Genomic DNA, 121,896 nt, shown 5'->3' on the forward strand with positions numbered 1-121,896 from the left:
CCCCTCCTCCCTCCCTCTCCCTCTCTCTCTCCCTCCCTCCCTCTCCCTCCCCCTCCTCCCTCCCTCTCCCTCTCTCTCTCCCTCCCTCCCTCTCCCTCCCCCTCCCTCCCCCTCCTCCCTCCCCCTCCCTCCCCCTCCTCCCTCCCTCTCCCTCTCCCTCCCCCTCCTCCCTCCCTCTCCCTCTCTCTCTCCCTCCCTCCCTCTCCCTCCCCCTCCCTCCCCCTCCTCCCTCCCCCTCCCTCCCCCTCCTCCCTCCCTCTCCCTCTCTCTCTCCCTCCCTCCCTCTCCCTCCCTCTCCCTCCCCCTCCTCCCTTCCTCTCCCTCTCTCTCTCCCTCCCTCCCTCTCCCTCCCTCTCCCTCCCCCTCCTCCCTCCCCCTCCCTCTCCCTCCCCTCCTCCCTCCTCTTCCTCCTATTCCCTCCTTCCCTCCCTCCTTCCCTCCCTCCCTCAGCATCTTGCTCCAAATCTCCTTTTTGTTTCCTGTAGTCAGCATTTCCAGGCTTTTTTCTCTGAAGTGCCCTCCACCCTGGCTCAGGCCCAGAGCCCAGTAGGAGCTTTGGGAAGGCTGAAGTTCAGTCTCCAATGTGAATTTCTTCCTCTTCATTCCTCCTGTGATGAGCAGCTCCTAGGGGCTTGCTAGCTCTTGTCTGCATCTTGTTCTTCTGTGTCAGGGTATATCTCTGCTTGAAGGATAACTGGGGGGACGGGGACGGATCAGAGCTGGCGAGAGTAGCCTATCTTCACATCCATGCCCCTTGGCCAGCTGTCTCCCTTCTTTAGCTGTCAAAGTCACTCTTGGTTTAGAGTCTTAGAAACCTTGATTATGGGAGTTTTTGAGTTTTAAAAAGCGCTGTTGCATTTTTATTTGTCTATTTATTGTATGTGTGTGCCACAGTGTATGTGTGGAGGTCAGAAGACAACTTATGAGAATTGATTGGTTCTCCCTTCTGCCATACGGAGGCCTGGGGATCGAACTCAGGTTGTCAGGGTTGGCAGCAAGTGCCTTCACCTGCTGGGACATCTTGCTGCTTTTGATTTTAAATTCAGAATTCTAGTTAAGAACACAGATGCTCCAAATTTGAGTCCCAAACTTGACCTCAAACAAGACACCCCACCTCTCTGTGCCAACTGACCCTGCCCTGTAAAACAAAAGCACGTGTTTTATAAGACTTCAACAAGGCTTAAAAGTGTGAGTCCTTGCCAGGGGTTCCATCAGAGCCAGACACAGATAGATTAAATGGTCTGTGAGTACCTGAGAGACAAATCAGCATGATAGTGAGAAGACTGAAATATGTATCTCCATGTCCTTATGATCTTTAAGTCCAGAAAGATCCTTAATATTAGAGTCTAGGGTCAGAATTCTGCCCTAGCTTCTTCCAGCCACAGCTATAGATGGCCTTGCCTCTCTGGTTACTACAATTGTGAGAAACAGGGACACACACACACACACACACACACGTCCAGAGCATGTGCTTTGTCCAGTGGCACTGAGAAAGCCGGGCTTTGTCCCTGGAAGCCAGCTTGTGCAGAAGCAATGAGGAGCCTGCTGGCTGTCAGGTGGGTATGTTGGGGACTCTGGGTCTCCATCTACGTCACCCATCTCCTGGCAGGACTTGGCAGGCTCAGTTCCCAGGGCATGGTGGGGCCTAATGAGTGTGTGCGGCTAATGCAGCCTTCTGCAAATACCAGGCACAATATAAATAGCAGTAATGAATAAATGAAGCTCCCGCCCGCTCGCAGCCAGCAAGGCCTCTGAGAGGGACCGCCCCAGCCTTGCCTCTTGTAGACACAGGAGTAGACACCCAACCTGCAGTAGTTGATGGTTCCTCTCACTCCCCCTCCCTTCCTGGCCTTTATTGGAATACTCCATTACTCTCTGGCTCACTCACTGTCCTGGGGGGTGGGGTAAGATGGGCTGGGTGGATTGAAGATCAAAAATGCCCAGGGAAATGAAGGAGTTGCCTGGAAGGAGGTGAGGTGTCACCTTGGGGGATGCATTCTAGAGCTGGGTATCCAGCCCTTCAAGGGACTGTGCTGAGGGCCTCGATCTTTGAGCTCACCACCTGGTAGGTTCTCAAAGTCCTGGAGAGCCTCGGGAATAGCCAGCGTGGTGAAGTGAGAGTGGCTGGGATGATCTTCCCATCCTGAAGTCTGTCATTCTCCGTGCCCTGGTCTTTTTAGCTGTGCATCCCACTGGCCAGAGTTGGGCATGCTTGCCCTCACCACCTACTCCTGCTTTGGTGTCTGCCCTTTTCCCTGCCCCACCCATCTCAGACTGCATAGCTTCTGTGGCCCAGTTCATGTGTTTCACCTCTGACGAGACATCCTTGGAATCCATTGTGATCTGAAGCCCTCCTGTCCAACTTGGGGCCTCTGACTGGCTGGTTCAATTCACACTACAGGAGACCTCCTAGCTTTGTGTACACTTTCCAGACATTCCCTGGGAGTCTTTTTTATAAAAAAGTAGTCTCACCTCCACAGTCTGGCCCCTCTGCCAGAGCAACCTGGGGAAGTCGCTGTAATTTTTCCTGGAGCCCCAGCCTCATGACAAGACTCTGACATACACTCTCCATGGAAGTTGGAAGGGCTGGGCAGGGCGGCCCATCTTGCAAGGGATGATGATGGTGGTGGGCTGGTTAGTTTTTGTCAACTTTTCTTTAAAAAAAGATTTATTATTTATTTTATGTATATGAGCACACTGTCACTCTCTTCAGACACACCAGAAGAGGGCACCGGATCCCATTACAGATGGTTGTGAGCCACCATGTGGTTGCTGGGAATTGAACTCTGAACCTTCTTGAAGAGCAGTCAGTGCTCTTAACTGCTGAGCCATCTCTCCAGCCCAGTTTCTGTCAACTTGGCACAAACTAGAAAGAGGGAAGCTCAATTGAGGAACGGCTTCCTTAGATTGGCCTGTGGACACAGCTGTGGGTTATTTTCTTGATTAATGATAACCTACTGTGGTACCAGCCCTGGATAGGTGGCCCTGGGTTGTATAAGAAAGCAAGCTAAGCAAGCCACCAGAAACAAGCCAGTAAGAAGCACTCCTCCAGTGGCCTCTGCTTCAGTTCCTGCCTCCCAGTTCCTGCATTCCCTCCATGATGGATGTTTAGAGCCGAATAAACCCTTTCCTCCCCGGGTTGCTGTTGTTCAGTGCTGCATCCCATCATCCCAGCAGCAGAAAGTTAAGGCAAACAGACAGTGGGTATGCATTGGGGAGCACCCACTTCATACACGGGATGGCTGCTTTGACCTCTGGCTTACGGCTCATCTCTGGCCTCAGTTTTGTTGACAGCAAAATGAGGTGCCCTGTCACAGGGTCACAGGGAAAACAAGCATCTGATTGGCATTTGGCAGGATCTTGATTCCTTTAATCTGTCCATGTACACAGGAGCCAATGGGGGAAAAAAAACAACAACCCATAATCCTGCACTCTCCTTCCTGGAGTCCAGAACTCATGAGGCGGAGTTACCTGGTAAAAGGCTTAGGATTGGCAAGTTGGTGCTGTAGAAACCAGGGGAGATGGGTGCCCATTTCATGGTCTCTTGAGCTGCCTAGGGGTGAAGCTGAAGTCTGACCTTGCAGCTGGGTGAAGATGGGCATCTGCCCACCTCGAGGGCGGGAGGGGGCGTGTAAGTCACTCAGAAGCCTTTTTAAAGGAGGTAGGATTTTCTTTTCTTTCTTTCTTTCTTTCTTTCTTTCTTTCTTTCTTTCTTTCTTTTTTCTTTTTCCTCTCTCTCTCTCTCTCTCTCTCTCTCTCTCTCTCTCTCTCTCTCTCTCTCTCTCTCTCTCTCTCTCTCTCTCTCTTTTTGAGATTGGGTTCTCATTATGGAGGCCTGTAACTGGCTTTATGGACTAAGGATGATCTCGGATTTAGAGATCCGCCTGCCTCTTCTGGGATTACAGGCATGCAACACCATTGCTGGTGGTCTTGGAGTCAATCTTGAAGGGCAGGAAGAAGTGGGACCAGAATGGGAAGCTTGGTGGGAACTTGGGTTTCTGAACGACCTTTGGATTCCACTATAATGTTGGTGACCACCTCACTGGGCAGTAGAGCAGGCACCCCAACAGGAAGCCCAGTGAGAATCCGAAGGGTAACAAAATCAACACCTGGGCTGCTCATTCAAAGGGTCTCCCGTTTTTACGCACGACGACAGACGAAGCTCAGTTTCAAAAAGGTCAGGACCCTCCCCAGTGGTGCGACCCTAAATTGTCAGGAGGTGGCTGCACTCCCGCGGGCTCCCGCCCCTCCGGAGGGGACTCAGTCGCGCCACCGTCACTCAGTCTGTCGCCCGTACGCCTCCCCCTCCAGCGCCCCGAGCCTGCAGCTTTCCCCGAAGACATTTGGTGTCAGTATAAGGACGGCTTTTCCTCGCACGCGGCACGGCTCGGTCTCGCCGCCGCCGCCGCACGTCCCCGCACCGCCTGGCGCTCCGGCTCCTCCGCAGCCCCCGTCGCGCGCAGCCCCTTTGCGCCTCGAGTCCGGGCCGGGGGCGCCAGTGGCGCCGAAGCCGGGGACCCGGGCGGCCCGACCCCGCGCCCCGCCGCTCCTGCCGCCCCGCACCTGCCCCGCCGCGGCCCCGCGCCCCCGCCCCCGGCCCGGAGCGCCGCGCGCCCGCCGCCCGCCGCGCGCTCCAACTCCGCGCGGTCCGCCGCTCGTCCGCGCCACCCGCCCCGAGCCGCGGCGACCCGCCCGCCATGGCCCGCGCCCCCGGGCCCGCCGCCCTGCGTGCGCCGCCCCCCTCGCCCCGGGGGCGCAGCTGATCCCGGAATCCGAGGCGTGGGGCCGGCGGGGCGCGGGGTCCCTCTCCACGCCGGCTTCGGGGACAAGCGTCACCCCCGCATCTCTGCCCGGGACGACCCCGCTGCCCGGCCACGTCCATGCCAAGGTAGGCGAGGCAGAGGCGGTGGAGGGGGAAGGAGAGGCTCGGCCCCCCGCTCGGCTTCTTGGCGCGTCGGGCTTTTTCTTTATAGAGGCATTTTGTTTGTTTATTTATTTATTTATTATTTCTGGGGACTGATCCCCCCTCACCCGCCCGCGCGTGCCCATCAGGTGGGCGCCACATCTCTTGCTTGGGGGTGGGGTGGGGGCCCTGCGTTGGGAGGAAGGACAGGGAACTTTGACCGGGGACCCTCTCCAAGGCCACGAAAGTTCTCTTGGTGCCAATACTGAAGCCCAAAGCCGGCTCAACCAGCGCTGCAGAAATTTATTCAACAAGTCAGGCTGCTGGCGGGGGCCCGAGCGGTCTGTCTGTCCGTCCTGCTGTCCCTCTGCTGCGGCTCTGCGACCAGCTGGATCAGAGCTGGTGCCAGTGTCCGGCAGGGCTGAGCTGGGAGCGTTAGCTAGAGAGGGAGAACCGCGGCGGGATCGAGTGCGAGAACCCCAGGCAGGGTTTAACTTTCCTCCAGGCCGGTGGTGGAGGGCCCTTCCTTGGCCAGTAACCCTATGCGCCCACCCAGGTCGCGCTGCATGAAGCCAGGTCGGGTTGGAGCGGGCAGTCCAAGGGGCCAAGAGGAGTCTTCAGCTGCCAGGGAGATGGTTATATAATGAATGTTTGTGGTGATTGGGATTTAATTGTTTGTTAGATGGTATGTGTGGAGTGAAGGGGCAAGAGGGCTTGGCAGGGGGTGGGTAGGTATCTTTACCAGAAGGTAATAATGCCTGGGGGAGGGGGCTCAGAATAGGCCCAGCAGAGACAACCACCAGTCCTTGTTCTGTGTGTCCTTTCTCAGCTGGATCTTAGGCTTCCGATGAGACTGGGGTCCAAGGAGAGACCCTTGAATGTACTCTGGCCTGTGGAGTCTGGGTTTTGAGCTGTATGCATGTGTGTAGGTGTGAGTGTGTGCGTGTGTATGTGTGTGTGTTACAGAAAAAGGGAGAGAGGGAGAGAGAGAGAGAGAGAGAGAGAGAGAGAGAGAGAGAGAGAGAGAGAGAGAGCTCAAGCCTCTCTGTGTCTACGTAGTGTGACAGGGTCCGTGCTTCGCATGTGACTGGTGTCCTAGACTGGAGGGCTCAGGCTGGCCTGAGCCATTTATTAGTCTTTTCCTCATTGTGTGGGAGATTTGTCCCTGCAGATTCTATCACTGCCTGGAGACTTAACGCCATACACAAGGCTGTGGGTCCCGGGGGGGGGGAGGGGGGGGAAGGGAAGGTTTGTTGAGGGGGTTCAGGCCTGTCTTCTGGTCCTCACTCACAAAGCTGGGACCACTTTGTGAATCAACATCTTGACTTGGCTTCAAGAACTCATTCAAAACTCTTGTCCACCCCTCAGGACAAACTTTCTGTTGGGGTTCCAAGTCCTGGGGCTGGGCCATGGTGGTTCCCTGGCAAGGGGCATCAGTGTGTGAGATTTCAGGATGGGATAGGGAGAGATGAGCTAGAACCAAGCTTGGGGCAGCAGTTTAGGGGCTGATGAAGAGACAAGAAGAGAATATCCTGGAGACACTGCACTGGCTTGGCACCGAACTAGAGAACCTTTCATACCCTCGAAGGCCTGAGTGAATCACTATGGCTGTTCAGAGCAGTGCCTGTGAGCAAGAAGCTCCTCAGGCAGCTAGAACCGCTTGGGGGAGGGGCTGAAAGCCTGTCTGGAGGCCCCTCTTTTTCTCGACTGAAGTTCTCCACCCTTCTTACCTGCGTTCCTGTCTAACCTCCTTGCCTGGCTCCTCCACTTCGCTCTTGAATCTGTAGCTTCTTCAAGACTGGAAGACTGCCGGAGAGGGTATCTTCTAAGCCCGCCAGAGGGCGCCGGGAAGTCTTCATCCCCGCAGGTTGACTCCCCTTGACCTTGGGCAAGTGGGTGGGGTTTTGCTGTTGGAACCTCCCGCTCACTCCTCCACCCTAGTTGGCTCTCCACCATAGAGGACTTGCCTGTTATTCACCCATCCTGGGGAGCAGCTACTGCAAGCGGCACCCTGAAGCTTCTAAGCGCCTCTGAACTCAAGAGACCTGCCCAGAACACACAGTCTGGCCACATTTCCCTCTCTGTCCCCACTGTTCATCCCATCCCCCAAGTGCAGCTCCCAGGACAGACTTCTGCCCTTCCCCCACAGAGGAGGGCTCCCACCCCCAGCAGATCACAGCTCTCTGAGGTGATGATACAGGCTGGTGTGGGGTTTCCTGGTCCCCGCTATCTCTCATCCTTGTCTTGTTCTCCGACTCCCCGCGCTGCATTTAGGATGCTTCAAAACGGCCTGTAAAGAGTGAATACTGGGTTGGGGGTGGAGGTCCTGAGAAGGGGAGATCAGGGCCCATTCCCACCCTTAGTTTTGGCTCCTCCATCCCTTCTCCCCCCCCACCCCCTCTCACTTCATCTCTTCCTTCCCTCTCTCCTTTCTGGAGAATATTTTCCACCCACATGTCTCAGAGTGTGCCTTGCGGGTAGTGCCCTCTGTTCACCCTGGTGTCCTCTGGAATGTTAGGCCTGGGCTGTGACTACACAGATGTGTGGGTGCATGCCCCTGTGTGAACATCTGGGAATCCCTGGTCTGCAGGCCTCTGGGTCCTGAAATTTCAGAGATGTCAGGCAAGACTTCCTCATTCTAAGCTGCTGGCTGGAGAAGAGAAGAAAATAAACCTAGATTTCTGATTTAGTAAAGCACCTACTGAGTGCCAGGCCTCATTCTGGTCGCTAGAATCCAGAGGTGAGAGAAGGGAACAGGCTAAATGGGTCTTCTAGTGGCTTGCATTCCTCGAGGGAGGGTCTGGTTTCCTTGCTGAGGTCATTGTAGAGGCATTAGCTGCTATTCTCCATATACTCCTGTGCTCTGGGAGTGAGAATCGGGCTCCGGATGACTCATGGGGGTGCTGGACAAGCGGTCATTGGACACCCCTAAGCATGTGCTGGCAACCTGGGGTTCTTGAACAGAAGAGAGGGAGGAGAAGTGTGTACTTGAGAGTAGAGGGGCCTTGGAGCCAGTGTCTCTTCAAGGTTGGGATCAGAAGAGACCTTTATGTCCAGGGTCCTCCCTGGGCCAGCTGTCCCCTTCTTCTGGCCTTGGCTACTGATGCATCCTGAGATGGACATTGGGCTCTTGTCCCACCTCCCTGCTGTGCACCCTGACCTACTGAGCAGCAAGGGCTGGGTTAAGGCCGTAGTCTCTCCCCCTCCAGGCTTTTATCCCAGCTGGGAAAGGAATAAGCAGGTCCTTGATTGGGGGCTGGGAGGGGCAGGCCACTCAGCATGCAGAGCTCAGCTTGTTGTAATTGGGATAATGCTTCCACCTTAAAGGATTCTTTTGCGAGACTTAGAAGTATCTCTGCAGTACCTAGCATGGGGCCTTGGAGGGGGAAGCTGTTTTCCTTTCATTAAAGTACTTTCCAGATCTTTCTCCATTTGTTATCTGCTTTGAGAGGGAGAGAGGCAGCATCCTCCGAGGCTTTTCACAGGTGGAAATAAAAAGGACTGTGGGGTAGGTTGCCGGGCTCGGCCTGGGCTCTAGGATTCCTGGTCCAGTGTTCTTTTCCGTGTGACCCACCTCACTCCCATCAGTCACCACCTGCACCTGAGTTGTTCAAGTGAGACTCTAAGCCCTAATTACTGCAAAGTGAGTGAAACTACCAGCAAAGGCACCCGCTGGGAGATGTTCAAATGCTGGGAGATCCAGGCATAACCTCACTTGCTCACACTCAGCACAGGGCCAAGGGCCACTACAAACAAACATGATGATGTCTTGGGTCAGGTACAGGGACAAGGGGGACCTGACCAACATGCTAACTCATAACTCACAGTTGGGCCTCCCAGATTGTCCACTAAGTGGTTTCTAACCTTGAGAGAAACCCTTTCTCTTTCCATGCCTCAGTTTCCTCCCTGTGGGAGAGAACAAATATGCTTGCTTCTCTGGATTGTGATCGGGTGCTTGGCATGCCTTAAGTGCCTACAAACGATGTGGGCTGTGACACTTGTTAGATGCCCCAGGAGGGGTGGCAGAGGCAATTCTCTGAGTGTGCTGCAAAGCTGGGAAGGTTAGCTGTTGAGTCTAGTGATGGAGGAGTTTAGGATGTGAGCAGGCTCAGCTAGCCAGGCCAGGGCAACTTTGATGCGAGTTCATGCAATTGGAGGCCAAAGGTAAGCCTTATCCATTTTAGCAACTGCACAGCAACTCAGAAGACCTGAGGGGGTCAGCGACCACATGAAGCGTAGGTGCTGAGGTCTGGGTTGTGTTTGGGCTCTAGAGCTCCAGTCTGCATTAGAGAGGCCTCACCTGCAGCACCGGGCAGGTGACTCTGCTACCCCAGTGTGAATCTAGCCCTGTCCCTGCAGAGGATGTTAGGTAGGCTCAAGGAAGACCAACAGGGGGTTCTGGGAGGCAGGCAATTTGGAAATTGTCATTTGTGGAATGGTTGAGGGAGCTGGTGATGAGAGGCCTGGGGCAGATGAGGCCCGGGGGTGGGCGGGCTGTCATCATGTGTCAGCAGGGCTGTCATGCAGAAGAGAGAGCAGACAGGATTCTAGGGGCTCCGAGATGATGCCTGCAAGATTCTGGGAGGCAGTTTTCCTAAAGCCTCAGTAGATTTCTCAGTGGCCCCCAAATCAAGCTTTGCCCTGGTTTGTATGCAGAGGGCTGTGTAGGTGTGTGAAGTACTAACCACGTGTCTGTGATTTCTTTCTTTTGTTTCCTCATCCCCTTTTTAAAGGGTTTCTCTGTATAGCCCTGGCTATTCTAGGACTTTCTCTGTAGCCCAGCCTGGCCTCGAACTAAGAGCTCTGCCTGTTTCTGCGTCCAAGTGCTGGGATTAAAGACATGTGCCACCACACCTAGGGTACCTGTGATGTCTGTGTGTATGTATGTGATGATGTATCTGTGAGCATGTGGTTTATCGGTCTGCGTGATTGTGTGTTCTGTATATCTATGATTCTATGTATATGTTGTGTGTGTCTGTGGAATACATAATGAATGTATTTGTATCTTCTGTACATGTGTGACTGTGTACACATGCATTTTATAGGATGTTTGTATGTATCTCTGTGTTACATATTATCTGCGTCTGTAGTTGTATATGAAGATATGTTTGTATGTTGTATATTTACTATTGGGTATTTGTATATTGTATAGTTGTTGTGTGTGTGACTATGCTATACGTGTGAGTGGGTATTGTGTGTCCACATGAGAGTGTGTCTTGAGTGTAACAATGAGCATATGTGCCTGTGCTATTTGTGTGTGTGTGTAGTGGGTTGGGCCATTTTAAGTTTTGTTGGTTTCCAGAGTGCCCCTCTGTGAAGCTCTGGAGACCATGAGAACCTATGAGATCATGGACTGTTTCCAGGACTCCAGCCTCCCAGAACTGTAGGGATCTGACTGATGCTGCTATGGGCTACGGGGTCAGAACTGCCTGGGGTCTTACTGTGTGTGAGCCCTGTGCCTGGTGGGGTGAACCCCAGCTCACCTCAGTAGCAGCTATACCTCAGAACAATCTTCTCATTTTGTAGGCAGGTAGTAAGCACCACCAGGCTGTCATGTGCTAAGGTGGTCTGGGGTCAGAGCTGGCGCTGAAACACAGGTTATAATTCTGAGCTCCATGCCCCAAAACACCACACTAAAGGTTCTCATTCCATTACAGTATGTATGTGGGCCTCTCTGGTTCTAATGAGAGCAGCCTCCATGATTTTGAGATTCCTGAATTCTCATGATACTCTCTGAGTGTTTTTTATTGCTTGTTTGAGCAGTGACACTGTCTACTTTGTGGTTGTTGACTGAAGAACAAGTAGATTACTTGATCCTATAAAAATGTACCCTGTTCCCAATCTGGCTGGCCAGGCCAGGCCTCAGGTATCTACTAGGGCTGGGGAACTCTTAGTGCTAGCAGAAATATTCCTAAAGGTAGGCTTCCTGCTGCTTTGGGAGACTGAGGGTCTTGTCTGGACCAGCAGTTCTGTCTCCACTGTCTCTTGAGTCCTGAAACCTGTTGTCAGGGCACCCCCTAAGTTGTTGCTGGACTTGGGCAGACTTGAACTGGGACTCATTTCTTCCACCGCTGCCCTGTGCCAGCTGGGTGACATTGGGCACTGCCCAACTCCTTTGGGTTCTAATCTCTTCCTCCAAGAAGAAAAATATTCATGAATTGTGGGATTGGCACAGGGCCTTTGATCATTGCCTGATGGTGATGATGGTGATAGTGGTGATAATGGTGCTGATGTTGATGGTGCTGCTGCTGATGTGGTAATGATGATGATGGTGGTGATGGTGATGGTGATGGTGATGATGATGGTGATAAAGGTGGTGAAGTCATTGTTGGTGATAGTGGAGGTGGTGATGATGGTGGTGTTGGTGGTGATTTTGATGACAAGGTAGATGGTAGTGGTAATAGCAATGACAGAGGGAAGGCTGGGGTAGCAGCTCCTACACATGGTACACATGGTCACAGGCATGTTCAGACATTTTTCCTCCATAAGTTCCACCTTGCCTTCCATCCACAGCGCATTGCTTCTTCACAGGGGCTTGTTGTAGGAAGCAGGAGGATGGCTGTGCTTTGTAGAGAGAAGCTGAGGCTCCAAGAGACCAGTGGGACCAAGAATGGGAATGGGGTTCCAGACACCGTGGGCCTCTGTTACTTCTCTCCTCCTGGCTTAGCACACCACCACCTGGAAGGACAGTGGGGGAAAGCGGCTCAGCATCAGACCCATAGAGGGGGGTGCTCTGTAGGGGTAGAGGAACTCTGACTCTGAATCCACTGTTCTCTTTGGTGGAGTGTGTTTCTGTCGTGGTGAGGCTTGACCTGCAGAGAGGCCAGAGTTCAAGAGCTCAGCTGTCAGTTCCTTGAGGGGGGGAGGGCTTCTAGAAAGAAGAAAGGAATCAGGGCACAGGCAGGAAGGGGGGATTTTTGAGTCAGACACCAGATACGGGAGCTTTAGGAATGGAGGGTGGACCGGAGAGTGGAGGCTAGGCAGATACTGGGGGACAAGTTAGAGAGGGAGGATGTGTGGGTGCCACTGAGGACCAAATAAAGGAAACAGAGGCTGGATGAACCCTGGAGATCAAGTCAAAAGGTGGAGGTTGATGTTGAATGAACCCTGGAGATCAAGTCAAAAGGTGGAGGCAGGTCAGAGGCTGGAGGATGGGTGGGTACTGGGGATCAAATTGAGAATGTAGGCTGGGTGAATGTGGGGAGCAGGCCAGAAGTTGGCTGGACTGTCCCAGAAGTGGTGGCCTTAGTGGTAGAGATGTCTAGCAGGGGGGGGGGTGAGGATGGAGGATTGTTTAGCATGGCCAAACAGGGGCCAGAGGACCAAACAGTGGATGGAGACCATCTGGAGTCAAGAAGACGTAGCTGGTGTAACTAGTGTGTACCGCCTCTGAGCCCAGCAGCTTGCCCCTCTGTGTGGCTGCAGGGAGGGGTTTCCATGATGGGGGAGAGGCTGCCATGGGTATGACAGACCCAGAGCCTTCCCTTGTGTCCATTTTTCCAGCCCTCCTTGCTCTCTCTGCTCCCCAGCTCACCATCCTGAATAACGTTTCCCAGAAGAGGGTGTACCATGCTCAGGTCCCAGCCTAAACCCTCCAGGAAGTTCTGTTGTACTTCGAGCCTTCCTTCAGGGGCTCTCCAGTTTCACCCCCTTCTCTGCCTCATTGAGGCCACACTGGCCTCATTCCTTTTCTCTGTTCCTTAGACGCACCCAGCCTCTTCCAGTCTCCTAGCCTTTGCACTTGCTGTTTCTCTTGCCTGGAGTGTCTTTTCTTTGAACATTGCTGGTGGTGCCTTTTGAGTCTTACTGTTTTGCTCTTAAATGGCCCTTCCTTTAGAGAAGAAGTGATTTATTACGACTCACACATTATCCCCCTTGTTTATTTACTTTTCAATACTTTTAATTTATGTAGCCAACAAATATTTATTGAGCATCTAGTATGTTCCCGGCACTCACTGTTCCAGGGGTTGGGGTTATAGCAGTAAATGTTAACAGGCCAGTCTGTGCTGTTAGTTACAGTCTTGTTGCAGGCTGGGAAGACAAATCACAGAGATATAAGAAACAAAAATTGTACACTACATTTGGAGGGTGACTGGGGTAGTGGAAAGCCAGAGACGGAACTGAATTGAGTGTGTATCCTTTTCTTATGCTGGTCTGAATTAGGATTCATAGAAATTTACCAGCATAGCGGTGGAGCCTGCACACAGTAGGTGCTCAGGACAATCAGGACAAACAGGGATATGGAGGCCAAGGAAGTATGCTCCCTCCAGTAAGAGGGCATAGTGTAAGCTGAGGCCTGAAAGGGGCAGTGCTGCCCCCAGGGACCCAGGAGGTCCTGTTTTGATTGGAGGGATTGCAGGTTTGATTGGAGGGATTGCAGGTAGAGGGAGTGGTGGGCTCTAGAGCTGGCTCAGAGACCTAGAGCCACCCCAGGGAGGGTGCTGTTCTACCTGGGTGGTTGATGCGTGGCCAGCCAAGGTGCTTATGTAAGACTTGTGCTGTTTTTTCTGGAATTGGGAGCAAAACTTGGAGCTCAGGAGAAAACACTGCGGCCCTGACCAGCGGGGCGAAGCGGCAGGAAGTATCAGCTCCTGTCCATTGCCTGTGGGAGCAGAGAAGTGTCTGGATCCGTCAGCTCAGGGTGGTTCAGTCAATAGCTCTGCAGCCACCAGCAGCAGCCAGGAATGCAGGCTTTCCTACCCCCTCTCACTGCCTGCCTCCTTTAGAGATGTGCAGCCAGCCCCAAGGGTGAGGTTGTAGGGGGCTGGGCTCTAGGATTGCCTTCTCTTCCTAGCCTGCCAGGAGGTTGGTCAGGCCAGTTGCCACTTGTCCTAAGTGGGTGTGGAAGTTCTGACTTTTCATCTTCCTCTGGTTCTACACAAGGCACTCTTTTTCCTGGGCCTCAGTTTCCCTGTAATAGCCCCTGTGAGGTGGCAGAGTGCATTTCAATAAGACTAGCCTGTAGCACTGTCCCTGAGCGGAGTCAGGGCCAGTGTGTGATTGACAGGCCAAGGATACTGCCGAGCAAGATCCTTGGTAAACCACCGTGGATTTCAGAGACGCAAGACAGATTTGGAAGCCACGTGGCCTGTGTATCTCTCTCTTGGGCCTCAGTTTCTTTACCTGCAAAGCAAAGAGATTAGTCTTGTAGATCTCTGGATTCTCTCATGTGTGTACATATGTACATGCATGTGTGCACGCATGATGTTCCTGGCCCAAGAGCTCACTGGAGGTCTCAAATGTCAATTCCTCAGGGAAACCTTTCCTATTCCCTCCTTGTTCCTCAGTGCCTGATTCCACAGTACTCAACTTCTTTGTGACACATTGCCCTGGGCCCTGAGCCTGTTCACAGTAACATCCACTCACTTCCCTAAAATATTCACACTTGATGATTCGATTGATAGCTCCAGTCTTTTATATAATAAGATTTGTTCAATTATTTTAAAATCATGTGTGTGTGTGTTTGTGTATGTGCATGTGAGTGCAGTTACCGAAGGGGTCCAGAAGGGGGCATCAGATCCCCTGAAGTCAAAGTTCCAGACAGTTGTGAACTGCCTGATGTGGGTATTGGGAACTTAACTAGGGTCCTTTCATGAGCAACATGCATTCTTTTTGTTTGTTTGTTTGTTTGTTTGTTTGAAACAGGGTTTCTCTGTGTAGTCCTGGCTGTCCTGGAACTCATTCTGTAGACCAGGCTGGCCTCGAACTCAGAAATTCGCCTGCCTCTGCCTCCCAAGTGCTGGGATTAAAGGCGTGCGCCACCACTGCCTGGCACAACATGCATTCCTAACTGGTTAGCTATCCCTTTAAAATTTGTTTTTATTTTTATTTTGCTTATTTTATTTTGTTTTAGAGACAGGTTCTCTAGTCTGGGTTGACTTCAAACAACCTATTGAGGATGCCCTTAGGCCTCGGTCCCTTCCACCTCTGTGTCTGTATGCATGTAGGTGCGCCACTGTGCCTGTTTTATGTGGTAATAGAGATCAAACCTAGAACCTCGTGCATGCTAGGCAAGCATTCTATTGGCTGAGCTACATTCAGCCTAGACTTTCACTTTAATTATTATTATTATTTTTGGTAGTACTGGGAATAGCTCCCAGACCTATGCACATATTAAGCATATTCTCCACCACTGAGTCACAGTCCCAACAAGAACTCTAGCTCAGCACTGTGAAAAGAAAGACATCATTTACATTCTAAGATTCTATTTAATTTTTTAAAAAAATAGTTGTCATTTGCCAAAGCCTACAGTGACCCGGCTTGCCCAATTGAGTGATACTGACTTAGGTGTTATCTCTCTCCACTAACTCACATGACCACAGTGAGGGTGAGGGGTGTCTTTTAGGACCTGGAGCTAGGTGTCACCCACCATGGGGGAGGTAGGCTGGGGAGTGGGTGCTAAGCCAACCCCCACTATGTGTCCTTCTCTGTTCCCTAGGGCTCCCTGCTCCACGCTGACATGGCTGACAGCAACTTACCACCCTCATCTGCAGCAGGCCCGGACCCTGAACCGGGAATCACTGAGCAGCCGGGGCCCCGGAGTCCTCCTCCATCCCCTCCAGGCCTGGAGGAGCCATTGGATGGAACCAACCCTGAGGTCCCGCATCCAGACCTGGCACCTGTTGCCTTCTTCTGCCTGCGCCAGACCACAAGCCCACGGAACTGGTGCATCAAGATGGTATGTAACCCATATCCTTTGAAGGCTGGTGTGTCTGTGCCCAGTCCAGGGGCCAACAGGGGAAGGCAGGATGGGTTGCTTTCCGGCCTCTAACCTGCCAACATGGTCCTCTGGCCAGCAGAATTGAGGTCTGTAGTGAGCTTCTTGGGCCTTTGTGAGTGGGCACAGATGGCCATCTGGGGAAGTGTCGAGGATGGAGGGTGGACCTGGGGTCTTGCTGCTGGAAGCTGCTGATGGCTGTGCATTCTGATTTCCTGTTAAGAACCAGGTCCCTCAGTAATAATCTGCAGAGGGCTCTGAATCCCTGAGCCCTGCTTGCGTCTGAAAAGTCCCACCTCTTCACTGTCCCACTGGGGATAACGTTTCCAGTTCATCAACTTTGGGACATACATTCAAGATCCTTCACAGATTCCTGTTACCCCAGGTTTCAGAAAGATGTCCTAACCTAGCCCTCCAGGCCCTTGGAGCCCTGACCAGCCCCTTTCTCCACACTCTGCATGCCCTGGGTTTGTTCATGCTTCTGGCTTCCGATATACCATTTTCTCTATCCAAAATACTTTTTCCTTCCTTCCTTCTCCTGGCCAAATCCATTGCCATATCCTTCAAATGACAACATCAGTGTCATCTCCTCAGGCAGCCCCCATGTGGCCTCACATCAGGCTGGGGATTTTTTATTTTTGATGCAAGAGCTTGTATAGCTAAAATTAGCTGTGTAGCTGAACCTCTGATCCTTCTGCCTCCACTTCCCAGTACTGGCAGGACTACAGTAGTAGATTTGCTGAGTATGGATGAATAGTATTCTTCGGGGCCTCAAGAAAGAATGAGGTGTCAGAAGAAGGGTTCCAGATGGACTCAGCAGGAGCTGGGGCCCAGGAAGGGAGAAGCTAGGGGTGTGGCTGGAGTAGGGGGCAGAGTGAGCCTGACGAAACCCTGAAGAGCCATCTTGTGTTCTAGGAGCTACATCCTCAAGCACAAGCTCCAGGGCTGAGCTGTGGTGTGGGACTGGGTATCAGGGATGCTAGTGGCTGTGGACCAGTGGAAAGGGATCCCAGTTGTGGCTCTGTGGTCTGTGACAAAGACCACCCAGGTCAAAGGGGCTGGATCTCAATGCCACCCAGGGCAGGCAGGAGCTGGTGCATCAGGTAGCAGGGCTGAGATCACACTGAGTATTAGGGATGTCTAGGAAGTTGACAAGAGCTGAAGGCCTAGGTGATGACTGTCCTGTATCCTCTGAGGCTTAGAAATCAGAGGGGGTTTGCTAGAGGGAGGGGACCCAGAGGATGCCCTTGGCTATGAGGACATGAGTCTCCTCTCATGAGAGATAGCTCAAGGGATATTATTGGGTATGGCATACTCTGAAATTCCTTCCTTTTCTTTTTCTCTGTCTTTGTCTCTGACCACACTCACCCCTTTGGGATTTTTGAGATAGGGTCTCTCTACATAGATAGCCCTGACTTTTCTGGAATTTATTATGTAGACCAGGCTAGCCTCAAATTCACAGAGATCTACTTGCCTCTGCCTCCCGAGGGCTGGGATTAAAGTTGTGTGCTACCATGCCCAACTCTGCTCTGTAATTTCATTCACTGACACTTTGATGTTTTCTCTGGGCACCCAGAGGGAGACGAGCATGTCCTGAGGAGCCCCAAGGACTGGGGAATAGACACCATTTACATGAACAATTTTAACAAAGTGTTGAAGGAAACTTAAGGGTGTGCATGTGAGCAGATGGGGTCCAGGCCAATGAAGAGGTGATGATGGCAGGAGGTTTGATGGCTCTTCCCTTCCTCCCTTCCTCCCTTCCTCCCTTCCTCCCTTCCTCCCTTCCTCCCTTCCTCCCTCCCTCCCTCCCTCCCTCCCTCCTTCTCTCTCTTCTTCCCTTACTAAAAAAGAATTTATTTATTTATTTTATGTATGTGAGTACACTGTAGCTGTCTTCAGACACACCAGAAGAGGGCACCAGATCCCATTACAGATGGTTGTGAGCTACCATGTGGTTGCTGGGAATTGAACTCAGGACCTCTGGAAGAGCAGTCAGTGCCCCTAACCGCTGAGCCATCCCTCTAGCCTCTCCTTTCTTTCTTTTTAAGACAAGGTTCCTATGTAGCCCTGGCTGTCCTTGATCTCATTATGTAGATCAGGCTGGCCCTGAGTACTGGGATCAAAGGTATACACTATCATGCCTGTCTGATATTTGAGTTGTCCAGGAAGAGAAGGCTAGAGGACCAGGGAGACAGTGGGACAAGGTCAGAGGGCTATCTTGGCAGGTGACAGGAAGCTGTATAACATTGAGTAAGTCACTGGGCCTGTCTGGGCTTCTGTTGGCAGGCTGGTCATCATGGCTCTGGCCTGTGGAACATCTCGGCTTGGAGTCTGACTCTGATAGGCTCCGGTAGGGCTGACTAGGCTGACATGGCAATGCTGTCCCAAGTGCCACTTAGGAGGTGGCCAGTGAGTGTCCTGTGTGCTGAGAATGTGTGACTTTATGTCAGCCCTTTTCTCTGACCTCCATAGCCTCCATCTGGAGAGGAGGGGCTGGTGAGAAGTTTCCTCCCGGCCTTGGGAGCCAGGCCAACAATGTTCACCCAGTGGGACAGTGCCTAACGGGACTCAGGTTGTCACCTAACTCGACCAGGCAGCTACATTGCTGACCTGTTGGGTAAATAGGCCCTCCAGCCACTGTGTCCACTGACTTCACCCCACCTGTCTCCTCCACTCAGCGAGTCCAGTTTGAGTAGGACATAATGGGGCTGGCTCAGGAGGAGGGAAGGGGCCTGTGGTGGGGCTGAGTGGAGGTGGCCGGAGAGATGGCTCAGCAGTTAACAGTATGTTCTCTCTTCAGAAGACCCATGACAGCTCACCACCACTTCCGGCTCTTCCTGGCGAGATTTTTGTCAACAAGCTAGCGTTTGGGAAGGAGGGACTTAACTGAGAAAATACCTTCATTCAGATTGCCTGTACACAAGCCTGTGGGGACCTTTTCCTTTCTTCTTCCTCTTCTTTCCTTCCTTCCTTTTCTTCTTTTGCTTTGAGACAGGGTTTCTCTTGTAGCCCTGGCTGTCCTGAAACTCACTCTGTAGAGCAGGCTGGCCTTGAACTCACAGATCCACCTGCTTCTACTAACTGAGTGCTGGGATTAAAGGTGTGAGTTACTACACCTGGCTGGCATTTTCCTGATTAATGGTTGGTGTGAGTGAGCCAAGCCCATGGGGGGGGGTGATGTCATCCTTGGCAGGTGGTCCTGGGTTCTATAAGAAAGCAGGCTGAACGAGCCATGGGGAGCAAGCCAGTAAGCAGCTCCCCTCCATGGTCTCTGCTTCAGTTCCTGTCTCCTGGTCCTTTTTGACCTCCTATCTTTACATCCCTCAGCGATGCAGTGTGGCCTAAGAGTCAGATCAACCCTTTCTTCCCCAAGTTGCTTGTGGTCATGGTGTTTAATCATAGTGTTTGAAACCCTGTCTAAGACAAGCCCCAAGGGATCTGACTCCTCCTTTAGGCCTCTGCAGGCTTCTGAACGTGTGTGATACACACACACCCAAATAATAAAAATTAAGTTAAAAAAGAGAGATTGGAGCTAAAGGGTAGGACACAGTTCAGCTGCACTTCTGTTCCTCCCTCTGCTGTCTTCATTGGTCTTCCCTCCTCCCACCTGCATCCCACTCCTCCCTCCATCCTCCTCACCCTCATCCCTCCTGTCCTTTCTTTGTCTTTCCTCCACCTTCCATCTTTCTCCTCCCGATTCTCCTTTTCTATATTCCTTCCTCCATCCCAGGCTCCATCCCTCTGCTTCTCACCCTCTAGCCTCTGTTTTTTCTCCCTGTTCCTCCCCCTTTCTCTGCCCTCCGTCCTTCACCTTAACCGTTCTCCACCCTTTCTCCATCCTCCTCATTCCCTCCACTTTGCTCCCTCTTCAATTCCCTTCCCTTTCCTCACCTCCACCCTTCTTCCACCTTCTGTTTCCCTCTTTCCTTCTTCCTCCTCTGTCTTCCGTCCTTCCATCTTCTATCTTCTGCCTTCTCTGGCCTCCACTTCCTCCATCTTCCCTCCACCTCCTCCACCTTCCTTCCTCTTCTCCATTCTTTTTCCTCACAATCCATCCTCCCCTTTCTCCCTCCTCAACCCTGATCATCTGCTGCTGTCAGTTATAGCAGCTGTAGTTCCTGTGCAGGGGTGGGGACTCAGATCACAGCTGGGGTCACAGCTGGATGTTGCCAAAGCAGAGTGAGGTCAGGGATCCCATGCACAGAGACGATTAGTCTAGAAGCTTCTGCAACTGGGTCTAAGAGTTTATAGGTAGGATTTAAGGCTAGGTGACAGGAGAGCTGGACACTTCAATAATCCACATTTTGAAGAATTCATGTTCTAGATGTGTGAACTTGGCAGCTGGGATGTTGCCTGTCTGGGGACCAGGGACCTGGGACTTTGGGCTGTGATCACAGAGCTGAGGATGAAGTTTCCTAGTAGACAGGGTGGGTGGGGGCCAGGATGCTGTCGTTATCAACAGCAGACTTTGCCATGGGGACTTGGGGGTCCTCAGAGAGTGGGTGTCAAGTGCTCAGAGACAGCCTGTCTTGGAGAGTTGGCTTCTATTGGGTGTTGAGGACCTGACATGCTTTCCTCATCGGAAATGTCTCCCTCCCACAGTCAGTGGGAACAGTGTCAGGCAGAGTCTAACCTAGTCCTCCCTAGTGGGAGGAAGTTCGGGTAGTGTTTAAAGTGGTGCTCCTTACTGAGTGTGTAGTACTGAACTTAGTTCTCCTTGGTGGGAAGGCACTGGCAGGGTGATGTTTAACCTAGCCCCTCATCGGTGCTAACTTAACACTCCTCCTTAACAGAGCCCTGCTTGGATTTCAGGCTGTTGGTATTTGAGAGTCTGGACTGTGTTGCGTATTATAGGATGTTGGTTATTCCTGACCTTGGACATGGAATGCTGGACAGTCCCTTGGTTACCGTGACTACCAAATACAACCCTTCGCATGTGTAATCTTTGCAGATGGTGGCTCACCTCCCCACTAAAAATTGAACCTGTCAAGCCAGGCAAGTAGGAGCTGCTCCCTCATTACCAGTCCCAGGCAGGGCAGGGCAATGGGGGTCAGCCCCTGACAGTTCATCCTGAGCTCACAGCCCAGGTTCCTGGAGCCCTGGCCCAGGGTTCTCTGGAACTTGGTGCTCTTGACTCAGCTTTTTGCGCAGCTTAGAGCAAGCAAGGCCTGAGTCACTGCCTGACTCACAGTGAGCCACCAGGTGGAGGGGACCCTCGTAGGCGGGGATTCCGCTCACCCAAGCGTCAGCCCACTCCCTGCCTGGCCTGGGCCTGGACCACTCGCTAGCAACTGTGAGGCCTCTGGGTTTGTGATTCCAGGAGAAAGATTGGACCATTTGACTCATGAGGAGAGAAGAGTGGCTTGTGGAAGTCGCTGGCTACCTGAGTCACACAGCCTGGGACTGATTCTCTGGCTCATTACTGGGCAACCATGGCCAGTGTCATAACCCCTTCGATTCCCCTGTGGGTAGTGTCCCCTTCACTACTGAAGACTAGAGTCATATGTGAGGGAGATGTAGCAGTGGAGTGTCACAAAGGGGTAGGGCTGATGTTGAGAGTCTCGGGATGAACGGGCTCTCATGCATGCATGCACGGCTCTGTAAACACTTAGCCCGCAGGAGATTCAATAAGATGCCAGGTGACAGGTCCTTTAGATGGAACATCACACCTCCAGAAGACATTGTTCCCAGGGAAAATCTGATTCAGTCTCTGTTATTAACACGAATCAGCGTGAGTCTGGCTGCTCATGGTCAAGCCAATGTCAGGGCGGACATTAATTGACTATGGCAACTGCCACCTGCCCCCTCCCCCAAACCATGACTAATATGGGTATCACCTTTCTACCCTCATTGGGCTTTCGAGGCCCCTCTTAGGGATAAGTGGTTGTAGAACGGCAGGACAGGCAGTAGTCAGTCTGGAAAGGGGCCAGGCCTCGATTCCTCTGCTGCCATCTTTGTGGGGCTTCAGCCAGCTGCCTCCTGGGGCTGATGAAGTGGCCAGTGGCTGGTTCTAGTTTTTGCCCTGGGTGGGCTGGCCCATCTCTGGGTAGGAATGGGACAGGTTTTGCTGTGGTCACAGCACAGCCCTGGAGGCTTATGCTGGTCATGACAGTCTCAGAGTATCTATCCATGGAGTGTGGGAATGACGGGCCAAAGTCAGCCACTGAGTGCCAGGTGTCTCAGGTCACAGTGCTGGTCATGTGGCTCTAGGAGTGATGACCACGAGACCTACCAGAAGAAGGTGCTTGGGGACCTTAGTGATAAGTGACAGATCCTAGCATGTGTTCCGGGGTCTAGATGGTGGGGGACAGTGGGGATGCTGCAGCCTTTGGTGCGGGTGTTGAGTGCAGGTGACTCAGAGGTGATGCCATGGTGTCTGCATCTTGGTGTCTGAGTGAATGAAGACCTGAGCTTGGCTCAGTGCCCGAGTGGCCTTGAGTGAGATCCTTCCCTTGCCGAGCCTCTGCTTGTGTGCCTGTGTAATGGGGCCATGGTGGAACCTGGTGGGGAACATTGGGATGGAATGAGAGTTCCAGGGCCATCACTGGGCAAGCTGCTGAGTGCTGAGTATTGCTGTACACATCCTGAAGGGGTCGGGAGAGCTAGCAGGGCCTGCGGCACCTGGCTAGTGGTACTGGTCTATGGAGATGGGCTCAGGAGCCCAGAGAATGTGAGTGGGAACTGTGCTGCTCCAGGGTAAGAGAGAGCATAGTGTGTGTGTGCATGTTCATGAATGCTTGTGTGTGTGCATGTTCATGAATGCCTGTGTGTGTGTGTGTGTGTGCATGTTCATGAATGCCTGTGTGTGTGTGTGCATGTTCATGAATGCTTGTGTGTGTGAGTGTGCGTGTGTCTGTGTAGGGGGTGTGCTAACTCTATGTCCATTAGCTGAGGGGAAGGGTGGAAATGAGACCTAGGAGGGAGTGTGATTCACTCAAGGCTACCTGTTGAATGTGAAGAGGTGGAACCTCTGATATATTATTATTATATACTATATATTAAAATATATTATACAGTACAAGCAGGGTTCTTAGTTAGAGCCCAGCACTGTGGACCCTCTGTTCAGGCTTCCTGGCTCATCTCCTTCTGAGTAGGAGAGGCTCCCTAAAGGGAGCTGTCCCCTCCTCCTCCAGTCCTGGCCTAATGGGACAGTCCAGACGGTGGCGGGTACTGCGGGGAGAAGCAACACATGCCCGGGAAATTGTCCGTTTCCTCCATCTGGTGTGGAGAAAGTTGTTTTTCTCTGAGATAAAAGTCAGAGTCAAGTACCATCCCCCAAGATGCAACCGGAGGCGGGGGCAGAGGCTGCACTCTAACTGGTCATCAGGGTCCCAACAGCCAGTTGGAGGAGCCTGGCCAGGCTAGGGAGATCCTAGCCCCACTGGGCAGCCTCAGGGTCTGTGTTGGAGAGCTCTGTGTATTTGAGAACTGTGGGGGAGGGATCGAGACTGCCTGTGATAGAATCCTGGGGTACTGGTGAAACTTAACTGCAGGAAGGGGTTTTTCCAACTGGGTCTTGCTACATGAGTAGGAGTTTCCAGAACAGTTGAAGGAGTATGTTCCCAATAGAGGAAGTGGGGATTTGTGGGGCTGGGATAGGCAGGGGCTGGAGAGCAAGGTCTGACGTACCAGGGCAGGGCCTGTGCTTATCACACTGGAAGGTGGGGTGGGGGTATGACAGGTGACCAGCAGGGACAGACCATGGGCACACCCACTTTTCCTCATCTTTCTTTTAACTATTAATTAGTGTGTTTTATATGTGTGTGCACATGCACGTGCTTCAGCTCTTCTACTGATCTGATGGTTCATAGCTGATGGATGCTGATTGGTCACACCTGTCCCCATTTTTAATGTCTCCAGTCGCCTGCTCAGTGCTAAGGACAAGCCTGTGTTGGGACACTGTTATTCTCCCCACAAACCCTCTTTGGGGTCTTCAGTATGCAATGTATTATTCCCCTTCTGCTAGTTAGGGAACTTGTTGTGTTCAAGCTCCATATTCTGTTGATGCGTGCTGCTTTTCCAGGCCTGGACCCACATCGCTGCACAGAGCAGAGGTGTGGGGAGGCTTTTGACGGAGTGCCTCTTGACAGGCAGGGTGAGGTGGTAGAGGTTGTTGCCTGGACATTGGTGAAGACAAATGGGCCTAAATAACCAGCTGAGTGTTGACGGCTGAGAAGCAGAGGCTGAAGGTGGTATGGTGTAGGGCATCCAAGATTGTGGTTTTGGAAGAGCTGCTGGGCCACATGTGGATCTTAGAAGGCCAGGCTGAAGGAGGGGGCTGCCCAGAGACTCCTAAGTGGGCTGTGAGGAGTGGGAGTGGGAGGGGAGGATGGTTCTGGTGGTGAAATGGACACATCTCCAGGGTCATTAACCCTGTAGTGGAAGGAGGCTCCAGAGACTCTAAGGCTGGTGGAAAGATGGAAACACACAGGAATTGTGTTGTGGACAGAGGAGAGAGTATGACATGTCCTCCTTCATGTGTGAAGAACTTGGGGTTGACAGAGATCTTTGGTACAGAATTGGGGTTCTTGCTTGGCTGAGAATGAGTACAGTCTTGGGATAACCTTGGACTCTATCCCACGGAAGGCTGTCAGCACTGGGGTCAGGGAGAGGAGGCACATGGCTCAGAGCTGGCACCTGAGACCCAGTATTGGAAGATTAGAGTCCAGGAAGTGGGAGGATCAGACTGGGGACTTGGGGTGACTCCTCTGTCCTGGGGGTTCCTAGAACAGAGGGCTCATGAGTTCTTTTGGGGACAAATTGAGTTTCATGGACCCATGGCTCAAATTTAGCATTTCTTTTTATAAACAGTAAAGATTAAATAAAACAAACACTGGAAACTCCTCTACTCCACCCCCTCACCCTGCACAGCAATGGTTCATGTCACACCAGGGACACTGCAGGGCTCTTGGGTTAGCAGGCACATCCTTCATGATGACAGACCTATCACTGGCCCTTGTTACTTATTGTATTGATAACAAAATGTGTATTTAATCAATAAACATCTTTTTCTTGGGGTGGAGGTTAATACCTGCAAGCTCAGTCCTTGGGAGGCTGAGGCAGGAGGATTTCAAGCTTGAGGCCAGGAGCTAGGCACCTTTAATCCCAGCACTCAGGAGGCAGAGGCAGAGAGGCAGAGAGGCAGAGAGGCAGAGAGGCAGAGAGGCAGAGAGGCAGAGAGGCAGAGAGGCAGAGAGGCAGAGAGGCAGAGAGGCAGAGAGGCAGAGAGGCAGAGAGGCAGAGAGGCAGAGAGGCAGAGAGAGAGGCAGAGAGAGAGGCAGAGAGAGAGGCAGAGAGAGAGAGAGGCAGAGAGAGAGGCAGAGAGAGAGGCAGAGAGAGAGGCAGAGAGAGAGGCAGAGAGAGAGAGGCAGAGAGAGAGGCAGAGAGAGAGGCAGAGAGAGAGAGGCAGAGAGAGAGAGGCAGAGAGAGAGAGGCAGAGAGAGAGGCAGAGAGAGAGGCAGAGAGGCAGAGAGAGAGGCAGAGAGGCAGGCAGAGAGAGAGGCAGAGAGAGAGAGGCAGAGAGAGAGAGAGGCAGAGAGAGAGGCAGAGAGAGAGGCAGAGAGAGAGGCAGAGAGAGAGGCAGAGAGAGAGGCAGAGAGGCAGAGAGGCAGAGAGGCAGAGAGGCAGAGAGGCAGAGAGGCAGAGAGGCAGAGAGGCAGAGAGGCAGAGAGGCAGAGAGGCAGAGAGGCAGAGAGGCAGAGAGGCAGAGAGGCAGAGGCAGATGGATCTCTGAGTTCAAGGCTGGCCTGGTCTACAAAGAGAGTTCTAGGCTAGCCAGGGCTATTACACAGAGAAACACTGTTTTGAAAAACCAAAAGCCAACCAACCAACCAACCAACCAAACAAACAAAAAAACGAACCAAAAGAACCACTGTCACCACCACAGTAACAACAAAAACAAACTGTTCTGGGCTGGTGAGATGGTTTGATCTGAAAGGTACTTGCTGCCAAGCTTGGGAACCTGAGTTCAATCCTTAGGGCCCACATTAGTGGAAGGGGAAAATGGATTCCTATAGGTTGTTCTCTGACCCCCGCCCCTCACAGGCCATGCCACACATACATGAATAAATAAATAAAAGAAAAACTCCATTATTTCTGTGTTTAAGACAGAAAAGAGAGAACTTGTGTTGGTCAGGGCCAGTGCTACTGGCTGGGAGCAAGGGAGAGGTGGTTGTAAGAACACTGTGTGTGTGTGTGTGTGTGTGTGTGTGTGTGTGTGTGTGTGTGTTGCTGTGGGAACACACAGGTGAAAATGAACAGGAACAGGAATGTGTTCTGGGGCAGACGTGGTAAAGGACAGGTCACCGGAGAAGGAGCAGCATTTTGCCCTCTGTCTCTACTGGGTCTCCGGCATCAGGGAACAAGTGTCCTTCATTCTGGTTTCTAAGCACCAGGCACAGAGAGAGGCCTCAGCAGAGGAGTGCTGCAAGAATGAGCTGTGGATGTTGAATAAGGAATAGTAGATGCGACAAAGAAGAGACAGCGGGCGGGCGGGCGTTCAGGATGGGAAGTTGAGCCGCAAACCCTTCCCCAGCCTCCATGGTGTCTCCTCAAAGCCACCAACATCCTGGGTGGGCTGTCCCAGGGAAGACTCCCAAACTTGCAGGATGGGATGGTCTTGTTCTGTTCTGTTCTGTCATGAGGAGCACAAGGTGGCTGGGGTGGGGCACCCAAGTCTGGTCAATAGAGTGGGTGATGTGTTCTTTCTCCACTGCTGAAGTCAAGGCGAAGTCTCCTGCAGTTTCTTTGAGATGGGCTCCAGAGGCCATGTTTGTCTCTGCACAGCTGTGGCCCTGCTGTTGGCCCCACCCTTTCTTCCCTAGTAGCCAAATGGTATGTCTGGCAGGTCTTCATGGTCAGAGCTTCTTTCCTGTGGGCCACTGTGTTCTCTTCCAGACTGGCATCTTTATCTGCTCACTGTTGCCTCTTCTCCCTTTCTGGGAAACTGTGCCAGGCATTATTGCTTGCTGGGCATATGGGAATCAGAGACTGGACAGATCCACTGAATTTTCATTGGTGGGGACTCTGAGAAGGGGTTGGGGACGGGAAGGGAGAGAGGCAAATAGGGACAGAAGAGGGTAGACTTGTCGTTATTTTAAGGGACTTCAGGTCTTGTATGCAGAGTCAACCAGGTATAACTGTCTGTCCTTCAGGACACTTCCTGTCACTGGGGACATGCAAGCTGAGTGGAACCAGTAGCCTGTATGTCAGTTGGCTTCCTGGAGCAGCTTTCTGCACCAGCTCAACTGCTGTGCTGTTTGTACTGCTGGGCCAATTGTACGGTCTCTAGATCTTCTTTTCTGTGGCTGGAAAGTGAGTACGCCCTTCTCCCTGGGGCACAGTGGGGGTGGTGAGGCGCAGTGATCTACAAACACATGCAGACGAGGAATGAGGGATTGCATGGGGCCAATCCTAGCTAGTACCTTCCTTGCTGGGACTGCCCATAAGTCACTGAGGAGAGCAGAGGTGCAAGAGCTGCTGGGAAAAAATCTCATTGGATGCCAGAACCAGTGAGTGCCCCAGCATAAAGCTTGTGTGTTTTATTCATTTATTTTTGAATCAGGGTTTTATATAGCCCTGTCTGGCCTCGAACTCACTATGTAGCCAATGATGAGCTTCTTTGTGGTCTTCCTCCTGTCGGGATTACGGCGATATATGTTGGGGATTGGCTTCAGGGCTTTGAGTGTGCTAAGCAATCACTCTGCCACCTGAACCCCAGCCCCTGTTTGTTTGTTTGAGATTTACTTATTTTTATTTTGTATATATGAGTGTTTGTCTGCATGTATGTCTATTACCACATTCATGCTTGATGTCTACACACTGGCCAGAAGAGGGCGTTGGGTCCCCTAGGACTGGAGTTACTTATGACTGTGAGCTTCCATGTGGGATCTGGGAACAAAACCCAGGTCCTCTGGAAGAGCAGCCATTGCTCTTAACCACTGAGCCTTCTCTCTAGCCTCAGTTGGTGGTGTATTTTTGGAGAAACTGTTTTTTTTCCTCCCTTTCTTCCTCTCCTTTCTTCCTTCCTTCTTTCTTTTACCTTTTTTTTTTTTTTTTTTTTTTTTTTTGAGATGGAGTCTCAAACTTGAGATCCTTCTGCCTCAGCTTCCTAAATGCTAGGATTGCAGGTGTGTGTGCCCCCACCCAGCTTCCGGTTTGCTTTTTGTTGGGTCTGGACAGTTTCTCACAACTTGTCTTCTGTGGCTACCACTCAGACTGGGACTGTCTCAGTCTTTGGAGGTGACCTAATCCTCTTCATCTGCAGGGATTTCTCCGCCTCACTGCTGTTCGGAGCCCTTTTGCCTCATTTTGAACTTTATAGACGGGGACTCACATGATCTCTGTGTGTTTGGCTTTTTCACCAACAGAGATTCCTCCATCCTATTGTGTATATTGGATGCTCATTCTTTTTCCTGATTGTGTAGTATGCCACTGCAGGAGTAGCCAAAGAAATTTCTCAGCATTGATGTTGTTGACAGTTGGGGGTGGCTGATTCTTTGTGACAGGGACTGTCCTGTACAATGTTGAGCAGTGTCCCTGGATGCCACTACTTGCCTCCCAAACCTGAGTCTGTGTTCAACTGCAGTAGACATTGTTAAACAACTCTTCGGAATGACTATTCCCCATAAAGATAAGTTGAGGAGATTAATGGATGAATGAATGAATGAATGAATGAATGAATAGCTTTTATTCTTAGAAATTCAAACATGGCAGCCACTGTCCTTGTGGCAAACACAATATGGCCACATGTCAGGAATGGTTTGGGTACAGGACTACACTCAGAGGGAATGAAGTGAACTTTCTTTACCTCAGCACATGGATACAGATGTGAGGTACACAGCAGGGGTTCCAGAGACACTTGGGGACCTGGCCTCAGGGAAACAGAACTGGCTCAAGATCCGAGGTGCCTGAGGACTGAGCTCTCCGCTGTTCTGGAGACAGACCGAGAGCTTGACAGGGAGTCTGTCTACTGGGCCTACTCCCCATCATGGAGGACTTGGTCCCAGCCGCCTTCTTCCACTTGACATATTTAGACAACTGAGTAGAACCCTGGGAAATGGATAGATTTCAGATTTGACAAAAATAAAAACAAACGTGGCCACCCCCGCCTAGCCCAGCCTCCCCTCCCTAGTTCCCCCCACCCCAAGTACAGAGAAGTCTCTCATCAGCAATGCAGGAAGGAGGGTGGTGGTCGCCATGGTAACCATGCAGGCCTCTGGCAGCTCTCTGAGAGGAGGCTGCCCTGCAGGGCTTGATTGGGAGAGTGGCACTGTCCCTCTACCCAGTCATTCTTCTGCCTGGTCCTGGCAGGTGTGTGTGTGTGTGTGTGTGTGTGTGTGTGTGTGTGTGTGTGTGTGTGTGCTCGTGCACGTGCGCCCCTTGTGTGGTGGTGGAGTCCCCAAGTCCACCTGCCCTGACCCACATTCTGGCCTCCTCAGGCCTCAGTGCCAAGCTGTGGAGTTCCATATTGATTCAGCTTGATCTTTTATGGCTCAGGTGGCAAACATAGCCCTGGCCTTTCCTCTTGAAGCTGCCAGTCAAGAAGGGCAAAGCAGGGTCCCTTAAACACTCAACATCAGGGAGCCCCAGGTCTGAGGTGCTGAGCCCAGTCTGGCCAAAGTGTGGTTGAGCATATAAGAAGTGGAATCAGCAAGAAGCAATACAGATTCTGCATGTTGCTTGCCACAATGCTGGCTGCCTCAGTTTCCTTCTCTGTCAAATGGCAGCAACAGTAGTCTCTGTCAGGCTCAGGGACTTTCCAGAGGCACTTTATTTCAAGCTTGGGCTTCTGTGGGCTGCCTGCTTCTTTTCCTGTCTTTGTTTCTGAGACAGGGTCTCTGTAGTTCAGGTGTCCTCTGACTAGTGATCCCCCTGCTGTAGTCTCCTTAGCTCTGAAGGGGCTGAAGTTCCACTACACCCAGCCAGGCTGAGCCTCTTTGAAAGACTGTAGGCTGGGAGGCCGCTGTCACTCAAAGGGCTTGTAAAGACACCTTGAGCCTCCACTGGAGGCCATAGTAAGCACTGAGAGAGATCACCTGTGTGTGAGAGTGCCCTGACTTTATTGTCAGGTTCCTCCTACTGAGCCTGCTGTGCTGGCTCTGCACGCTGGGACATGGCATTCCACTTTTGTTTAAGGTAGGATGTTTGAAGCCCAGGCTGGTCTCAAACTCACATTTTGCCTCTACCTCCTGAGAGCAGGATCACAGGCCTAGGCCTGCACTCTTGGCTGGATGTTTGGTTTAGAAAGCTCATTGGCAGATACTCTGTCGCCTGGGAAGTGTTTGTAATCGGCAGGTGTTCACAAGACACCTGGTATACAGCAGGCACTCCATATGTGCTCATTAATTCTATGTGGGGCCTTGAGGACTTTGGGAAGCAGCGGGAGAGGAGAAAGCTGGGAAGGGTCCAGGATTCTGGAGGATCCCCTCCCACCCCAGTCTGGCTGATGGTGGGGTTGAGGTGTTGGAATGTCCCTGCCACCCACAAGGGTGCTTAAGTGTCTTCTCTGGAACCTGCTGAAAAGCCAGCTTTGCTACTAAGGCAATTGCATTTGATCAGATGGACACCGATTTGCTCTGCAGGTTCCTCAGGGGTTCCTCCGGTGGTCACCATCTGGGGTTGTTCAGGATGACAGGTAGTTCCTGGAGAGGCAGGAAGCTCTTTTGACTCAGGGATCCCCAATGGTCAGGGTGCTATGCTATTGTTTCTCTTCCAGCCTCTCCCATTGCTTGGCCAAGTCTCTGTTCCCATTTCCCATCATGCAGTGGGGCTATGGATCCCGTGCTCTCAGGATTAAAGGGGGCTGCTCTGCTTTCACTCCTACAGGACTGAGAGTCTCCAGACAAGGAAGGCAGAGTGGTTGGGTCTCCATTGCACATCCTTAAACGCCAGTCCAGGGCTTCGTTTTTGACTGTGAGGGACAATGGGGATATATTGATCACTCTAATTTTCTTGTGGAAACAGCATTCAGACCCCATCTGTTTTATTACCAGACTTCCCCATCTACCTTCTTGGGGGTCTCCATCTTCCCTTTTATTTTCCCAGAACTCAGCTTGGCTTGCTTGAGCTCTAAGCATCTTGGTGCATATGAGGTGGGAAAGTGGGTATTGGACCAGGCCACCAAGCTGCCCCAAGGCTCTGACTGCTCTGACAGTTCCCTTACCCTCGCTGCATGCATGGCCTGGTTTATCTTCCAGGACGCCTGGGGCCTTTCATCCCTGAGCCAGCGGGAATGTGTCAGGAGCCATAGGCAGCAATGCCACGCTGGCCTGACTTCTGAGTCTTGGAGCTCTTGGATGGGACCCAGGTCTTGCCATCTGGGATTTCCCCTTGTGCCTGAGGCCAGCAGGAGCTGAGGGGCCCAGGGACTGGACCTGTTCTGCCTGCAGGGCCTCTGGGCCACGTTCAGGGTGGCTGAGCTACAAAGAAAGCAGTACTTTGACTTGCTCAGTCTGAGATGCAGTGTGACTTTGTAGAAGTCATGTTGGCTCTCCAGACCCACTTCCTTGTCTCTTCCTGATGGATGGTGGCGACAGTTAAGGTCATGTCCCTAGGGTGCCTGGCATGAAGCAGCCATGGTGACTGCCAGGTTCATCACTGTGGTATGTGCTAGACCGGGTGGGTGGAAGGCTGGGTACCAGCCCGAGAGGGGCGGGAGGTGGAAGCTTTTAGAATGGGTGGCACGGGAGTGAGGTTGTGAGGGGTGGGCGGGGTTTGCCTCAGAGGGAAGGTAAAGCCATGAAGGGGGTATGCTTGCACATAGCAAGAAGCTTAGTGCTTCATGTCGGCTGAAATGGCTTCAGACTCATCACGTAGTTGAGGATGACCTTCATATCTCTGTCTCTGTTTGTCTCATCTCTGTCTCTCTGTCTCTCTGTCTCTCTCTCTAGTTTTTTGATACAGGTTTCTTTGTGTACTCCTGGCTGCCCCCGTAGACCAGGCTGGCCTCCTGTAGACCAGGCCAGCCTTAAACTCAGGTCCTTCTGTCTCTGATGGAATTAAAGGGTTAAAGCCCCTGCCCTGGGACTTTCAACTCTTGATCCTCCTGCCTCTGCCTCCCCAGTGCTGGGATTACAGGTGTGTAGTGTTACACTTGGCTAAATCTGTTCCCTTTGTATCTCATTTAGTCTATCAAGGAGCCTGAGGATTCAGTGCCAGGCATTACACGGGCTCACCGGAGAGGCAGGAGCCAGAGCTGCAGCCCTAGGAGTCAGGGGCAGTATTGCAGACACAGGACCAAGGGCCCGTGTAGACAGATCCCAACCACATGATCCAAAGAGGGACCTTGACTTTTCCCACCTGTGAATGGGTCTGTCAGGTGCACTTGGGCCTGGGTCTCCAGGAAGGACAGAGGCAGCAGAAACTGGGCTATGAGAGGGAGGTAGGGAGTGGGGGGAGGGGATCAAGGGGAATGGAGATACTCGCTGGTAATTAGAACGTTTGAACTTCAAAAAAGTTAATTAATGACAAAGCTACTGCTGGAGCAAGGCTGGGACTCAAAGGGGGGTCTGACAGCAACTGAAATTAATTACAAGCTATGGCAGGAGAGTGGCAGCCAGGCCAGGGACAGGAAGGAGCAGGGCAGGGATGGAGGCCATGGAAGGCAGCTTTCAAGGTGAGTAGGGTCTGGGGAGCAGAGGGGGCTGTTGCCATGGAAACTAGGTCAGTTCTTTTAGCAGGCAGGAGGGGCCCAGTCCACTGTGGTTGACATCTGGCTGTGGTGGGCTGGTGTGGCTTCATGGAGCTAGGGTTGAGCTGGTGTGGCCAGGGCCTTGAGAGAAATTCATGTATTCACTCAGCAAATCTTGGTTGAGCATCTCCATGCTGTTCTGGTTAGAACTGAGAGTGTGGATCCCAGGGACCCAGACTCTGCTCAAAAGTGGGCAGAGACAATGAGCGTTAGCTGGTTTAGAAATGCTTGAGAGAGTCAAGCTGTTGGGGGAGGGGCTTCTGGGGCTGAAGAGGTGGGTGGAACTGCCTGAGACCAGACAGGAAAAGCAGGCTTCCACAGGCTGGAGGGAGGCAGTCACGGGAAGGAGAGGTGGTCTTGCTGGCCGGCTTTGGGGAGGGCTTCTGAACTTATGCCAGGAGAAGCTGGGAGCCATAGCAGGCCCTCTGCGAAGAGGGGAGAACGTCTCCCTGATGTTTTAAATGACTCAAATACTATAAGGAGTTGAGACAGCCTCCATGGATCTGTGAGGCGTCCCTTAGCTCCAGTGAGGAGCTGCTGTGAACTTGCTTGAGACCCCAGAGCCACTCATGACAGGGACTGGAGTTCACATGCAGGCCCTTGTCTCTGGCACTGCTGACTGCTCTGATAGCACACAGAAGCTCTGTGCCCAGATGCTAAATGCTGGAGTCAGGGACAGGAGCATGAGTACAGCTGGTGGCAGGGGCTGTCAGTCTCCTTCCTGGTAGATGAGAAACTACTAGAAGGGAATGAGTCATCAGACAGGCTCTTTGTTTGGCAGTTCACCCCTGAGTCTTACCTCTGTCATTTATGCTGTTGTGTGGTTTTGCTTTTTTTCACTGCGATGCACTTTTAGGGGCACAGATCGCCTTAGACCCCAAGGACTTGTGTAAGAGAGGAGAGGCCATTTTGGGGGATACGAACAGGCTTCAGCTTTCTTGGCTATATCATGACATCTGGGGCGGGGGGCTGTGAGTGACACAGCCCCAAGGTCCCTTTAAATTTTGAGCTCTCCCATTGGGTAGATTGAGATCCACAAGAGTGGATGGGGTCAGTCATGGCCTAAGAGGGGATGCTAGCAGGGAGGTGGGGACTTAGGAAGTTCTCCTCTGTCTGGGCTGTAGGATCCCTTTATCCTGCTGGTGGCCTGTGACTGATCAAAGAACTGATCTCTAGATGCTTTGGCTCCAGGAAGCGTGGAGCCTCTGCAGAGGGATGGGAGGGGGAGAAGAGAAGGCCAGCATCAGAGCTATTGAGGCTGGGGACCTTTCTGGGAGCCACTCCTTCCTGGGCAGGATGAGAAGCATCCTCCAGTGGTTTGGTTTGATTCCCTGCAGGGTGTGGCATTGGTCATACCTGTGTGACAGGACTGACCAGCTGCATAGTCGTTGAGGGGTCCACAGGGGTGGGGGGTGGGGCAGAAATGGACTATGTGTCTGTTCCTGGGGTGTCACATTCAGGGGTGTAGCTAACCCTAGGCCACACTGCCACCAGTTCGTCCTTGACTCCGCATACATGGTTCGAGTGTGTGAGCATGCTGGTCATCCTGCTGAACTGTGTGACCCTGGGCATGTACCAGCCATGTGACGACATGGAGTGCCTGTCAGACCGTTGCAAGATCCTGCAGGTGAGCCTCTCAGTTGTCCCCTTCCTCTCTCCCATCTGGTGTCCTCTTCCAAGCTCAGGACCCTACTGTGGTGCAGCTCCTCACCCTCCTGACTAATTGCCCCTCCAGCCATCTTTGCTTTCCCAGCCAAGGCTCCTCACCCCATCCCATTCACACGGCCGAGTGCAGTGGCTACACTTCTCTGCCATAGCCTACCTTGTCTCCCTAATCCTCTCTCCTCTATGGCCTCTTGCATCTCTCCCATTCCCCTAGGTGGGTTCTGACATGGCATCTGCGTGGTTTTGGGCATAGTTTGAAGGACCGTAGTGTAGGGTTCTGAGGATGCATCCATTTTACAGAAGTAGAATATTTGATGCCCATTCCTGGGAGCCAGACCCAAGTTTCATTTTAATCCTGGCATAGAGTTGCTGTGTGACCCAGGGCAAGTGGCTTGACTTCTCCAGTCTTGTTTCCTTAGTGGTAAAGTGGGCTATCCCATGTATACCATTGGGAGAGAGATCATGAAGGACCCTGGTGCTCAGTCCCAGGGTCCTTGTCATTGCCTGGGCTAAAGCTATGAGGAGAATGGGCTGTGTAGCCCTGGGTAACGTCATCCCTTCCCTGGGCCCCGGTCTCCTCGCTGTGAAGAGTCTGAGTGGACAAGGGCCTCTGAGGTTCTCTTCCTGTCCCACGTTTGACCTCACAGTGGCACTGACTTCCACTCTTGCCCCAGAGTTCACTCTACCCTGTCCTGTCTTCCTCCTGCTCTATAGGTCTTTGATGACTTCATCTTCATCTTCTTCGCCATGGAGATGGTGCTTAAGATGGTGGCCCTGGGCATTTTTGGCAAGAAGTGCTACCTCGGAGACACATGGAACCGCCTGGATTTCTTCATTGTCATGGCAGGGTAGGTACCGACCTGTTTTTGATGCATGTCGGCTTCCGTATAGCTAACTGAAGGGCTTCTGGGAGATGGTGATGATGCCGTGTGAGAATAGAGGGCCTCCTGCCAGGGGTAGGAGAGACAGTGCTCTTTGTAGATGAGCCTAGACAGACAGCTGTCCCTTCTGGTGGCTGTTGTAAGCATCTGTTGTGCGATGGGCAGCTTAGACTGAGTGTTTTATGCTGATTAATTGCACGCCTTTGAGAAAGTCAATTAACTTTGAGAAGTCTCCATTTCCCCATCTGTAAAAAAAGAAGTAAAGATATCAACCAGGTCAAAATGAGCATCAAGAAGTGTTGGCTGTCATCAGCATCATGATCAGCAGCTGCAGTACTGCCACCACCATTAACATCATTGTCACTGTCATCACCATAACCATTGTCACTGTCACAACCACCACCATAACCATTGTCACTGTCACAACCACCACCACCACCATAATCATTGTCACTGTCACAACCACCACCACCACCATAACCATTGTCACTGTCACCACCACCACCATAACCATTGTCACTGTCATTACCATCACCACCATAACCATTGTCACTGTCATCACCATCACCACTACCATAACCATTGTCACTATCATCATTGTCACCACCACCACCACCACCACCACAGCCATTGTCACTATCATCACCATCACCACCATAATCATTGTTACTGTCACCACCACCACCACCACAGCCATTGTCACTGTCACAACCACCACCATAACCATTGCCACTGTCACAGCCACCACCATAACCATTGTCACTGTCACCACCACCACCACCATAACCATTGTCACTGTCACTACCACCACCATAACCATTGTCACTGTCACCACCACCATAACCATTGTCACTATCATCACCATCACCACCATAATCATTGTCACTGTCACAACCACCACCATAGCCATTGTCACTGTCACAACCACCACTACCATAACCATTGTCACTATCATCACCATCACCACCATAACCATTGTCACTATCATCACCATCACCATCATAACCATTGTCACTGTCACCACCACCACCACTACCATAACCATTGTCACTGTCACCACCACCACCACCACCATAACCATTGTCACTGTCACCACCACCACCACCATAACCATTGTCACTGTCACTACCACCACCATAACCATTGTCACTGTCACCACCACCATAACTATTGTCACTATCATCACCATCACCACCATAACCATTGTCACTGTCACCACCACCACCACTACCATAACCATTGTCACTGTCACCACCACCACCACCACCATAACCATTGTCACTGTCACCACCACCACCATAATCATTGTCACTGTCACAACCACCACCATAGCCATTGTCACTGTCACAACCACCACCATAACCATTGCCACTGTCACCACCACCACCATAACTATTGTCACTGTCATTACCATTACCACCATAACCATTGTCACTGTCATCATCACCATCACCATAACTATTGTCACTGTCATCACCATCCCCATAACCATTGTGACTGTCATCCCCATAACTATTGTCACCATTATCACCATAACCATTGTCATTGTCATCACCATAATTGTCACTGTCATCACCATAACCATTGTCACTGTCACCACCATCACCATAACCATTGCCACTGTCATCATCACCATAACTATTGTCACTGTCATTATTACCATCACCATAACTATTGTCACTGTCATCACCATAACCATTGTCACTGTCATCACCATCACCACTACCATAACCATTGTCACTATCATCACTGTCACCACCACCACCACCACAGCCATTGTCACTATCATCAGCATCACCACCATAACCATTGTCACTGTCATCACCACCACCACTATCTTTACCATCATCATCACCACCATCATTACTGTCAGCTTTATTATCACCACCACCATCATCATCACCACCATTGTCACAGTCACCATCACTATCATCATTGAGGTTACTCAGCAGGTCAGAAATGGAGGGCAGACTTAAGCGTCATCCCTAAGGAAGCCTGGATGCTTTAGGTGGGAGGATCAGTTCACCCAGGAACTTAAGACTAGCCTGGGTCGTAAATGAGTCTTGACTTAAAAAAAGAACAAAGCCACACACCATAGTCTGAGAAGCCAGGAGAAACTTGGTTCCATTTTGCCCATTTGGAGCATCACTCCAGGCTTCCTGCCTGCTTTCCTGGAGTCTGTCCAGCAGCCAAGGATGCAGAGGGCTCTGTGGAGCATGGGTGCTGCCCTGGAGGCCAGGTGAGGAGAAGAGCCATATGCAGGTCAGTCCTCCAGACTCACCATCTAGGACAGTGTCCAGCAGCTCTGTTGGGTTGATGGGGGTCTGTCCACACTTGGACTAGGGCTCTGGTCAGCATGCTGTGTTTGCCTGAGAGCATTTAACCCAGGAGTCTGATGGAACCAGACTGGGGACATGGGACTTGACATGGGAGGTCACATGACACACAGGCACTAGCTATACCTAGTCGTGGCTCAGCAGGGCAGGAGTTAGGAGAGAAGAAGGCTGGTGGCTATGAATGGGTGTGTGCCTCTCGGTGTATGTGGGAGCATGTGTATGTGTTTGTACTTGAGTATTCTGCTGTCCATAAGAGGCAGCAAAGCCACCTGCAAATGGCTGAGAGGGAGCTAGAGACACTGAGGCCTGGAGGCTGCTGAGTTCTTGGGCTCTGTCCTGAAATGTGACGGTTTGTCCTGTTGCTCTCCTTCCTGGTGGTGGTGTTCAGGCTCCCAGCCACCTTGTCCCTAGGGATCTGGACCCTGCCTGGAGGCAGGAAGATTTCAGATGGTTTCTTGGGTCCCAGGTCGATGCCTTTGTCAGGTCTGTTCTCATTTCGGGCTGACTGGAGAATACTCTTAAGTAGAGTTTCAAAGAAAAGGTTTTGGAGAGTATCATTTTTTTAATCTTGGCTGTGCAAACTCGTCCCTTTGATCTTGGAATGGGAAGGACGGTGTGTGTCTGCTCTTCCATAGGACTGTGATTACTCTCTTAGAGCTGGTGACATTGTGCCATGTGAATTGATAACATGGGGCTGCAGGGGACCAGTACCACCCTGCTCCCTTTTCTTGGAAGCCGGACAGCTTTGTCAAGCCAAAAAGCTGGTTGTTTTCCTCCTTGTGTCCAGAATTCGGACTTTCTCTGGGTCATCTAGAGCTTGTAGCTCTAGTTTCAAGCTCTCTGTTGGCTCAGAGCGCTTGCCCAGCTTCTCTGGTTTTCCAGCTCATTCTTCTGCTCTGTCCTCAAATTCCTGTTAGCTGGATCCTCCCTCCTCTCTCTTGTCTCTGCATCTGTCCTGGGTTCACCTGAAATGGGAGGGAGCTTTGTGAGTCACCCCTGGGCTCTCAGCAGGGTCCTCTCTTCACTGTCTCTGCTAGAACAGTCCCCTTCTCTGTGGGTTTCATCCCCTGGACGTCTTCTTGCTCTTGTGTTTTTCTGGGTTTCAGGACAGTTTGTGCCAGTTTTGTTTTACAGATATGCTGTCTCCCTGGGAATACTAATGATGCCTCGCTAAAGTCCCTGATTCTGGAAGGAACCTCAGATCAGCGTGTCATTTTCAAGTTTAAAAAAAAAAAATCAAATGTGAAGAAAAGTAGTCCTTGTGTAAATCTTAGAGTACACTGCTGGTTATTATGCTAAATGAGGGATGGGTGAGATGGTTGTCTGGCCACAGCATCTAGGAGGTGTAGAAGAGGGCCTGGGGGACCACTAGAGCTGAGCGTCAGCCTGGTGATGGCCTCCCGTGAAGACACCACAGGTTGGTGGTGGGCAGAAGCCTTTCCTGTTGGGCAGAAATGGCATCCATCTCTGCCTGGTAAAAACCTACAAATTAGCTTGCAACTTGCCAGCATCTACACCTTTTAATTAACAGGAAAGAGTAAATCAAACAAAGGCATTGTCCCCTAGATACTGAAACACTATCAAGTAAGTCTGTTAGCTTGTGCTAACAAGGGCCTCACTGTGTAGCCTTAGCTGGCTTTGAATTCAGAGCTCACCTGCCTCCGACTTCCCAGGTGCATGACACACCAGGCATTTTTTTTTTTTTTTTAAAACTTGTCTCAGGGATGCCATTTCGTAGGTCCTACCTTCCCACCTCAAGGCTCTCCCGCTCCTGCCCGTTAGACCTCAAGCTCAGGTCTGTTTCTTGTTCTGCTCCTGTCTGCTGCCACACCAGGATCTCCAAGCTGGAGCAGGGGCAGACTGCCAGCCTCAGCATCCAATATTCTGTGACAGGCTTTTCTGACCACAGCCCTCAGTGTCAGGGAGGGCTGATATAGGGCTGGTATGGAAAGCATGTATTTAGAGTCTTATTGTACCACTTAGATAGGTCAGGGGGCAGGGGGGAGTGCGTACTGTCATTCTCATTGGGACCCCTGGTGTTGCATCAGATACCCGGGAGACTTTTTCCCAGAGTCATGAATACCTACAGATTTAGCCCTGTACCAGATGCAGAACCAAATCTACCCTTGTCTCCAGGGTCTTCACTATCCTGGGAATGGTGTGCTGGAGAAGACAGGGTGAGGGTTATAGCTGGTACTCCAGAGCTTACCCTTCCCACTCCCACCCAGTTCTTACCACCCCCAGAGCTGCCCACTCAGCCTCCAAGGTCTCATCAGTACTAGAAACATGGTTTCCAGAGTAACAGACCTGACATCCCAAGGATGTTTCCTCCCTTCCTGCCCCACCCCTTCCCCAAATTACTGGCTGCCTCTTCCAAGCCACAGAAGGAGACACAGAACCTCTGAGTTGCAAGGTTCCTTAGAGGTCACAGTGCTTTGTCTCCAACTCAGTGGTGCTGAATTAAGATCAGAGGCCCCATCCCTACGCTGCCCCTGCAGGGAGCTCACTATCATGCCAGGCAGCCAGTCTCGAATTAGAACAGAACAAAGTGCTAGAAAGTTCTTTCCCTGAGCTAAAGTTTGTCTTTCTGTGGCTCCCACCTGTTAGTACCGTTCATTCTTGGAGTCAGAATTTATTGAGGTGCTCGTATACACCAGGCTTTGACCCGGGAAGTGGGGATAGAAGATAATGGAGCCAAACACTCTTCTGATGTCATGGAGCTTAGAGAATAGAAAAAAACTAAAAGCAAAATAGACATCACAGACACAACCTAAGTGGTTCCACAGTACTTCCTAGAAGGACCAGGATACCACAAGAGCCAGTATCCATGAGGGGTTGGAGTTAAGTGGACCTCAAGACAAAGAGCTGGGGAGGGAGCTGTCCAGCAGAGGGGAGACAAGGAGTCTTAAGAGGAGGGCTCGGGCTGTGGGCCTTAGGCTGTGGAAGGAGAGTAAAGGCGTGTAGAATATGTGGGGGCTGAGAGATGAGGCTAGGAGACAGGTCTGTGGCTTCTTGAATGGGGAAAGGCCACAGGGAGGGGTTTATGTACAGACCTTCTACAGCCTTCCAGAAGCCTAGAGATGGCTTCATTTCCCCCTTCAGGGTGGAATGTCCCAGGGCCTCCTGCCACTTGTCCAGGGATAGTGTTTTCAGAGTAACTTGCTGGATTCCCAGCAAGCTGTCTATTTTTGTCTGGAGGACAGGATCCTAGCCTCCACCGACAATCCCTTTGAGGCAGATGGGAGAGTAGCATCCCAGTAAAGTGCAGGTTCTGGTAGTGTGTCTCCTGGTCATGTCTCTCTCACCTTGGGATAAATAGCAGGTGACTTTTAAACTCAAGCAGCTAACTTGGCCCTGTGGCTGGTGCTTTCATCACAGATGGGTCCCTGGAGGAGGGACCTCACTGTTTGTTCTCTGTGTCACTTACTGCGCATGCTCCCACCGTGTGACAGAGCAAAGACCTCTGCTCTTTAGGTGTGGCCGAGCCACCCTATGGCCTTTTCATGTGAGCAGCTGTCTCCTGCCTAGTCCATTAGGGTGTCATGAAATAGTCAATTATGGTCTTGAATACTCTTCTCCTGTATGCCTCCCTTGGTACGCCATGCTGAATTCCACTCCTGCCTCCATGCTCGAGCATGAAGTGACCAGTGCCAGCAACAAGCAGGGAATGAGACACCAAGGCTTGGTTGGTCCTTTGGGGTACAGGGGCCTATGTAGGGTTGTGGGCTCTTTGGTGGATGAGAGCAAGAAGCAGGTGTTAGCACTTTGGATATGAAGGTTCTCGAAACCTGAGGGCTGTGACATCCCAGGGAGGGTCTCTGTGTAGGAAAGAGCTGCTGCCCGAGGGACAAGGGCATGTGCTGCTGAAATTCCTTCCCAGAGAAGATGCAAGCACTACCTATTTTCCTAAGGCCACACCGATAAACTAAGGGTTATCCCAGCTTCCCTCAGGAAGGGGTGGGGAGGGTCAGGTCTTTGCCTTAAATATATGTGGTAGGCCAAGGGAGACCTGGGAGGGGGGTTCTAACTGCATGCTACAGAGAAGCCCACATGCCCGTTGGGTAAAGGTTCTCTGGGAAACTCCAGGCGTGACAGGTGGAAGGAGGGGGAATAGTCACACACAGCAGTGTGCAAGTTGGGATGGGCGATCTCCTCAACCTTCAAACATAACCTTCATCTTTCTCCATGCTTCAGAGAGCAGCAGTGTCATGGGGACAGCCTCTTGGGCCCCACTCCAGGGATGTGGGCCTATCAGGCATGGTAGGACCTAGGAATCTACATTCTCCCAGGGGTCCTGTTGTAGTAGGCTGATGCTCTCAGAGAGTCAGCTCCTGTGACCTCCATAGGAAGTTCTGAGAGATGGGAATCATGACTCTCCAGCTCTGGTTATTCGTGATAATTCGTGAAAGCCCTTCCATGCTGGAGCTGACATCCTTGTGATTTTCCTAGTCATTTCTTCCATGGTCATAAGGCAGTGGCTGGAGCTAGGATATCTGAATTGAAGGCCATATGGAAGGGCGGAGAGATGGCGATGCCAGCCCTGCCTGTCTACTTGGGTCAGAGACCAATGTTTTCTTTACCAATCCCTTCCTTTCCTAGCGTTCTTGGCAAGAGTCAAATCTCATGGCTACTTTTAGCTACAGGAAGGCAAAAGGAAGCAGAAAACACGGTTGACTTTGACTCACCTAACCGAGAGCAACTACTCCGTGGGGTCAAGTCAGATTGGAGAAGAGGATTCTTGGTGGGCAGTGTCCTTGTTGAAGCTGTGGTCCGTGGTCACCACTTCCATAGCTCTGTTCAGGCTGGCTGGGCAGGGTCTGTACTCTGCTGAGAAATCTAAAGTTGGCACTGATCATACAAGTGCCACAGAGGCCATTGCCTGCCAGTGAGCCCAGCTCTACTCCAATGGTCATTACTGGACTGTCCCCAGAAGCCTGTGGAGGAACCGTCTTCCCATGTGGCTGTGTTTGAAGCTCCAGAGTTGTCAAGAGGCCCAAGAGGCTCTGTAGGCTGTGTCACTGACCAATTCACTTTGGGGGTCTTCTCTCTGACAGCAGGTCCTGAGTCAAGGACAAGGAGAGGCTCCTGACATTGCTTTCCTGCCTGGTGGGTGAGGTACTGAAGAGTGAGGTCTATTATTGGGTGGGTGTGGACCCCAGAAGGTTCTAGTTAGAATCTGAGTGTAAGTGTAGAATCTGAATGTTGGTTTGCATGCACTGCTGGTTAGAACAGGTGATGGTCACTGTGTAGGCCCGTTTCCATAGAAACAAGATGGTAGCCACCGTGGAGGTTGGGTGAATTGCCAGAGATCCTCAGACCTGCCTATGAGTCACGCTGGTCAGGTGTGAGTCAGGAAGAAACCTCAGAGTCACACGGCGATGGGATTCTCTCAGCTCTTTTACAGACGCCTTCCATGATGGCTGGTGCCAGAATCCTCACAGACAGCCCTGTCTGTGCTGCTGTCTCTCAGCTCTGCTGTTCCTTCAGTGTTAACTTCCCTCACTGGAGTTTGCTGCTCTGCGCAGGATGGCATCGGCAGTTCCCCCCACTTACTCATCTGTCCTCTTCCACTCTGCCCATGAGGTCCAGAATGGAGCCTTCTCGGCTCCGATTGGCTGGACTGGGCTCTGTGTTCATTCCCAAGCCAGCCTTGGTGTGTGTCAGCTCCACCCATGCCTCATGGCTTGAGAACAAGGAGGGTATCCCAGGAGGATAAGAAGAGGAACCCCTGGCCCCTGGGTTTGTTGGAGCACAGCCAGAAGCTCGGGCAACCGGAGCTGGTTCACGTGTTGCTTGTTGATGTGTTGAGCTCCTTCACACCCACCATCTTGTCCTCAGCCCCGGGATCCCAGGCTGCTCTGCAGATGAGGGTGTGGATGCTCACAGAAGCTGGTAGCCTGCTCCAGGTCGCCACCCTATATAGAGGGGGTCTGGGGTTTCTCAGATATGGCTGAGCCCATGCTCACTCAATGTATGGGGAATGTTACCTTTTCAGAGGTCAAAGTAATCCATTAGCCTGTCCCAAGGTCTTAGGAAGTCTCACTGACCCTCAGGAAGCTATGAGGTGAATCCTCAGAGAAGAAATGTTTCCTCTTGCCCTTCTCCTACTTGCCTGTAGCATAGGCCCCCTTCCCCCCAATCAGGTGGTGCTGAGCCCAGCCTGAGCTCACTCAGGGAGGCAGACATTGTAAGTGGTGGCACACATATAAAAAAATCATGCACTGGGGATGGCTCAGTGCATAACATGCTTGCCTTAGAATTTGGAACTCAGGGATTTAGCTCAGTGGTAGAGCACTTGCCTAGCAAGGGCAAGGCCCTGGGTTTGGTCCTCAGCTGGGGGGTATGGGGGTGGCGGAAAGAATTTGGAATGCTAGTACTCTTTTAAAAAAAGTCACGTGGGCATAGCAGCTCATGTGTAATTCTGAAGATCTCAAGGCCAAGTCGGAATTCCTGGAGAAAGCTGGCTAGCTAGACTATTCCTCTTGGTGAGCTTTACGTTCAATTAGAGGATTTGCCTCAGTCAGTAAGAGTAGAGAGGTATCAAGAAAGACTCCCAACACCAGACTTGGGCTTTTACACACTCTCATGTGCTCCACACATGGGGACCGGGGACAGGAACACACACCACACAAAGACATGTGCAATACAAACCAATCAGGCCTCACTGACTGGGAGGCGGGGCTCAGCTCACCTATAAGCCTGACACCGGGGCTGAGTAGTCTGGGCCACAAAGGAAGACTCTGTTTACAAAACAAACATATGTATTTTTTCCTGAGCAAAGACGAGGCCTTGTGGCACAGCACTGAATGAAGACCGGCAGTGGGAGGGTCCGGGTCTCTGACCACCTTGGTTCCCATCCTCCTGGGACTATTGTAGTTGGAACACATCCTAAGACTTTGTAGCCGTCCTTCAGAGTGCAGGATACCCCACTGAACCATGAACGCAGGTTGACTCAGTTGTATTCCTTTTCCTCCTTAGTCAAGCAGGCTAACCAACCGCCAGCCTCCAGGATGGGGAGGCTTCCTGTGAGGAACTGTGGGTATCTCAGTACTGGCGTGCTGTAAGAAATGCCACAGGCCTGGAGCTACGGACCACAAACATGCATTCTTAATTCCAGAGGCTGGGAGTTTAGGGTCAAGCTTGCAGATGCTTTCCTTGGTACATCCTCACAGGATGAGGGGCAAACAGTTGTCTTTGGTTTAATCTGCAAGGGTACCAGTTTCATACGCCATGAACCCCGAGGACCCCACCTCCTCGTTCCAAGCGTTTGGGCATTAGAATTTTAACATATGGCTCCAGAAGGGAAACAAAAAAAAACCCAAACAACAACAACAAAAAAAAAAACCCCAACTACAGCCATGAGTAAAATTACCTCGATGGTTAAGGAACTGAGTCAAGAGCTGCACTGTTGTTCCCATGGCGACTCCATCCTTTACCCCTCCCCTCCCTGCTGGGGGTCAGGCTAGCGTCCCAGGCTGATGGTCTAGTTGTCCAGCTGCCTCCTGACAGATGAGCCACCATCCCCACCCAGCATTGTGCCTTCCTTGCTGAGAATCCCATGCTCTGCTGCAGTTTACGAAAAGGCCCCACAGGCCTCTCGCAGCAGTGGAGGAAGCAAGCACCGACACCCTGGATGGGTTGTTTCCCAGGAAGATGCACCCCAGGCACTTTGTGTTGCTTCTCAGGGGTGCCACGAGCTCTCTTATTCACTTTGTCCCTCAAGGTGTTTATTTGATAAGCTTTCACAAGGGAGCCTGTCTGGGCTCAGGGCTGAGGGTGGGTGGGGGGAGCTGGGTGGGACCCGGAGGCATCTCTGAGGATCTGGGACAGTGCAGAGTAAACATCAGGGGATGGAAAAGAGCAGAGCACCAAACAGGAGGACACCAAACAGGAGAGCTCAGCTCAGCATGGTGGTGGGCCTGGGAAAGCCAGGAAGTGCTCTTTAGACACAAGAACCAGCCTGAAAGGGGCCTGGAACACTGGGAGCTGGAGCTGTTGCCTAACACTGGAGTAGAACGGGTAGTGGCCAATGCTGGGGGTGAGGCCAGAGGGCTTCTAGAATTGTGGCCTGGCCTCTCTTGCTTCTTCCTGTCTGGGCATATGTGACTTTCTTCAGGGTACATAAGGGTAGGCTCAAGAAGTTTAGGGAAACTCATGACGGTTCATACTTTTACTGGCCTTTCCTCATGCCAGACCTCGTTTTAGGTCCCGAATATATGTTAGAATTCATTTCCATTGGCCGTCTCTCTCAAGGTAACTAGGTGGACTGGGAGTGAGCTGGGACTGGAACCCAGTAACATGTGATGACCATTGGACCACACTGCCGCCAGGGATGCTAGCTATCTCCCACCTGCTGTAGTGGGTTGTGGTCACTGAGCCAGTTGAGGGGAAGCTTGAGAGGTGTGATGAGATGGGGGTAGGGGTAGGTTCTTCCACACCTGGCTGTGCCCTCTGGGTGTTCTCTGAGCTTCAGTGTCATCTGCAGATGGCAGGTGTAGCAGTTCAACTGTGGGAGTTTACCAGGGTGTGTGTGTGTGTCTACTTGGTAGCTACTGAATGCTTAGGAGGCCCTTCCCACCCTGGCAGGATTGAGTGGCAGGTGGCAGAAACCCAAGGCCTCCAGGCTCCCTACTCCTCAAGCCTCAAGGAAAGAAACAAGTCGGAGTGGAAGGCAGGCCACTCCAGCCCAGGACCCTGCCCCTGCAACTCTTGTTCGGCCTTCCATGTTTGTGCAATCCTCAGGCCACGCTGAGGCGAAATGGCACTCAGCACCTTGGGGTTCCAAGCCACATATCCAGGGAGGGAGGCTCCTTTCAGCTGTTTCAGCTTAAGGACTGGATTACCCTCAGGGACAACCCGGAGCTGCATGTCCACTATGACCCTATGATAGTGACCAAGCCAGGGGGACATGTCTCCTTCTGAGCAGTCCTGGGCTTCTCCTCAGAGCCAGGACTTACAGGAAGAAGGCTCTTTAAGCAGGAACATTGGGAGGTGCCCTAAGGAGTCCTCCTCACGATCCTCCATGCTTTCTCCTGACCTGGCCCCCACCTCGGCCTAGCCACTCAGGGAACACGGCTGAAACCAAGCTCAGTGGTTCACTGAGTGCTTCTCTTGGGTGGATCGGGGTGGAAGTGCTTCTTTAAGGCAGAATTGCATTACCCAATTAGGTACTCGGGAGCTGGCAGGAGCTGGTGGGGGTTGTTGATTTTTTTTTTTAAAGACTTTTAGCACCAAAGCTGTGTGATAAAGTAACTGTGTAATTAGGAATTAATTTCTCACTCTTGAAACTGATGTCTTACTTGGGGCCTGAGGGAAGTCAGCTCCGTGGTTACTCACCCACTCAGTGGCTTCCTTTCTACCTCGTTAGGAGCTAGGACAGGGGCTCAGAGACCACTTTCAGGTTGACAGGAGGAAGGGATGGCTTTTGTCATTGCAGGAGGCCTTGGGTACAGAGTGGGTGGTATTATTCACATTTAGATGGGTTCTCCTGAGTGTCTCCAGGGTGTGGGCAGCAGGTGAAGCTGGGCATGAAGGTCAGAGGCAGGGAGACGGGCACGCCCAGGGCCACAGGGTATATGTGGGCACTGTTGCTATCCGCCTACCTCCCTGAACCCCATGCTCAAAATGGATCCCAGGATCTTGCAGGCTCGTGCTAGGCAAGCTCTCTGCCCTGTGCTGCAGCCTGGTATTGCTACTTCAGATCCCAGATATCCCTATGGTCTCTCGGGGCTCCTGGATGGGGTCATACCTGGACTAACCCTAACAGCCCATCCTTACTTTTTGCTTCTCCTCCCTTCCTATGCTCCCAGATCAGTTCTTGAGTATACGAGCACTCTGAGCCCCTGGCTCTGTGGGGGTGAACCCATCCCGCCAGGACATGTGGACTGTGAGCACAGTCAGAACAGGGGTGATGGTGAAATTCTGCTCTTGGTGAGGAGCAAGAGGAGCCTTCATGGAAGAGCAGGGGGTGGGGGAGGGCTCCGGTACTGCAGAGTGGGGTGAGCCTGGCTGAAGGGAGGAGCAGGGATGAGGGGCAAGGGCAGACTGGAGGGCCTTGAAGGCTGTGGTTGGTGGCTTGGGTCTTTTTCTGAGAACAGTGGGAGCCACAGAAAGTTTTAAGCAAGCACACCTTCCTCTGAGGTTCAGGTATGGTGATGTGATATGGATGGGCTGGGGGAGGGGAAAGAAGAAGACAGGAGAACAGAAGGGAGGCTGTCTCAGGCTGTCAGGAGGCAGGGATGATGAGATGCTGTCTCAGCAGGGACAGTGGAGATGTCAGCAGCTGTCCCAGGTTGGACTTGCTGGTGCAAGAGTCTCTGTCAGGACAGGTTCCTGGGGCGGAGACTTAAACACACAGTTCCTGCCTGCCAGTCAAATGTCCTCCCCTGACACTTCCATGGTTGTCCAGCATCCTTTCGACATCTTCCCCTCAGGGAAGAATGGGAGCCTCTGGGTTCTCCACTGTGCACCTAAAGTGTGCTTCTTATCCACCAAATGTATTTAGAATTTAGATCACTGTGCACCTAATGTATGTTTCTTATCCACCAAATGCATTTAGATCACTGTGCATCAGATGTGTGCTTCTTGTGCACCTAATATGTGCTTCCTGTGCACCTAATGTGTGCTTCTTGTGCACTTAATATGTGCTTTTTATGCACCAAATAAATTTAGACTGGCCTCCTCCTTGAGACTGGAAACAGGTGCAGCAGAATGTCTCAGTAGGGCCAGGGGACATAGAAGAAGGTCTAGGAGAAACCTACCCTGGAAAGCCCTACAATGTCCAGCTAGTTCATGTTTCTAAAGAACTTGGTAATATTATATATTTCTCCCTTTTCAATTGGATGCCAGGAAGCTTGGAATTCAGATTCTGATATTAAATTCTACAAGAAGTTCCATGTGTGTGTGTGTGTGGGGGGGGGTGTAGGGATTGTTTGTTTTTGTTTTTAAATTGGAGAGCCTGAGGGATGCACTGATGGGGTCTCAGAAAATTTTGCAGCTGGCTCTAGAGGGTGTACACCTGCCTGGAGACCTGGAGGGTGAGGTCCAGGGTGGAGGGAAGGGGCTGGATTAGTGAGCAGTGTCTCTGTAAGTCTGCTCCACCTCAGCTTTGAGGTCTTCGTGTACTGCTGGGCTCAGGCTGCTTTGGTTCCTCTAGGGAACCAGAGTATAGGGGTTGCTGAGTTTGAAGCCAAGCCTGTGAGTCCGATCAGCTTCCCACTGTGAGGATGCGTTTAGACACTGTTGTTCACTAACTGGGCAGTCATGGGCCTTGGTGATATCTGTCTACAACCCTCAGCCCATCCAGGATCCGGGGAGACTGTCTATTCTCCTTGGTTATAAAAGACAAGGTAAGAGAGCAGTTTCTCTCCAAGATGCTGAACTTCCCAGGTCAGCCTTTTCTCAGCCCTGTGCTTTGCTCAGTGCTGATAGGCTGTGGACCTGGGGGCTCTGGGAGGGAGACAGTGGTGTGGGTCACCGTGAGGGCCCTGGAGTCGGGGACTGAGGTGTCCTGAGGAACCCTTGCTGAGGCTGCTCTGGAGCAGGGCTCTCTCCAAGGTTAACGGACACAGGTTGAGAATAGTGGTTGCATTCAAATGTGGGGGCCTCAGACAAACAAACACAAAGAACTGGCAAGACAGAGCCCTCAAACAGCCCTACTTCTCAAGCCTGCTTTGTTTTGTTTTTGATATTTCACAGGGGTAAGAATGGCTCTATGGACCCTCTGTCCTGAGCCAGGCAGCTGTGCCACGTGGGTCTTTGTGGCACAGTCCACGGGAAGCCCCTGTTCTACACCTCAGCAGAATGTTCCCTGCACCTCCCATGACCACACCCAGAGGAATCTGGGTAGGCAGGAAGAGGGTCTACAGAGTGGGTGAGCGCTGTAGGGTGGCTCCCCACGCTCTGTGTGTGTGTGTATGTGAGTGTGTGAGTGTGCATGTGTGTGTGTGTGTGTGTGTTTGTGTGTGTGTGTGTGAGAGAGAGAGAGCATGTGCCGCCCCCACAGTGCCTCTGTCACAAGCATCCTCCAGCTGCTGGGGAGAGCTCTTCTTCACAATATGAAGATGACAGTTTGGCTCACCCACGCATGGAATCCTCACGCAGCCCACTCCCTACTGTCTGCTCAGCCCTCGTGTCCTCTCCCATACCCAGGCCTCAGTCACACCCTCTCTGCTGGCCACTGCCCTGCACCTTCCCCTCTTCCTCCTCCTCCACTCCATTCCTTAGATCACTGTCTCTGAGTCTAATCTCTGAAACATTTTTGAGGTCACTCCTATCTGAATTTAGGCTAAAGCAGGAGTGTGTGTGTGTGTGTGTGTGTGTGTGTGTATGAGTGAGCTCAGGTGTGCACATGTGGGGGTTGTGCACACAGAGAGGAGCCTGCCAAAGAGCGAGGTATGGACAAGAGTGGGGGGACAGGCCAGGGCATCTCAGGTGAGGCAGCTTTCTCTCAATTACTCCTCAGGCGACAGGAGGGGGCGGTGGCTCACAACAGTTGGACAGGTTTATTGGATGCGTAGGAAAGCCTTCATTTCCCGCCCACACTGGTGACAGGTGGAGCTGGCAGCCTTGCTGGAGCCAAGGTGGGATGGGGGGAGGGTCTACTGAGGGACACCTGAGGTTAGCTGTGGGGGAGTGGGCAGTGGTGTCTCAGCAAGTAGCATCTGACTGATGCATGGACCGTTGCGTGGATCATTACGATCTGCCCTATGGGAGATCTGGGAAGGCTCCCTGGAAGAGGTGATCACCAGCAAAGCACTGCAAATGGAATAGGGGGAAGGGTATGGGGGTGAGGCTGACAAGGGGACCAGGGCAGCCTCGAAGCTGTCTCTTTTGTTTGAGTCACCCTTGCCCACAAGTCCGCGGTCGAGACATTTTGAGTCCTCAGAACTGGCTGGCACTGGTCTGGTGCATTCTGGACTCAATGTGGAAAAACTTCTAGGTCTCCAGGGCTGTGTGTAGGACATGAGAATGATTCCATCACAGGAGTGGGACAGTTTCTCCAGGCAAAAGAGACCTGAGGAAAGGTCTCTGTCTGCAGAACGTCTGTGAGCCTGAGGTGGCAGTTGAACTATTCAGAGCTTCCAAAGAAAAGCACACCCGCCATGTTTTGGAGATGTGACACAGATGCCCAGGCTAGCTCAAGGTGGGATAGAGAGGAGGCTAGCCCCATAGGATGGTGGCTCTAGCCTTACCTAAGGTGGCCTAAGCCCTTAACATCATCTGCCGTATCTTGCTTTCTTACTGGGGCTTTGGCCCCTGCTGTAGTGAGCCCCTCCTAGGCCCTTATCTGAGATGGAGGCATTATAAAACCATTTTTTTGATGTTAGTGATACCCAGTTTCTATGTGGTACCGTCTGAGGTCCCTTACCCCTCTAGGTTTAATCTGATGGCCAAACATCCATATTGGAAGGGAAGTTTCAGAAGCGGGACTGACACAGGTCATGGTTTGGATGGCTAGGGTCTGGAAGGTGACAGCTACCTGGCATGGTGCTGGCTCTACAATAGGGACCCGTCTCTGTTCCTTCTACTCCTGCCCTGGACTATACCTGCTAAGTCACTGTGACACGTGGGGTCTTGCTTTTTCTAACCTTGCTTACAGAGGAGACTGAGCCCAGTGGAACATCACAGCTGGAATCTGGTCCTTTCCTTACTCCTCTAGGGACTGTGGGTGGCTGGGTGGCCCCAGCTTGAGACCTGGTACTGCATCTCTTCTATGCTGCCCCTCACTCTCTCCTTTCTCCGTAGGATGGTCGAGTACTCTCTGGACCTACAGAACATCAACCTGTCAGCCATCCGCACTGTGCGAGTCCTGAGGCCTCTCAAAGCCATCAACCGTGTTCCCAGTGAGTCCGTCCTCCCTGCCCACTCATTACCGCCCGCCCAGCTTGACCCATTTATTCACTCAGAGAAGACAGATCAGTCCCTTCCTTGGCCAGAACCACCCTCATGGTGCTGGGCAGATGTCACCTTGCTCCCACATGGGCTAGCATGTGGGACCCAGAGGTGCTGAGGGTGGGTGGGGAGGTAGGTCTTGATGCCTCGGATTTCAGCACTTGAGCAGTTCAACCGTTCTGGGGTAAAAGGTTACTTGGAGGTGATTGCCACAGGCTGTCAGAGGGGGCCTGTGTAAGAGAAGAATATGATCAGCCTAGCAAGAATGAGTTTAGTGCATCATTGGGAAGCCGATCCTGGCAGGCTTAGAATGTGAACCTGTCACCTACTCATGCGTAGGACTGTTTACACCGTTGTTACCTGCCTTCCCACACACCCACACACTTGTCTGTCCGTCCACCCATCCCCACACACCTATCTATTGCCAGACTTCTTGGACCTGTCAGCCAACGAATAATGACATAGAGTCTAACTAATTCTATTTTAGCTCAGGTGACCTCCTAGCTAGTTCATCTAACTTGATTAACCCTATTATTCTGGTCCATGTCCCACTATGTGGCTTGTTACCTCTCGCTCTTGCTTTCCCTCTCTCCCTCTCATTCTCTCTCTCTCTTCCCCCTCTCTCTTCCAGTACATCCAACCTCCTCTGTGTCCCTTGTCAAATCCTCCGTCCTAGAGTCTTCTCCCAGAGACCCTCTCCAGTCCCACCTTCCCTTTCCTGCCCGGATATTGGCTGCCAGCTCTTTGTTAAACTCACTCATCAGCATGTAAGGAAGGTACATGTTTACTGAGGCAGGTGACAAACCATAAGAATAACAATACCCAAATCTGGACAGTACTCAGCTCTCTGCTGGTACAGAATTAAACATTGAATAATACAAAGATGACCTTCACACAGTGCACCCCAACACCTACCCACTCACCTGTTCATGGGTCTATTACTCATTCACTCACCTGTCTATGCATGCGTCCATCCACCCAAGCATCTACCCACCTGTCCTTCCATCCGTCTGTCCATCCTCCCATTTATCCACTCATCTGTCTGTCTGTCCCATTTACCACCTAGCTATCAATCTACCTATTATCTATCTATCTGCTCATCTACTCATCTACCCCTTCACCCCACTTTCCCACCTGCCCACCTAGTTATCCATCCACCTATCCATCTCCCCACCTACCCATCTATATACCTGCCTCTCTACCCCACACCCACCTTATACTGAGAGTTGCCTTGAATCCACAAGCCCTGAGGTCTGCTCTGCATTTCCAAGTCTGTAGTCCCTTGATGTTTGAGCCTCGCATTTACCCAGGGAGGGATCTGGGCTATTCTTATTTGGGGGGGGATGAAGAAACAGCCTCAAAGACATGGTTCCCTCCTCAAGGATGCACTGCCAGAGAGTAGCACATATAGGATGCCTCCTCCACCACCCTATGTTAGGAGTGGGAAGAGGTTGGGACATAGGCTTGGGACTTTTAGGTCTAACTGGAAAGGCCAGGAGATGGTCTCTTCTCTTCTCTTCTCTTCTCTTCTCTTCTCTTCTCTTCTCTTCTCTTCTCTCTCTTTCTTCTTTCTCCTTCCTTCCTTCCTTCCTTCCTTCCTTCCTTCCTTCCTTCCTTTCTTCCACACGTGTGTGTGCTTAGTGTGCATGTGTGTACGTGCATTTGCAGGTATGTGTGTGTTTGCATGTTTTCCTGATTGCATAGAGGCCTGAGGTTGATGTCAGAAATCTTCCTTGATCACTGTCCACATTACTCTACATTACAGTTTCTTAACTGGACCCAGAGCTGTGGCTAGCCCGTTTGCTCTGCTTCTGTCTTCCAAGCATTTCAGCCATTCAGTGCCTAGAACTGTGGAAGGAGTGCCTCAACATGTGTGAGACCCACATGCTCAATGAACACATTGATCCATCCTCCCATGCAGGACCACAAAGATGCTAAGGCACAGAGAGTGGTGCCTTGGGTCCAGTAAAGCTCAGGATGCAGGGTTGGGGAGGGCATCTGAGCCGAGACCCTGGAAACCTGGGGATTAGCTGCAATGGGAAAGATGAGTGAGGCAAAGGGGAGTGGGGCATGGCTGGAGCAAAAGTCTAGAAGTCACCAGTCTCTGACTATTGGGGATCTCAGACACAGGCTCTTCAGGGGCCAGATGACAATCAGGGAGTGGGGTTGAGTCTGGAGTGACTGGAGAGGTCAACAGGAGAGTGTTTCAGACATGGCTGTGTCAGGAGTGTGGGGATGAGCTGGTCCCGGAAGCTGTTCTGGTGTCTGAGGGAAGCAATGGCTAAGATTGGGCAGGGCAGAGAGACGGAGGATGTACTCCTGAACCAGCCCAGGTCTGGGAGTCATTAGCATTAGCTCTGAGCCACTAAGAGAGTCTCAGCACTAACTGCATAGAGCAGGGCCCCATCTCTTATTGTCACGCCTGTAATGCTTCTATTTCTGTCCTGGGGATGGCAGGGGTGGCTGCCTTCATCTCCAGTCGTGTTCCTACAGGCCTGGCCACTTTAGAGGTGAGGGGCATGTGGCAAGACATTCTCCACAAGGGCATTTATACAGGATCTTACGTCATGGTCTCCATCAGGCCCAGGAGCTGACAAGTATGGCACAGCCACATGAAGGGATGTTAGTAAATGGGATAGACCTGAAGGGACTGGACAGACATGCAGGGTGTGGGTCTTTCTCCTGCTAGATGGTTTCTGAACAGGTGTGTGGATATGGAGAGCTACATGTATTCACAGGAGAACACATGTGCACACATGTGAATGTATGTATGTGTATGTAAATGCGTGTGTGTGTTTGTAAATGCATGTGTGCCATGTCACGGTGTCTGTCACTCATGAACAAATATATGAAACCTGGCCACTCTATCTCTCCACGTTTCCCAGATCCCTGGCTGGCTGTGTACAGAGCTTGTTAAGTGGCTTTGGGACTGAGGTGGTTTCTCTCTGACCCAAGCACCAGCTTGCCTGTTCTCAGAAGGGCAGGGGTCAGCCTTGAGCCTAGCATCCCTATGCTCCTGTAAGTCCCAATTATCAAAGCTCTGAGCACAGATAGTCAAGGGAGGCTCCAGGCCTTGCCTCAGGACCTTCAGCTAATGGCCCCCTGGGAATCCTCAGTTGCCCTATTAGCTGACAGTTACCTCTCTCTCAGAGCTCAGCATTGTGGAGATGCTGAGAACATGAACCCCCAGGATCCAAAATACCTTCAGATCAAGAAAGCAACTACATTCCACAGAAAAGACCTTAGGATAAAACAACTCTTTTTCTTCTTCCTCTTCTTCTCTTTCTCCTCTTCCTCTTCCCCTTCCTCTTCTTCCTCCTTTTCCTCTTCTTCCTCCCCCTTCTTTTTGAGACATGTCTCTACATAGGCCTGTCTGTCCTGGAACTCACTCTGGAGACCAGGCTGGTTTTGAACTCAGAGATCCACCTGCTTCTCCTTCCCAAAGGCATACCTCCATCAAAGGAACACCTCACCGCCTCTGTTTAAACTTACCTCCTTTAGTAACAAAACCCCAGGAGTACAGGGCAGTTAGAAAATGGAGAAACCTGAAGTCCAACAACTCAGCCCTTCATTCTGCAGGAGAGGCTCTTTTGTCCCTGGTTGTCCTGTCTTCCACTAGGAGTCACCAGGTAATGAGTGACCTGACAGGGGGCCCCGGGCTCTTTAGCTGTGTCTGCCTTGGGATGTGTTCAGCAGGAGCCTGCAGCTCTCCATTTCACCACTAGATGGCATGCTAGAGAGCCAGCACTGGACAGTCAGATTATCAGTGATTAATTGGGGAATCAAGGAGGCAGGGTTACCTGAACCCTAAAAAATGCAGTGTAGGATAGAGTCTTAACTTGATCATCCAGAAATATCCAACTAGGGATCAGAGAGTGCAAGACCTGTTCTCGACTTTGTTGCAACATGGGCCTCAGTTTCCCTACTGGCACAGAGTGGAAGAGAGGCTGAGTTAGCTATATGGTTCTCAGCTTTGTATATTATAGGAAGGGGCCCCAGAAGTCAGAGCTCTTGTTACAAAAATTTTCAAAGTATGTCAGTTCAGCCCACCCCTGCAGCTTCCTTCTTAGCTCTGGCCTTTGGCAGATAAGGGAAAGGAGACAGAGGAAGGGAGAAGGTTGAGGAGAGAGGCAAGGTCTGAGTTCTGGTTCTTTACTGTTCAATCTCTTATTAGCTGCTGCTCCTCTCTGGGCCTTGGCATGATGGGACTGGATTATCTGGGCCTGCCTCTGTCCATACCCCCATTCCCCAAGTGTTCCCCTGAGCCACATTGGTTGAGTCCTTTCAAAGTGAAAAGCTGCCTTCTCCTCCAGTTAGAAACTTGGGCAGTCACTGGGGAGCATGGAGCTGGCCATGCTGCATTTAGCGGTTGCTCTTCAAGCTAGGCTGTTGAGAGGGCGTCTGCTTCGAGACTCTGAGCAACCTCCAGGGACTGAGTTGTGCCTGGGCTTAGAGTCACCGGTTCTGTCACAGTCTACCTTCCCACAAGGAACCCTGGGTTGGTCTGAGTTGTCTATACAGAATGGAGAAGATACCCACAGATGGGGGGGGGGGGGATGCTACATTGCAGCAGGGAGCTCCGAGCTACAGGTCTCTCTACTGCACTGTCAGCCCAAGGTTCTAATTCAGCTCACCTGCTCTGGGATCCCAGCAAGCCCTCTGTCTTTGAATCCTCCAACTAGAAAGCAGAGTTAATATTACCAATCTCTGTCCCGTTGCGTGGCTGCAATAGTGGGGTGCGTGTGACGAACCTCCTGTAGAACGTCAGGTGTGAGCAGTAAAGGGCAGGTTCTGGGTTGAAGATGTGAGGATTTGGGGACATCTTTGTAGAGGCTGGTTTTAGAAGAGTCCATCAAGGACTCAGAGGGCTCAGGGTGTGGGCGGGTATTCCTGCAGACAGAGCATCCTACTGATACATTCTGGAGCTGGTGTGGCAGGGCAGGGAACTGCACGTTGGGAGAGTTGAGGACTCACCTCTCATCTCTTCCTGTACCTGACTGCTTGCGTTATTACCCATCATCCATCTCCATGGGCACCACATTATTTTGACCATGTGGCAGGATAGAGATTGCTCCAGTTAACTATGGTCCCCTGTTGGAGGATCTGAAGACAAAGAAACATGGTGGGAGCGAGTGGCTCACATCTGGGGTGTGGTGATAAATGGCAGGAGTTCATCAAGCACTTGGCCAACTGGATCACTGTCAGGCCAACTGTGTTGAGAAGGGACAGGAAGACCCAGGGGTCTTTCCTGGAAGGACCTAGGGAGTTTTATTTGGGACAGGTTCTGGGAGAAGGAGAAGTTGTGGGACAGAGCTGACATGGACATTTTGTCTTTTCTGGGAGTATGTGGTTCCTTGGGCTTGAGTCAGAAGGAATGCTTTGAGTGGACTGTTCCCTGGCACATCTGGAGTTCCAGGGATGCCTGTCTTTGGTCTCCACTGAGACTGTCTCCTCCTGGGGGTGAATTGGACCTTCAGCCTGCAGGAGGGAGGGAGAAAGGAGGAGAGGGAGAGAAAGAGGGAGAGATGAGGCAGTGGTCCTACTGCCAAGAACTTCTGTCTTCTCTGTAAAGCATGGTGGAGAACATCTGGCCAGATGTCTACTTGAAAACCCAAAGGGATTGTGGGACATGTTGGGGGGTGGGGCCAGGGCAGTCAGTTCAGGTCAAATGCTGAATCGTGTTCTAGGAATCTGGAGGACTGCTGGACAGGACACAGTGGGTAGCAGTAAGACTGTAAATTGGCCTCTTGATTGCTCTTCACCTGAAGTAGTATTGCCTGGGTCCTCTACACCAGAGCCATGTATGGTCAAAGCAAAGATTCATCCGAAGCCCCTCACCATCAGCTGACACCTGAACCCCAGGTGGTGTGGATCAGGGCTAAGGCACTGCAAATGCTTTGAGGAGACCTCACAGAGGAGGGTGACAGCACCTTAGGACAATGAGTGTTGCTTGGGACATTGTAGGTGAGAGCATCCCCAGGGTGTGGGCACACACTACTCTGGTGGAGGGACTCAAGGCCCGTGGGATGGAGACAGGGTGCTCTGGGACTCGGTGTCTGTCTTCAACCTCCAGGCCCCTTCCAGGCTGGGCTGGTGCCAGCAATTGTGACCCTGGCAGTCCGACCGTCTGCTGCCTGGCCAGGCCTCCCCAGCCCCTGTTGTGCCTCTGATTAGTTGGCTTGGCAACAACAGGGCAGCAGACGGCTTCTCCCTGTGCTCAGCACTTTCCTGTCCTGCCTGCTCTGTGCCCTCCACCAACCTGGCCGGATCAGAAAGCATGCAGCCTTGGGGGCCAGGCCACAGCCATGGCACATCTCTTTCTCTTCTGTCCCCCCCTGTCCCCGGCAAGTGGGTTGTGCCCTGGCTGAGGCTGGCACATGTCCCATGATTTCTGCTTGAGTTAGCCTGGCAGAGTGGCTGAGCTAATCTGGGTTGACAGCCCCTGTCTGCGGAGCACCTTGGGCCCGGGGAGGAAACTCCTACTAGGAAGTGAATGTCCCTCTCGCTGTCTCCTCCATGACCACCATGGGGCCTCTCAGGATCTCTTGCAGCAGAGGGTTTGCTCTGAGATCTCCATTTCTTAGGGTTGGGATGGAGCTGTTGTATTCACTTCCCTGTCTGGCATTTGCCACTACAGTACCAGTTTTGATGCCATCTAGACCATACCCCCTATCCCCGCCGCCACTTATGTCACACTCCTAGATAAGATCCTTCTCTCCTGAACCCCACACTCTTAGCCCCAGTGAAGCAACTCTATGATGGTCTATGATGGATGGTCAGGGACCCTAAACTCCGCATGTCTAGATGGATTCCTGTCCCCACTGATAGATGCTCTGTGACCCCAAACCTTCAAACTATCCCTGATGATGTCCTTCCTCCCGCATCCTATGCTGCATCTCTTGAGCCCACCTTCCCAGTATCGCCAGGATTCTCCTTGTTTCTCCACGTTATTCTGTGTCATCTGGACCTGGCACTCCTGTCCTTTAATGGCCAGTGTGGACAGGTAATACACACAGGGACAGATGGATCTGATGCCCAGCGGCGAACTACTGATGAGCCATGAAGCAGGCCTAAAGTGGCTGGGATAATCTCAACAGTGAGATTCAGGCTGGGGAGCCCATTCCTCCTGCCTCCCACCCCAGCCATTATATAGCTGCCACTGCCTCCCTGGTCACAGAGCCTATAAGCCTGTCCTCCATACGATATGGGCTCATGTGATGGCATTCACTGGGCATTTGCACAGGATCCCGGGAGCTGTTTCCCAGTGGCCTCTTCTGCCCTGCTCTGTCCTCTATGTCTGGCTGTGCCTGCTGCCTGAAGCTCATTAGTACGGACATGACTCCTTACCTCCTTTGCTCAGCATACTCTTGCTTTTCTGGTCCCCCAACCCCATCTGGCAGTACCCCCCTTCCTGGTTTGCCCATCTTCATAGTGACATACGGACAAATGGACAGATTTACAGACTCATCAGGCTTGTCTGTTCTCATGTGTTCTTCACGGGGCACAATTTTTTTTTCCAATTTCATTTTATTATTTTATTTTAATTAATTAGTTAATTGACTTTGAGACAGGGTTTTCCTCTGTAGCTCAGGCTGGTCTTTAATGTCAGGTAATCTTTCTCCCTCATTTACCCTAAGTGGAGGAATTACAAAGATTCTTCACCACATCTGGCCTTACCTGGTTTGATTTTTAAAGCTGACGAGTCCCTGGGGCCCAGAGCCCTGTATGGTGGTGACAGGCTTCCTGTTTAGTAGCGGTGGAAGGGAATATCTATTCTCCTGTCCATCTCTCTTTAAATCTTTATTTGTTCGTTTTGTTTCTATGGATGTTTTGCCTGCATATATGCCTGTGCTCTGTGTGTGTGCCAGAGGCCTATAAAGGCCAGAAGTGGGTATCAGATCCTACAGAACTGGAGTTACAGATGACTGCTAGGAATTGTGTGGATGCTAGGAATCAAGCCCCATCTTCTGGAAGATGTAGCCATGTTCCTAACTGGTGAGGCATCCCTCTAGGCATCCCACCCATCAGCCTTTTATTTTGTAATCTGTTGTGTCCTGAGGGGCTGTTGCTCTGGGCAGGCCTCCTGGCAGGACTGGGGAATATGGATCTTGCATGCAGACTTGAATTCAGAAGCTAGATTCAGGGTAGTGGAGCCCTGAACCTACAGGGGTCCTTCAGGGTCATAGGTACTGTGACTGAGGGAGAGAGGGCTCAAGGCACCTCAATGAGGCACCAGCCCATTCTCAGAGACAAGAAGAGGAGACCCCAAAACAGAAGAACTGAAGGTGTGAGTTCCCCTCTGAGTGTGTGCTGGCCCAGAGGGAAACTGGGTCTGCAGAGGATACAGCAGTACTGGCCAGGGCTGCTTCCGGGAGAGGACCCAGGGCTGTAAGGATGTTTCGAATGGACTATATAGGCTGAGTTGAAGAGGAAGAGGAGGAGGAGGAAGAGGAAGAGGAAGAAGAGGAAGAAGAAAAAGACAAAGAAGAGGAGTAGTGTATGTGTGGACACACATGCTCTTGAATCAAATACATAATGTGCAGTGGGAACTGCCTGCCTATTCCTGAGGCTACTGTGGTCCTGGGAGGGGTCTGTCTTGCTACCCAGCTGGGACTAAAATCTAGACCTCTTCATTTGTTCTGTGCTGGCTGCCACCAGGGGTGGGTCTAAGGCAGATATCCTGTCTCCTCTCCCTTCTTGGCTGGGGAACAGGCCCTTAGCTAGACTCTTGGGGCCACTGACATAATGGGTCACCCGGCTCCTGACCCAGGCTGAAGGTATCCAAAGTCAGCCCAGCCTCAGAGAGGGGGGCTGTGACGGGGGCAGCTGTGCTAGAGGACGGGCACTTTTGACCAGGTGTGGTGAGAACCCAGGAAGGCTGCTCGGAGGAGGAGGAGGAGGATGAAAAGGAAGAGGAGGAGGAAGAGCACGTAGAAAGAGAAGTCTGAAGGTGGCCCTTTCTCCCATGTGTGTATCCTTCCCTCTGTCCCTCTGTCCCATCTTCTTACCAAGTTCTGTCTCCATTTCTTTCTACTGCTCTGTCTATGCCTCTGCTTTTTGTGCTCTCCCACCTCCCCATCCTCATGTGCCTAGCGCCAGGATACTGGAGGAAGAGCGTCAGCATCCTACCTGCCTTGACTGCTTTACTTTACCAAGTATGTAAAAGAAGGCTTAGCTGGGCTCTTTGGGCCATGGCCTGACTCCTAATCCCGTGGTCCCAATTCCCTGGGCAACCATGGACGAATTCAATTTGTGCTAAATTCCTAGTTACCTAATTACACCTTGGCTCTGTGGCCCCAGGACTCCCCAAGCCCTAGAGAGGAACCCTGAGAGAGAAGCCGGGCCCCTGGGCGGGAAAGAAGCAGAGGGAGAGGGCTGCTGTTCAGGGAAAGTAGCTGGCAGCTCAGAATTTCAATATCCTGGAGAACAAGGGAAATGTAATTAATTGAGCAACAAAGGCTACCCTTGGGAGCATCCAGGAGCAGCCAGGCTGGCGTTGAGCTAGTTAGTGAGCCGTGCGCGCGGAGCGGAGCCTGCAGCCTCCTCAAGGTAGTCTGGTCCAGTGCCTGGTCTCCATCCAGTATGTAGACTCTAGGATGGCACTTTGCAGAGCCCAGAGCCACTCGACCACTGTGGCTGCTTTGAGATCTACTGGTGACAGTGACACAGGCCTTGGATTAGTCATCCATCCTCCCAGGCCTCCCCTACCTAACTCATTGGAATCCTGTACAGTGACCCCAGGCCTGGCAAGGCAGCTATGCATGCTTACAGGCTACACTTCCCCTCAGCCCCTCTGGCAGAGTCTTTATATCCTGTAGGGCGCAGCTCCACTTTACCCTCCCCACAAATATGTCTCTTTGCTCAGCACTGCTGTCTTTGGACCCCGATGCTGGGCTGTGAGCTCTGAGGGGAATTCTCAGCACAGTGCGGGCAACCTACCGCTCAATGAATGAATGCATGTGTGCAAACGTGAATGAATGATTGCAGCCCCGGGAAGGCTTGCAGTTGGTCCATTTGGGGGATCACGTGTCCTGTTTCTTTGCCTCCCTTAGTGAACTTCCCTCTTGTTCCCATGTTGGAGGGTAGATATAAAGCAACGAGGTGGTGAGCTCTGGCCCTGGTTATTCTCAGTTGGATGACGCAGCTTGCCAGGGAGCCCCATTGCTTTTCCTGAGAGGATGCTGACCTAGTTTTATGGGGAGGGAAGATGGGGGTGGACATTAATTATTGATTGGAAATCACTCCACACTGAGTTTGTGATGCAAATCCATGATAATTATCCTCATTAATAACCACCTCAGCATCATGCTGGGATCAATCAAAGTCCAACAGGACCGACTCACCTACCTGTCATCATCGCTCTGCCCCCCATCTTCCCCTCCTTCCCAGTCTTGTACATGAGCAACCAGTCATCCAGCAAACGTCGACGAAGCTTATCTTCTGGGTTAGGCCCCGCTGGCTTCTGGGACTATTGAGGTGACTCAGACACAGATTCCGTTCCAGTAGACAGGACAGGAAAGTATACAGAAGGGTGGGTATTTATTAGGATTAGAGGTCAATGCAAATGGGATGCAAATCTCTTAGGGCCGCACAACATACAAACTATACAAGGTAGCCTAGGCTAGGAGAGGCTGAGATTGCCTGGAGCGTAGGATTGAATGCTCTGGTGGGAGAAGGTTGGGAAGGCTTCACAGAGTGATATTTCGCCAGGCTAATGCAGGCGATAGGAGGTTGTTAGGTTGAGCAAGCCACAGAAGGAAAAGGATTGGCCATAGAAAGAAGAGTAGACTCAGTATCAGGCAACAGTTTAAATTCACATCCTTCTGCTACCTAGCCAGGGGATGCTGATCAAAGAGCTCCTGCTGGTCCTTTGGACCGCCTGTATAAAACAGAGATAATACTGCCAGCCTCAAGGGGTTACTATGGAGGCTGAAGGCGAGCCTATTTGTGCACATCCTCAGGAGAGCACTCAGCACCTAAAGGTGGGAGGCTCCCTAAGTGTATGCTCCTTCACCCATGATCTCATGGAGGTGCAGCAGGGCCCAGAGCCATTTTTCTGGCTTTGTGGGCATAGGGGCAGACATGGAGGAGAGAAGCTCCCAGAAGGCTTGCAGTAGGAGACTCCGTCTCTCCTCCAGCTAGCTACCCCTCAGCCTCTTGGCCTGTTCCTTTTGCTTCTCTGATGCCACTGATGCCACTTCCTCGGCCCTTCCTCTCCCAGGCATGCGGATCCTGGTGAACCTGCTGCTCGACACGCTGCCCATGCTGGGAAATGTGCTCCTGCTCTGTTTCTTCGTCTTCTTCATCTTCGGCATCATCGGTGTGCAGCTCTGGGCAGGCCTGCTGCGGAACCGCTGCTTCCTGGAGGAGAACTTCACCATGTGAGTCTCCCCACCCCATCTTAATTAGGCTTTTTATTGCTTTGATAAAACACAGGGACCAGAAGCACCTTGGGGAGGAAAGGGTTTATTTCATCTTACAGCTTGCAGTTCATCATCTAGGGAACTCAGGACTGGAACTCAAGCAGGGCAGGAACCTGGCGTCAGGAGGTGATGCAGAGGCCATGGAGGGGTGATGCTTTCTGGCTTGTTCCTCATGGCTTGCTTAGCTTGCTTTCTTATAGAACCCAGGACCACCACTCTACGGGTGGCACCACCCATAGTGAGCTGGGGTCTCCTACATCAGTCATGAATAATAGAAAATGCCCTGCAGATTTGCCTATAGGTCAACCCAAGGGAAGCATTTTCTCAATTAAGATTTCCTCATCTCAGAAGACCCTAGCTTCTGTCAACATAAAACCCTGGCCAGCACTCCCCACTCCTACCCTATCTCCAACCCACTCTGTTCCTGCTGACTCTGACCTGCCTCTTGCTAACTCATTTGCTAACTGAGAACTGGGCCAACAAAGTAGGAACAGCCAACTGGGGAAGGCTGGATATAAGGAGAGAGGGAGGTTTGGACATTGGAGGGAGAGAAAGTTCTAGAACCCAAGGAGGGATGTGTGGGAGTGCCATAATGGGATCAGCGCACATCCTGCTGTTGGGTCTAGAGTGGGAGCCAGGCGCCCCTCCAGGCAGAATGTCAAGAGCTGCTTAAAAGATGGGTTTGTTTCTCAAAATGATATCTTCAGAGTCCTTTCTTCCGAAGCAGTGACAGCAGCCTAGGGTGTATGCACACGCTATGTGTTTGGAGGTAAGGGTACTTGAGCTTCCGGTTTCCACAAGCCACTGGGCTGCTACTGTGTTCCAGGCCCCACAGAGGCTGAAAGAGAAGAGTGATCACGTCCATTTTAACCTGGCAGATGTATCCAGGGCCTGCCCTTCATTGAGCAAGGGCACCTACGGCTAGGGTTTGGTTGGTTGTCAAGGCTGAATCTCTTCTGAGTGCAGCGGTGTTGAGATACTGCACGAGCTGGGATGAGCCTCCCTTTTCAGGGTTTGGAACATTAGGGACAATGTGATATAACAGGAGGTGAAGGTTGGGTAGGGGCTGGTCTACCTACTCATCGATGTGCTGTGGGGAGCACTGGGTACCCGAGTAGGCCAGAGAAGGGCCACCTTGTTGGGTGAGGGCCCTGTGGACAGTGAGCCTGCTTTTACACTTGTTTGAGTACTCAGCAGAGTGCAGTCCTGGGTTGTCAGGGGCAGGAAGAGGGGAAATCCTTCAGAGAACAGCATGTGTGTGAGCTCTTGGCATTGGGGGGCTCACCATCCACCTGTGCCCCCTCTGTCCCATGTGGATCTGTGACTGGCCTTGTCTCACTATCTAGGCTCAGCCCTCATGTCATCTTCTGAGGGAGGATTGCTGCCTCTTCCCCAAGCAGCAGACACACTAGCTGCTAAGCTTCCTTGTTGGCCAATGTTTCCCTGCAGTGATCCCCTTTATCAGCTTGAGTATTTGGGGGTCACTGGAGAAATGACATACTTGGCCTTCAGGGACCCTAGGATGTGTGTTCTCCCCCTAGACTAGGACAGATTGGTCCTCACTCTTCTCTCAAGGCCTACAACAGTGCCTGTTTACTATGAATGGATGAATGAGGGGCAGATTAAAATGTGGATAATAGCACAAATGAATGAATGAATGAATGAATGAATGAGAGCATGAATGAGTGAGCAGTGATCCTGTACAGAGGCAGGTAGGGAGGAAGACTGGTTCTCCTTGGCTCTGCAGCAGGAGAATTTATGTGTTGTTTCCTGGTTGGCTGCTTCCTTGTCCTGTCTGGGCTCTGAGAGGTGGCTCCAGCCCTCCCTTGGCTGTGATAGGGAAGATGGGTGTGCAGTGTTGTGGACACGCCTGGGTCGCACGTTGGGCCAGTGTGTAGCTAGCCCACCTGGAAGAAGAGTTCCAAAAGTGAGAGGAGCTAGAGAGCTTTAGGGGCAAGATATAGCTGGCACAGCTGGGTGACTCTCCTGGGCTCCTAGTCTCATCAGGGCCAGAGACCTTGACTGGCAGGTCAAGGGGATCCACTTGGTCAGAGGATGACTGCACTTCAGGGAGAAAGAGGTTGGTAAATTCCAGGCTTGGGCAGAGAGCAAGGCCAAGGTTATCTGCAACCCCCATGGAGGGAGACAGGGTCAGACCTCAACTCAAAAGACCTAGCTCAGAGCAGGCCGCAGAGCAGCTGGTAAGGACAGCTAGCAAAGAAGTAGGTCTTTCCTGGGGCTCAGACAGATGGGCTCTGACCAGACCTCAGCTCAGGATCTGGTGAGCCAGGCCTAGCCCTTGACAGGAGCAACAGGCACTCAGTGGGGGAATTCCCCTTGTCCTCTTGACTTATTTTCTCCCTAACTTGTTGTTTGGAGACCTTAAATCACACCTCCAACCCCTAGCCAGCCATTCTATGAACAAACTCCCGAGCCATGCAGGCTGGGTAGAGCAAGATTGTTCCTAGATGGAACACAGGGGTGCGTGCTGCCCCCTCCCCTGCCCTGGGACCTCAGTCCAAGCTATTACTATACAGACAGGGAATAAGACCTAGAGAGGGATTACTCAGGGAAGCTTGCTGTCAAGGTTCCCTTCTGCCTGTCTCAGAGCATGGATATCATAACAAGCATTTGCCTGCCACTTCTAAGGGCAGGCTCTGCACTGTCTCTTGGTCTTGACCCTAGGAGGATAAGGGAGCGAAATGTTTATTTGGATTTAGGGTGCTGGGCTGAGAAGAAAGGGCTTCTGGGATGTTTACGGATGCAACTCTGACCTGAACCTGAAGGGTCAAGAATGATGTTTGGTGGATAATGGGTAGGGGCTGAGGTAGGAGGTAATTTATGACAGAGCCTTGCAATGCTGCTATGTAGGTGGGGGCTCGGGCAGTGGAGTCTGGACTTCAGGGTCAGATTCTGCTTCTGCCACTTGCTAGCCTCATGACTTTAGCAACTTTGTGCCTCAGTTTCCCTATTACAGAGGTGATTTGAGAATGACTCAAATTAGAACATGTAGAACCGTAGGCCGATGCCTGACCCTAGGAAGTGCTGAGCCATTGTGTGGTACCATGTGTGTTCCACCAGTCTGGGATCCTGCTGGTAGGAGGGAGTGCTCATTTATTGAGAAGGCACAGAAATGGTACGATCTGTAGGACCAATTCAGTTACCTTCCCAGTATCCCATGGGAGAAGCATATGGCTGCTTTGTATGAGTGTATATGTGTGCCAGTGGCTTCATGTGTGCATGTGGGTGGGGGCCAGAGGCCAACGTTTGGGTGGGGGGCTCTCTGCCTTGATTGATATTTATTTATTTATTTATCTATTTTTGAGATGGGGGCTGTCACTGAGATTGGAACTGCTCAATTTGGCTAGACTGGCTGGCCAGCAGGCTCTAGGAGCCCTCATGTCTTTGGCTTCTTAGTGCTGGAGTTACAGGCACATATTATCATGACCAGTTTTTATGTGGGTGCTGGGAATCTGAATGCAGGTCTTAATGCAAGGCAAGCACTTGACCAATTAAAGCTTGCACCAGCAGAGCCATGGGGAACCCCAGGAGAGGGTTCAGCCACACCCTACTACAGTAGAAGAAGGGTTGGGGGTACGCAAGTGTGGGAACTGGGCTGGACTGTCCATGTTATTGTCTGGTCATCTGAACTGATGTCTAGGTGAAGGCTGGCTGCTGGCACAGCCACCCCGGGGTTTCTGAGTTCATGGAGTGGGGCTGGCAGAAGAGTACTAGGACAAAGGCTGGCAGGAGGGTCTCTAGTAATGACCGGTGGTCATCCATCACCTCTCAGTGCTAGCTGCATTGATCCCTGAGTCCCAGGTCTCCTGAGTCTCTCCATCCTTCACTTGTGGAGCTGGGAGATCACCTCCCATTTGGGTTGATGTCCACAGTGAGCTTGAAACCTCCAAGTATTGCATGACTTTAGGATGTCTGTAGGTTTGCAGGAGTGATTAAGTCTGAAAAAGAACAGCCTGAAACAAAAACTTTGCAATGCCTGTATCCACCAGAGATCTCAAGTCCAGAACATATAAAGAAGGACTATACTGATAAGAAAGACACAGATGATCTAATTAAAAACTAGTCCAAAAGACCTTACCAGAGACCTCTCAAGGGGCTATGGAGTGGCAGGTGAGTATTTGAAAAGGCTCATCTTCTTTCAGGTCTTAAGGGAGTTGTAACAGAAATGGCACCAAGGCACCGTGGTGCCCCACCAGGATAGTTAAAATGAGAAGGGCCTGTAATTGCTGCAGACACAGAGCAGGCGGTGTTCTGCTGTGTTCCGGGAGGTCTCAGTGGATCTTCAGAGTGGTTTTAGGATCCATTGTAGGAGGCTAGATAAACCCCAATGCTAATAACACACCCAGCTTGTCAGGAATACCCTGGGGCTTTGCTCAGAAGAAGGGTTGACTGGATGGGGCTGAGGGTGTAGCTCAGCTGGCAGAGCGATATCTTGGAATGCACAAGGCCCCTGGATTTAGTCTTCAGCACAGCAACGAGAGAAAAAAAACACAACTCAGAGCCATTGAGTTTTAGCTGTGAGTGGTGGCTCACCTGCAATTCCTGTGTTCAGGGACAGACACAGGGAGATCATTAGAGGTCACCTTGGGTTGAACAAACAAATACCATCCCCCACACAGAAGAAAGAAGGGTGGTTTGTACCCGCTTAAGCACATAGGCAAGAATAATTCTGAGTCATAAGGACCCCATACCTAGAAATGACCCAAATTGACAGTTGGGTAAGTAATAGCAGTGTGCTTGCTCGTAGGTAGGAGTCCTAAGGAATGGCTGTTTAACTCTGCAGATGGAGTTTGGAGGTGGAAAAACTTGCCCCCCCCCCCATCCTGTTCAGCTTTACAATCTTTTTAGCATTGTTACTGAATAAATCTCAGAGCCTGAAGTCAGGAAAGCATTCTGTTTCTGGCTTCTTCTTTCTCTCTGGTCTGTTCCATCGCAAAGAATTTTGCGTGCGGTATGTGATGGACCAATTGACATCAAGTTTGATTTATTTAATGGGTATTCAGTCTTCCCACAACCATGTGTGGCACAGCCCAGCGTTTCTGCAGGGGATCAAAGTGATGTCTTTATTGGAGGCAGGCGGTCCTGAGCCTTTGCGTGGCTGGTTGTAACATTTCGACTGTTAAAGGATGTTGATGGATTGTCTTCCACAAGGGCGGTGCAGTTTACGCTCCCACTAAAGGTACGGATGTCTGTTTACACCCGTTCTTCCCACACTGAGTTCCAACACCTTGAGGTGACCATTCAGATGAGAGGAGGCGGTGTTGGTATTGCTTCTATTTGCTGGGCTTTTTGTTTTTGCTTTTTGTTTTATGAGACAGGGTCTTTCTGTGTCTGTGTATCCTTGGCTGTCCTAGAACTCTGTATGTAGACTAGCCTGGCCCTGAACTCAGAGATCTGCCTACCTCTGCCTCCTAAGCACTGAGATTAAAGGTGTGTGCATGCACCACCACTCCCCTAAATTTGTTTTCCTTTTTAAAAAAATTTAAGTGAGTTAAGTAACTTTTTTGACAAATCATTTCTAGACAGGTGTACTGGCATGCACCTATAATCCCAACACTCAGGAGCTAGAAGCCATAGGATCTGGAGTTTAAGGTCATTGTTAATATAGAAAGTTCAAGGATAGCATGGGCTACATGAGACCTGTCTCAAGCAACCAGCCAACCAAGCAAACAAATAAAAGAAGAGACAACATCTTGTTATTCAGTCCAGGCTGACCAGGAACTCAACGCTTAGCCTAGGCTAGCTCCAAACTCACAATCCTCCTGCCTCAGACTCTCGAGTGCTGACATCTGTGTTTGCCTTAAGACATGGGTCTGTCTATATATATTGTGGTCCCTAATAAGGGCCCCAGTCCTGTAAAACACCATACTAGGCTCATTACTACTGTCTCAGAGTCCTCTGTTGTAGGGTTAGTTTCTGCTCATCCTTTCAATTTTAAACCTGCCTGGATGATCCCTCTTTGATCCATCTAGCTGGGTTCCATAGATAAAATCACAACAGGGATTTCATTTGTGATTATGTGGTGGGCAAAGCAGAGCTTGTGAGCAAATGCCATAGATGAGGTAATCCATGTCCAGGAAGGGAAGAGATTTTGGCCCAGGGCCATACGCTCCCTCACCTGCTGGGCCAGCGAAATCCAGTGGCTACTAATTGAGCACTCAGTCTGTCCTGTCTAAACTGTGTGTGTCCTGGTCCAGCCAGGAAGCTGGATAGTGTCTGTCCCAGGCCACAGTGGAGCTCAGGGAGCCCTGACTTAGCTCTGTGGAAGGGAGGCTCCTCCGGGGAAGGTTCTTCAAAGGAGGGAGCCATGAAAAGGGATCACAATAGACCTGTCAGGACTTTTGTGATCATAACAGAAGTGGGAAATAGTGTCTCAGGAGGGGACTACACATTCCTGGGTCTGGAGATGGTGATGTGGCCTTGGGCTAACCCTATCACAGCATGGCCTCTCTTTATCTGGTATACCTGGCAATGACCCTCCCCTGTTGCTCTTTTTTTTTTTTTTCCCGTGTGGCAGACAAGGGGATGTGGCCCTGCCCCCTTATTACCAACCAGAAGAGGATGACGAGATGCCCTTTATCTGCTCCCTGTCGGGGGACAATGGCATCATGGGCTGCCACGAGATCCCCCCACTCAAGGAACAGGGTCGAGAATGCTGCCTGTCCAAAGATGATGTGTACGACTTTGGGGCGGGACGCCAAGACCTCAACGCCAGCGGCCTCTGCGTCAACTGGAACCGCTACTACAACGTCTGCCGCACGGGCAATGCCAACCCTCACAAAGGCGCCATCAACTTTGACAACATTGGCTATGCCTGGATTGTGATCTTCCAGGTGAGAACATTCAGGCCCAGGACTGGTCAGTTGGCAGCAGGTGGCATAGCTGGCAACCTCACTCAGCAGGTAAAGCCTTGAGCTGGACTTTGCCACCCACTTCCTGAGAAACACGCTGTTGGTACAGGCTTCATCCCCCTCCCTTTGCAGGCAGAAAGCCCAAGGTTCAAAGGAAGGAAACTCCTTGTGCCTCTTGTCCAAGGAGCAAGTGGTGGCTAAATAACAAACCAAGACTTCATTTCACTTGGACCCACCTCAAAGCCCGTGCTCCTTATAGACGCCCAGGTGGGCTGAGTCCTCACCCAGGGCTCCATTGTAAGGGCTGGCTGAGCCAAGGCAAGGGCCCACCATGGTAAGGAAGGCCATTCCTAGAGGAGCAACAACTGAGGCCAGGCCCAGGTGGAGTCTGATTGGAAGAACATAGAAAATGCTCTCATGTTTTGACCATTATACCACCTTGTGCAGACTCGGTACCTACTCCATCCCTGTACTCTGGAGGGGACTAGGCAGGGTTTGTTCAGGAAACTGGGTCTGTAGGACACTGGGGGTCTTTCTTGGCCCGTCTGCCTCAGTTTTCTCCTCTTCATTCTGGGTACACTCTTCATACTGGGTGTACTGTACTGCCAGACTCCTTCCCATGGGTGCCTGACAATAAGCCAGATGCTGTGAGCAGTGGAGCCAGCTCCTGTATAGGGAGGTTTTGCTATCCTCGGAAGGAAGACGGGAAGAGGAAGGGCAGAGAAAGGAAAGGGACTCCCACTCTGCCCTGGGAAGGGCTGTATCACAGATTCAGAGCTGAACCCATGGCCAACCATTTTGGGTCTCTTGGTTGGCTGGCCCAGAAGGTAGAGGCTGCCCAGAGGGTGGAGGCTGCCCAGTGCTTTGTTACAAGCAAAGGTAAGGCAGACCTGGGGAGGCCCCAGGAAAGTCTGTCTTTCTTCAGGTGGATTCTAGTCCCTGGATGGCATTGTGGGGGACAGGCAGGGAATGGCCAGCTAACCCACACCTCAGCTCCGCCAGGGTTTCTGTCATCAGTGTTAGTGAGCTGGGGCTCCATGCTCTCTGCTTCTTCAGCTTGTGTCCCCACCCCAGGGGTGGGCCTTTGAGCAAGAGAGGACAGGGGTGTCTGCTCCCCTCCTGCCTGGCAGTGTGATGCCAGTGGGCCAGTGGCATCAGTATCCTTGGTTTTCTTACCCGTGCTGCCCGCTACCCCAGCACCTGTTGGGGTTTGTCTTAAATCCTGGTGCACAGGAGGGCCACCGTCTTAGCTTCTGCCCCTGTCCTCATGCCTGCTGCAGGTGATCACTCTGGAAGGCTGGGTGGAGATCATGTACTATGTGATGGATGCACATTCGTTCTACAACTTTATCTACTTCATTCTGCTCATCATAGTAAGTATCAGGGCAAGTTCAGGACCATGGACCACAGTGCTAGGTAGGGATGAGGAGGGAGGGGAGGAGCGATGGGCGCTTCCCCAGGGAGCCCTCAGGGCTAGTGGAGCCTGGCAGGACAGAAGGAGGAAGAAGAGGAAGAGGAGGAAGGAGAAGGAGGAGGGGGAAGGGAAGAGGAGGAAAAGGAGGAGGATGTGACAATCCATCCCCAGGAAGGGATATTTTTAAATGTAGTCAACCAACCCAGCCATTGATTGAAGGGGCTTATCAGGGCTGTGGCTGGGAGCATCCATCACCATCACATCTCCTCTGCCTTCACTTCTCGTCTCTAGCCTTTAACATCTACCCTGCTGGTCCTGCTTGTCTCTCTCTGCCTGAATCCCTAGGAAGACATTCTTTCATGGCCTTAGCTGGGGGTATAGTTCCAGAATGGAGCTTCCCAGGGGTTCCATCTGGTCCCCATTTTTCCTGGGGTAGACAAGATGCTCTGACTGGCTGCCTGGGGCTTGTTCCTGGATATGACACAGGGTAAGAGGTTGGTCTTGGTAGTGTCCCGGTGGAGCTCTGGGCAAGCCTGGATTTTCTGCAGCCCTGTGAGTGACCAGGTGATGGAGGCAGGGGTCTATCTGCCTCTATAGGCCAGCACTTCCTGTCCTTGCTTTCCATTGTCCACCTTGTCTTGCATACTGGTGGCTTTCTGCCTTAGCACACTCCACAGAGCTCAGGCTTCTGGGAGAGCTGTGTTCAGTCCCCCAACATGAAGGCTGTGTTCTCTAGCTTCCTGGTAGAGGGCAAAGGCAAGCTTGCTTCCCATGAGCAATATCCTGACTGAGGAGTCAGGACAGACTGGCTGCTGACCTGCTCCACGCCTGCTGTGATACAGCTTCAGGGATTTCCTGGGGAGCTTAGGGCCTTGGACTCAGGAGAAACCAGATGAAAGAGAGAAGGACCCAGATTCCAGGCTTTTCACTAAGTTAATTTCAATAGAATATCCAGGAAAGATGGACTGAGTTTTTGTGGTAGAGCAGGGATCCAGTCTCTGGCAAAGAAGAGCTGAGAGGTCCCAGTGACATACAGAGCCTTAGGTATCATGATAGAAAGAAGCCGTAGGGGCTGGAGGGGCCCTTTGGAGGAGGACAGGTGTGTGGGTGACTTCCTGTAGGAAGATGGAAGGCTCGGTCTTTTTCCACAGGAAGTTATTTAGCAGGACTTGAGGCAGGCTCCTCAGATTCCATGAGATGGGTCAGTGGTAATGATTAGTTCCTAGGTGACGGAGGGCTGGCTGGGACACAGCTAGGAGCCTGCATACCCCTGCTCTCCTGTAAGTGCTCAGTAAATGTGCCCGATGTTGTTGGGGACACTTGGTTCCCAAGTGCCCCTGTCTCATGACAGAGGATGCCATCAGCGGTCTTGTCGGTGTCTTTAGTCTTCACACACAGCTTCCAGTCTCTGGTTAGAAAAGTCCCGGGTCCACTTTGCTCCAGCCTCCCATTTTGCAGATAGGAAACAGAGTTCCAGGGAGACTGAGGGCTGCCTGGGTCACCCAGGGCAACCACTGTTGAACGAAGGCTAGGTAGGAGCCCCTGTGAGCTTACAGAGGGCAGGGTCTCTCTGGTTTCTGTGTCTCTCACCAGCCCAGGGGAGAGCAGCTTTCTGGGAAATGCTATGGACGAGAGGGTCATCTTTTGGTCTAAGAACCAGGGGAGGTATAGTTAGATGGAATAGTTAGATGGGATACAGAGGGGGGACCTGGCTCCACCTCCCCTTCCAAGCATACAGCCCAAGTCCAGGCAGGTGAGTAGGACTCGGGACCTTTGGGACTAGAGGGATTGTGGCTGCCCTCTTGGCTTCAGCATCTCTGTCCTACATGGGTTGGTAGTGAGGCTGGGTCTTGGTCCTGATGGGGCCTGGGCTTGGGTACAGTCCCAGTCTGACCTGGGAAGTTACCTAGGTTGTGGCTTCCCCTGCAAGGACTCAGTGATCTTTTCCTGTCCCATCTGTGTATCTGTGTCTGTGTTTCTGTCTCTCTGGGCCCCTCCATCTTCCCTGTACCTCTATCTGTCTGTTCTTACTCCCGACTATACATCTCTCATGTGCTCCCAATTCTGGTCTCTCTCTTTCTGTTTCTCCCATCCCTTCTCTTCTTTCTTTTCCTCTTCTCTCCTCTCTCTCCCCGCTTTATTTTTCTCTCCTCTGTGTCTCTGATCTGTCCTCTCCCCTCCTCCCCCTCCCCCATTTCTCCTCTTCCTCTCTCTCTCTCTCTCTCTCTCTCTCTCTCTCTCTCTCCTCCCTCTCTGTCCCCTGCTCTTGCTAACTCTTTCTCCATCTCTTTGTTCCCTTCTCCCATGGCACCCCCTTGCTGGTTCTACCCCTCTCTCTACTTATCTGTCCCCACTGTCCCTGTCCCTGTCCTTTCCTCCTGTTGGTTACAGGTGGGCTCCTTCTTCATGATCAACCTGTGCCTCGTTGTCATAGCGACCCAGTTCTCAGAGACCAAGCAACGGGAACACCGGCTGATGCTGGAGCAACGCCAGCGCTACCTGTCCTCCAGCACGGTAGCCAGTTACGCTGAGCCGGGTGACTGCTATGAGGAGATCTTCCAATATGTCTGTCACATCCTTCGCAAGGCCAAGCGCCGCGCTCTGGGCCTCTACCAGGCCCTGCAGAACCGGCGCCAGGCCACGGGCCCGGGGACACCAGCCCCTGCCAAGCCTGGGCCCCATGCCAAGGAGCCCAGCCACTGCAGTAAGTGGCCTAGACTCTGTAGCTCATGTGCCATGACCCCATAACGGCAATAGTGCAAGTGGGTCAAGCCTACTGGAATAAGACTTGTCTACATCTGTCAGATGTGGGATCCCAAAGGTTCATTTTAGACCATACTGTTTCTCTTCTGGCCTGTCCAGAACTCATCCTCTCTGTTCACTTCTTACCCCATCTCTGTCCAGTCTGTGTGGGCTCGCCCTTTCCCTGGAGAAATTCTTCCAAGTTTTGCATGCAAACTTGGGCACCATTCCCTCGAACCAATACTTGAAAGCCAAGCATTTGTTCACAGCCTTGTCAGACTAGCCTCCGTCTTTGTGGACACCGATGTCATCTCTCACTCTGGCTCCTGTGGCTGTTCTCTGCTCACTGGCACACCTGAGTAATGACATCAGGCCCCTGGCACAAGGAGCAGTACACATCAAGGCACATTGGGACCCTTGTCCTCATACTCAGCTCCTGCCTCATGTTTGAGTGGTGCTTGGCTGTTTGTGTAAGTTTGGTGTTTAGCTTAGAAAGGATGCTCTCTGGGGTGGGTATATAGTTCAGTTGCTAGTGTGTTTGCTGAGCATGTGTGAAAAATGCTAGTTCAAGCCCCAGCATGGTGGTGGCAATCATGGAGCTTGGGACATGGAGCAGGAGGATCAGAAGTTCAAGGGTGTTCTTAGCTATATAGTGAGTTTAAGACCAGAGTGGGCTCCATGAGACCCTGTTGCAAGGAAAGAGAGAGAGAGAGAGAGAGAGAGAGAGAGAGAGAGAGAGAGAGAAAGAGAATATGAGAGTGAGATTTCTTAGCTTGTTTCAAGAAATAGCCCTGAGAAAGGCAGACTAGAAATTGTGTCTTCAGTTTTCAGATGGGAAACCAAGTCCCAAGGAGATGAGGGAGTTATTTGAGTGGCCCAGTGTGACCATGTAAGACTTAGTTATATGGAGTGTCAGAGGTGTTGGGCCTTGCGGAGTATCTGTTTCTAGCCCCAAATGCACACAACCCTAAGAGGAGAGCTACCAGGGAACTCTGGGTTTGGTCTGCTTTCTCCTAGCTTCTGCAGAGAAGTTAGCAGGCCCTGGGACTGTTCCTCAGAGAAGCTGTGGAACTTGGCATGTTCTGTTCCCCTTGTGAACTTCACTACCTCGATGGGGTCACCCATCTCCTTCTCCACAGCAGGGCTCAAGGGATCTCTTAGTTTGTGACTGTGGTTGACAGTTGCTGTCTGAGGCTCTGGCTAGTGGACTCCATGCTCCTAGCTGTTTTATCCTGTCAATCGGAGAGACCAGCAAAGACCAGACAGTTGTCCATGTCCTCAGACACCAGCCATCTAGATGTGGTTCCAGGTGGCCTGAGGGCTTAGCCTAGCAGTGAAGAGGAGAGCTGAGGTCTAGGCAAGGCTAGCTCTCTTCGTCCGAGGGATGTGAGTCTAGGGAAGGCTTCTTGCTGTTGCTACTGCCCTCGAGCTGGAGTGCTGTGAAGCAAAGTTTTACACTTTTCAGTCCTCCGACTTCTCAGGACTCCATCCCATCTCCTTTTCCTGTGGTGAGGGTTGATGCAGCCTGAGAAGGGCTTTGCTCCTCCAAGGCTGCAGTAGGATGACCCAGGCACCTGGTTACTTTGCAGTGTTCAGAGGCCACTTTGCTTTCCCTCTAGTGTTTTTTCTTCTTCCTTTCTTCTTCAAGCAAAATGTGTTTATGTTACTATAATATAGGAAAGGACAAAGAAGAAACCAGCCATGTGGTGGTGCCACACGCCTTTAATCCCAGCACTGGGAGGCAGAGGCAGGCAGATCTCTTAAGTTTGAGGCCAGCCTGGACTACATAGTGAGTTCCAAGATAGCCAGGGCTACACAGAAAAAAAAAACCCTAAAAGCTAAGAGAAATTAAAGAAGAGAAGAAGAAGAAAAGAAGAAAAAGGAGGAGGAGGAAGGGAAGGAGGAAGAAGAAGAGGAGGAGAAGGAAGAGGAAGAGGAGGAGGAGGAGGGAGAGGGGGAGGTGGAAGAGGGGGAGGAAGAAGAAGAGGAGGAGAAGGAAGAGGAAGAGGAGGAGGAAGAGGAGGAGGAGGAAGAGGGGGAGGAAGAAGAAGAGGAGGAGAAGGAAGAGGAAGAGGAGGAGGAGGAAGAGGAGGAGGAAGAGGGGGAGGAAGAAGAAGGGGAGGAGAAGGAAGAGGAAGAGGAGGAGGAAGAGGAGGAGGAGGAAGAGGGGGAGGAAGAAGAAGAGGAGGAGAAGGAAGAGGAAGAGGAGGAGAAGGAAGAGGAAGAGGAGGAGGTAGAAGAGAGGGAGGAGGAGAGGGAGAGGGAGAGGGAGAAGAAGCCGCCACCACTGCTGCAAACCAGCTATAGGGAACCCTTGCCGACACCTCTTTGAAATGGTTTACACAGATCCAAGGCCAGCCCAGGGACTGAAAATCTCAGGCCTTACCCTCTGTCACCCTTCCTGCCTCCTGCTCCAATCTAGCCTGACTCTCACTGTTATGGAGGGAACTTCTGGGTGCTCCCAGGGTCTGCCTCGGTCTGGTCTTCCTCCCTTCACACAGATGGGCAGAGTGAGGAATGCCAAAGCCACTGTAGCTTCCTCTGAGAGGTGTCTTCTCCATCTGCCTGGGAACATTTGTTGAGTGACAGATCCAAGGTCAAGGTCAAAGGTGACCAACAGTTAGCATGGGCTGAAGTGTGATGAGCCTGCTATGAGTTTAATAAGGACAGTGATCTCTAGGTGGGGTCAGCTTGTTTCATGCAGTGTCCCTGGGGGAGGTAGGGACCTGGTTTGGACACTAATGCTGCCCTCTGTCTGTTTGCTTTTCAGAGCTGTGCCCACGACACAGTCCCCTGGACCCCACTCCCCACACACTGGTGCAGCCCATCTCCGCTATTCTGGCCTCTGACTCCAGCAGCTGCCCTCACTGCCAGCATGAGGCAGGCAGGCGGCCCTCCGGCCTGGGCAGCGCTGACTCAGGCCAGGAAGGCTCGGGTTCTGGCGGCTCTGCAGAGGCAGAAGCCAATGGGGATGGACCCCAGAGCAGTGAGGATGGGGTCTCCTCGGGCTTGGGGAAGGAGGAGGAACAGGAGGATGGGGCAGCCCGACTGTGTGGGGATGTGTGGCGAGAGACACGAGCCAAGCTGCGGGGCATCGTGGACAGCAAGTACTTCAACAGAGGCATCATGATGGCTATCCTAGTCAACACGGTCAGCATGGGCATCGAGCACCATGAACAGGCGAGTGAGGGTACAGGGTTTGGGCAGAGCAGAGGTGGAGAAACAGGCTGGTGCAGACTACTGGGTTCAGGTTGGGCAAGGGTGGAAGGGCATACCCAGGTCTCCCTGATTCTGCATAGAGTCTAACCCTTCCATATGGCTTCAGCACTTTGCCCAAGGCTACATTCAAGGGGCAGATGGTCTGGGGTATCTGTAGGGTTAGTGGATTACGAGTGAGGCTTGACAGTGTAGGACCCAGGGCCCACTGCTTTTCCTCCTAGGCTGCCTGGAAGTCTGCAGCCTATAGGCCACTCCTGAGGTAAGAGCCTGTCAAATCCAGGCTCTGTGAGAATGACCCTATTTCCTGGCTCCTGTCTGCTAGTCTTTTTTTTGGAGGCGTGGCTTCCTTGGTGTGCTCCCAGCCTGGTAGGGCACCCCTACTTGTCAGCTGGCTATGCCCACCCCACTGACCCGAGGTCCCACAGCTAGCCAGCAGCCTGGCTCAGACCCACTTCCTGTGACAACATTGATACCGTAGCAGGATTTGGCTTCTGAACCCCCTTGGCTTTAAAGTCATCGACACTTTGCAAAGCCCTCTCTGGTGCCCGGAGTGGGCCACACTCTTCCTGTCTCTGCTCATTTGCTCACCAAGCATGGGCTTCATTCAATTTAGTTAAATGTAGCCCCTGGGGCTGCCACCGACACTCAGTTGGTACCACAGGCTTGCCAGCTATTCTGACTTAATTAAAAAGATCTTTGGGGAGGGCTGCTGGGTGGGATCTCTGCAGGGGGGTGAAGCTGGTGAGAGGAGAGGCCTATACTTTGCCTCAAGGCCCTGGACTGTCAGAATGCAGAGACCCAGCAGGGTTTTTGCTCTTGGGGAAGGCACTGTAGGAAGAGCTGCTTTGGGAATCTAGCTCTGGTGTCTATACCCTGCTGTACCAGAGTCGGTACTGTCTCTGGCTTGTTGGAACCAGCCGGTGAAAGGCAATTTTCTCACACTTGGGAATTTAGCAAGCAGTTGGTAAGTAGTTGCTTGTTTGAGATGGGTTATGGAGTTGTTTACACCACAGTAATTGGCAGACACTACAATTTTTGGCTGTTTCCCAATTTTTTTGGGAAAAAATTTTTCCCAAAATTTTTTGACTTCTTGAACCTCCTCCAAGGCAACACCACAGGCAAGACAACTCTTCCTTTGCCCTCTAGCTTGCCCTCCGGCCAGTGGTGGTCCCTGGGTGAGTCTTCTCAGCTTCTTCTGTAGTGCCTGCCTATCTCTTGTACCGGCCACATCCCACTTGAGTGGGCTTGCTTTCCTTAAAAAAAAAAAAATGCTTTTGGCTAGATGGTAGTGCATATTTTTAATCCCAGCACTCTAGAAGCAGAGGCAGGTGGACTTCTGAGTTCCAGGCTAGCCTGGTCTACAGAGCGAGTTCAGGACAGTCCGGGCTACTCAAAGAAACCCTGCCTTGAAACACCAACAAAATGAACAAAAGCCATTTGTTTGATTACACTTTTACCCTCTGAGCACACTTTCTACATCTGCCAGGGCCTCTTCCTTTGGGACAGCAGAAGTCATGTGATGCTGAAGTCCCCACCCACCTGGAGTCCCCACCTGGTTGGAGGGTCTACCCTGATCTCCTCATCTGCAACCTCAATAGAGAGATGCCCCCCCCCCCCCCCCCACTATCTTAGGGCTCACTGGGAACCTACTAAGTCCCAGGCCTAGAGGAGCAGGGTGTCCCTGAGTCCTCACAAATTTTTCCCAAGCCAGTGTTAGTCACTGCTTCCTGTCTTCACACTTGGAAGGCCACTGCACAGAGGCTGTGTTGTTTGTTTATGGTCTGAGTTCCCACCCTGGTTCTGCGGCTGACAGACAGGGTGGTCCTGAGGAAGGCATTTGCTTAACCTAGCTAGTGTCTCTAGCTACTGATAAGACAGACCCCCCCCACCCCCCAGGACTCATGCGTGGATTCTGGTGTCTAGTAGCTATCTAAGACTCTGTCATCACTAGCAGGTCTTTTGTTTGAGTCTCCTGCCAGCAGCCTGGGTAAGTTTACCATCCACTGTCTGGAGCCTCAAAAATTAATTAAAGAAGAAGCTAGGAGGAGGAGGAGGAGGAAGCATTTTTAAACCATGCTTTTTAAAGCAGCACCGAGTGGCAGCCATTGTTCAGCGGAGCTCTGCGCAGGGCCTGTTGGTATTTTTGTTCCTCACCCTGGGCTCTCAGGCATCTCTCGGCAGGGACACTGATCCGCCCCCAGGTTTATTTTGAGCATCCCCCACTGAGGTGGCACCTACAGTGAGAGGTGGCCTAGGGTTGCAGATGGTATGCAGGAAGGAAAGGGAAGAGTATTATAGGGTCCTCCCTCAACCCCCGGCCTCCACTGGGTCTGCACCCAACCTGGGCCCGCAGAGAACTCTGTATCACTGCAAGGGGACAGGTGGTGATGTCCTGGCTTTTCATCCCTGTCTTCCTAATTATAGGGAGCTCAGTCCAGGTCCTCATGGCCTTTTGCATGGCCACTGCTGCTCAAATAACCGAGAGCTGTCACCAGGAACAATTTGTTCAGGCTCCATATGGCTGTGGATATTCCTTATCCTGATTGGCCTAGGAGGAGGTGACTGGTGAAAGGATGTTGGACAGCCAGGGACTCGAATGTGTCTCATGAAGAGAGAGACAATTCCCCCAAGAAGGGCACGGTGTGCCTTGATGGCAGAGCACTTGCCTAGCATGTCCTAGGTTCAGTTCCCATTACTGAAAAGAAGAAATCTCCAGGGGACTTGAGGAGATTTGAGAAGTCCACACCCCTTTGGTAATCTCTGATCCAGTTGTGTGACCATCAAAGGGGACAGGTCAACTTGGCTGTTGGGCTCCATCTTCGTAGAAGCCATGGAGGGTAGGCAGGTATGTGTTTCATCCCCCCTGGGAAGATAGGCAGATGGGGAAACTGAGGAAGGTGCATAGGTTGCCTAGGTGACCTGGCATGAAGCTAGCAGATCTGGGTCTGGGGTACAGAGGGCATCCATGGATAATGACAACAGAGGTGGGACCTCGGCCAGGAAGATACTTAGTCTCTTCCTTAGTGTCCCTGACTAGAGCTGGGCAGGGCCACCCTGAAGCCTCACCTCGGCCTCAGTGAAGGCTGGTCAAGGTAGAGTGGGCAGCAGAGGGGATCCCCCGAGGCTTAGGGCTGCTACCCAACTCAGGAATGTAGGATAATTTTGGTTCCAGCTCCCAAGGGAATGTGTTCAAGGCCTCATCAGTCATGGGTGACTCAAAGCTCATTGTGTAGTCCCTACCAAGTAACCTAGGTTTAAGGTGACTCTGGGTAAAGGATTAGGAGATGGTGTAGCACCTGACATTTTAACTCTGTGAGGGTCTCACAAGAGAGACAGAGAGATACCAGTATGGGTCACTGTCAGGGAGAACTTCCTGGAAGAGACAGTACTGAGGACGGATCTTAAAGGAGTGCCATAAACCATCAGCTAGAGTGACAAGTATAAGGGAGAGGCAGGGCCCAGAGCTTTCAGGAAGGATGCGTGCGGAGGGTGTGGTGGACAGTCCACAGGGCAAGGAGGGCTGTTTATCCACTGGGGACCTCAAGGACACTTCTCAGCTCAGTGGAGAGCCGTGGAAGGTGCGTAAGAAGGGAAATGATGTCTGAGGAACAAACTTTTTCTAAAATGTGTCCAGGTGATAGCACCTGGTTCACAGCAGAGGGAGGAGACATGATTCCAGAGAGGATTCCACCCTGGCCTGGTCAAGAGCAGTAACTTCTGTCTGAACCATGCATTTCTTGTGAAATGGGGACAGTATAGGCAAGATGAGAACTCAGATGACTGGGACATAGAAAGTGCTTTGCACACCTGCCTCGGGGAAGAACTTAGCTGACCCCTGCCATCTTTGTCACCATGGATTGAGGGGTTCCTGGACTGGTCCAAAGACCTTTTTGCATGTCCCTTTCATCTATCTTTGTAGAAGTGGCCTGAGACTGGACAGCCTGTGGTCACTAAGCCCAGCACTGGGCCTGGATGAGCCTCCTGTGCCTTCTAGACATGGGCTGGTATTTTCTGATCTGGACCACCTATTCTTTCACAGGGTACATGCTGGGCATCCTTGTTAGACTTCTCACTGTCTGTCGTCTGTCTGACTGTCCGTCTGCTGTGATTTTTATGTTGTCTCTCCTTTCCTGGAGTTCTCTCTGATGTCTGTCATGTCACTTTGTCTCAGTCACCTTCCCCCACTTTCCTTCCTAAAATAGGATTTCATGTAGCCTAGGCTGGCCTTGAACCCACTATGTAGCCAACAGTGATCTTGAATTTCTGATCCTCCTGCCTCTGACCTCTGGAGTGCTGAGAGTACAGGTGCATGCAACCATATCCGGTTAATGGGGTGCTGGCAATTGCACTTAGGACCCCCATGCATGTTAGACAAGCTCTGCCCACTGAGCCACATCCCAAGAGCACTGTCCGTATGCCTATAGCAGAACTTTCGCCTCTGCCTTTTGCTCACCATCATCTGTCTGTCAGTTCATCCTGGTCCCATCTCTGTTCCTCTCTGCATCTCTGCCTCGTCCCTTCCATAGCCAGCCCCGCCCCTTGCCCACCCCCCATCCTCCCAGCCCCTACCCCCTCATTCTCCCCCCTCATTCTCTCCCCCCTTGGACTCCCACTTGTCTTGTCTATATTCATCTGTCTGCCTCTCTCCAGCCTGCCTCTCTCCCGGAAAAAATGCTCTTGGGAGTGATGGATGGTCCATTAGAGAAAGATTAACAGGTGTGCGCTGCCTGGAAAAACAGCTGTTGCGGGGGAGGAGGGAGGCGAGCTACTGACCTTTCCGAAGCGCGGTGGCTAGAGCCTGGTTGGAGGGAACATGTACACATTGTGTGCGGCTGAGAGCCAGCGCATGGCCAACTCAGCCGGCAGCAGCTACCCTTCTCATCTCGGATTATCTGACTCAGGTGGGCTGTGTGAGCTGCGTCAGAGTCTCTCCCACCCACACCCTCCCAGGGTCCCGCTCCCTTTGCATTTTGAGAGTCAAATGTAATTACAGATGGAAATGGGGCCCTTTCCTTTTATCTGGGCTTGAGAGGAACTGGCGGCTTTATTGGATTTCCTAGGCACTAGATGGGAGGCTGGTGGCTGGATAATTTTTTTCTTTCTTCTTTTAAGCCATATGGGATCAAAGTTAGACCCCTGGGGTTCTCTGTTGCTGGGGGGGATGTGGAATTAGGGTGCTGACAAGCGGGAGATGGCTTGCTGTTGTGGCACCCTCCTGTCACCCAGCTCTTACCCTGGCTGGGAGTTTGGCTCTGCCACCCTTCTCTGCTCCCCTGTGTCACCAGCTCTCTTTTTTCACTTCCTCCAGGAGGCTGCCTGGCTTCCCAACGCTGTCCCCCAAAACATACTCAGCTGAGTGAGTGTTAGTGGGTACTGGCTTGCTTTGTTTTAGGGAGGCTCTGCTACTGAGAGGGGACACGTCTCTTGCAGGAACATAGCCGCTGCACAGTGTTAGCTCTAGGAAGACCTGTGTGATGCAGTCAGGAGTGAACAAATGAATGAGTGAGCAGGCTAGTGGGTTCAAGCAGGATTTCTGTGTACCACAATGGAGTCTGCTATTCTTATTGGGTGGTTCCGCGCAAGTCAGTCCCACCACCCAGCCAGTTTCCTTACTTGTCAGATGGCCTATCGGGCTTTGAGGTTCAGGAAAGGAGGGATAAGTAGCTGTTCCTTTTCTCAGGATTCAGGGAGAAGCCATTGCTGTCCCACTGAGCATAAGCCAGACCCCTTGATGCGGGAGAAGAGAGCAAGGGGGCAGAGGTTCCTTGCCTCACCCTTAGCCCGAGGCTGAAGAAACACTATATGTGTGGATAATAAGAGGAAGCATCAGAGGCAGGGGGCCATGCCTGGTACCAGTCTCCTTAGCTCCATGGTATTGTCTGTCTCAAAGCAGGGTTCTCGATGGTGCCATTTGCAAGCTCTTGTCTGCCTCTTAAAATCCTGAGAGAAACAAATCCAGGGGTAGAGGGAGGCCTGTGCCTGAAAAACGAGGGATCTGGGGTCACCAGCTGGTGACTTGATCTTCTTGGTGTTCTCCGAGAGCACTGTGGAAATGTCCTGTTCCTAGGGCTGTTTCTAGCATGCAGCAGGCACCCTGTCTTTTTCCTCCATTTTCCAGCAGTGTGTGAAAGGCTGGCCCATCTGTAACATGGGTGGTATAATGTCTCCTAGAGTACAGTACCAGCACCACATGTGGGCTTCCTCATTTCCTAGTAGACAATCCCCTCCCACAGGATCCAAAGGTAGCACAGTTGTGAAGTCCTACAGACCATGGTCCAAGTCTAGCAGACTCACTAGTGTCACACGGTCTCTGTCCCCACTCCCCACAGCCCGAGGAGCTGACCAACATCCTAGAGATCTGTAATGTGGTCTTCACCAGCATGTTTGCCCTGGAGATGATCCTGAAGCTGGCTGCCTTCGGGCTCTTTGACTACCTGCGAAACCCTTACAACATCTTCGACAGCATCATTGTCATCATCAGGTAACAGCACTGCCACCCCCGAAGCTGAGGAGCAGGAGTGAGGGCCGCAACCCCGAGCAGTAGAGGAAGCCTCTGAGTGACAAAGGAAACCATCACCGGCAGGCAGTTATCAAAATACTGAATAAACTGGTGATTTAGTAATATATGCTTCTGCATGAATGTGCTCAACAGAGGTAGCAGTGAGTCTGAGGCCACCAGAGTTGCAAACGGGGGTTGGAAACACAGAAATAGCTAGGCAATATGAAGATATCAGCTATTTTAATTCCCCATGAAGTCATGGCTATGGCTGATTCTCTGCTTTGTTGTTTACATTCATAATCAAAGGAAGCGTGCGACCTCAAAAAGAGGTTAGTGACATTCAGACTTGCAAGACTAGACAGACTGTTGCCTCCTCTTTCTCCTTCTTTAACGTGCGGGGGATGTGTGTGTGTGTGTGTGTGTGTGTCCGCGTGCCAGTAGGACAGAGGGTAACTTTGCAGGAGTCACTTCTATTGTGTGGGTCCTGAGGATTCAACTCAGGTCATCAGGCTGGGTGGCAAGCTTCTCTACCTGCTGAGTCATCTCACCAACTCTAGCCATGAGCTTCTTAATGCCGGATCCATGGGCTCATGGCTGAGAAACCCTGTTTCAGGGGCTGCTGTGATGTAGCACCCAACGCCATTTGTTAGATGGATGGATGGATGATGTAAGCTGTTTTCTGTTCTCCTTACCTTCTCTGCTTCTTCCATCTTCCTGTTCCCTTTTCCTCCCACTGACCCTTTCTGCCTCCCCCATACTGGCTGCAGCATCTGGGAAATCGTGGGGCAGGCTGACGGCGGCCTGTCCGTGCTGCGCACCTTCCGGCTGCTGCGGGTGCTGAAGCTGGTGCGCTTCATGCCGGCGCTGCGGCGCCAGCTCGTGGTGCTCATGAAGACCATGGACAACGTGGCCACCTTCTGCATGCTGCTCATGCTCTTCATCTTCATCTTCAGGTGAGCCCCACCCACCTGCTGGGGGCTACGGGTGTGAGCCTGGGACACGGTGGCTAGTGGAAGATCCTAGGGACAAAGTTGACAGGATCTGGCTGTGAATCTCAGCACCAACCCAATGGCTTTGGGAAAATCCATCCTTCGAGCCTGAGCAGTCCCCTCTATAAACGCGGACTTAAGATTGTCCTCTATCCTGGGACTGGGTGGTCTTGGGAGGAGCAGAGAAATGAGTATGATCCCCCTTGAGCCACCTCCATTCTTTTCCTAGCATCCTTGGGATGCATATCTTTGGCTGCAAATTCAGCCTCCGCACGGACACTGGAGACACAGTCCCTGACAGGAAGAACTTCGATTCCTTGCTGTGGGCCATTGTCACAGTGTTCCAGGTGAGTGGTATCTGAAAGCTCATGGATTTCACGGGGGTAAACATCATAGCATGTCTGGGAGGGGCTGAGGTGGACGACCTGTGCTTGGGAGGGCTGGGCCAGGGCTGAACTGTGTCCTTCTCAACAGATCCTCACTCAGGAGGACTGGAATGTTGTCCTGTACAATGGCATGGCTTCCACCACCCCCTGGGCCTCCCTCTATTTTGTTGCCCTCATGACCTTTGGCAACTATGTTCTCTTCAATCTCCTGGTGGCTATCCTGGTAGAGGGCTTCCAGGCTGAGGTAACTATAACCCTGGGCTAGTCATTGGGTGGGAGACAGGGAGCCTGGCAGGATGATAGTAGCTGGAAGCTTCAGCAGGTACTCCACCAAAATAGAGCTGCTAAGGAGGCCTGAGCTTCCTGCTCCAGGTAGCATGCAAATGGAGGCTTCCTCACCACCTAGAGCCTTTTCTACCTCAGATTCTAAAGCCTCCAAGATCTGGCTTTCCAGAGCCTGCTTCTTCCTCTATACTGTTGGACTTTAAGGAGTGCTGGAAATCAGGGTGACTGGGTATTGTGACCAAAGTCCTCATTAGCCTGACACCCCTGTTCTAATCCAGTTTCCCCGCCTGTAATAGGAAAGGCCATAGAAAAATCCCAAGGGTGGGCTAGGAGAAGGCAGAGCTGACCGGTTCTAATGTGAACTGATCTCCCAGGGTGATGCTAATCGCTCCTACTCTGACGAGGACCAGAGCTCATCCAACTTGGAGGAGTTTGACAAGCTCCCAGAGGGCCTGGACAACAGCAGAGGTAAACACACCTGTGCTTTCCACTCAGGGTCAGGAACTCCCTGGAGATTCCCAGATGGCACAGTGGCTTCCCCATGAAGCTTAGGCCCAGGAACGCAGGGTTTGGTTTTTTTGTTTTGTTTTTAAGCAATTATATCTGAAAGAGATGCTTGGTCTCAGAAACAGACAATCATGGGCCTCCTAGGTTCCCCTAGAAACCCTTCTGCTTCCCTTTCTACACGGGGCTCTGAGTTACAGCCACAGTGCCTCTGGATGTGGCCTGTGTTCAGGTCACATCTGATACCACTAGGTAGTCTTTTTCAACCAAGCCCAGTATCCATGGTAACCCAAGAGGACAGTCCCTGCCTGTGAACATGGGGGTAAGGTACTCCAGCATGGTGGAGGTCTAGGCTGGTCCCAGAACAGAAGGGAAGAGTCATGAAAAGGTAAAAGCAGCTTTACAGGCAGGGAGGAAGAGGGCACGTGAAGTAGGTGCCAACCTCCAGGAGTTCCTAGTGGAGGACATCTCACCAGAAAAGCTCTCCATCTATATACAACCACTTCTGATTGTGTCATGGATTCCTCTGTTCTTCTGTCTGTCTGTCTGTCCGTCTGTCTGTCTTCTTCATCTCACACCTCCAGATCTCAAGCTCTGCCCGATACCCATGACACCCAATGGACACCTGGACCCTAGCCTCCCTCTGGGTGGGCATCTGGGTCCTGCTGGTGCCATGGGTACTGCCCCCCGCCTCTCACTGCAGCCAGACCCGGTACTGGTGGCCCTAGACTCCCGGAAAAGCAGTGTCATGTCACTGGGCAGGATGAGCTATGATCAGCGATCCTTGGTGAGTCCTGTGATGGATGCTGGCTGCTGGAGGTGGGGGCACTAAAGGACTGTGGCACCAGGTGCCCTGTCGAGGGTACCACACTATCTAGTATGGCCCAGGCAGGGTCTGTGTTAATGACAGTCCTGGGTGCTCTGGGCTAGAACAGGTCTTTATAGCTGGAATACAAGAGTGGGGTCTGGAGGAGAGACCTGGGATTTCATCTTGGCAACAGTGTATATACTTTGGGGGTGGGGCCAACTAGAGCTTCAATCTGGCCTCTGCCACCTCTAAACTGTATAAAAGCGATCCAATTATCACCTATCTCCGAGCCTCAGTTTCTTTACCTGTAAAGCTGACCCTTATTTGCCATATGCTTTTCTCAAGAGAAGAAGGGGCTTTAGTCTGAGTCATACATCGGAACGGGTGGGCCCCCTCTAGCATGGCGTTTAGGATGTCTGGGTCTTGGTGTTAGATTATGGTGTGGGTGGTTCCTGATCCAAATCCGGGTCTTTCTGCAGTCCAGCTCCCGGAGCTCCTACTACGGGCCCTGGGGCCGCAGCGGGACCTGGGCCAGCCGTCGCTCCAGCTGGAACAGCCTGAAACACAAGCCACCCTCAGCTGAGCATGAGTCCCTGCTCTCCGGGGAGCGTGGTGGTAGCTGCGTCAGGGCCTGTGAAGGCGCCCGGGAGGAGGTGCCACCTCGCGCTGCACCCCTGCATGCCCCACATACCCACCACGCGCACCATGGACCCCACCTGGCCCACCGTCACCGCCACCACCGCCGGACTCTGTCCCTCGATACCAGGGACTCTGTTGACCTGGCAGAGTTGGTGCCCGTGGTGGGTGCCCACTCGCGGGGCGCTTGGAGGGCAGCAGGCCAGGCCCCTGGTCACGAGGACTGCAATGGCAGAATGCCCAACATAGCCAAGGATGTCTTCACCAAGATGGACGACCGCCGCGACCGTGGGGAGGACGAGGAGGAGATCGACTACGTGAGTAGGGACTGGTTGGGACACCTGAGAAGCTGCCCTTGTAAAAACAGTCTATAGGGCTGAAAGAGGCGGATCCAAGGGATTTGGGGTGATGGGTGGGGCTGAGGGTGGGACCAGAACTGTCCACATCTGACTTACTCTGCTACCAATTCTTCCTTGTTGGGCGCTGGGAGAGAGGTTCACCCCGTGCCCCAAGTTTGTTGGCTGGCAGAGTGGGAAGAGATGGGCCGCTCTGCGCAGCACCAACCCCAGGAACCAGTTCCTTGCCTTGCCAGACCCTGTGTTTCCGCGTCCGCAAGATGATTGATGTGTACAAGCCGGACTGGTGCGAAGTCCGTGAGGACTGGTCGGTCTACCTCTTCTCCCCTGAGAACAAGTGAGTAGTGGCTGTCTGGGAGTGCAGGCCAGAGAGGAGGAGGGTGATCTGTCTGGGAGGGAGACTTCTCTACCAAGCTGGGCAGGACACCTTCATATGACAGAGAGAGGAGGGTCTAGCCGTCCCTCTGGGGCTTCCTTGAGGGTGGTTTTTTTTTTTTTTTTTTTTTTTTTTTTTGCCAGCCCAGTGCTGGCAACAAGGCTGGACAGATCCATAGGCAGCCTGAAAGCTCAGATGGAGTCCTTTCCATCAGAAGGCTTCCGGGAGGACGCCTTGGGGTTGTTGTTGGTTGACCTCATTAACCTAGGTGTATGGTTGGGAAGGAGGCTCCAGTTAGGCACAGATGTCGACAGCTACAGGAAGGGAGAGGGATCTCCTCCTTTAAGCCGTTCTGGTCCCCGAGTGTGTATCGTGGTCTTGTCTTCCTTCTGGTCAGAGTGGGAAGCCAACTGACCCTCCTGGGGGTTCCTTGACTTCTACTCAGGTTCCGGATCCTGTGTCAGACCATCATTGCTCACAAGCTTTTTGACTACGTGGTCTTGGCCTTCATCTTCCTCAACTGTATCACCATTGCTCTGGAGAGGCCCCAGATTGAAGCTGGTAGCACTGTGAGTGACTGCAGCCCTGGGGGGCTGGGCAGAGGGCCAGATAGTCATAATGGTGGGGGAGCCCGGGGAGAGCTCAGCCAAGGCAGACACTTAGCATGCAGGAGGTAGGGGCAGAGCAGAGAGCTTGCCTGTGGGAAGGGAAGGCCGCTAGATCTGAGGAATAGTGGCCATGGTGGCTGCCCCTGGCTGACTCAGAGGCTGATTAGGCACTCGAGCAGATGTGGAAGACTCGGACTCATGGTTTCTCCCACTCTTTCAGGAGCGCATCTTCCTCACGGTGTCTAACTACATCTTCACAGCCATCTTCGTGGGCGAGATGACACTGAAGGTTGTTCTGGGCTCTACCAGGATCTTTCCCACCCCCCACCTGGACCTAGACCTCACCTTCCCTGCTGGCCTGGCCCTCAGGAATATCTCATAGGTCCCAGAGGTCCACTCCTGTTGGGTTCGAGGCCTTGGGTTGAGCTTCCGGGACTAGAGGAGAGCAGTGGCTCCCTCTTATCACCAAGTCCAACCAGAAAGGCGCAGTTGTTTAGAAACACTGCCCTGGGATGCTTCTCAGTGTGGGTGGCTCTGGGTTGAGGTCTCATGGTCATGCTATGAGACCATAGCTCACAGACTTCTCTGGGCCCAGACCCTGTTCCTTCCTGCCTATCACTAACCCTCAGAAGAACCATTGTGAGCCATACCTCATCCATCACCTCTTTACCTCCCTTTGTCCTTTCCCTGGGTGGGGGGAGTCTTCTGGCCCCATCCCCCTCCCAAGGCTTGACCCTAATCCCACCCCCAGGTGGTTTCTCTGGGTCTGTACTTCGGTGAGCAGGCATACTTGCGTAGCAGCTGGAATGTTCTGGATGGTTTCCTGGTCTTTGTGTCCATCATCGATATCGTAGTATCCGTGGCCTCTGCGGGGGGAGCCAAGATTCTGGGAGTCCTCCGGGTCCTGAGGCTCCTGCGTACCTTACGTCCTTTGAGGTATGGACCCTGCCCCAGTGCATGGTGATGGAGTGGGAGACGTGTATTGCTGCACTGAATAGGGATATCTCCCAAGTGGGTTTTTCACTCTGGCTTGACAATACAGGCTCCCCAAAGCATTGTGCCAAGCATACCTTGCTGCAGGGAGGAGAAGCCAAAGAGCCTAGGGCAAAATTGCCTCCACTGCACTCCCTCTTCTGTGTTCTGGGGTAGCTCACTGCCATCTTTGGGTACCGCCTCTTGGGTGTGGGCTGCACTCTGTGGGGATTGGTTGAGGGGGTCAAGTGCCCTTCTGTGTATTAATCTAGGTAGAGATTGGTGCTTAGCCCCTGTCCTAGCTAACCTGGCTATGGCATCTTCATTTCCTGCTGGAACCTCCCCCCTCCCCCAGGCCTGGTGACCGCAGGCTGAGTTGGGGCTGTCTCTCTGTCAGCTGTGGCTCATGGTGCCCTGGCCTTTCTTGCCTGCTCACAGGGTCATCAGCCGGGCCCCTGGGCTGAAGCTTGTGGTAGAGACGCTTATCTCCTCCCTCAAGCCCATCGGGAACATCGTCCTCATCTGCTGTGCCTTCTTCATCATCTTCGGCATCCTGGGGGTGCAGGTGAGGGGTGCCCACTCTGCAGGGTGACAAGAAGTTGAGCACAGCCTATTCATGCCTGCTGCAACCCACCTGAGCGCACTAACCTGGGGACCTGGGGTGGCCTTGGCGGAGCCAAGTGAGAAAGGCAGACCCAACCTGGGTCGACAGAGCAAGGGGCGGGTCGTGTGGACCAATTCCTGGAGCTTCCCTCCTCTGATTGTGCCCCCTTTACCCTGAGCACTGTCTTTCCCTCCTTTCCCACAGCTTTTCAAAGGCAAGTTCTATCACTGTCTGGGAGTGGATACCCGAAACATAACCAACAGATCTGACTGCGTGGCCGCCAACTACCGCTGGGTGCATCACAAATACAACTTTGATAACCTGGGCCAGGTGAGCCCTTCTAGGGTCACAGGGGTCGCAAACCTGGCTCCAGTCCCGCTCTGTCAGAACTGACAGCTCCCATCCTTCAAAGTGGGTCTGGGTGGAGCTCTGCTCACAGGAGAAGTAAGGCTGGGACCCTGGGTGCAGAGTCTGCCAGCACATAAAATTTAACAGGTACTTCACAAATACTAGTTCTGACTTCCCACCCAAGGGACAGTAATGGGAGTTTGAGAGCCATCCACACTTGGGTGTACACCCAGCTGTTTTTTTTTTTTTTTTTTTTTTTTTTGATTGAGGTGTTCTCTTTAAGTCTCAGTTTCTTCCTCTGTCAAATGGGAATATGACAGTCCCATAGGCAAGCTGAGCTAATGACTAGTCTGAGGGAAGGGGGCCTTGACCTGATGGCTTCTCTTTACTAACACTTCAGTCAGCATGCAGGATCCTACTTTGCCTTTGATCCAGTCTCCTATGAGCTGCCTCCAAAGAGCCTCCCTTCTCTATCCCCGCAACACCCTCCAGGCAGCTGTATGCAGAGAGGGTATACCCCAGGGTTTGATGCAAGAAGAAGCAGGTCCAGGCCAGTGGCCCCTCACTAGTGGCTGGTGGTAGATTTCCTGATGCTCACTCACAGGTCCACATTCTCACACGTGAGTTAACAGCAGGGGCTGGGTGGAGCCCCAGGACTCCTGGGTCAGGGCACGGGAACTCATGGGCCTTCTCGATGGACGGACATCTCTCAGACAGTTACTGATAGAACTAAGACGGTAACTTAGGACTCTGCCTCCAGTTCCCCTTCCACCCCCATGATAGCAGCCCCAGGGCTCACAACAGGCACACAGTAGGTCCTCAGCAAGGCCTCATCAGCTTGACTACTCAGGATGACCTCTTCATCCTGGTTTCCTAGTGGCAGAACAATGGAGGGCTGAGGAGTCCACATCTCTTACCCCAACCATCTTTCTTTGTCTTCCAGGCTTTGATGTCCCTCTTTGTCTTGGCCTCCAAGGATGGCTGGGTTAACATCATGTACAATGGGTTGGATGCTGTTGCTGTGGACCAGCAGGTGGGTATGACTGGGGCCGCAGCAGACGAAGATGGTGGGGAGGGACCTGTAACTCACCTCTGGTTCTTGGTCTCTTAGAGCCAACCTATTTTGATGTGGAACTAAGGGGGAGCTGAGGAGGGTCAGGGGTGATGAGTACTCCCATATGAGTTTCTCTACTCCTTGTTTGCCTGTCCCCCATTCCTAGGAATGGGCTCCACCCACTCTTCAGAGCTTGGCTGCCTCCTGGTCACTGACCAGGTTTCTGCTGCTTTGTTTCGGGATGGATGGTTAACTGGGAGTGTGGCTGGGTGGCAGGTTGAGTAGATGGAAGACTAGGTAGATGGACGGATAGTTGGATAAGTTGTCAGGTGGGTGGGTGGATGGGTGAATATATAGGTATGGGTGTGGGTGGGAAGGTAGGTAGATAGATGGGTGGACAGGTGTATAGATGAGTCCATGAGTGGGTGAATGGATATATCGATGGATGAATAGATGATAGATAGATAGATAGATAGATAGATAGATAGATAGAAGAATGGGTAGATGGGTGGGTGGTTGGGTAGATGATAGGGTTTATGGATGGAGAGATGTGTGGGTGGCTAGATAAATGGATGAGCGGGTGGGCTGATGGGTAGATATAAATAGGTTGTATAGATGGTGGGTGAATAGATGGTGGATGGTTGGTTGGGTGAGTGGGTAGATGAATGAATAGATGGATGGGTGAGTGGGTAGATGGATGGATGGAAGGATGGGTGAGTGAGTGGGTAGATGGGTGAATGAATGGATGAGTGGGTGGGTAGATGGATGGATGGATGGATGGGTGATAGATGGGTTGGGTAGATGGTGAATAGATGGATGCTTTCATGGGTGAATGAGGGGTAAGTCACTGAAAAGACAGCAGACCAATGTATGCAAGAGACAACCACAGGAGCAGGGAAAGAGAGGGCAGGGAAGTAAAGCTGACCTCCTTACTTGTGTATTGCCCAGGCTAGACCATTCCCATTTGCTATATTGTTTCCACCTTAGGCTTCAGAGGCAGGCTGTCCTAACTCCCCCATTACACAAGGCTGGGTGAGATCAAATGCCTGTGACCTTGCTGTGTAGATCCTCAGCCCTCACTCTGCCTCCCCTGCAGCCGGTGACGAACCACAACCCCTGGATGCTGCTGTACTTCATCTCTTTCCTGCTCATCGTCAGCTTCTTCGTGCTCAACATGTTCGTGGGTGTGGTCGTGGAGAACTTCCACAAGTGCCGGCAGCACCAGGAGGCTGAGGAGGCACGACGGCGTGAGGAGAAACGGCTACGGCGCCTGGAAAAGAAGCGCCGTAGTGAGCAGATGGTGGATGCTGGGATGGGCAGGGTCTCTACCCACCACTGTGCCTCCTGGGTGGTGCCCTGGGTTGGGTCTGATCCAGGCCCACTGGGTCTTTGGAACTGGAAGACAGCAAAAGATTTAATCCATCCATTGTCCATGGCCCAGCCCCTTTCCCCAGCATCTACTTGTCCAGGTGACCAGGGACCATCAGTAATGATACCACTGGTCACCCTGGGTAGAGCCCAGGTGCTTTGGGGCAGACAGAGACAAAGGCTGACCAATAGTCAGCCTTAGGACCCCTGTCTCTGCCTATCAGACCTACAGTCCTTGTCATGGGCCTCTGTAGGGACTGTTTGAGAATAATGTATGTCCTAACACCCTGCTTCATACCACCAATATCTCAGGGTTTTCCTAACAGTGTCCTAGCACTGGGAGAGGAACACTCTCATTCAGGACCTGGTATGGGCCAGCATGCTCCTCTTTTGCTTTCTCCTTACCCATGGCCTCTCTCTCCTTTGTGCTTGGTCCAATCCTGTATGGTCTGTGCTACTCTACCATGCTCCCTACAGAGGCTCAGAGGCTTCCCTACTATGCCACCTACTGTCCCACAAGGCTGCTCATCCACTCCATGTGCACTAGCCACTACCTGGACATCTTCATCACCTTCATCATCTGCCTCAACGTGGTCACCATGTCCCTGGAGCACTACAACCAGCCTACAGTGAGTCTTGGGGTCACCGTCTAGTCTAAGGCCACATGGGGAGAAAATGCTTTTAGCAGGATCCCACCTCAGGTACAGAGTTGAGTAGAGGGCCAGCATCCACGAAGTCCCTCTATGATGGGCTTACGCCAGGCCCTTGTGGGGAAGAGGTCCAGGGAAGCTGGTAAGTTAGAAGCTTGAAAGAAAAGGGTCACTTTCTGGGAATATGAGGGAGGTGGCATTTGTGAGCAGCCTGCAGCATGAGTAGCAGTGGCTGAGGTGTGTTAACATGGACGCTGCAGGGCATGATGCATGCGTTAATCCTCATTGTAAAGTCGACACTGGGAGAGCCTTGGTCCATTTTCCAGATGAAGAGGATAAGCCTCAGAGCATAAGCATCAGAGCCAGAACTGGAGCTTAGATTTGTGTTCAACATTTACTGTTGCCTCCACTGCCCACTGAGTATCCTGAGTCTAGGGGATGACTTTCTGGGGGCAGGTCCAGGGCAAGCATCCTTGGGGTAGATGCCAGATAGCATGTAGCAGAAGAGTGTGAGAGGCAGGTGCTTTCTAAAAGACTCTACTTGGCAGAGTTGACAGAAAGGGTGGCGCCAAGCCTCCAGGTGAGGAATTAGCATCTTATTTCAGTGGACAGAGAAGACGATTATGAAGTGAAAAGAAAGGGAACCATGGCAGAGTGAACAGTAATTATAGAATTTCCAAATTAATATGAGGAAATGGGATTATTACAGTTTACAAGTACCAATTATTTGTCTGGTGCCTAGAATACCTCATTTATAATTACCATGGCAGCTTTTTGATAGGCAGGAGGAATTGGTTTATAAAAATTTTAGTCAAAGAAACTAAGTGCCAGAAAGGTCAAACACTTTCCCAGGTCATGAACCAGATAGGGAGCAAGAGTTAAGCAGTATTCAAATCTATGAAATGTGGTTTGGGGGTCCTTAACCACTACCTCATTCTGTCTCCGAAGAGGAGCAATTGGGTCAGGCTAGCACAAATAAGGAAATAACAATATGAAATGACTATCACACATGAAGTCATAAGGAATGAAAAGGAATATAAATAAATAAAAAGTAACAAAGCATTATACTAAATGTAAATGGACTAAATTCTCCCCTTAAAAGGCAGAGTCTCTGGTTGTAGGAAAGTACTGGACCATGCTTCTCTTTGCCCCTGTAGTCTCTAGAGACAGCCCTCAAGTACTGCAACTACATGTTCACCACTGTCTTTGTGCTGGAGGCTGTGCTGAAGCTGGTAGCATTTGGCCTGAGGCGTTTCTTCAAGGACCGGTGAGTGGCTGAGTCATACTAGGACAGCAAGGTTGGGAAGAAGTCTTGATCTTTGAAGCAGCCTGAAGGAGCCAGTAACATCTGGATATTGATCATCAAGGTGTTCTAGCTGTTGACTATATTCCTGGGCAGGGAGTGATTAAGTCTCAGTGAACGTATTCAGGCTGTCTTAGTTCATCTCCTGTGAGTCCTCTGTAACCTGAAGACAGAGCATGGTCTGCCCTGGCTCATGCTAACTTTTCTTTTCAGAGGAAGTAACTGAGGCTTAGAGAGCTTGACAGACTGGCCAAATGCTATGGGAAAGGATCAGATAGTTTAGGATTTAGACTTAGAAGTCAGAGTCCATGCCTTCTCTCCTACAGGAGGCCAGCAATGTTTCTTCAGCTTGAGCAGTTCCCTGTAGAGGGGGAAAAAGGCCAGACTCACTGACACCAGAGAGAGTGGGTAGAAGGAAGGGTATTTACACATTCTAGTGGGCCCCACAGGAGTGTGAAGCACTGGGAGTCTGCCTTCCACTCAGGTGTGTCAGAGCTACTATGTTCCCCACCCCCAACCCCAATTCTTACTCCTGCCTCAACTTCCCTGCTGTACAGATGGAACCAGCTGGACCTGGCCATTGTGCTGCTATCCGTCATGGGCATTACACTGGAGGAGATCGAGATCAATGCTGCCCTGCCCATCAATCCTACCATCATCCGTATCATGCGCGTTCTACGTATAGCCCGGGGTAAGTAGGAGACAGGCTGAGTAGAGACAAGTAGGAGTGGGAAGGGGACTCCCTGTTGCCTATGGGAGAGCATGTGGGAGTGGGTGGGAGATGTGGAACATGTGAGCAAGAGGGACTCTCCTGAGTAGGGCAGAGCAGGATTCAAAAAAAGACCACATGTCACCCTGTGTGTACACAGCCTCCTGCATGCCCAGCTGCCCACCCCCGTGTTTGTGTAGACTTCCTTCTGCTTCCTCATGGCAGCATAACCTGTGTGGTCCAGTCTCAGAATGTGCCACAAGGACCCAGTTCCGGCTTCATGTGCCACCTGACCTTTCTTTAGCACTGTAGCAGGGACACAAAATGTCTGACACAAAATGTCCTCAAAATGTCTGACAATCTTCCTTTCCTCCCCAGAAGCCCTTCTCTCATCCCAAAGTTTTTCCTACTCTTTCAAAATCTTACTGCCACAGTGATGGTGGGGTGCTTCTTGTACCTCTGCCCACCTTCTGCCTATTGCCTCCATGTTCTAAGGAGGGAAAGCTGTGCAGAAACTGTGTCTGACACCAGAGTCCTTTTAAGCCCTAGGAGATGGGAGGGGATGTGGACCCTTGTGTCGGCCATCTTTGCTTCCCTTCACTCCACTGTACATGTTCTGTGGTCTTGAGCTTCTCTGAACCCACTCTGCATTCTGTTTTGTGCACATGCCCCTCACTCTGCAGCTGTAACCATATTCTTGTTTAAAAATATTTATTAATGTATTTCATATAAATGGGTATTTTGTTCGCATGTGTCTTGCACACCCAAAAAGGGCATTAGATCTCATAGGACTATGGTTATCAACAGTTGTGAGCTGCCATGTGGATGCTGGGCTTGAACTCAGGACCTCTGGAAGAACAGCTAGTGCTTTTAACTACTGGGCCATCCCTCCAGACCCTGCAGCCATAATCTTATGTAGTATCCAAGAGGGAACTCTGACCACATCCTGCTCTGTGTTCCCTCTCATCTCTGAGTTCATACACATGCATGTACACACTCATGTGTACACATATCCATAGCCTGGATTGACAGCTGGGGCTGAATGTCTCCTACAGTGTTGAAGCTGTTGAAGATGGCCACAGGAATGCGGGCCCTGCTGGACACGGTGGTACAGGCTCTGCCTCAGGTAAGAGCCACCTCCTTCTGGAGCCCCGCCTTAAAATGTAGGGTTCATTGTGTGGGGCTGGACCCTGGGGGATGTAAGCTTCAATTTTCCTTGGTCCCTGACCTGCCAAAACCCAGGACAGTCTCTTACCTGGGAAGTTGTTTGAACCTCTCCTGCTTGTCTTTGGGAACTCAGAACATGGTCACCAGTATTCACCCTACATCCAGCCTTATGAGTACTCTGAGGACATATACAGTTCTTTGGGGAGTCACCAGGCTGGTGGGGAGATAACCACCTCAGGGTCCTGTAGGGAAGATGCCTGTGTTATGCTCCAGGGAGGGAGGAGGCACAGATCACTTCCTGGGAATTTAGGGAAGGTGACTTTTGAACTGGACCTGGAAAAGTGGCTTGATGGTCAGTTGCTATGTGATGGACAGTGAGGTTTCCATGCAGCCTTCCAGGAGGGGAAGTGCAAGCTCCGGTCTGAGTAGGACGACACTAATTAGGTAGGACTGTGTCCCTGGTCAGTGGAAGGTGTGCTGAGGTCTGGCTCACAGAGGTGGGTATTTCTCATCTTTCTAATACTTGGGCAGTGTTAGTGCCCCCTTCCCCACCCAGTCATGTCCGAGTGCTATGCTGAGCTGACCCTTGCACACATTCACACTCATTGTGATTCATATATGGAATTTTATGCTTCATAAAAATCAAAGGCATACATACAGCACACAGGGAAGAGGGAGGCAAAGTAGAGTCTCCTGGGCACCTCCACTGAGGACATTCTTGAGTTTGGTGTGAGCTTTCCAGTGTTGCAATGTAAGGCCACCAGAGACTACCACACAGATACTCTTAAAGTCTTTATTGCTGGCTGGTGATTGCATGGGGAAACTTGCCCAAATCATGCAGCCCTGAGTCTTACGGCTCTTGGATTTTTTTGTTTTTGTTTCTGTTTTTTTTTTTTTTTTAATGCACAAAACCACATCTTGTTGACACTTGTCAGTTAGCAAGAAGCAGAACTCAGAAGCCAAAAAGCAAGATTAGTACATCTAGGGACTTCCCTGGAACTCAGGATCAGGTCTTTGATGGATTAGGTCTCTGCTCCCATTTTGGTAAGTGTTGGGGCACACGTGCTGGGTTTTAAGGTCAGAATGGTGCCTTTAATGTGGTCTCACTGTGCTAAGGTCTGGAAGCCTGTGACACTCCTTACTGTTTCTATGGGCATGGGTCAAATTGTGGGGTCATTTTGGGGCAGGGAGTTACATTGTCCCCTCAGCACTTTCACAGAACCTATTCTCTGGTTTACATAGTTAAGTAGGCAGCTGAACAAGCAGGGTCTTCTAGTCAGAGTTAGGAACAAAAGAATCAATGGCCCAGCAATGGCCATAAGTAGAGTATTTAACCAGTGCATCCAGGAGAGCAAGGATTGATACCACCGGTTAGATTCTTGGCATCTCTTTTCCCTTTTCTCAGTGTTATTTCTGGCTATGGCTAAACATTCTCTAATTACCCCTGACTGGTAGGCACAGAAGCAACAGGTTTCTCCCAGCGCCACACAGATACTTCTCATTTCATGAAGAAAAACCTCTGCTAAAGGAGTCTACCTGGGCTTCCAGATGGGAGGTAGAATTTTCCAGATGGCCTAGGTCTATGTTTACTCGAGTACTGAGTTTCTTAAATTTTTTATCCCCCACAACTAGGGCTGAAGTTCTAATTGTGGCAGAGCTTGTGATGCCTGCCCCTGCCAATAGGGGAATGGGAATAGGAACAGCTCGCTCGCCACGCACAGGGCAGCCCACCATCTAGATGTAGATGGGCCTGGGCAGTTCTTCCTTATAGACAATCACCTGTGGTTTGATACACGTGATGACCCCAAGGAGTGATGTCTCCTCCAGTGCAAACAATTCAGAAGATGCACACATGGTTAAGCTTCTAGTGCAAGTGAGCCAAGTAGTGCCTGGGGCCTGGAAATATGCTGTCTGACAACCTTGGAGTTAATCTGCTGTGTGTGGCTACAGGAATCTGTATGGGGGGGAACAACCCAGAGGCCTTCTTAGTAACATTAAACAGGTGCTCTTTTCTTGGATGACTCCGAGGGTGAACTTAGAATGCTTCCATTTACAGTTTTTTCAGAATCGGAAGTGGAGTGTATTGTTTGATAATCCCAACATAGTATGGGGGTTTGGGACCCAGGCATAGCCAGCAGTCTTTATCTATGTCTGGTAGAGAAACAGTTCAGGAACTGATACACCCGTTCTAGCATCCAAAACACTGAGGGACTGGCTTCCTCTAATTTCTGGACCTTTACCCTTCATGGTTACCAAAGGGGATATTGGAGATTTGGGGCTTGGCACCTTAGGGAGCTCATATTACCAAGATGGGCCAGATGACCCTAGGTGGATGTTTCCTTCGGATAGTACGTTTGCAGCCTGGGTCTCAACCACTCAATATAGCCTGACTCTCTGGGTTCTGCTGGTTTCCCAATAAAGACCTTCAGTTTCCTGCCAGGACCTAACCTTTCTGGCTATGGGACTGTGTTGCCCAAGACTAGTGAAATTATAGGTAGATTGTGATGGTTTTCTCTCTAAAGCCATGTGTACCCCTAGAAAGACGTGGTTTCACAACCCTACTGAATACAATGGTATTGGCTTGACTCTTAGCAGTTTGGGGGGAGTCAGCAGAGCGACAGTGTTGGGTAGGCTAGAGCTCTGTCTCCTCAAAAGTGGACCTGCAGCCCCAGGAGCATACTCCTTTGCAGCATCCTTTCCCAGTTGCCTCTGGTTGTGGTATTTTACAGACATCTACCTGGAAGGTGCATTGGTCTCAGTGGATAGACTGGCTATGAGCTCCCTGGTCGGGAATTCCTTAATTCCCATACGCAAAGGGGATTGGGATGTTTCCCACAGGGGACAAAGAAAACACAATAGAATGATCATAGACATGGGGCCCATGTCAGTATTATCTTTAGTGGGTCTGAGGACCCGATGACAACCTATCTATCTATCTATCTATCTATCTATCTATCTATCTATCTATCTATCTTTGTTCCCTGTAGCCTCCCTCAGCTGAGTGTGGTAGATTCATAGGATAGCACTGGCAACTTTCACTTTTGTAGGGGAGGTGAGGACCATAGGGTATGGGCTTTTCTATGTTGGCTCTAGGCTCTAGGTCAGGATCCTCTTGACCCATACAAGGTCAACAGGCTGGAACTTGTGGGCAGGCTCACAGATGGGCAAGGCCGTGGCCTCTTGGACAGTCTGATGAATAGTCTCTGGGTTTGACACAGGGACTTTTATGGACTGGAGGAGGGACTAGTTAGTAATCTCCACCTTATGAACATCTCTTAGCTTAGGGAGGAAATGGAAAGGCTCCCCAAACACAATTCCAAATAGGTGAAATCTCAGTAAGGTGTGGTCTTTAAAAGGGCAAATGCAGGAGGTTGGTTCAATGTTTGCCAGACTCAAGGACATATTTAGTTTCTTTCAAGGTCCTATTCATCCTTTCTACCTGCCCTGAGTTTTGTCACCTATAGGCACAATGTAGTTTCCAATTAACATTTAGGACCTTTGTTAGATTTGAGAAACTTGGGCTGTGAAGGCCGTAGGCTATTGGTCAGATCCCAGTGAGAAGGGCAATCCAAACCTAGCAATTGACTCTTTGAAGAGTTTCTTCTTGACCACTGAGGCTGTTTCTGTTCAAGTAGGATAGGCTTCCACCCATCCAGAGAAGGCATCTGTGAAAACTAATACTTATACCCATGAACATGGGTTTTATAAAAATCTGCTTTCCAGTGTTCTCTGGGGGTGTTTCCTCAGGTGTGGATTTCTTTGGGATTTTTCTTCCTCCTTTAGGGTTCACGTGGGCACAAGTAGTACTTCTAGACACAGCATGTTTGACAAGATTGTCTAGTTGGAGACTGTAATATCTGGGCCTCAACAGTTTTGGATGCTCCTGAAAGGAGGATGGCCTGGTGGGGTTTGGTGGGATTTGTCCCCTGATCAGCAGGGGTACAGAGTACAGGTCTCCCGTTTGGCAAGAACCACCATCCATCTGCATCCTGTTTGGCATCTTCTGTTTTTCCCTATTACATTTCTTCCTGTATGTTGTTTGGGTATGGGAGAAATTTGGGTTCAGGCAGGGTAACTAAGACCTGGAGAGCCCCCACTGGCTCTAGGGTCACCTTCTGGGTGCCAAGTCTGCTGCCCTGTTCCTTTGAGCTTCTGAAGAATCCCCCCTTTGATGCCCTTCACAGTTGTTAATGGCTACTTTTTTGGCAGCCACATGGCTTCTAGTAGGGCTACAATTTCTTTGTTTTTGATTTCCCTTCTGGCCAAGGTGAGCAGTCTCCTTTCTTTTCTTGATAGAGGGTCCTGGGGACATGGGCTATGGCAAATGGCTTTGTCTTCCCCCCAGTGAAATGCCTGGGTTAACACCAGAAGCTTAGCCTTTGTGCTGAGGTCCCTCAGCTGAGGGGCTGGGCCCATACTGTACTGTCCAGGGTGACAACTACACCCCAGCATACCCGATTCTATCTTAAATCAACCTGTCCCCATAGTGTACAGTATCTCTCCTGCTTCTCCCAGCAGGACATCTGCTAGTCAGGTCTGACAGATTGGACCCTATCCATCCATCTGTTTCCAGGCAACCATAGAGGGGCTCTGTTGGGTTATTGTTTGGCAGCAGGCTGGCTGGTTGATGGCTGAGGTTCTAAAGAACCAGATTCAGGGCTGGTCCAGAACTACCTGCTGATGTATTATTCAGGCATTGGATATCCACTTCTCTGAGGTTCTGCACAGGAGGGACGCTACAGAGTGTGGAGTGATTAGGAACACATTCCCAGCTCAAGTTCAGCATGTTAGTTCCACTAGTGTGGCTGTGGAGACATCTGCTCACAAACAAACAGGCAGCCCAGGCTGGGCTCGAACTCGTGATCCTCCTGCCTCTGCCTCCTTCAGCAAATCCTACCGGCGTGCGCCACCACAACTGGCAAGTAATCTATCTATCCATAAGATCTGATCCGTTTTGTAGTAGAGGGAGTGTCCAGGTGTTCAGAGGTCTCTATAAATTGGCTAAGTTTTAGAAGCTATGCTTTGTGCTTCCCACAATTATAGTTAACTCAGTCATTCTGGATTTCTGATGGGGTTGAAAACTTATAGCCTCATAGCCAATCCTGGCTGTTTACCTTGAGAGAAAAGATTTGAGTGGATGGTCGTCAGCTGACATTCATCCTAAAGCCAGGTTCAGAACTAAATGTTTTAGTTAGGATAGATGACAGAGGTTCTGGTTAGTCAACAAAATGATGGACTGGGTATTAGGACTATCTTGTACCTCACTGGTACAAATTGGCATAATTATGCTCTAATTGTATTTTGAGAGAAAAGTTTCATTTTAACAGGAAGGGTGATATGTAGGAGGATCTAAGGTGGGAGGAGTACTGAGAGGAAGAAAAGGAGTAAGAAGAGGAGGAGAAGAAGGAGAGGAGAAGCTAGGTGATGAAAGGGAGAAAGAGGGGGGAGACAGGGAGGCAGATGTTCATGTATCTCCACCAGTCAAAGATAGTTGATATATCTAGGTTGGGTAGTGGGTTACACCTCTGATTGAGCAATACCAAACTTATAAAGCCTTTGATTAACATTTTTAAAAAATGTATAAGTGCAAAAAGGAAAAGGAGGCATGGAATAGGGGTTCTCTAAGGGGGTAATGGGGGAAGGAGATGGCATCTGAAATGTAAATAAAATATCCAATAAAAAATGGAAAAAAACCAAACAGGATCAGATCTTATGGATAGATAGATTACTTCTTGGCTTCTAGCTAGGCTTCTTCCGGGGTTCTGGTGCCAGGGTAATACCCTGGGCCTTACTCACATACAAATAGAGATATCTACTAGGGCTAGTACAGAGATGAGGGTCTTCATCAAAGCCTTGAAAGTTCCCTGTTAAGAATCAGTGCATTGCAGTGGCTGGGTGCTGCTGCCAGTACTAATGGCTCAGCCAGCTCTAACATACCGGGTATCCTCTAGTGGCAACACCGATCTTCCATATGGATTCCTGTGCTTGTTTCTTTGTTTTAGGTATGGGGATGGGTAGAACTGCTGAAATTTGGCCCCGGGAAAACATTCCTTTGCCCTATACAGATGGAGAAGGCATCAGGGAGGGCCCCTCAGGGGAGGTGACCTAAACTGGGCTTTGAGAGATGAGAAAGAACTAACCATACTAGTCCAAGTGTCTTCCCTGTAGAGGAACAAGATATGCAGAGACCCAGCAGCCCATTCCCACATGGTTGGAGTCAAAGAGTTGAAAGATCAGACTGGAAGGGCAGAGGGAGGGGGTGTCATAGCGGGCCTTCAGCTCGGGGACAAGGCAACTATTTTTTGGGGTTTTGTGCTGTGGACTCTGTATGGAGTATTTGGACAAAAGGGCTCCAAGCAGAGCTGCCTCTGTGAAGGAGACTGAGGGAAGGCCAGAGGCGAGGAGGCAGGTGAGGAGGCTGCTGGGGCTCTCAGGCCCTAAGGGGCTGAGGGTGAAGGTGGGAGACTTAGGGGAAAGATGGGGGCAATATCCATTTCACTAAATGCTTGGGTCCTTGATGAATAGGACACCATTAATTAGCCAGGCACCGCAGTGCCAAGTGGCTGTCCTCCCTGTTACAGTCTGTGATCAACAGTGTGTGTGTGTGTGTGTGTGGGGGGGGGGGTGTTACTTTATGGTAATTACCTTCAAGCTGTCAGGAGGGATTTTCCTTGTAGGGCAGGCACGCCTTTCAGGTTGATCTGTAGCATGAGGTAAAGGCAGTCTCCCACTGGTGCACGGATTTGAACCAGGCTTGGAATCTGGGGCAATCTGTCCTGCAGGAGCTATGGGGACAGGGGTGGCTGCATCTGCAGGAGGCTCCTGGGATGACAGGCATTCGTGGACCCTCCACTCCTTCCTTCCTGTGACCAGCTCTGTACTGGCCTGTGGAGGAGGCAAGTGTTACTTCATTCAGTTGTGTCCCGGGCCATCAAAGGACAGTTTGCTGGGCTTGAATACCCGAGCTGTCCTCACTCAGGAGAGTGGTCTAACTAAACAGGAACTACTCTTGGTATGCCTCATTTTCACTCTGAGACATGGGGAGAGAGATGGCACATTGATTTGTGTGTGTGTGTGTGTGGGGGGGAAGTGTATGTGTGAGTGTATACACATGTGTGTAAGGGTGTGTAATTGATTGTGATTTTTTTGTTTTGTTTTGCTTTTTGAGGCAAGGTGTCTCCCTGAGCCTGGAGCTCATGAATGAACTCCAGGGATTTGCCAGGCTGTGCCCTCATAAGCAGGGCATATGCACACCCCTGTACCCTGCTTTTATGGGGCAGGGGATCTGAAGCCAGGTCCTCATGCTTACACAATGGTCACTTGACCCATTGAGTCACCTCCCCAGACCCCTCATAGGTTTCTGGGACAAGTGATGTGCTCATGGCAAAGACATTAAGCATCCAGTTCTTATCCGATGACCTATGCTGCAGGAGTCTTGCCTTTCAGGAGGTTACAAGGGGATAGCAGAGCTGGATACTTAGCAACAATGTAGCTAACAATATAGCTGTAACAGTATAGCTGCCCTGAGCCTGGCCTTGCCCCTCTCCCCCTGGCCTGAGGTCCTTCACCTCTACCCTTCCGCCCTGCTCCGGGAATTCTCTTCCCTGCCCTCCTCCAGTTCTGGAACTCCTCTTCCTGACTCTCCCCAGGCCTCCCCCTTCACCTCTTGCATACCCCAGGCCTCCAGCCCCCAGCCCAGCCCACCTCTCCCCGCAGGTGGGCAACCTGGGCCTCCTCTTCATGCTGCTCTTCTTCATCTACGCTGCTCTGGGAGTGGAGCTCTTCGGAAAGCTGGGTGAGCGCTGCCGCCACCAGAAGCGTGGTATGGGGCGATGCCTCAGTAGCAGGACTCCTCATTCAAACCCAGTCTTAGCATGGGGTAGTTTCTGAAGTCAGGCTCATGAATATACATTAAACCTGTCTGGTGGAATCCTGGACTTCAACTTTCTGTCTTCTGGGAAGCTTCCTTCCTCTGCTTCCAGCCACTGCCTGTCCTAAGCCAGGGCTACCCCAGTAACAGAGACCAGGGCAAAGGAGAGGGCAACACATCCCATGTTGAGCCCAGCCCTGCATGTAAGGTCAGTTTGAGAAATCAGGGATTTTCCCCCAAGGGGCTGGCCCTTACCCCACCCATCTCTCTCAGGAGCTGTTTATTGGCTAGAAGAGCCAAATGCTTCTGAGACTGAGACCCCAGCCAGTGTATCATTTCCTTGAGTCTCAGTTGTCCCATCTGTGGGCTGGGCACAGTCCACATGCACTGCTGAGGGTTGTAGGAGGTACGCTGAGAGGATGATCAGGGGCGGCAGCTTGGGTGCCATGAGTGGACAGGCTGACCACCTCTCCCCTCTCAGTCTGCAACGACGAGAACCCGTGTGAGGGCATGAGCCGGCATGCTACCTTCGAGAACTTCGGCATGGCCTTCCTCACGCTCTTCCAGGTCTCCACAGGCGATAACTGGAATGGAATTATGAAGGTATTCATGGGCCAGCTGAGGGAAAATCAGGTAGTTTCAAGTCCTGGTGTATGGCGGCCCCACTGATCCAGACATAGTACCCTCTGCATGCCCAGTGTCTCATTGTACACAGGAGGGGGAGACAGGGACCAGAGATGTCAGGGACCTCCTTGAATCCAGTGAGATGGAATTGCGGTCAGGTCAGGGAGAACCTTAGTGGGCTGGCCTGAAAAGCAGCAATGAATGCCTGGGGAACCCCGTGTCTTTTGTCACAGATTTGCCTGTGGTTCTGAGAGGTGGGGTCAGCCACAGTAGGGAGTGAAGAGGACCAGAGCAAACCAGATTAGGACCCTAGGGACTTGGCTGAAGTTGAGGCAAGCTCGGGTTCACCATAAGCTAGACAGACATGAAGGCAGTTAGGACTCTGGAGGGGCATTGATCTGGGGCCCATGGTGTGTGTGTGCATGTGTGAGTGTGCGTTGTGTGTATGCCTGACCTCTGGTAGCCTTGTGCGTCCTCTGTGCTATAGAGGTGAGGTGTGTGGCTGGGCAGGTATGCCGGGTGGCATTGACCTCACCAGCCTGTCCCTGTGGTAGGACACTCTGCGAGACTGCACCCATGACGAGCGCAGCTGCCTGAGCAGCCTGCAGTTTGTATCGCCTCTGTATTTCGTGAGCTTTGTGCTCACTGCCCAGTTCGTGCTCATCAACGTGGTGGTGGCCGTGCTGATGAAACATCTGGATGACAGCAACAAGGAGGCCCAGGAGGATGCAGAGATGGATGCTGAGATCGAGCTGGAGATGGCCCATGGCCTAGGCCCCGGCCCTGGCCCCTGCCCCTGTCCCTGCCCCTGCCCCTGTCCTGGCCCGAGGATGCCCACTAGTTCACCGGGGGCTCCGGGCCGAGGATCAGGAGGGGCGGGTGTTGGAGGAGGAGACACGGAGAGCCACCTGTGCCGGCACTGCTATTCTCCAGCCCAGGTGGGCAGGGGCTGAGAGGTGAACGGGGCACAAAGGGCAGGAGCCATGGGGCCAGATGGGTAGCTGGGCTGGGAGGTACCCTCCATCTTCTGGGCTCCCTCTGTGTTCAGCTTCAAGAGAGGGCGATCCTGTGGTGATGAGCTCAGTCCCAGGCTGTGGGCACAGAGAATGGGAAGGCAGCTCTGCCCCACCCACCCCAAAGTCCAGGGACCCAGCCGATAATCCCACCTGTCCCCACCCTGCCCCGTCCGCCTAGGAGACCCTGTGGCTGGACAGCGTCTCTTTAATCATCAAGGACTCCTTGGAGGGGGAACTGACCATCATTGACAACCTGTCTGGCTCCATCTTTCATCACTACTCCTCACCTGCCGGCTGTGGCAAGTGTCACCATGACAAGCAAGAGGTACTGACAGCTGAGGAAGAGCTGGCTCCCTGGGAGTTACCAGGGAGTGAAGTGCTGGGGGAAGTCGTGGCTTTAGGCTCCTAGAAACATACCAATCCCACTGGGCAAAGTGGTTTGTCTATGAAGGGCAACCCTGTGGTGGGGCCTAGAGAGCCCCAGAGAGAGTCCTCAGTTTCTATGATGTGCTGCTGGGACAGGTTTTTGTCCCTTCCATGACATTTTGCCCTTTCTGAAGCAGGGAGGGGTCTCTGGTGTCTGTTCCTTGTTGTTCTCTGATGGTTGTGGTCATCCTCCCTCCCCCACCCCGAATATCTCAAGGCTTCTCTTGGGAGCCGCCTTCAGGCTTCCTCTCAGAGGCAGCTCAGCCTCACTCTGCTCAGGAGCCATTTCTTAGGCTGTTCCCAAGAGTCTCTCCCAGGCCCCTGCACATATATATAGCTCCTGGGCTCATCCTAGGGACTTCTAGGATCAGTGTCTGTGAGGTTATCTCCAGGAGCTCTGGGCAGGAGCTGATTACGTGGGCTGCTCAATTCTCCTGCCCTAAGGTGGAGACGGATTTCTCAAGGTAGCAGGTCATACAGATCTCCTTGCAGGGACATCTGCAGAGGACACAAGTAGCCCTCAGAGGACTCATACCCAGCCCAGTTCTGTAGGCACTTGGTCTGGGGCAAGTAGACAACACAGCTCCATAGCTCACTGTGCCATGGCTACTTTTGTGCTCAGATACTAAGGTGGGCCATTCAGACCTGGTTTCTGTTCAGGGTGGCCCCTGTGGCATCCTGTGTCATCCAGGCTGGGATCCTACACAGAGTGGGCCCACCACCCATGCCCAGCAGGCCAGTGAACCACTCTGACCACCACCCCATGTCCTTTCAGGGACCTGTTGCTCAGCGCTCCAGGCCCAGGCTGCCCCATCCCAGCCCCAGGGTGACCCGAGGCCACCACCTCCCCCTGCAGGTGCAGCTGGCTGAGACAGAGGCCTTCTCCCTGAACTCAGACAGGTCCTCGTCCATCCTGCTGGGGGATGACCTGAGTCTTGAGGACCCCACGGCCTGCCCGCAGGGCCGCAAGGAGAGCAAGGTAAGTGACTGAGTGTCTCCTTACATTGTATTTCATGTGTGCTGCTAAGGTACACAGTTTCTTGGGCTAGGTTGCGCTCAGGCTCAGGTTGAGGCCATATCTTATGCCAGACACAAATAGCAAGTCACAGGTTGGGGTAGCATGAACCCATTAACATCAACGTGGACTCAGGCAGCTCTCAAGGAACTTGTGGGGCTGGGAAAACTCTGGAAGGAGATGCCCCAGCCCTTTGCTCCTCATGCAAGACCCCAGGCAGTGGCCAGAGAGGAAGCGCTCTTCTCCCCAAGTATGAATGTAGAAACTGAGTCACAACAAAGGGAGGAGCCTACCTAATGTTCTAGTCTGATGTCGTCACCCTGAGTAACTGCCACACTGAGTTAGTCTTTGATTATAGACACAAGGAGGACCCGGTACTGTCTCAAGGCCATTAGACTCAAGAAGGGAGGGGCGGGGGAACCAGAGCTGCCTGGGGCATCCAACAGGGCTCCCTAGCAAGTGAGAACCTTCCATTTGAGGACTGGAAGGTGGTGACTGCTGGTCAGGTGGAGGAGATAAGAGAAAGGACTTCCTAGGTAGGGATGGGGTTAGTTATGCAGGAGCCATGTCTCTGCATCCCCCAACTTATTGATCATCTACCTCCCTTGCCTGCAGGGTGAGCTGGAGCCTCCGGAGGCCATGCAGGCTGGAGACCTGGATGAATGCTTTTACCCTTTTGCCACTGAGCCAGTGTCTGCAGGCCCAGAGAGCCTGCTGTGCGAGATGGGGGCCATTCCGTTCAACCCTGTCCAGTCCTGGCTCAAACATGAGAGCAGCCAAGGTGAGGGTCAATGTCCTACCAGCTCCGGCACTCTGATCCCAAGAGTGTACGTCATGGGGGTAGGGGGGCTTTTATAAGAACCAAATGAGTGTCTGACAATTAAAGGAAAGACTCCATCCTGTCAGAGTAGTGATAGAAGACATTGAGCCACTGAGCTAATGATAGCCCGGTCTAAAGGAAGCTTCACACTGAGCTGCTTATGTTCTGTGATGAGAAGGGAACCGGGCTGCCACACACAGCTCTTGGTGTCAAGCAGAAGGAAGGATTACAGATGGAAGGCGTTTGGGTGGAGTCTCGTCTGAGAGGCAGTTTTCCCCCATATATTAACACAAGGTAACACATATGACTGAAAGACGTCTTTCAGTGGCCTGTTGATAAAGGGATCTCTACCCCAAACCTCCTTGAAAAGTGGGTCTGTGTTTTGGAACATGGGTGGACTGTGGGCTCAGGGCATGGGACTGAGCTAGCTTGCTTGTCACTTGGGCTCCCTCTTGGAGGATGACAGGAATCTGGTTGGCAGTACTGGCTGGGTAGGGGAAAAGTGAGACAGCCCAATAGAAGAATGACCCCCTAGGCCTTGAGCTTACTCTACGATGTCTTCTGTGCTGTCCAGGTGACTGGCTTTTCCATGGACCCTCTGTAAAGCCAGTGGTCTCTCATGAACATGATGGCTGGGATGCCAGGGGTTTCCTGGTCTTACAAACCAGAGCTCAGGGTCTGACTGCAGGCATGTTTTGATGAAGTGTTCAGTTAACTATTGATTTGGATGTTCCTTCATTATACTGGGCAGCACAGAACAGGAACCTTACCAGGACAGCCTGAACAGCTGCCTGGTGTCTACTTCCATATTCTGAACCCTATATTCCTTTCTCATTCTATGAAGGCAGAAGCAGCTGCTTCTGGTCCTGGCATACAAAAGTCTGCCTTGTCTCAGGTTCTCCAGCCTGGCCTCATCCCTTTCTATCTGCAGCAGAACAGACCAAGCCCATCTGGAAGCTTCTGTACCATCAGCACAGGCCTGGCCCATGCCTGGAACCCAACCCCACATTGTCTAAGAGGGTGCCCCCCACCCCAGGCCTAGCCATGCCATGCCAGATAGTCAGAGCCTGAGGGAAGAGTCTGAGTCAGAGTCTTAATGATTGAATACCTACTGTGTGCATGGTGCTGGGCTAGGTGCTCCATACCTGCTGTTGTCTCCAGAGCACTCCTCTTGTGTTGTTTACATTCCCACTGCTGTGCCCAAATGCCTGGTAAAAGCGACTTAAGGAAGAGTTTGTTTGGCTCACAGTTCTAAGGTACAGTCCATCATGGCAGGGAAGGCGTGGCAGTGGCAGTTCAAGGCAGCTGTTCACATTTGCATCCACAGTCAGGAAGCAGGGACAGATGAACTCTGGTGCTCAGCTCATTTTCTTTTTTGTGTTCAGTCCAGAACCCCAGCCTGTGGGATGGTGCCGCCCAGAGTTAGCAATATTGCAGCCTGTGGGATGGTGCTGCCCAGAGTTAGCAATATTGCAGCCTGTGGGATGGTGCCGCCCAGAGTTAGCAATATTGCAGCCTGTGGGATGGTGCCGCCCACAATTAGAGTGGCTCCTTTTACTCTCAGCCCAATTTAGAAACTTATACATACACACACACACACACACACACACACACACACACACACACAGGTACGTGCGCGTTCACTCAGAGTACCTCTCCTTGGTGACTCTAGAGCCTGCTGAGTTGATCATGACAATAACTCACCCCCACTGGGTGGATGTCTGTTCCCATTCCTGGAAGAAGGTGGCCTTGGAGTCTGGTCTACTGAGCTCTGAAAAAAGCACTCGCTCAGACTCAGTCCTTCCCGAAATCACACCAAAAGTGTTCCTTGCTCTCACAGCAAGGAAACCAACACTTCAAGTTGAAGCTTTGCCCACAGCCTCACAGCCAGTGTTAAGTAGTCCAGGTGCGGGCTGGCGCTCTGTGCCCACCGCCTGGGCCGTCCCCAGCATCTCCTCTTCCTCCCTTGCAGCACCTCCGAGCCCCTTCTCCCCAGATGGCTCCAGCCCTCTGCTGCAGATGCCTGCTGAGTTCTTCCATCCTGCTGTGTCTGCCAGCCAGAAGGGGCAGGAACCAGGCATGAGTGCGGGGACCCTGCCCAAGATTGCACTTCAGGGGTCCTGGGCATCTCTGAGGTCACCAAGTGTCAACTGCACCCTCTTGCGCCAGGTACAGGCACCTCCTGGATTCTGAAGAGTGTCCTGGAGCCACAGGGGACTGGAGTGAGGAGGGGAAGGGAAAGAACATCGCACAGCCACAGCAGTTGAGTCTGGGAAAGTTGGGGGAGCTTCTGAGACTTGAGAGGAGAGGTGACCCCAAAGATGAATATGAGCAAGCCCAGCTCCTGAGGGGGAGCTAAGTTGCCAAGGCAGCTGAAATGGGGGACCTAGCTGGAAAGGAAATAAAGAGAGGTACTAGGGAGGCTTTCTGGGGTGACGGGATGCTGGGGTCAGGGACCGTGCCTTGAATGATATGCGTGGGTGGTAGGCGCATCATCGCTGGACTGCTTGCATACAGATTATAGATTGCTTGATTGCGGAGGGGCAAGTTGGGAAATAGGAAGACTTGGTTATATTGTCTCCTGTACCAGGATGGGTGGAACCACAGCCCCTAGGCCAGCTGGGCACAGAGGGCCTTTGGAGCACAGGACAGAAACCCAGCAGCACCTTTGGTGGGCCATGTGTAATCCTATACAACAGTGGAGACTGGCTTGCAGCCTCCTTGCAATCATTATTCAGGCATGGTTAAGTTCTGGTTTCATCAGGTTGTGCATTGCAACAGTCAATGGACCCAGTCTCCCTGCCTCTCACGGAGGACAGTGTAGGGTTTAAAGTGTGCGTGTGTGTGTGTGCGTGCACGGTATAGGAGGAGAAATGGCAGAGCACGAGTGCTGGGGATATAATCTGTGAGAGGGGCATGGCTGGAGAGCAAGTGAAGCGGGAGGCTTGCCTAGGTGAGAGGTTGGGAGCCATTGGAATGAGGAAGGGCTATAGGGGACAGGTAGAAGAGACTGGGAACAAGGGACAGTGCTGGAGATGTGGTGGATGAGAGTCAGGTGGGAACTCTGTGAAGGCCAGGTTTGACACCAGGACTAAGAAGGAAAGCTCAAGCTGTCCAGAGGGAACAGAGCCTGTGTGAGGCATCTGTGGTCACTGCCTCAAGAGACTTCAGAAATGCTGGCGTGGCAGAGGGGATGCTGTGGGATCCTGGGTCCCATCATCAGACAGTCCTCTAAGGACGAGTGAGCAGACCAGGGAAAGGAGATGGTACAGGCGGCCTCATCCCTTCTTACCTCCCCGCAGGCTACCGTGAGTGACACGTCATTGGATGCCAGCCCTAGCAGCTCAGCGGGCAGCCTGCAGACCACACTGGAGGACAGTCTGACCCTGAGTGACAGTCCCCGGCGTGCCCTGGGGCCACCGCTCCAGGTGCCAGGGCCACGGGCTAGCCTGTCACCAGCCACCCGGCGCCGCCTCAGCCTGCGGGGGCGTGGCCTGTTTAGTCTGCGTGGGCTGCGGGCCCATCAGCGCAGCCACAGCAGCGGTGGCTCCACCAGCCCTGGCTGCACTCACCACGACTCCATGGACCCCTCTGATGAGGAGGGCCGCGGGGGCGCAGGTGGCGGGGGTGCAGGCAGTGAGCACTCTGAGACCCTCAGCAGCCTGTCGCTCACATCTCTCTTCTGCCTACCACCCACGCTGCCACCACCCGGCCTCACCCCAGCCAGGAAGTTCAGCAGTACCAGCAGCCTGGCCGCTGGACCTGGCCGTCCTGGCACTACTGTCTCGGCACGCGGCCTGGCCAGGAGCCCCTCATGGGCTGCAGACCGCAGCAAGGACCCACCAGGCCAGGCTCAGCTGGCCTCAGGCTTGGGCTCCTCAGCACCCGAGCCACAGCCACCTCCCGGAGAGTCAACTGATGCTGCGAGCAAAAGGAAGAGATGAGGGGCCGCAGGGGCTGCGGGGGGACCTGCTACCTGCTGTCCTCCAGCCTGCCCCATCTTGCCTTCTTTTACCTCAGGAGCCAGGGAGCAGACAGCAATACTTTGCCCACACCTGGGAGTGGCATAGGGGCCAGACAGCGCCAGGCCACTGGGCAGGCGACTGCGAGGGTCTGGGTTAGCCAAGGCTCAGATGTGGCCCCGTCCGAGGCCCTTCCAGTGCATATGCAGATATATACATATATATATAGAGAGACAGACATATATTTATTTTTTTTACTGAGAGCTTATGAATTCCAGAACGTGCTAAAGTGGAGGGGTCAGGCCAGGGCCCAGACTTGTTGGTCAGCACACAGGCCTTCGTAGCGTGGATGCCCCTGCTGGGGCATCAGTGGCTGTAGTTTTAGGGGTCTCCCCAAGTTGAGAGCAGCTTGAGAGGGCATTCAGGGCCCAGGAGACAGAAGAGAAGCAATTCAGGGTGCACTTTTTTTCCCTTTTAAAGAGACCCTACTAAGTTCCCCAGCCCTACCCCACACGTCAGGGTTTCAGTCTCGTCCCTCTAACTATCGTGTTGTGAAGTCTTTTGTAGACACTCTTGACACAAACTTTCTTAGCCGGCTAGATGTTCTCTTTAGAAAAACCAGGGGGGATTTTAGTCATATTTCTTAGAACAGGGTTGGAGGACAAGGCAGTTCTGAGGCTGGGCCGGGGCTCAGGGTGCAGTTTTGACTTCTGTGAGCACTTTGGGGAACAGTTCAACACCCTCTGAAGGCAGCAAACAGGAATAATTCATGCAAGAAGGCAGGCTAAGGGGGTCAGCGGTACGTACCTGCCCATGCAGATGCCCGGGTTGCCCTGGAACTTCCTGTCCTTATCCATGATGAAGGTCTCATATGTCAGCATTCCTGTGGATTATGGCCACGCACCCTGAACAACCCAATCCTTGCCCCAGGGGTATTTGGGGTAACAACAAATGTGAAGTGGGCTCTGAACATTTGCCCAAACCCTGGCTCCAGCCTTTCCCTGCCCCAACAATCTCAGCCTTCGGCTAGTTACCTGGACATTCACATCCTGACTCGTGCCTACCCCTGAGTATGTCTCAATGTCTCAAGCTGCAGGCTGGGTCTCCCTAGCTTCCTGAATGAGTTCAGGATAGGTGTTCTTATTTGAAAGGCTTCCACAGGCTAAGCTCTAAAGTTGATGTGGCCTGCTCTTCAGGGCAATATTATGGGGTGCTCACCCACATTACCAAGGGTCACCTTGTGCCCTGCTAAGAGCATGTCTTGTCTCTGCTCTCAAACCCTGAGTTCTCAGAAGGGCTTCAGCTGCATTTGTGTTTGTAAGCTCTGGAGTGTCCCATCTAGCACAGGGATCCTGGGGTCAGGGCATTGTGAGGAAATGAGGAACTATTGAGGGGTGCTGTCTGTAAAGCCCTTTGTAGAGGTGAGGAGTGGGAAAGTGGTTGTTAGACCCACTTTATATATGGGTAAACTGAGGCTCTTGGTAAATGAAGCAGCCATTTGGCCCTGGCAGCAAAGAGCCTGAACATCTGGACTGCATACACACACCATGGTTGTAAGGAGGGTGACTTCAAGGGCCAAGTGTGGAGTTGGGTGTGGTGTAGTGAGGACTAGGCCAGGCCCATGCTCTTCAGCGGTGGCGTTCGATAGCATCCAGTCCCCTCTGCTTTCTGGGCCAGTGTCAGTCATTTATCTCAGTCTTCAGGGTGCCCTGTGTGTTTATGCTGCTCTTCACAGCCAGTGTTCTCCCTGTCAGGGCACTGAAGGGGAGGGATGGTCAGGCATCCATAATTCTACACTGTGACCCCAGAGCAAGCAGACATGCTGAAGGGTGTTCTAGGGAAATGGGGAAGGTTTAAGTAAGGGCTGTAGCTGGGCACAGCAAGACATCCAGAGAGAACCATTAGCTGAGCCTAAAGCACAGCAACCTTACCCGGGGTGGGTTTCCCTAGGATAAGATCCTAGGTATTTGGCCTTGTATCTGTGAGAGGGGAATCGGGGACTAGGGAGGCTGTGAACTCCTGAGTTGGCAAGATGAGCTGGCAAGGGCAAGGGTTGGGCAGGTGTTCCTAGCTTGGGGCTGTGGCCTGTCCATCAAAGCACAAACTTCCCCATTCCACATGGGCCTGTCTATGAGGAAAATGGGGACCTAGGTACCAGTGCGCTAAAGCTGTTCCTGTGCCTGGCTGTGTGGCGTGGAGGGCACCACAACATCTTTAGAGAAGGGTCTGGAGCCAGATAGGGCCTGCCCTGCCTTCTTCCCGTCTTCTGCTCTGGTCCTGGCTTTCCCTCAGAGGAGGATGAATCGTGAGCAGTGCTTACCTGTCTGCTTGTCCCTAATATTTCTTCTGGAGCTCCCAGTTCCCAGGGTCACCTCCTGGCCTTTTTGCTGCTCTGCGTAAGAGCTTGGGGTCTTAGAAGCCGCTGTTAGCCCAGACACACACTTTTTTTTTTTTTTTTTTTTTTTTTTTTTTTTGGTCTTTGTGCAATAATCATTGTCTCTGGCAGAGCCAGGGCTGAACTGGGGCCTGGGAGGAGGCAGAGGCCACCTTGTCCAGCAAGCCCTCAGTCCGGCTCTGCTGCTGTGACTCTGACTTCCGGTCACTGTACAGTTTTTACAGTGTAAACGAACTTCCCTCCTAGTTGCTGAAGGCGCTGGTCCCAGATGGCCCAGGCATAGAGAAACCACGCCGCACCGCCAACCAGCGTTGTTTTGAATAAAACCCCAGAAACCTATTTAATACTTTCTCCATGTTTGCCCTTCTTATCCTGCAGGGTTGGGGGGTGTGCTGTTTATTCTCACTCCCAACGGCAGAGTGACGATGTTATCATATACTGCAGCTGTGGGGTCTGAGGTTTTGGGGGATCCAGAGACCTTATGGTAGGATCCTCTTGTGGTCAGGGTCTGGGTGGGGCTTCAGAGCTGGGAATGAGTCAAGGGAAGGTCAGTATGCTTATCCATGAGACAGATTCCTCAGGCCATAGAACTGGTATCATCAGGACTTGTGGCTACAAAGGACAAGTCTCAAAGAACAAAAGATGGGGCTGGAGAGGTGGCTTACTAAGGGAGAACCTCCTGCTTGTCTTTCTTGGTCACTGTTCTGCTGCCATGCAAAGACAGGATGACCACAACAACTCTTACAATAGAAAGGATTCAACTGGGGCTGGCTTACGGGTTCAGAGGTTTAGTCTATTATTACCATGGCGGGAAGCATTGGGGCACACAGGCAGATATGGGACTGGAGAAGTGGCTGAGAGTTCTATACCTGGAGCCACAGGAAGAGAAAGACACTGGGCTTGGCTTGGGAATTTGAAACCTCAAAACCCACGAACAGTGACACACTTCCTCCAACAGGGCCACACCTCCTAATCCTTCTCAAGCAGTGCCACTCCCTGGTGACTAAGTATTCAAATATATGAGCCTATGGGAAGGGGGGGGGGCTTCTTATTCAAACCACTACACTGCTCTTGTAGAAGCCGGTGGTTCAGTTTCCAGCACTCACATCAGGTAGCTCACAACTGCCTTTAAGTCCAGATCCAGGGATCCAACAGCCTCCTGTGCCCTATGTGGGTTCCTGCATGCATGGATTCAGGCCACACAGATTTTTAAAAAAAGAATCTTTAAAAAGAATAAAAGCACAAGTGAAGGGAAGACAGAAGTGAGAGGGAACAAGGAAACAGAAGGAAATGATTTAGTGGCTCAAGGTTTATCTAGGGCTCTAGCCAAGTCACTAGGACAGTCTTTCTACCTCCTGATTTCATTGTTTCTGTGTTTCTTTCTCTCTGAGGCCACCAGCAGTCCCAGGCTTGAGCTGTCCCATCTCTCTAGCACCTGACTCTGGGAAGCCTGGTAACACCTAGGGCAAAATCCTCATTCAGTCTTCCTCTGAGTTGATTAAAGTACACACCATGCCAGACACACTGGGCTTGTATTGGCCAAGCCTGACCATGCACTCACTCTGGGATCCAGGGCAGAGATGGCTGCTGGACACAGCCATGAAGTAAGGTTGAGGTCCTGTCTTCCTGATGAGCTCTTATCAAACAGTGTCTTTATTTTTTTAAATCTTTGCCTTCAACGGGAGGCCATGGGGCCTTCTGACAGACTGGTCACCTAGATGTTGCCAGCTGGAAATACAAGAACTGCCAAGTGGAGGGCCAGGGTGAACACCTGTTTCTTTTCAGCATTCCTATCCTAGCCTGTGTCCATCCATGCCTCAGGGGCTGACAAAGCCAGGGGTTGGTGGGGGGAAGGTGTGTGTGTGGGGCACCAGGAGGTCAGGCATGGCCTCTGGCAAGGCACCTCCTTTCCCTTAAGACTCTGTAGATAGAGGTGACCTGGGACCAGGACTCCTGTCCCATCCTACCTCATTAGCATCCTTGGTCTGAGCACCTTGTCTCTGCACATCTGGAATTCCCTATCTATTGACTATAGCAGCTTTGGGAAAGAACAGAAACCAGTTCATTGTGACAGGATGGGAGGCGATAGCTGAGGTGTGTGACTGCAGTTTCACCCAGACCACCAGGCTTCCTCTCCAAGCCTGTGAAGACGTTGGAACCCCTTTAAAGGCCTTCCAAGCTTCAGGCATCTGCCCTCCCTGCCCTGTCAGTGTTGGTATATGTGTAGGGAAATGTATGTTTGCCTGTTTGAGGATCTGTGTGTATATGTGGTGTCTGACAGTGTGTGTCTGTGTGGACATGTACATGTGTGTGCAAATACAGACACCTGCTTCAGGTTAACAGGACCTGCTCCAGAAGGAGCCTTGTCCCTACTTTATAGATGAAACAAAGCAAAGCATACTTTCCAGCAGGCTGGGCCCCAGGTCCATGTATACACTCTTAGGATGTGTGATTCAGGGCTAGTATCCCGGTCCTGAGCCTTGTTCCTGGGGCATCTACCTGGTTTAGGGTGCCATGGCTGGGAGAAGAACCTAGCAAACCTTTCTCCAGCAGCCTCTTTCTTGGCCTGTTGTTGTAGACCTGCTGATGACACCACTAGATGTTCTCTGGGGGCCTCTGAATAGCTGTAGCTTCCCCTTCATACTCCCAGGCCCCTTGGGTCCTTGGCTTCAGAAAGCACACCAATTGGTGAGGCTCCTGGAACTCTGAGTGTGGCCTTAATACCCCCCTCTACCTCCTTGGACATCAGCCCATGGCCGAGCTAGCATCTCTCTGGAGTGGCCTTTCCCTCCTCTTGTTACTGCTACCCACTCAGGCCCCATTATCCCAGATGGTCTTGATTGTCACTCCCCTTTCCAGACCTGCTCCACCAGGTCTCCTGACTACTTCCCTTCTCATAGCCCTGAGCTATCACCCCGATTCCTTTCTCCCTCATCCCCTGCCATCTAGTTTCTCTCTCCCAACCGCCCTGTCTGCTTCTTGAGTTCCTGTGCTCCAGACTTCAAGGAGACCTCTTAGGGTGAATACAAGGCTGTATCTCTGCTCTCTGATCTGTATGGGGGCTACCATGCTACAATGGCATTGAGTACAGGGATTCACTTCCTCTAGCTGGAAGTGTCGAGAGTGGTTTGTCTCTGTGCTCTGGAGGACGGCTCTGGGCCGGGCTAGGTGAGAGTCTAGATGGAATTCGGGTGGGTGGGTGAGTGGGTGGTTGGATGGATGGGTGGGTGGGTGGGTGGATGGTTGGATGGAAGGATGGATGGGTGGGTGGGTGGATGGATGGATGGATGGGTGGGTGGATGGTTGAATGGAGCAACAAAGGGGGAAAGAACAAATGGGAACAAAGGGATGTGGCTGCCTGGCTGAGGAAGGGTTGGTGGCAGCATACCCTGCTTTAGGGCCGGTACTCCAGGCAGCAGGGGTAGTGTAGATGGAGGGGAAACTGAGGAACTGGTAGTTGGAGCGGTCCCGTGGCTGGGTGAAGTGGGCAGAAAGGAGAGTTAAAGCCAGATGTAGGAGAGCCTGCCAGGACTCTTCAGAGCCCTCCTTTTGTTGAGACCCCAGAGTTGGGTTGGGGACAGAGGATCACTGTGTGCCACTGGCTATACTGTATCTCCCTATCCCTGATGCTCCTTTTGGCTCCACTTCGTCTCTATGGCCTCCATTGTTTGACTTGGCAGCTATACCTCTGCCTGCTCCCTTACTTTGCAGGTGGCAGATCACAAAGGGGTCCACCAATGCAGGGCCAGCCCATTGAGCTGCCAGGGCAGTGGCACCATCAGTGTCTTCCTGTTACACATTTACCAGCCAGTGGGAGGAAGAGGGACAGCATGAGAGTCATAGCAGCTGCTGGGGCCAGAGCAAAGCCTCTAGTAGGTCCTGCCTCAGCTCTACCCACCCCAGCAAGGAGACTGATTGACAAGTGAGTGTGTGGCTCCACCCACTGTGGCAGGGGTGAGCATACCTGAAGCCTGGGCAGGTGCAGCTCCTGGCTGAATGTCCTCTTCTTCCTGACCTAGCTGTCTCTTCTTCAACCCATCAGCAATGGTATTAGCGGTCAGTAGCTGCCAAGGAGAAACTGGCTTAAAACAACAATCAATCCAAGACCACTTTAAGAGAGTGACAAACCTTAGCCATCAGCACTCTTTTTTATTTAGACCTGAATTCATGAATTTTAACCACATGAACACAGGCGTGTTAGGTATTAATATATGTACCATTATGCAAAACTAGTGTTATGGCTGTAATGAAAATTAGATTCTGCCTCAGTGGGGGTGTTCTAGGAGGGCAGGCATCCACCAGTTTCCAGTGCTGTGACCTCTGGTTGCTGTTGCCATGGTAATGGTGCAGCCGTAAGAATGTGTGAACCTGAGGCTGGGCTTGTGAGGTAGGGCGAGGGCAGACCTGTATTCCAGCCTCCCTTGTCAACCCTGCACCCCAAAACGAGAGGGCTAGTGACCAGTCTGAAAGGCTGGGGCAGGCAGTAAGACAGTAGGGTGTAGCTCCCCACCCCCATGCTGACCTTCCTCTGCATTAGGCAGCTTTTTCAGAGAGGCAGTCTTCATATCTTTCAGTAAATACTAGTTGAGGGCCTGCTGTGTGTCAGATCTGTCCTAGGTTGTAGGGATACAGCAACAGGTGCCTATCCGTGTGGAATCCACCATGTCAGAGGGAGGGACAGACGTAGAGGGACAGCCTGCCTCTCAGAGCAAGAGACAGGTAATAGTCAAAAGCAGAAGCAGGGCCATCTTAGATGATGGGGCAGAGGAGTGACTGTTGGTCCATGGTTTCAGGGAGGGCAAGATGGGGCACCTGCTGGATGAAAGGAGATGGACTTGGAAGATAGCAGCCAGCCCTTCCCGACAAGGGGCAGAAGAGCAAAGCCAGGATATCCTATTCCATATGAATTTCCAGTAGGAGCTGGGAGTAACCTCAGCCACAGAGCACACGCCTGGCATACACAGAGCCCTGGGCCCCAGCCTCAATAGTAGAAAATAAAACAAGACTCCAATTAACCACAGAGGCTTTGTTGGTCCAAGTGTGTCTTGTGTAGTCAGAGACGCACACTGACAAGCCCTGGGTTGCCCATCTGACATGGGCTGCTGAGGTGACCATTCATGTGGCTGTTACCTCAGCCCAGGTCCAGTTGGAGGCAGCTTGTCCTATGTCCTCTACAAGCCCTCTTCAGTCTGAGCCTGGGGTGCATGACATCTGGGTGACATGCCACTTGATAGAATTTTTGTCCCTCCACAGTTGAATGCTATGGCTCTGGTGGCTCCAAAGACCTGGGTGATGCCTGTCAGGCCCAGAGGACACTGGTCCTTACCCACAGTCCAACGGAACTTCACCTGCACCTGCTCTGCCCCCACCACCCAGCCTCTGCTATGGCTGTCCTGAGACACTCTTCTCAAGCCTTTATGGCCCAGTCAGGCATTGCTGTCTTGAGAAACCTGCCCACAGCTCTAGTTTAACACTGTGCCATACTGATCTTAGTTCCTTGCTTTGTAAAAACTCAGCCATATCTTCAATTGCCAGCACCACATAAACCAGGTATGGGGGGTACACACACAACTGTAACCCTAGCACCTGAGAGGGGCTGACATGAGAATTAAGAGTTCAAGACCATCTTTAGCTATATAATGAGTTCGAGACCAGTCTGGAAAAGACAAAAACAATCTAACCATATGTAGTTTCATTGTATTAAAATAGACAACACAACAGGATGTGCCATTTTAACCATCTTAATTATCACGTTAAACATATCTATGGTATCGTGCAGACTTTTCTACCAACCATACAAAAAATTCCTTTTATTTTTTTCCAAACTGAGACTCTGCACACCTTAAACACACTAGCTACCCATTGTCTGCCCTCAGTGTTCTGTGGCGCCATTTCTGGGGGTACTGGACCAAAGTCTACTCACCCCAGACAAAGTAGTGATACCACCAAAGTCCAAATTGCTGAGTCGGGCTCATTGGGGTTACTCACAGGAGTCTGGGCAGCTCAAAAGCCCACCAGCTCACCAGAGGTGGACCTCCGGAGCTCTCCGAAGCTTGACAGGTCCAAGAATCTCCCCTCCCCCACAGTCCTCACAGTTTATATAGTCTTGGGGAGATGTCCCAGCCCCACGGGGCATTGAACTGGGATCAGAAGACCTGGAAGAGAGAACTGGAGGACAGGACGAGTGGCTTGTCTGTAGGCTGATCAAACCACTGATTTTACTTTTTTCACACAGGGGTTATATACACAAAAAGGCAGGACATGGGGAAGGGGATGACACAGGAGCGTAGGTGTTCAGGGGGAGTACAGATATCTTCCAGAACAGAGTGTCAGCTGGGTTCAGGGGACAGATCACTATGACTCCACCTATGATTCACTTGTCTTTATCTAAGTTGGTACTATCTATCAAGGCTACCCAAGGTCTATGACTATCCACAAGACCTATGACTACTTGTTCCTATCCAGGCTGGTAAATTTCCACCAAAGCTGCCTGTTTACAATATCTTATAGTTGTCTGTTTCAGTGTTTTTCCACAGAGACCCGAGACTTTGTGTTAGCAGGCTGACTTAGGCCTATGGCTGATTTTAGGCCTTCAGTGTATAAGCAAAGCTGCCCTTGACAGGGAGAGCCCTTCCACCCTTATGCGTCTGGTAAGTTTCTGAGACTTGTGAGTTGATGACTTCCGAGCTTGACATAGCTTCTCTATAAGATAGAACTCCAGTTCTGAGGAAACCTTGTAGGTGGCCTTTTACTCTTTTGTGGGGTCTCTCTCCTTTTTCTCACCCTTTATTCCTCCCCCACTCCCATTTTCACACCTTAACACTAGATGGGAGAGAAAAAAGGAGGAGGGGGAGACAAAGAGAGAAAGAGAGAGAGAGAGAGAGAGAGAGAGAGAGAGAGAGAGAGAGATGAATTTAATTTGGTTCTTCTTTGAGCTCTACTAACAAACCACAACCAACCTCCCTGAATGACCACCAACCACCAACCCCATCTATCAGGGCTCTAGCTAGCATTTATCTATCCTCTGATAAATTCCCAGAATTCCTCGTATCAAATTCTGAGCATCACACAATCACAGAAACTATCTGCAGCTGGCAAAAACCACGCCTCTGCTAGAGCACCAGGCAAATCATAGTCACCTGCTATGAAGCAGGCCCATTATCTCCACACCTGGTTTTAAAATGAAAGCAGAATCTTATATTTCTGGTTTTTTTTTTTTTTTTTTTTTTTAAAGAAACCAAAATCCCATTACAAAACCGCTACACAACACCTAGGCCCTGAGGACCACCCTCTCTTCTACTTTTTCTAAGCATCTTTTCTAAGTACTTCATATGGTGGAATCACAGTGTCTTAGTTAGGATTTCACTTCTGTGAATAGACACCATGACCAA

General features: G+C 51.8%; 1 protein-coding gene across 1 annotated transcript; it reads left to right on the plus strand.

The window, feature by feature from the left end:
- The first annotated feature begins 4,783 nt into the window (after nt 1-4,783).
- On the plus strand, nt 4,784-114,844 carry Cacna1i (calcium voltage-gated channel subunit alpha1 I). Its single transcript, XM_034516566.2, is given in 40 exon segments — nt 4,784-4,888; nt 15,342-15,592; nt 33,826-33,937; nt 34,690-34,823; nt 50,939-51,036; nt 62,307-62,466; nt 69,047-69,362; nt 70,661-70,753; nt 73,186-73,498; nt 76,307-76,716; nt 83,085-83,236; nt 84,022-84,207; nt 84,473-84,590; nt 84,718-84,873; nt 85,289-85,382; nt 86,003-86,205; nt 86,706-87,179; nt 87,455-87,555; nt 88,040-88,163; nt 88,423-88,491; nt 88,954-89,138; nt 89,613-89,739; nt 89,983-90,108; nt 91,070-91,159; nt 92,277-92,469; nt 93,026-93,177; nt 94,356-94,465; nt 95,059-95,192; nt 96,266-96,336; nt 104,094-104,172; nt 104,729-104,850; nt 105,426-105,682; nt 105,684-105,713; nt 105,715-105,792; nt 105,794-105,809; nt 106,066-106,212; nt 107,170-107,292; nt 107,944-108,109; nt 110,121-110,317; nt 111,451-114,844. Coding segments are annotated over 39 exon segments (6,588 nt in total). The 5' UTR covers nt 4,784-4,888; nt 15,342-15,362; the 3' UTR covers nt 112,093-114,844.
- The last annotated feature ends 7,052 nt before the right edge of the window (nt 114,845-121,896 follow it).

The sequence above is a fragment of the Arvicanthis niloticus genome, chromosome 13, assembly GCF_011762505.2.
Source record: "Arvicanthis niloticus isolate mArvNil1 chromosome 13, mArvNil1.pat.X, whole genome shotgun sequence".
Classification (NCBI taxonomy): Eukaryota; Metazoa; Chordata; class Mammalia; order Rodentia; family Muridae; genus Arvicanthis; species Arvicanthis niloticus.